The sequence below is a fragment of the Octopus bimaculoides genome, chromosome 10 (assembly GCF_046866305.1).
Source record: "Octopus bimaculoides isolate indiv1 chromosome 10, ASM4686630v1, whole genome shotgun sequence".
Classification (NCBI taxonomy): Eukaryota; Metazoa; Mollusca; class Cephalopoda; order Octopoda; family Octopodidae; genus Octopus; species Octopus bimaculoides.
Window position 1 is genome coordinate 77,707,162 of NC_142937.1, and position 130,000 is coordinate 77,837,161.

At 40.0% G+C, this 130,000-nt stretch overlaps 2 protein-coding genes, 1 non-coding gene and 2 pseudogenes across 3 annotated transcripts in view; 3 read left to right on the top strand and 2 right to left on the bottom strand.

Moving 5' to 3' along the window:
- Positions 1 to 19,319: 19,319 nt before the first annotated feature.
- On the bottom strand, positions 19,320 to 75,082 carry LOC106882182 (succinate dehydrogenase [ubiquinone] flavoprotein subunit, mitochondrial). Its single transcript, XM_052971309.2, has 16 exons — positions 74,992 to 75,082; positions 63,120 to 63,215; positions 58,851 to 59,012; positions 56,472 to 56,615; positions 54,650 to 54,814; positions 53,702 to 53,850; positions 53,010 to 53,134; positions 51,675 to 51,843; positions 32,441 to 32,636; positions 30,710 to 30,910; positions 28,135 to 28,227; positions 26,796 to 26,894; positions 24,419 to 24,562; positions 22,709 to 22,816; positions 21,916 to 22,010; positions 19,320 to 19,532 (listed from the first exon to the last, which is right to left on the bottom strand). Exons 1-15 carry the CDS (start codon positions 75,076 to 75,078, stop codon positions 21,924 to 21,926), a joined length of 2,025 nt encoding a protein of 674 aa, XP_052827269.1. The 5' UTR covers positions 75,079 to 75,082; the 3' UTR covers positions 19,320 to 19,532; positions 21,916 to 21,923.
- On the top strand, positions 33,092 to 35,863 carry LOC149133777 (small subunit ribosomal RNA; annotated as a pseudogene).
- Positions 36,331 to 36,489, top strand: LOC149133778 (5.8S ribosomal RNA). Its single transcript, XR_016243520.1, has one exon. It is a non-coding gene; the product is annotated as a 5.8S ribosomal RNA (ribosomal RNA).
- On the top strand, positions 36,974 to 46,895 carry LOC149133779 (large subunit ribosomal RNA; annotated as a pseudogene).
- Positions 75,083 to 87,651: 12,569 nt separating the features above from the next.
- Positions 87,652 to 130,000, bottom strand: part of LOC106882183 (transcriptional adapter 2-beta) — a 66,965-nt gene continuing 24,616 nt past the window's right edge. The window contains 1 exon segment of the mRNA XM_014932768.3: positions 87,652 to 89,716. The gene's annotated coding sequence lies outside the window, so the exon portion shown is untranslated.

Sequence of the window (130,000 nt, forward strand, 5' to 3'; positions counted from 1 at the left end):
TTGTGGTGGTAATGATGAAGATGATGATGATGTTGACAATGATGATTATGGTGATGTGGGATTAGTGGTGATGATGATGATGATGGTCAGGAGGAAAGATGACACCAAATGTGACATCAAATGTGATCAGTTGCCGTGCACCAATGACACACGTTTCAGCCCCTTAATTAATAATTTCTGCATTTATTTGCTTTCATTCAGTATCTGATGACATTTTAAGTCATCAACTTGCCGGATTTATTCACACACACACACACAAATAGCATATGTACACCCACTCATACATTAATGCACAAACACACACACACGCTATTATGAGAGAATTCTGAATACCCATACGTGACTGAAAGTGGATTAATGGATTTCAATAGATAAAGAACTGCGTGAACTGTCTAGGGCAGGGGTTTTCAAACTGTGGTCCGCAAGGACAAGACAGGGGGTCCGTGGACAACAAATACTTTTTTATGGGCAATTTGATTCTATATATGTTTTTTAATCGAAATCTTTTAATTGACAATAAACTTATTTGTTAAATACTGTTAAATAAATAAATGTAAAAATATATGTTATTTTAAGCAAACATTTATGTATAAATTTCATAAGCGTTTATAAGGGGGTCCCTAAGGTAAAGCCTGAAATATAAAGGGGTCCGCAAGTCAAAAAGTTTGAAAACCCCTGGTCTAGGGCAGTTGATATTGTTGGTTGACCGCATTGGTTATGGTGTTAATGCAACGTGTGTTGGTTTACTATCATACCTACGTTCGAATAGCACGAAATGAGCTCTGTGTGAACATAATGATTCTGCGATAAGTTATCTTGATCAGTGCTGCTCAAAGTGGTGGTCTGCGGACTGGTGCCGGTACGCGGCGTGTTTCCAGAAAAGAAAGAAACAATATAAAATGCGTATAAAATACTTATAAAATGCTTATGTAATATTGTATTATTTGTTTACAAAATAAGTATAAGATAATAAAAAAATGTCTGCCTTTATTATATTCACTATATATATTGTTTCCGATATAAATTAATATTACTAAGAAATATTACCGGTCCCTGGCACATTGGGGGAAAAACTGCTGGTACACCACAGCATAATTTAAGAAGCTCTGATCTAGATAACCACATTCCATTTATTTAGGTAATACTATTTTACACCCGACGTCAACCTGCACGTCATAACACATACATACATACACACATACATACATACATACATACATACATACATACATACATACATACATACATACATACATACACACGTACATACATATAAATACTGGTGGAAGCTCCAATAAAAACAGCAATTCGGTGCAAACACAACAGTCCTGATATTGTTCTATGGGACAGGGGACAAAAGTCATGCACTATTGCAGAGGCCAGCTGTCCAACGGATGTGAATGTACCATCAAAAGTCCAGGAATAAAAGTATAGCGTTGTTTAAGCTATACGCAAACAAACTAGTGGAGACGAGAATACATTTATCAAAGATTTATTACTTTGTGTGCATCAGGGCTTAAGTCGTCAGTTATTTCTGTTTAGTTCACTCAAATTCGTTTCACACTCAATGTTGACATTCTTTTGTTTTCCTTCTCCTACCGGAAGTCCCTTTTGTTTTACTGCTGACCAACTTCCTAGCTAGCCCGCAGCGAAGTTTCTGTCTACAGTTCGTCTGTCACGAATCCTGCCCTACATAGTTCCCCATCAGAACTGTTGACTGTCATTGGAAACGGGAAGGCGTTTTAATTGTCCTGCCCATGCGTGTGGTTACTCGATTCTTTGATGACTGTTCCTTGTCAAGGGTTGGTGTGATCTGTTTAGGATGGTCCCTGTTTGGTGGTTGGGCCACCTGAACGGGGCTGTCAATATCGAAATCGGCCGGTTTCAATCTATCGATGGTTAGAATGTCCAGCACCCTCGTTGCCGTGTCTTCGTCTAGTGCCGCTACAATGTGCGAGTGCTTCGTTTGGTCGGCCGTTACCTTGTTTATATCGAATTGAGCTTCCGCTTGCGTGAATCACAGTTCAGCCCTCTTAGGCCAGAACTGTGGTAGCCTCAATGTTGTTTTGTTGCTAGCCATGTTTGTTTCGGTAGCGGGAACTGTTGTTCTATCGTCGGGGTCACCAGTTATAGCTTTAAGCTATACGCAAACAAACAAGTGGAGACGAGGATACATTTATCAAAGATTTATTACTTTGCGTGCATCAGGGCTTAAGTCGTCAGTTATTTCTGGTTAGTTCACTCAGATTCGTTTCACACTCAATGTTGACATTCTTTTGTTTCCCTTCTCCTACCGGAAGTCCCTTTTGTTTTACTGCTGACCAACTTCCTAGCTAGCCCGCAGCGAAGTTTCTGTTTGCAGTTCGTCTGTCACGAATACTGCTCTACACTACAGTAAGCTATCTACTTTCTATTCTTTGTGATACAACAAATTTCAGCAGTTACGTAACTCCTTTTCTAAACGATTTCTGGATATCAGAAAATGTCTTTGAAAAGTAAGTAAAGATTAGAAATCTATATTGATGATAAGAACAAAGAATAAAAATTTTAAAAATTTTAAATAAATAAAAATATATGTAATTTACAATGTTTCCCAACTTGAACAATTAAAAAATGGCACTGCATCAAGAATGGTCAGCAACATAAAAACATTCACTTATCAGGGCATCATTGGTTGACATTATAGAACACAATTCTGTCTTTCTTTTTTTTTTTCAACAATTCAAACAAAATTCATAATAACAAAACAAAAATAATTATTCTGTAAAAAAAAAAAAGGCCACCAAATATTCCTGAAAAGAATGAATCTTTAAAAAACAAAAAGTATTTTTCAATTAGTGAATATTAAAATTTAATATTTACATATGACTCTCAAAAATGATAGACTTCGCAGAACTTAATTACTCCTAAACTTGCAATAATAGTTACTTTTTAACGAATTTTTTTCATATCTTGATACGTACATTTTGTTTTACTATATCTTAAATAAACTGTCAGTACAATATAGCATTTTTTTTTTTTCAGAAAATCTACTTTTGTTCACGTAACTTCTATCACAGACAATACTGAATTGTCAAAGATTATATATATATATATATGCATATGTATCCACATATACACAACGTGCCCATATATGTGTTTATGTGTGAATATGCATGTGTGTACAAAATATACACATGCATAGGCACATGCATGCGCACATTATATACATTTTATACACGCTCATCAACACGCACACACGCTACCCATGTACACACACGTATACATATATGCATACATACATGCATACGTACATGTATACATACGTAAACACACATTCATTCATACACACACACACACACCTATGTATATATGTATATACATATACATGTGCATACGTACATGTATACATACGTAAACACACATTCATTCATATACACACACACACACACTTATGTATATATGTATATGCATATATATATATATATATATATATATATATATATATATATATATATATATATATACATATACATATATATATATATATATATATATATATATATATATATATATATATATATATATATATATATATATATATATATATATATATATATATATATATATATATTACACACATACATACACGCATACAACACATTCATAGACACATAATGCATACATATATACATACCTCCATATATACGTAATATATACATACATACAGTAATATTTATTTCGATTTTCGTTGACTTATTTTCCACTGTTGTTGTCTTTCATTATTTACTCCTCCAGTATCCCCGCTATTGGCCTGTGACCCCTTATTAAATTTTAAATAGATGTCAAGCGTGAATATTTTGTTTTGTTTTGTTTTTTTTTTCATGAGAAAAACAAAAACAACTCACAGTAATAACAAGAATAACAAACGTTAACGCAAAGTAGTGATGACGTCACCGGCTCTAACCGTTACCACCGCCATCGACGACACCACCGCTATCACCGCCATCGTCGTTCCCAACACCAGCAACATCTCCAGGAAAGAAGCGATAAAGTGTAAGTTTTCAGATGAGATCAGTTAAGTTCAAATTGTTGGTGAGTCTACAGTCTATAGTACACACGTCTTTGTGGTGGGGGTGTTTGTCTTGACATACGGATAGTAGCCTAGTTGTCTAGATAACCAAACATATACATACATACATACATACATACATACATACATACATACATACATACATACATACATACGTATGTATGTAGGCTCGAAACGTTAAAGACTTTTTCACTTCCCGAGCATTAAACTAATACATCTGTTTGTTGTCTACACCACCTGTTTTCGTCTTTTGTTTGTTTTGTTTTGTTTTTTTGTGTGTGTGAATTCTCCCTATATACTTTATTTAAAAGCAGCAGAAATATAACCAAAAACTGTTACTCGGAGTTTCACGTTCATCGGACAGTTTTGTTAGAAAATGATTTTCTAACAAAACTGTCCGATGAACGAGAACGTGAAACTCCGAGTAACAGTTTTTTGTTATATTTCTGCTGCTTTTAAATAAAGCATATTGCTCTACCTCTGGTATTTGAGTACTCTTTTTTCCACCTTGTTGCACATTTATGTGCTTAATCCGGTATATATATATATATATATATATATATATATATATATATATATATATATATATATATATATATATATTGGGTTGGTGCATCCGGAGCATATTCACTATCTACTTCAATTACTGATTCCCATTTGCTTGGCAGACTGTCAGAGCGTCACTTAAAGATGTTATTGTTAAATATTGTTATTGCTTTAGTTGAATAAAATTTGTTGAAAAAATGCCGCAATAATTATGCACCAACCCAATATATATCCCCACATATTCGCGATTCGGCATTCGTGGTCCCGGTTATTCGCGGAACTAATAATTGTTAGCAGAAACCACCGCATATTCGCGGAATGGTAAATATCGTCCGCAATTTTTTATGGCTTTTTTTTTCGTGGCAATATATATTTCTTCACACTCTTTAAGGCTAAATCATTAATGACAATATACCGTATTTACCGGCTTACTGGACGCCCGCCCCTTTGCAGCTGAAGCTCCCCCTGATTAGAATAGCCGCGCATCACGTCGCTTGATTTCTTTTAGATACAAGTACACTGTATCGTGTATCTCTTGTTCCTGCTTTCAGTCAAAGTTTGCTAATTAGTATAGCAACATCTATGTGATACACACTCTCCCACTCTCGCTGTATTTGTCCCTCAACAACACTTGGGCTAGCAATGACAGATCAAAAATATATACAACATGAGACTGAACGGTAATTTTATACCAGCGCTTTTTTTAAATCATCGCTACATTTGATCATACACATTGTTTATTTCAACAGGATAATTTTTAAGGTCGTGAGCCAATATAGCCTCATTGAAATTGGGCTACTTACTGCTCTCTCTCTCTCTCTCTCTCTCTCTCTCTCTCTCTCTCTCTCTCTCTCTCTCTCTCTCTCTCTCTCTCTCTCTCTCTCTCCCTCCATTATTATAGTATAGATTACTATATCTATTGTGGAGGCGCAATGGCCGAGTAGTTAGGGCAGTGAACTCGCGGCCATAGGATCGCGGTTTCGATACCCAGACCGGGCGTTGTGAGTGTTTATTGAACGAAAACACCTAAAGCTCCACAAGGCTCCGGCAGGGGATGGTGGTGAACCCTGCTGTACTCTTTCACCACAACTTTCTCTCACTCTTACTTCCTGTTTCTGGTGTGCCTGTAATTCAAAGGGTCAGCCTTGTCACACTGTGTCACGCTGAATATCCCCGAGAACTACGTTAAGGGTACACGTGTCTGTGGAGTTCTCAGCCACTTGCACGTTAATTTCACGAGCAGGTTGTTCCGTTGATCGGATCAAATGGAACCCTCGACGTCGTAAGCGACGAAGTCCCAACAACTATATCTAGTGGTAATACAAACTAAATTTTTCAAAACCATGATTATTTTTAATTTCTGCTCAATCTCCCATTGGTGGTATGCGCATATTAGAAACAAAGAAGATTTTTTGTAGGTTTTTTGTTTTTTTTTGGGGGGGGGGGATGCGTCCAGTAGCTATCTCTTGTATTTTGTTGAGTGCTGTGTTTTTCGCGGCGTGTTATTAAAGCCCAAACACTTTACATCTAAGGATTCTGGCAGTGAACCTAAGCGCCAGAAGAAGGTTATGACGCCCCATTAGAAGGCACAACTGTTGGATATGTTCCGGGAAGGTAACAGTTATGCTGCAGTAGGTCGCTATTATGTTGTCAACAAAAGCACCATATGCTACACAAAGAAAAACGAGGTGGCGACTAGGGCAACCATCGCAGTAAGTTTCTGTGAAAGTGCCAAAAAGATAACGATAGTAAGAAATAAGCACTTCGTCAGGGTTGAATCTGCCTTGGCATTGTGGATCAGTGACTGCAAGAAGGAAAACATCCCCTTGAGCGGTAACATCATCCGCGAGAAAGTGCGGAAATTATACCAGCAGCTCAACAGAGGAGACGGGGCAGAAAGCACCGAAGAACTGCAACCAAGACCAAATACATGCATAAAACAAAACATACATACATACATACATACATACATACATACATACATACATACATACATACCCTGCTGATGTTATTGAAATTCCAATGAAGGAGCCTTGGATCTAAGTTCGAAACCGGCTCTTATTCTATCGATATGAAATCTTGAAAATAAACTGAATAATGACATACATATATACATACATACATACATACATACATACATAGGATATTCCTAAATTATCTTTAACTTGCACAGTCTATTGCACGTATCGATTAAACGACTAAATACGTTGCGCACAACCAATGGAATCCGCGTGGACGTGTTCTGATGTTCCTAACAAAACGTTTTGTTTGCCAATGAGTTCCGCGATTTGACCTCAGAGAGCACAAAGTCAGAATAAGCAATGGTTTCGAATTTTAGCACAAGGCCAGCAATTTCGGGGCAGTGGCTAGGTCGATCAGATCGACCCCAGTGCTCAACGGCTACTTATTTTATCGACCCTGAGAGGATGAAAGGCAAAGGCGACCGCGGTGAAATTTGAATATAGAACGTAGAGACGGACGAAATGCTGCTAAGTAATTGGCTTTTCTAACGATTCTGCCAGTTCGCCGCCTTACGCATATTAAATAATCCTTTCTTCCTGAAATTGGTGGGGAGGGGACAATTCAATTACGTTGACCCCAGTGCTCAACGGGTACTTATTTTATCGACCGCGAAAGGAGGAAAGGCAAAGTCAATCTCAGCAGAATTTGAACTCAGAACGTAAAGACGGACAAAATGCTGCTAAGCATTTTGCGGGACGTGCTAAAGATTCTGCCAGCTCGCCACCTACAAATGGTTTCGTGTGAGCGTATTATGTACGTGTGTAAGTGTGGGGGGGGGGGTCAAATGTGTATATGAGTGAGTTTATATGTCTGTAATTATGAATGTTGATCGGTGTCTGTATGCTATAAATGTTTATACGAATATGTGTCTTCGTGTATGCCTTCGTATGAATATGGGTGCGCGTGTGTGTGTGTAAGTACGTGTGTGTACGTACGTAAACCATGTGTGTTGGTGGCTTAAAATGTCAACAGTTACAGAACGTAATACATTAATTAAGTACTGAAAGGTGTGTCACTGGAGAAATAACTGATCACATTGGAGACAGTCTTCCCTTCCAGCAGTATCTTTGCTATTATCATTACATCTACCACAATCATCAACATCATCACCATCATCACCATCATCACCACCACCACTGTCAACATCATCATCCTCATTCAGTACCATCGTTGTCACCACCACCACCACCAACAACAACAACAACAACAACAACAGCAGCAGCAACAACGTTAGCAGCAGCAGAACACTATCAACGTGCTTATTACTACATACGCACCACCACCACCCCACCACCACCACCACCCCACCACCCAGCATCATCATCACCATCCCCATCATCATCATAATTAATATCATCGTCATCTTCATCACCACTACCATCATCATCATCATCATCATCACCACTACCACTAACATCACCACCACCACCCCACCAGAACCACCACCACCCCACCTCCCAGCATCATCATCACCATCCCCATCATCATCATAATTAATATCATCATCGTCATCTTCATCACCACTACCATCATCATCATCATCATCACCACTACCACTAACATCACCACTACCATCATCACCACCACCACCACCGCCAATATGATTATCACCGGCAACACGTCACCGTCAGAAACAGTGGCAGAAGACCAATCAACGTGGTTAATGTCACACACACACTATCACCGCATCATCATCACCACCATCACCATCCGCTGCGCTTAGGGTTGGGGTTACCATTTCTACACTAGTAGCACCAATATCATCACCATCGTGATTACCTCTACTACTACTACTACTACTACTACTACCATCACCTCCGCCGTCACCATCATATTCCCCACCTTTACTTATCATCACCACCTTCTTCATCATCACCACTGCCACTACCACCAGCTTCATCACCATCTTCCACGCAGCTGTCAGCATCACCACAGTCATCACCAACAACACCGCCACCATTATTATTATTCTCAGACTACTACAACTGTCATCATCATCATCAGCATCAGCAGCAGCAGCAGCAGCAGCAGCGGTGAGGATTGAATTCCTAAATGGAATTTGAACTCAGAACGTAAAGAGCCGGAACAAACACTGCAATGTGCTCTAACAATTCCCTCAGCCCTCTGCCATGCACTGGTATTTTATCTTTTCAATCGACCCCTGAAGAAAAGAGAAGTAAATTTGTCCCTGGCGGGATTTGAACTCAGAGTGCAGTAGTAAGCCGGCACAAATACCGCAAAATATTCTATCCAAAGCTCAAACGACTCTACCAGTTCACCTTCTTATGAGCCTTAAGAGCGATGGATTAGCAAGACTATTAGAACTTCGGGGAGAAATGCTATGCAGTTTTTCTTGCACATCTATTTTTTTTAGTTTAAATTGTGCCGAAGTCAACAAGGATGAATAAAATGAAATACTACTCAAGTGTGGGAATAGATGTTATAGAATACATCTCTTCCTTCATAAATGCAAGCCTTGTGCCTAAATTAGAAATCATATATTGATATTGTCGTTATTTATGTTGTTGTTGTTTTTATTGTTGTTTTCGTCATCTTCATATAGCTACCTTCAAAATTATTTGTTGGACTATTCGAAATATTTTCATTAAAATGCTCGTTATTTTTCTCCTTTTGTAATTTTGTGGTTTTTGTGATGCCTTTTTTGTCTTGCTTGCTGTTGTAATATTTACAATCTGATTTCGTTTTGCTTTTTTATTATTATTATTTCTTTTTTTTTTTTTTGTACGTATGTGTGTCCCATTTTGATGCAGAATCGATCACGGCCTTGGAGGATAATCAGTTTCTTTTTTGTTTCCAGCCCCTGAGAGTTATATTTCTTAAATCTTATCGACAGAAACTAATTTCGAGCGTAACATAGCGGCGATATCGCCGATCATGAAACATGAGAGGAAAGAAGGGGTTGGTTTCAGCAGTGAGGAGGATTTTGACACTCAAAACTTCCCATTCAATACGAGATTTTCCCCCTCTCATAGTCACTAATTCATTCATGAACACTGATACTACCAGCCTCGTGAATGGAAGCAGTAACAAAATGACAACAGCAAAAGTAACAATAATAACAATAAAAGTAAAACAGAGGAAAGCAACAGCACCAAGATCTGGAAAAAGAAGATGGATCGGAACATTGATAACAGCCAGCTACCATTCCCATCATCATCATAATCACCACAAGGACCAACACTAACACCAATAACACTACAGGATGCAGAGTTCAAGATTTAGGTCAAGGTGTTAGCAAAAAAGTTAGTCCTTGCCGTCGGTAGTTTGTTCGGGGAAGAGCAGACCTGCGTAATCCATAGAACTATCCACAACGTCTACCTCATAGAGAGAAAGGAAAATAAACATTGGCTTCCTTATGGCTCCGATTAATTTGTATTAATAGAAAGCTTTTGACAGAGTTAACCAAGGGAGCTAATGTTGGTCCTGTTTTCAGAGGTTGTACTGCTTGGAGTCGGCACGATGGTCAGAAGAAATGATTGCTAACAGGAAGCGTTTCAAGTCACTCACTCGCTTCATCATGTGCATCTAGCACCATTTTAAAGGAATACGGGACAAAGACGGGAGCAAAAATTAAACCAAACAAATCGCTGGACTTAAAGATGAGCGCCTTGACAGCATTGTGGAGAGACGGACATACAGAATAGTATATTCAGGAGAATATAAACTAAGACGAGATTACGAGCAGAGTGGCTAGTGTCATCTAGAAATGGGCTGAGAAAAAACTATTTCCGCCAAGTCGAACAGAGGCAGTGAACGAGTACATCGCCTCCCTTATACATTTACAGGCCGTTATGTTTTGTTGTAGTTTTTATCTGGCCAAGTTGAACATCTGTTTTTTCAATTCTTGTGAAATATATATATATATATATATATATATATATCATAAGGTTTTTAAACTTTTAAATTTTCATATTCAAAAGAGACAGAGACTTCAAATTCGATATATCGATTTATTCACCACTCTATGTTAACATTTCTGTGCCAAACTTATCCAGTGACTGGTCCATTGGATTTAGACGTTTGGCACTTCTTCAGGAGTGGTTACCTTTCGAACAAAACACGAAAAAACACATACATAACTATTATTAGGTCTTTAGGATCTCGTTAGACGAAAGCTAACGAGATCCTAAAGACCTAATAATAGTTATGTATGTGTTTTTTCGTGTTTTGTTCGAAAGGTAACCACTCCTGAAGAAGTGCCAAACGTCTAAATCCAATGGACCAGTCACTGGATAAGTTTGGCACAGAAATGTTAACATAGAGTGGTGAATAAATCGATATATCGAATTTGAAGTCTCTGTCTCTTTTGAATATGAAAATTTAAAAGTTTAAAAACCTTATGATATAAATATAAACTGTGAGAACGACCCTTAAGGAATCTAATTAATGATCTCCTAAGGTAAGTTCTTATGCTATATTGGTAACGGTTGCTACATCCTCTGGGAAAATTATTATATATATATATATATATATATATATATATATATATATATATATATATATATATATATATATATATATATATATATATATAAAATTTGTAGTTTGGAATCAGTAGTTCTTTGACTGCTATTTCTGAATTCTCAGTATGTTGGAGAAGCAGGCTCCTGCTAATCCCTGTATATTTATGATTATAAATGGTTTTACCGATAAAGGTTTTTTCATACTGAGCTACTCGGCAAAATTGTTAATTATTAATTTTATTACTAATTGACGATTCCCTGCCCTATATATCTATCTATATATATATATATATATATATATATATATATATATATATATATATATATATATATATATATATGGGGGAATTTACGAAAAAAACAACAACAGACGAGGACAGGTGGTGTAAACAACAAAAGGATGTATTAGTTTAACGCTCGGGAATACAGAAAGTCTTTAACGTTTCGAGCTACGCTCTTCAACAGAAAGAATACGGAGAAAACAAGGAGAAAAACACGGTGGGGAAAAAATTGAATGGTTTGGTCAGCGATTAATCATGGCGTCTATACATACAAATATACACATGGTTAAAATCGGGCTTGTGACAAAATATTTAAAAGATTGTGAACTGGGTCCAACTTCTGGATTAAAGCCATAAAAATAAGCTTTTTTTCCTTCGTCGACACAATACACGAGAAATATAAATACAATTATACATACCGTACGAAGCAGATTCGCACGTCTACATACAAATATTTGTAGATCAAAGATAAGTCAAATTTAAACCTTTTCACGACAACCAGGTGTATGTTATCAAAATAGCCCCCGCAAGGAAATGCTATTCTGATCAGGAGTAAAAATAATTAAATTATTTTACTTTATTAATTTATAGCATGCTGACTATCAGATAAAAATCATTAACGTGATTTTATCCCTATACATACATACATATATATATATATATATATATATATATATATATATATATATATATATATATATATTTGTTTTGCAAGATTTTTTATGTGAAATCGTGTGTTGAAACAGATGTTGTTGTACTTGGGGATGGTCATATTGCCAGTTTAGCCAATAAAAACACACGCACTGTATATTTGGTGTTAATTTTTTTTTTTTTTCAGCTTTATATTACATTAATCTTAATCTTAATCTTATTTCGGCCAGAGTTCTTTCGTCACACTTCTGTGACCTCATCAGTGGTCCTTTGTTTCCTTCTTTCTTATGTGTGTCTCACCTTGCTAACTATCAGCCATTTTGTATTTTGTCAAAATACAAAATGGCTGATAGTTAGCAAGGTGAGACACACATAAGAAAGAAGGAAACAAAGGACCACTGATGAGGTCACAGAAGTGTGACGAAAGAACTCTGGCCGAAATAAGATTAAGATTAAGATTAATGTAATATAAAGCTGAAAAAAAAAAAAATTAACACCAAATATACAGTGCGTGTGTTTTTATTGGCTAAACTGGCAATATGACCATCCCCAAGTACAACAATATATATATATATATATATATATATATATCAGTAAGTGTCTTTGTATCTGTGTTTGTCTCCCACCACCGCTTGACAACCGATGCTGTGTTTATGCCTCCATAACATAGCAGTTCAGCAACAGAGACCGATAGAATAGGTTCTACAGTAGATTTTTATTTTTAAATAAGACCTAGGGTCGATTTGTTCGACTAAAACCCTTCAAGGTGGTGCCCCAGCACGGCTAAAGACTAAAACAAGATAAAAGATTAGGCGTGGCTGTGTGGTAGGTAGTTCGCTTCCCAACCTCGTGGTTCTGGGTTCAGTCCCACTGCGTGTTACCTTGGGCAAATGTCTTCTACTATAGCCTCGAGCCGATCAAAGCCTTGTGAGTGACTTTTGTAGACGGAAACTGACAGAAGCCCATTGTATATATATATATATATATATATATATATATATATATATATATATATATATATATATATATATATATATATATATATATATATATATATATATATGTATATATATATATTATGTATATATATATATGTATATATATTTATGTGTGTGTGTTTTGTGCCTGTGTGATCCCCCACCATCACTTGACAACCGATGTTGGTGTGTTTATGTCACCAAAACTTGGCGGTTCAGCAAACGAGACCGAAAGAATAAGTACTAGGCTTAGAAAGAATTAGTCCTGGCGTCGATTTTTCGACAAAAGACTGTGTTCCAGCATGGTCGCAGTCGAATAACTGGAGCGTGTAAAAGAGTATATATATATATATATATAATTGCAGCGTGGAAGGTGTTTATAAGCCATTTAAAGACACACAGAAATCCTTAGATTCACTTCAACATTTAAATTTGATTTGTCAAAATATTTTCGTCGCTTTGAGACCGCGACCTGTTCACTGACAACATTCTGTGCTATATACGCGCGCGCGAACAAGTCCTTCATGAGTTTACCTGCTAAATACCACAAGACGTAAAAATTAAAATGTGCCCAAATTAACGGGAGATAACTTTGTATATTTATTTGGAGGTTATTTCCCTTGAACCAACTCGATTCTTTTTTTTTTTTTTTTCGCTTTAACTTTTGTAAATTACTTTGCAGTTCAATCTATAGAAGTTATCGCAAGTTACCTATACGTCTTGTATCGTCATTATTGCAACTAAGTCACTTCATACAACTTAACATTCGTCACTGTGTGGCAAAAAGTTTGTTCCTAACCACTTGGTTCCGGATTCAGTCCTACTGCGTGATACTTTGGGTATCTTGTACTATAAGCTTCGGGATGGCTAATGTCTTGTGAATGGATCTATTAGATGGAAATTGAAAGCTCTTCGTGTGTGTGTGTGTGTATGTGTGTTAGTTTGTAACGTGTTTACATTCATGAAACTTAAGTTCGATTCATTCGGTTAAAAATCATTCAAAGCAGTGCTCCAGCATGGACGCAATCTAATGGCTGAAACAAGTAAAAGACAAATTATAAATCTTTTTAATGACCCCTTCTCTTCTAAGGATGTCAGCATCAGTAATTCAGGCATCCAGTTCATCTTTTTGCTTTCCATGTTTCGTGAATAGGACTTCGGGATACTTAAACGTCTCCACTTACCGTTATTTTCAATTTGGTTTCTATCCTCCTCTATAGTCATAAACGTTGGGGAAGGATGCTGCAGTTAATATTCTACTTGGCAGAATCGTTAGCACGCTGGGCAAAATACTTGGCAATATTTCGTCCGTCTTTACGTTCCGAGTTCAAATTCCGTTGAGATTGACTTTGCCTTTCATTATTTCGCGGTCGATAAAATAAATACCTAGTTGAGCGCTGGTGTCGATCTAATCGACCTATCATTCCCACGAAATAGCTGGCCTTCTGCCAAACCTTGAAAGCAATATTTTTAAGGCGGCGTTCCGTGTTCAAATTCCGCCGAGATCCACTCTGCTTTTTATCCTTTCTGGGTCGATAAAACAAGTAACAGCCAAATACTGGAGTCGATGTAATCGACTTACTCCCTCCCCTAATCTTGCTGGCCTTGTGCCAAAATTTGAAACCAATAGTCTACCCTCCAGGCGTCTTTCCATGCATCTACATGGAGGGAACAAATGAGATCGAGCAGTCTGGTTTCAATCCTCTGGTGGGATTTCATCAGTGATCGGATACCTTCCTTAATTATCCACGATCACTAAGCGTTTAAATAAATCAGATAGACCAATTAATGCAAATCGAACTAATCGATATATGTATTTATTGATAAAAGTGAAATTTATCATATAAATGAGACAATTCTATCAATCCATATGTGTATGTGCGTGCATAAGTGTGTATGCGTGCGCGTACATGCATGTGTGTGTATGCGTATTCGCGACAACAACCAACGTAACATTGGCAAACTGAATTTTTCTTTAAAAGTAAGGCGTGACTGTATGCTAAGGAGTTTGCTTCTCAACCACATAGTTCCGGGTTCGAATTTGCATGTCAGTTGCTTGATCCTAACCAGTTGAACATGTCCCTTAGTGGCTGATAATATTGGACCAGACCTCGAGTGACATTATGAACAGGGTGATCAGTTTCACTCCGAAATGGGGCCCGAGAGGACGATAACATTGAAAGGTCTGGTAGAAGTTATATATTACCTTATATCGTCTCTCTATTTTGTTACTCTCTGACCATCTAGTTTGCATTTGTGTAGTGTGGAGTGGTCTGCTCCTTGGCTTTTTGTGGAAGGGACGTGTTCCTTTGCTCAGGCAGTCAGTCCATTTACTCTCACTCCTTCCTTACATGGGAGGTTCAATATGCTGTGGATGATGATGCACTAACGTGCTGTGGCTACAACACAAGATTCGTAGACGGTGAGCAGATGTGGCTACCTTTTGGCAGAAACATCTTTTCATAGCTCGTCTCCTTGACAGTTTTGGCCTTGTCTGTTATCCCAATCGAGTGTCATAACTCTTACTTTGATATCGTTCATAGCTCGTGCTCTTGAAAATGCAACATATAATTGGCCATGAGAAAATACAGGTTGAGGCAAATGTATTCCAACTTTTTCAAATGTTTGCCCTTCAGCCTTATTAATTGTCATTGAATATGCAAGTCGAAGTGGAAATAGAAGTCTGTTTAGTGTGAATGGAATATTTGCATCACTTTTTTTTTTCATTTCTTCTGGCGTGCAGTTGTTGAAAATTTCTGAGTACAAATTAAAATGCAAAAGAATGAAATAATGGATTTATGAATGAAAGTTTGGTAATTGCTTTTATTTCTTCCACGCAGCACTTATCATTGCAAACATGTTTTAAATAACCTATACTATACACACACGCAAATACATTCATACATTCATATATATATATATATATCTGTCTCGAGTTGTAGCTCTGTAGTACTCAACCAGTTGTGAGTTAATTTTATTCTCGTGTGATAATGAAAAGTGAAACTGACAGCCAATATTTGCTGTGTCTATGTATGAATTGTCTCTCTCTCTCACTTTCTCTGTCGCTTCCTTTGTCCCTCTTCTCTCCCGCTTTTGATTAAACAATGTGTATATGTATCTATATATCTACATCTCTTGCGATGTGATAAACATTTAAAAACAAAACGAACGCCGTCACCACTCACTGTCTCTTTCACTCACTCACTCTCTCTCTCTCCCTTTCTTTCACTTTTTCACACTATCTTTTTCTCTTACGTCTTCTCTGAAACATTTAAAAACACAAGGCGAACACCGTCACCACTCACTGTCTCTTTCATTTTCTCTCACTCTCTTTTACTTCCTCTCTGAAACATTTGATCTCAGAACGTAGCGACGAGCGAAATACCGCTAAGCATTTCGTCCTGTGCGCTAACGATTCTACCAGCTCGCTGCCTTAATAACAACAACAACAACAATAACAATACTAATACTAATAATAATACTGATGATGATGATGATTTCTTTATTAGGTACAAGCAAGAGCACAAAGGAAAGAGAACAGAGCAAAAAAGACAGGATACAAACATAGGAGTCTTAAGTCGAACGTAGAGATAGAAATCACCAAAAAAAAACTTCTAACAAAATTTCGCAATGAGAGAGGGGACAGCTGTTTGGGCCCAATTGAAGAAACCTCACAAAACCTGAATTACCTTAACTACGAAAGGCAAGTGCCCCCTCGGCTGCTTGGGCCCAATTGAGGAAACCCCACAAAACCTTGAATCAACTACTAAAAGGGCCCTCTCTATTTGTTGTCTTCTAGCCTTACAGCTGCATGCTCAGAGTAGGTCCATTTATAAGTACCATGTTCACCATTCTCACTTTTCAAATAACTAATTGGGGGCTGCACCTCCCGCTTCATTCTCACCTTTTTCCGAGGGAAAACTGAAAGTGTATCTGTCTCTACACTCTAGTCTCACTCACCAGACAACTGCTTTCGCCAAAGCCAGTAAACGATGACTGTCTGCGCTTTCCGAACAACGGAAGGTGGTAGGGAGGGGGTAGAAATCTTAATGAAAGATTCGTCTGATAAGCAAACCGTTCGACCCACGACAACAGCTATATTTGACAAAAATTCACAAACCAATAATGCTCAGATACTGAAAGAGTACGTATAAAATAGTTTCGTTGGTCTGCTCACATTTGATACAGACTCATCTAGCAGCATTTCCAGGTTTGTAGAGTTTGTCTTGAATTATTAATATCTGCCACTAACAGCACCATGTCAAGGATTTCTTGAATTCATCCATATTTCCTGAGTTGAACGTTTTCTGTACCAAACCGACCAAGTCTTGTCGATGCCTAGTGTTACCCCAAAAACTTCGTTGCCCTCTTTCATTACTCGTCCTCTGGAGAACGCTTGACATTTCATACCCGTAGGCCAAGTACCGAGTCTTGAGCTTTGCTTAACACAGGATTGCAGCTCTGTCAAGGAGACGAGCTATGAAAAGATGTTCCTGCCAAAAGGTAGCCACATCTGCTCACCGTCTACGAATCTTGTGTTGTAGCCACAGCACGTTAGTGCATCATCATCCACAGCATATTGAACCTCCCATGTAAGGAAGGAGTGAGAGTAAATGGACTGACTGCCTGAGCAAAGGAACACGTCCCTTCCACAAAAAGCCAAGGAGCAGACCACTCCACACTACACAAATGCAAACTAGATGGTCAGAGAGTAACAAAATAGAGAGACGATAAAAGGTAATATATAACTTCTACCAGACCTTTCAATGTTATCGTCCTCTCGGGCCCCATTTCGGGGTGAAACTGATCACCCTGTTCATAATGTCACTCGAGGTCTGGTCCAAACGAGACTCCAATCGACGAAACCGAACCATTCATCCATTGGCCAACGACGCTGGATGAACAATCTGGTCTTGCTTCTCGAAGTACCAAACCGCAAGCCCACTGGCTCATACGGATTCATCTCTGCCCTGGTCCAAGTCGCATTCCTTTAAAAGGGATAATAGATAGCTACAAGTCTGAAGGCATGCCTTCACTACAGCTCACTTCCAGGACCACCAACGTATCATCCAGATCTAGGAAGTATATCAGTACTTCGAAATCCAGGCTTTTCTAGACCGACTAAGAGAAGCATATACTGATGGGCATGAGAGCATGCATCCAGGCCTCGCAATATCTATTATCCAGTAACCTGAGGCCGTTTGTTAAATGTCAGATGTACTATAAGTACCATTTTCCACTGAATACTACCATGGCAGCAGGAAAATGGTGAGAGAATCTATTTACTTTTGGTTGAAAAACAATCTGGTTTACATAGCGTTCAGGGATTACTTGAAGGCTCCACTTAGAAGTCTTCAGATCTCATTATTTGAGAGAAGATCCCAAATTCTGTTAATAGTTCATCATTTAATCTATTTTAATGAGTTGTAGTGTTTGTGGCAACAGCAGAGTTGTTTTTGTCATTCTGCTACTGTAGTACTTTTCATTTGGTGTGTAATTGTACTTGTTATCGTTACGGTTGTTGAGGCTGACACTTGTTACAGAGGTGGGGTGGGTATTAATATTTTAACTTTGGCCTATCGCAGGAGGAAAACATTCATACAAATAGTTCCATTTTCCTCTCAAAGCGCCCCACACTGACCCCTCTGGCTACAGTCTAATATTGTGTTCAAAATAAAAAGTTTCAGAAAGATCTCAAATTTTGGCTCCAAGGGAACAAAAATCAGAGGAAACGACTAGTCATTTACAGTTGTGATTGGTTCTACAACAATGAATAACACAATTTATCACTAATAGAAAAGACAAAATATTTTTAAACTTAAGGATAAAAAGGTAAGACATCTTATTTGGCAAAAAGCAATAATAATAATAATAATAATAATAATAATCCTTTCTACTGAAGGCACAAGGCCTGAAATCTTGAGGGAGGGAAGTAGTCGATTATGCCGACCCGTGTTCAACTGGTACTTATTTTATCGACCCCCAAAAGGATGAAAGGTAAAGTCAACCTCGGCAGAATTTGGACTCAGAAAGTAGTGACAGACGAGAAATACCACTGAGCATTTCACCTGGCATGCTAACAATTCTGCCAGCTTGCTGCCTTAATAATAATAATAATAATAATAATAATAATAATAATAATAATAATAATAATAATAATAATAATAATAATAATAATAATAATAATAACAACAATAATAATAATAATAATAATAATAATAATAAAATAAAAAAACTTTTTTAAAAAAACATTTTAATATCTATACAAGACTGGGTAAACCCAGAATGTTCTCCAAAGTGGATGTGATTATTTTATTTAATTATATGTATGTATCTATCTATCAACATACATGTGTGTCTGTATGTGTGCATGTTTATATAAGTTTCTTTCCAGTTGTCAGAAAAGGACGAAGATATCCAGAAACCATAAATATATCTGTGACAGCTGTAGGTAACGTCTAAAAGAGGTGGCCGACGCTAAGGTTCCTAGGTTTTCTAGCTGCAATAATAAAGCAAATATTACAAGAATTATAATGTGAAACAACAACTAAAATAACAAACAATGATCTCTAATACTGGCACAAGGTCAGAAATTTTCGAAAATGTTTTGATTTCCGTAGTTAACTGGTACTTATTTTATCAACTTTGTAAGGACGAAATACAAAGTTTACCCAAGTAGAATTTCAACTCAGTGTTTGTTAGGAGAAATTAAATTATTTTTCAGCATACAAGTCAAATTTTTAAAACCAACATTTATAACCAAAAAAAGTGGCTGACCTATACACCAAAATGATACTGAAGACCAAATATGCCATTGTGAAATGCAGTAGGATTTTGAAAGTTGGTGACAATGTTTGGATGTTTGCAAAATATAGTATGTCGACTTGTAGGCAAGAAAACACATTGTGTGTGTGTGTGTGTATGTGTGTGTGAAGTTTTCCAGTACACAAGTCAAATTTTTCAGACCAACATTTAAAAATTTGTGAAAGCAAGTGGCTTATTAGTTAGGGTATTTGGCTTAAGGTCATAAGTTCAATTCCCGGTGGTGTGCTGTGCCCTTGATCAAGGCACTTTATTTCACGTTGCTCTCATCCACTCAGCTGGCAAAAATGAGTTGTACCTGTAATTCGAAGGAAACAGCTTTGTACGTTAAAGGTATGCATGTCTGTGGAGTGCTCAGCCACTTTCACGTTAATTTCATGAGCAGGCTGTTCCGTTTATAGGATTGATTGGAACACTCGTCATCATAACCGACATGGTGTCATTTAGTTAAATATGTATCGAATTTTCCAGCACACAAGTCAAATTTTTCAGACTAAAATTTACAGTCAAAAAGATAGATCAACTTATACACCAAGATGATATGGAAGACCAAATATTCCACTGTGAAATGCTGTAAGATTTGGAAACATTTGATTATGTTTTGATGCTTACACTATATACTACGTTGGTGTGAAGCACATGGCTCAGTGGTTACAGCATCAGGCTCACAATCATGAGGTAGTGAGTTCGAATCCCGGAGAGGGCTGTGTTTTGTGTTCTTGAACAAGACACTATCTCACATTGCTTCAGTGCATTCAGCAGTAGAAATGAGTCACAACATCACTGGTGCCAAACTGTATTGGTCCTTGCGTTTCCCTTGGATAACATCAGTGGCGTGGAGAGTTGAGACTGATATGTATGGGCGACTGCTAGTCTTCCATAAACAACCTTGCCCAGACTTGTGCCTCGGAGGGAAACTTTCTAGGTGCAATCCCATAGAGGTTCATGATTGAAGTGGGGGGGAGGGTCTTTACCCTTTTACCCTCATTGACTTGTATACCAGGAGATTCCAGTGGACCAAAAAACTTATTCAAAAAATTTTATGAAACTTGATGCTATAAAATGCCAACTCTTGTGAGGTTAAGAGGATAACTTTTGATCAAATAGCCATGAGGTCAAATATTAACACAAACATACACATAACAGCCATTGTGTTGTACTCCTGAGAATTCTGAGATTAACAGTTACTGATTCCAGAATGATTCAATAAAAACAACTATTTTATCTCTTCCAAAAGATGAATCTTAACATCCTTCTTTTATCAACCATTTGGATTTGTTCTGGAAGTTTTCAATATCTTTTACTTGTTTCAGTCATTAGACTGTGGCCATGCTGGAGAACCACCTTGAAGAACAAAGGAAGTGACCCCCCCCCCCACCACCGTATATTTTTTTTAAAGCCTGGTACTTATTCTATCAGTCTCTTTTGCCAAGCCCCCAAGTTACAGGGACATAGACACACCAACAGAAAGACACAAACACACAAACACATATATATATATATATGCATGACAGGCTTCTTTCAGTTTCCGTCTACCAAATCCATTCACATGGCTTAGGCCAGCACAAGGCAATAGTAGAAGACACTTGCCCAAGGTACTATGCAGTGGGACTGACTCCAGAACCATGTGGTGGGGAAGCAAACTTCTTACCACACAGCCATGCTTCATAATCATCATCACTTAATATTCACTTTCCATGCTGGCATGGGTTGGATGGTCTGACAAACTGGTAAACCAGATAGCTGCACCAGGTTCCAGTCTGATTTGGCATGGTTTCTATGGTTGGATGCTCCTCCTAATGCTAATGCCTATAGCTACAGTTTTTCTTTTTTTTTTCAATTTTAAAAGAAAAGCTAGCATCACCCATAACCTTTACAGCCCTCCCCTACACTGGCAGGTTTGATGTGGTGGATGCACTTTAAAAGAGGACAGACAGCACACTAGTGAAGTCACTGCTGTGGTATGTGGCTTTAATCTGATCTCTGCACCTTAGGGATTAAATATGAAACTGAAAATGACAAAGAGGTGTAAATAAAGCAGTTGAGTAAAAGAAACTTACAAAATAACTTAATAAGAACGAATTGCTGGCTTGACATGTGGACAGTCTTCTGGTTTTAGTGTGTCATCAATTACAGGTCTGTAGAGAAGTTCAACCTTTCAAAATGAAACAAACAACAAAGAATGTAAAAATACAATTTTGAAAAATCAAAACCATAAGTCATATAGTCATATATAAACTGAAAACGCTAATATTGACTGTTTAATGCTGTATGCAGGTATGTGTATATCTGTGAGAGTGTGAATGTATACATGTATGTATGTATCTTAACAGAGGAAACCCTCCAGTAAAATTTCAGTCTGTTAAAATGGAAGTAGTGTTTATAACAGACAAATACACTGAGATCATCAGCATTCTAAACAGCTATCCAGCCAAAAATATTCTACCTGTTTTTATGTTCAAACTTGCCAGATCTGGCTCCTCACACCTACCCTACAATGTCATTCAGGCTATAGTAGAAGACACCTACCCGTGGTGCCATGCAGTGGGACTGAACCTGTAACCATGCGGTTGGGAAGCAAGCTTCTTACCACACAGCCACGTCTGTCAAGTTTATTGTGGTATTGTGAGTTGCAGAAAATACCAATTTCATTTTTTGATAGCTATTTAACAATTCAATGTCATTACAGAAATAACCATGAAATTTAATTTCATGGTTAAAGAAAGGGTTAACTCACTTTACTCTCTTAACACAAAAATAGTATCTCTTAACATCCTTTCTCACCGAACTTGAAAAGGAAAGGAGCAGAAAAACAATGTAGGATTGTGATGTCCAAAATAAAGGTCAACTTACTTTCCCTGTTTCAGGATCACAATAACTGACGGTATGCTTTCTCCAATGTTCAGATTTCTTCTCTTGTCCTTCAACAGATTTACTGTAGTCGAATTCATCCACTCGGTCCTGCTCAGTGAAAATGGAGAGCAACGGAAATAAATAAAAACTTTCATTTCATACATGAGTTATGTGTAAAACAAGTCAAGAATTTCAAGTAATCAAACTCCATTTCAATATATATATATACATACATGATGAACTCTCTCGAAGATGACGTATGAGCATTCAGCTTTGGTCGAACGACCTGCACAAATGATTTGTTTATAGAGATCAAATGCCCATACCGTCCATTAGCTCACTCTCTGTATCAAATCAATGTTGTCTGAACAGGTGCACAGTGTACCACACGTCAAGTGTTGAAGTGATCGCAGAGCAGCGTGAGATGAGGTGTCTTGCTCAAGAACACAATGCACCACTCGGTCTAGGAATTGAAATCATGATCATGACTGCAACACTAACCACTAGGCCATATTTATATGTGTATATGTGTATATATATATATCATCATCATCATCGTTTAACGTCCGCTTTCCATGCTAGCATGGGTTGGACGATTTGACATGGGACTGGTGAACCAGGTGGCTACACCAAGCTCCAATCTGATGTGGCAGAGTTTCTACAGCTGGATGCCCTTCCTAATGCCAACCACTCCGAGAGTGTAGTGGGTGCTTTTAAGTGCCACTGGCACAAAGGCCAGTCAGGCGGTACTGGCAATGGCCACACTCGAAATGGTGTATTTTATGTGCCACATGCACAGGAGCCAGTCCAGCGACACTGGCAACGATTTCGATTCGAATGTCTTTTCACGTGCCACCAGCACAAGGGCTAGGAAGGTGACGCTGGTAACGATCACGCTCAAATGGTGCTATTTACGTGCCGCCAGCATGGAAGCCAGACAGCTGCTCTGGCAACGATCACGCTCAGACGGTGCTCTTAGTGCTCCACTGGTTCAGGTGCCATCACGATTTCGCTTTTGCTTGCCCCAACAGGTCTTCGCAAGCCGAAACACATCTTTTATCTTTTACTTGTTTCACTCATTGGACTGCAGCCATGCTAGGATACTGCCTTGAAGTGTTTAGTTGATCAAATCAATACTATTTTTTAAGAAAGCTGCTTATTCCAGCAATCTCTTTTGCCAAACCACTTTGTTGTAAGAACATAAACAAACACCAGTTGTCCAAGTGGTGGTGGGACACACACACACACACACACACACTTATTTAATTGTCACTAAATGTGGCTGAGGGTGCCGAAGCACCTACACTGCTAGCAAAACTCTTATTTCTAACAATGTAGGTGCTTTGGTACCCCCAGTACATTTAGTGAGAATTAAATTTTTCCTTTCCTTTATGGTATTACATTGTGCCCAGTTGATTATATTAATATTTAGTATATACATATAGATACACACACAACAAGCTGCTACACAGTTTGCGCCTACCAAATTCACTTGCAGGGCACGGACTGGCCCAGGGCTATAGAAGACATTTGCCCAAGGTGCCATACAGTGGGAATGAACCTAAAACCAGGTGATTGCAAAACAAATGTCTTAACCACAACAATCATCAATAGCAGCAGTTGAACTGGGCTCTTTTTTAATGATACAAAACCTTATCTTTTAACAAGTAGAACAAGAAAGAGTAATTTACAATGTACAACAGTACTTGCCTTAAAGTCCTCCCTGGCATGAGCCCCACGAGATTCTTTCCTATTTTCGGCAGCATGGATAGCCTGCACAGCATTTAACATGAGATTTTGTAGTTCTAAAGTCTCAATGAGATCTGTATTCCAAACCAATCCACGATCACTCACCTGGAGAAGAAAATAATTATTTTGATTATAACAAGTTACTCCTACATAGACATGCGAAAAGCAAATGCTAGGAAAGAGAGTGAGAGAGACAGATACACATAGAGAGGGAGAGAGTGTGTGTGTGTGTGACTGTGTGTGTGCATGTGGACATGGATATTATAATTGTATGTGATATGAATTAGTTACCAAGTTACTTGTAACACCAGGTGAGCACTGGTTAACAAGAGATTTTCTTAGCTGCCTTCTCCGAGAAGACTTGAGGCTTTAGAAACATTTCCAGATGATCAAATAACTAATCCTAATAAATGTGTATCACCATCATCCATCATTTTGAAACTTTTAGTCATGAAGAAATTTTAGAATGTTCTCTCTGATCCACAAGCTGCCAAAAGGCATTGGGGTCCAAGAACAGTTGGTCATCCACTGGCTCAAGTGAAGAGATTCTCTACAGCAAAACTATTTTCTTTAATGATTGAGTAAAGGAGATAAAACTTATGAAATACAGATATCATCAGAATTCAACATCAATGTTCCATGCAGTTTGACAAAGATTAGATTGATCCAAAGACTGTATCATGTTCTAATGTTTGTTTCGGCATCGTTTCTACGGCTCGATCTCCATCCTAGTACCAACCACTTGACAGTGAGTGCTGGGTGCTTTTTACATGCCACTGGCACTACTGAGGTTGCCATGCAGTTTGTAAATCTACAAAGCCTGAGGAATGGGAGGAGTGCATTCTTATGTTAGATGAGCGTGGTTAAGATATGAGAGAAGAAATTAGTGCAGAGCAAGTTCATGTTGTAGAGGAGAAAGGTAGTTACTCACATTTAGGGGAGTCAGATAGTGAGATATGCAAATAAATATTACTAATAAGAGAATCAAAGCAAGCCAATGAGAGAACACTCTACATGCTTATTTGACTTACAAGAAACAACAGTTAAATGGCTCTCAAACCCTGCCCTAATATCTTTAAAAAAATGGAAGAACATATTAGATAATGTTATCGGGAAAGATGAAATGGCCATGGTTAGAATGTCTTTAATCATAGATCTAGTTGATCAGAGACTGACTTGGGACTCAACAACAACACAGAGCAATGGAGTTGAGTGGGGTTTTTTTGTCTGTTGCTAGTGTATGGCCAATGATAAAGTCTGCAACAAGGGATGAGAGACTGAAAGACATATCCAATCCATACCATAAGACAATATTATTCGATCACAGAATGAGAATGAAAGATACATGTACCTTGAGGTACTGCAAGATTGTGAGGTAATGGAAAAGAAAATGAGGGAAGCTTCCAAAGAAGACAAGAGAAAGGTTACAGAGGTGCTTGAAACTAAACTAAAAGGAGGGAATATATATATATTTATAGTTTTACTGAAGGCACAAGGCCTGAAATTTTGATTGGGAGGAAGTGATTCAATTACATCACAACCCCAGTGCTTCATAGGTATTTATTTCATTGATTCCATACGGATGAAAAGCAAAATTGACCTGATAAAACCAGAAGAAATGCTGCTATGCATTTTGTTCAGTATGCTTACAATTCTGCCAGATCGTCACCTTTTAATGGAAGCCAAGTCATTAAGGTAATCAATATGAAGACCATGTCATTGTTGAAATACTCTGGTGTTTTTGTTGATTTTTGGGTTTTTTTTTTTTAAGTGGAAAGACAAAGCCACAGCAATTAGGTACAAGAAACTAGAAGGCTGTTCCAAATGCATAACACACACCACTCTAAAAGTAATACTGGCATCAAATTCTTTCAAATTTTGGCACAAGGCCAGAAATTTGGGGCAAGGAGACGAGTTGATTACGTGAACCCAATACTCAACTGGTACTTATTTTATTGACCCTGAAAGAATAAAAGCTAAAATCGACCCTGGTGACATTTGAACTCAAAATGTGCAGTCAGAAGAAATGTCACTAAGCAGTTTTTCCAGTGCAGTAATGATTCTACCAATTCACTGCCTTCTTACTCTAAAAGTAATATTGACAGGCTCTATTTACCAAGAGAAAAAGGCAGAGGCTTGTCGAATGCAGAGGACACCATCAGTGCTACAACTTGGGGTCTGAAATGATACACGATTAAAACTTACACTGCATGATCTGAGAACCCAATACTTTACCCACCCATGGCAAATCATCATAGTTACTTCAACTGCCACACCTAGAGACATGCTGAACACAAAACAGAACAGAACAAATAGTAAGAAGCTGAAAAATACTCACTTTTAGATCATTCATTTCAGTATAAATGCCATCCATCACATCACAACCTTTCTTCAGAGTATCACCTTCTCGGAATACTGCAGCATGAGACTGCATGGCCTGAAACACAGAACACCAATATGAATGACTCCGAAACAAGGTAGATGCTACATGGTAGCTCACTCTCTTAAAAATACCAGTCAAATTTCCTTCAAATCGCACTCTACCATCTTGCACACGAAAAAAAATTACATTGGACACTGTGGTTGTGGTTCTGGATATACAATGTCTGAAATAAAAGTTGGGTTTCATTGATCAGAGCTGACATGAAGCTTAACACACACAAATAAGGTTTTATTTTATTACTGCACATAGTTTTTTTTTCTGTTGGTCTTTTACAAATACAAACAACAATGATTAGACACTGGGAGAAACGTATTGCTTAGGACCTATGACAAGTTAACTGATATAGCAATCTGTGACTGACTTACCACAACTGGAAAGTAATTGTGCTATATTCATGGTGACGAAAATTTTTGTCTACAATCTGCCATAATCAGCTGGATGTGGTGATGGAAATGGCGACAACATATAGCGGCCTCAACAGTCCGCGATTACCACCAGAAACCACCTTTATATAAGGCACAATGAGAAAGTTCCAGAAAATCAAATCATGTGATGGTTTGATGCTGACTGGTCACTTAATAGATTAATCATTTGAAAGCACAGTGGTTTGATCGTGACATCTACTTGGCTACCTAGCAATTTGGTTTTGAATCACCACTACAAGATCATCTACATTCACTGGCCCCTTATAAAGTTGCCATATATTACAGAAAATCTCACACAAGTCTCAAAGCTAAATGCAATATTTAGCACATGGGTGGAAGGCCTAACATACTGCCTGGTTTAACCCCATTATTTGGTCCTTAAGTGCTTTTAAGAAAGGTTCACTATTGCAAGTATTTAGACTAGAACTACAGTTCCTTCCTTGCCCATATTTTTACCACAGCAGGTTTTCAGGTAAGGTATCGAGGTAATTGCCTCTATACCTGCACAACTAGATCTCTCTTATAGCCTTTCTTCATCTTGCAGAATCAATTCCCTGTAAACACATTGGAGTCTAAGCTTGAATCTCTGTTGAGAACCACTGCTCTACATGGTCATTTGTTTTGTCAAAAATACTAACCAAATGTTCATCAAATTACACCCTAACATCATCAAAAGGGAGGGACACATTGGGTAATGTAGTCCTTGATATACAATGTACTTATAGGTGGACAAGGAAGTCATGACCGGAAAGCCTTTAACCATAGGTCTGCTGAGTCACAGCTGACCTGGAACAAATTCATATTCATACCTTTTGCATCTTCAGACGCAAGTCTGCTGTTGAGATACTTCCATTGGCATGGCGCAGTTTGTCAAGATTGGCAACAGACGCTTCACCAGCATTCTGCAAAAATAATTTGAAGAAAATTAATAATTAATGCAATAATTTCAACTACCATATATACTTGTGTAAAAGACGAATTTTTTTGACCATTTTTTAGGGTCAAATTTATGGGGTCGACTTTTGAGGGGCTGAAATTCAAACTAGTATCTGAAGTACCATATTAACAGCAGAAGCCCAACTGATGTCTAAGCGAATAAAACAAAAACACAATGAAATACAGTAATATTACCAATTCTATGCATCAAAACACACGTCCAAGTAAATAACAAAACCCAAAAACAAAACCACAAAGTTCTTATGTGCAGTTACCAGTAAATGTCCATAATGTGATGCAGAGCTGTTAATCTGGAGTAGGGATTCCCAAAATGTGTTCTACAAAACCCCAGGGTTCCCTGAAAGTTATCAGGAGTTCCACGGTTTTAGAAATGATGTCAAAGGATTCCACAGCAAAAAAAAGTTTGGAAACCACTGATCTAGTGATTAAATAAATGTTTTTAGGCTTACTGAAGTCATGCCTCTATATGAATTCATACAGTGGTGTTTGCTGTTGTCCGCCGATAGTGCTGTCTGTGAAACATGTTTCTCACCATGTAAACAATGAGTGTATGATGCATGTGTTTATTGTATTTGGAGATAAGGAAAATATAAAGGTTGCATGGGAACTACTGATCTAGTGATTAATTGAATGTTTTTAGGCTTACCAAAGTCATGCCTTTGTACAAATTCAGACAGTGGTATTTGCCAGTGTTCGCCAATAGTGCTGTCTGTGAAACACCCTATTTTCTCACCATGTAAACAAGTGTATGATACATGTGTTTATTGTGCTTCAAGATGTATGCAGGCTTGCAGCATATCCTGTGCATACATTTTAGTAATGGTAATGTAGCACCCATCAACAGATGTGTAGTGCTCGCTATTAAATGGTGTTTTGCAATAAGCACTGAGCATTCCATTATAAGCACCAAACATTCCACCTATAGAGCAGGCTAAAGTCAGGTAGCCACACAATTTTGTAACAGCGTTATTTCTATGTACAGGATAATATGATACCTTGGCCCACCAATGTTGTCCTGTTGTTCATGAAATATTAGGGTCGACTTTTATACGGGGTCTATGGAAAACTCCCAATATTTTGGCCAAAAACAGGAGGTTGACTTTTACATGAGATCAACTATTACTAGAGTATATACGGTAATCTTTAAACCCTTTAGCATTCAGATTACTCTGACGAAGGTAATGCTTATTTATTCACATTGTTTTGAATTAATCATGCTTTATCTCGTAGCTTCAAGATGTCGATGATGTGATTGTATATTTTTAGAATGAAACCACAGAGTATGTATGAGGGGCCAGATTTAGCAAGTCTGCACTGGATTGGATATGGCTAAAGGGTTAATGTCCAAGATTATTGGGCAACATCACTGCACACTAAAAAAGAAAAGCAGTTGCTGAAGAGAAAAGAAACTGCTGGGCACTGACTGATTCCACCTTGTCTACCTCTGCTGTGACCAACAGAAGCATTTACAGGTAATACAGATATAGACTGAAGTGTAGAGAAATTACAGCACATTATGACTGCCATACTGCACCCACAAAGGGTGACCCACTGCATGCCAGTGAGTGCAATACAGTGCTTAGCTAGGTAGAGGCATGGCAAATCTGAAAACAGATCTGTGGTGTGGGTTGCACTAAATCATTCAATCAACTACTTAGGTCTGCCTTAGGTCTACTTGATCGGAGTTGACTGGAGGCTAAACAACCAAGACAATAACAGAAAATATAAAGTATATCACAGTTTTTCAATTCCATTCTACAGTCACTGCAACATCCTCCACAGCGTTATTAAAGGCACAAGCCACCTTATTAAGTAGAAGGAATCTCATGTCGCATTTCATTAGTAATCAAGGTTACTAAGATTAAATTTTTTTAAAATAATAACCTACGTTGTCCAACCCATGCTAGCATGGAAAGCGGACGTTAAACGATGATGATGATGACATGTAAATTAACTAATTACAGCAAATCCAGAATTTAAAAAGTAACAAGCAAACAATCGAAGACTGTAGTTGTTATAGAAAATAAATGAGAAAATATCCAGAATGACCAAGTACAAAACTTCTACCAACTCATGGATCAGAAGTTCAAATTCACTGGTATTTAGTTCAACATTGATGATTTAAATCATATTTAAAACCCAGTTTCCAACAAGACAGACCTTTCTTCTCTCATTTGACCTGCTAAAAATAGCAGCCAAACTGCCATCAAATGACATGTCTTTAACTCTTTAGCATTCATATTATTTTGTCTAATGTAACACATATTTATTCACATTGTTTTGAATTAATCATGCATTATCTTGCAGCTTGGATGCAGAAAGGGTGGTCAAAACTGAAAGACATCTGATTACGGTACTCAAACAGGGCTGACCTGAGCAAAACAACTAAAGACACAAACTGTTAATGCAAGCAAAAATTCAACACACCTGAGAAATCTTTCCGATGGTTTCTCCTGGTTTATTCTCTTCAGCTATGGTGTTGGCACATGCTCTACCAAACACAACCAAATCCAGCAATGAATTAGCTCCAAGGCGGTTAGCTCCATGGACAGATGCACAAGCAGATTCTCCACATGCGTAGAGACCAGGAACAACAACATCTCCAGTTTCTGGTCTGTATGTAATAACCTATTTATGGGAAAAGCATAAACAAATAATATAAACATATAACACACACACAAATTTTTTAATGGTCAAATATGAAATACAAAGCACAGAAGACAAAATGGAAATAATTCAAGATAGGTACAAGTATGGCTGTGTGGTAAGAAGTTTGCTTTCTAACAACATAGTTCCAAGTTCAATACCATTGTGAGGTACCCCGGGCAATTGTCTTGCGCTCTGGCCCCAGACAAAGCAAAGCCTTGTGAATGGATTTGGTAGACAGAAACTTAAAGAAGTCCATCATACATGCATGTGTTTGTAGAGAGAGAGAGAGAGAGAGAGAGAGAGAGAGAAAGAGAGAGAAAGAGAGACACAGACAGAGAGAGAGAGAGGCTGTACTCAAGAAGGTCCGTACCCCGCAGCAGAAGTGTCAAGACCAATCCTGCTAGTGGTGTAAAGTACTTGTGACAGGGCCACATAAGACCACCTGTGCAGTGCCATGTAAAAGCACCCAACATGGTTGCCATTAGAAAGGGCATCCAGCAGAAGAAACCATGCCAAATCAGACTGGATTTGCTAGCTCTGGTCAAACCGTCCAACCTACACCAGCATGGATAATGGCTATTAAATGATGACATATATTATTTTACTTGTTTCAGTCATTTGACTGCAGCCATGCTGGAGCACTGCCTTACATATGTGTGCATGTGTCCCTGTCCATATCCTTCAGTGTCACTCATTTCCAATATACTAAGAGAGAGTGTGTCTGGCCATGGTGAAATATTACCTTGCTTGGAAACAGGCCAGGGTTGGTGGCAGGAAGGGCATCCAACCACAGATCTGCCTCAATAAGCTCTGTCAAACCCATGTAAGTATGGAAACGTGGATGTTATGATGAAATGATGAAATACAAATAGAATTTCAAGTTCATATTAAACTTTGACTCTAAGAAGCATAAAATCTCATGAATAATTTCTTTCCGAATAACAGAGGTTTGCGAGTTTGGCATTCGTTCTCATTTCTTATTACACAAAATGTAAAAAAGAAAAATTGCTCCTGGAAGGCACATCAATTCCTAAAACCTAAATACTTGATGATATTGGACCATTCAACAATCATAATCAACAAGCAATAATCGACCATTTTGCTGGGTCATGAATTTTTAGGTATGGGCATAGCTGTGTGGTTAAGAAGCTTGCTTTGCAGCCACGTGATTTCAGGATCAGTCCCACTGCAAGGAACCATGGATACGTGGCTTCTACTATAGCCCCAGGCTGACCAATGTATTGTGAGTAAATTTAATAGACAGAAACTGTGCAGAAGCCTACTGAGTAAGGATAGGTTGTTTGTCTACATCTCTGTGATATAGCAGTTCCACAAAATAAGTACCAGACTCTTAAAAAATAGGTACTAGAGTCAATTTGTCTGACTAAGGACTTCAAGGTGATACTCCCCACCCCAACACGGCCACAATCCAATGAGTAAAACAAGGTTAAAAAAAGAGATAAAAGAAAATAACAAAAAAAATATAAATACGTTAAAATAATCACTAACCTGTCCCCTATAGTTGGTTGGGATACCTCCCATATTGTAATGCACAGTGGGTAAAACAGGAATAGGTTCACGTGTGACATCAACACCGGCAAAAATCATGGCAGTTTCAGAGATTCCTGGTAAACGAGATTGAAGAACTTCCGCAGGCAAGTGAGAAAGCTGTAGATAAACATGGTCTTTATCAGGACCAACACCCCTAGAAAGAAAAAAAAGTGACACAAAATGTTAGCTTTAAAAACCAATTTTTTCTTTTGTATGCACTACCACAAACATCATTCCCTCACTAACAAATTATCTAACCTACAAAAAATAAGAATGAACTGTGATATACAAGCACGCGCGGCGCCCGTCCTACCGCAGCGGCCCGGTGTGCGGCAGTCGGATCGCAAACCGTTTCTACTCGGCGAACTCTTTTTCTTCCGTCTGGCGCGCTTTTCCGCTGCTACAGCAGAGCGGCGGATTAGGACGCGTAACGTACGTACGAACGAACGGCCACCGCAGCAGCGGCGGCCGCGATTTTTCAGTCTGCTCCTCCTCCTCTTCGCTTTCGTTTGCTCTCCGCGCGGCGGCGGCGGCGGCGATGGCAGCAGCGGGACTTCCGCCTCGACTTCCGCTCTCAGCCGACCGCTACTACAGCGACGACGACGACGATACCTGGTTGATCCTGCCAGTAGTCATATGCTTGTCTCAAAGCTTAAGCCGTGCAAGTGTAAGTTCATGCCGTAAACGAATGGTGAAACCACGAATGGCTCAGGAACCGGACCTAATCCTCGGGACCGTATTCCTCACCGCGAGGAGAGTGGATAACTGTGGCAATTCTAGAGCTAATACATGCAACCGAAGCCGCGATCGCAGGTCGCACCCGGGCGTCGTGCCGAAAAACGGCTTCCGGCAGCAGCAGCGGTCTTCGTCGCCGCAGCGCCACCGCGTGCTCGGCGTCGTACCAGCCGCTGCCGGTCGTCGCCGGCGCCCGCTCGGCCGGGTTGGTTCCGGGACTGCTCGCCAGTTCCCGCCGCCGCCGGTCGCGACGATACAGTCGGCCTTCCGCATTGGTCGCGGCGCAAATATTAGACTGAGACCGACGCGTACGGGCCGTCGCAGCAGCCGCCGTCACCGTGCTTTGCGCGCGCGTGGGTCTAGGCGTGCGTCGGCTTCACGCCCCTTCGATTTTGGTGACTCTGGATAACTGTCAGTACGATCGCACGGGCTAGTATCGACTAGCCTTCCCGCGAGTCCGCCCTATCAACTGTCGACGGCCCGGTAAGTGCCGACCGTGGTGGCAACGGGTAACGGGGAATCAGGGTTCGATTCCGGGAGAGGGAGCATGCGAAACGGCTACCACATCCAAGGAAGGCAGCAGGCGTGCAAATTACCCACTCCCGGCACGGGGAGGTAGTGACGAAAAATAACGACGCTGGACTCTGTCGAGGCCCCGCGATCGAAATGAGTACACTTCAAATCCGTTAACGAGGATCGACCGGAGGGCAAGTCTGGTGCCAGCAGCCGCGGTAATTCCAGCTCCGGTAGCGTATATTAAAATTGTTGCGTTTGAAAAGCTCGTAGTCGGAATTCGGGTCTCGAAAACGTGCCCCAGCACGTTCGGGGCGACGGCGCCATCGCGGGCGTGCCTCGCGTGCATCCGCTTCGGTCGTCCGTTCGCACTCCCGGCCCTATTCGCCGGTGCGTGCGCGGTCGGGCCGCGGAGCTCTGCGCGCATCGTCGCTGCGACGGTCTCTCCGGCAGCCCGTCACCCGCCTCCGTAGCCTCCGCTTCCGTCCTCTCGGTCGGTCGGCATCAGCACGCGATCTTTCGGCCTCGCCGTCGTCGCTGCTGCCGCCGCCGCCGTCTCCTCCGTCGCTTGCGGCGGTTTGCGGTGTTCGGGGGAAACAAACGGGGATCGAGCGTCGCCCGGGGTATCGCCGCTCGCACGCATTTCGGTAGCGCGTCCACCTCCCGGTCGTTTCGGCCCGCACGGTTCCTCCGAGGGTGCTCTTCGCCGAGTGTCCGAGGCGGCCGGTACGTTCACTGTGAAAAAATTAGAGTGCTCAGAGCGAGCCCCGCCGGCTTGCATACGAAAAGCATGGAATGATGGAAAATGGCCTCGTCCGCGCGTCATCCGTCGGTCCCCGTTCACAACGAGGTAATGATCGAAGGGAGAGATCGGGGCCACTCGTATTGCGACGTTAGAGGTGAAATTCTTGGATCGTCGCAAGACGCACTGCAGCAACGGCGTGTGGCAAGCACGTTTTCCTCGATCAAGAGCGAAAGTCGGAGGTTTGAAGACGATCAGATACCATCGTAGTTCCGACCGTAAACGATGCCGACTGGCGCTCCGCCGGCGTTCGCTTCGATGACCCGGCGGGGAGCCTGCGCGGGAAACCATAGTCGGTTCCGGGGGGAGTATGGTTGCAAAACAGAAACTAAAAGGAATTGATGGAAGGGCACCACCAGGAGTGGAGCCTGCGGATTAATTTGACTCAACACGGGAAAACTCACCCGGTCCGGACACCGGTAGGATTGACAGATCGATAGCTCTTTCTCGATTCGGTGGGTGGTGGTGCATGGCCGTTCTTAGTTGGTGGAGCGATCCGTCTGGTTGATTCCGATAACGAACGAGACTCCGGCCTGCTAACTAGCGCGTCGATTAGTGCTTTTCCGGTAGCGAGGCGGCGCCGAAGCCGTCGTCGGTAGCTCCGCGCGCGGCCCGGGCATGCCGTTGCCGCCGCTCTCCTTCGCGTCCGGCGCTGCGGCCGCGTCCGGCAACTGCCTTCTTAGCAGCCTTTCGTGCTCCGCTCCTCTCGGGGTGTGCGGGTTGGTTTGGGATGGCGGTTCGCACGCGGCGTGTTTGCGGCGTGGTTGCGGCGTCGGTTGCGGAGCGGCGGCGGTGACCCGGTCGGTTCGGCCCGCACGAGCCCGGCGGCGGCACGCCGTCGCGCCCGGGCCAGTCGGTTGGCGAACGCAGCGTTTCTTAGAGGGACGGGCAGCAGAAAGCCGCACGAGGCGGAGCGATAACAGATCTGTGATGCCCTTAGATGTCCGGGGCCGCACGCGCGCTACACTGGAGGTATCAGCGGGTGCGTCTCCCCCGGCCCGAGAGGGTCGGGAAACCTCTGAACCACCTCCCGTGATAGGGATCGGGGCCTGGAACCAACCCCGTGAACGAGGAATTCCCGGTAGGCGCAGGTCATCAGCCCGCGTCGATCACGTCCCTGCCCTTTGTACACACCGCCCGTCGCTACTACCGATCGAACGGTCCGGTGAGGTCCTCGGATCTGGCCGACGAGTTCGCTTACGCGCGGCGGCGTTCTGCGCCGTCGTCGGCGCGTTCTCTGATGGCCCGGAGAAGACGACCGAACCCGATCGCTTAGAGGAAGTAAAAGTCGTAACAAGGTTTCCGTAGGTGAACCTGCGGAAGGATCATTACCGCAACAGCAGCCCTGCTCCGCTCCTCCGTCTCCTGCTTCTCGTCCTCCTCACCTTTCCGGCGCCATCCAGCCGGTTTCGTAAGCCGCAGCCGGGCCCCCTCGCATTCGTCGGCCCTCTAACAGTGCAGCCTCAGCCGAGCAACGAGCAACGAGCAAGTAGAAGCGGCGTCATCAGCGGTGAACGAAGCCCGCAAATCGTTTCCGCTGTCGTTATGCTTCCTTCTCTCTCTGCTGTAGCAGTAGCAGCTGCCGACCGCGCAGTTTTCACCCAGCCTGCGTCCGCCCGAATACAGTGCGCTAGGCCGACGGTGCTGCACGCTTTGCGGCTCCACGAACCTCAATATCTCTCTCGTCTTCCTTCCTTTCCTCGCCCCCGCGTCGGCCAGCAGCAGCAGCAGCAGTGCCGGTAGGCGGTTGTCAGTCACTAGTAGTAGTAGTAGTAGTAGTAGTAGTAGCAAATACCGAAACCCTGGACGGGGGATCACTCGGCTCGTCCGTCGATGAAGAGCGCGGCTATCCGCGTGAACTGATGCGAATTGCAGGACTCAGTGAACATCGACACCTCGAACGCACATTGCGGCCGCGGGATCCCATCGTCCCGGGGCGCCGTCCGGTCGAGAGGCGGTCACGACACGAAAAAGCCGTCCGCCGTTGCAGCAGCAGCAGCGGCGGGGAGTCGGGAGTCGCAGGAAAGGGCGCGCGCCGGGGAAGCGGGCGGGCAGCGTGAACAGCTCGCCTTTCGTTCTCGCTACTGCTTCTGCTTCCGGCCCGACTAGCGAGCGCGCGCCACTCGATCCTCCGTCTCCCGCAATGCCAGACCGTCATCGCTGCGACACCTGCCACGGAGCGGCCGACATGTGCAGTAGCAGCAGGGAACGCACCGTCCGCCGTTCGTGCGCACTCTTCTGCCTGCCGCCCTCGCCGTCGTTGCCTCCTCTTATTACTCCGTGGCGGCCGTTGCCGCCGCCGCCGCAGCCTTCTACATCTTCGGTCGGTGTTCGCTCTGTGGATCTCGTTTGCGAGCGTTCGTGCCGGCCGACGACGACGACGACGACGAATCAAATGCGGTTTGCCGCAGCGACGACTTTTTTTTTTTCTAAGCTAATGCTGCCCTCGACTCGGACGAGACTACCCGCCGAACTTAAGCATATCGCTAAGCGGAGGAAAAGAAACCAACCGGGATTCCCTAAGTAACGGCGAGTGAACCGGGAGAAGCCGAACGCCGAATCTCGTCGGCCGCGCCGGTCGTCGAGAGCTGTGGCGCAAGGGTCGTACACGGTCGATCGTTTCGCCCGGCTAGGTTCGGAGTCCCCTCGATCGGGGCTGCCCAGAGCGGGTGCCAGGCCCATTCGGAGCCGGCGGCGATCGGCGGTGTTTCTTTTCGGCCCGAGAGTCGGGTTGCTTGGGAACGCAGCCCAAAGCGGGTGGTAAGCTCCATCCAAGGCTAAATACGGGGACGAGTCCGATAGCCGACAAGTACCGCGAGGGAAAGTTGAAAAGAACTTTTGAGAGAGAGTTCAAGAGACCGTGAAACCGCCCAGGGGTAAACGGGTAGGACCGCTCACCGCGATCGCGAGGGGACTCAGTCCGCTGCCACTTTCACCCCCGCCTGCTAAGGCGTCGTCGTCGCCGACGAACGCGTCGATAGCGGCCGCTCGTTTCCGCGGGCGGTCGTCTGCCGCCTCGTCGGCGCTCGATTTCCGTGGCGCCGGCATCGGACGCACTTCCCCTCCGATCCGTCGTCGCGACCCGTTCCCGTCGGGCCGGTAGGCGCGCAGGGTCCGCAGGTCGCAGACGAGCGCCTCCGCGTCCGGAACCCGTTCACGCGGGGACCGACCGGCGTCGGGATCCACGCGCTTCTCTCGACCGGGCCCGTCGCTCCACGAAAGCGCAGGCACGGCTAACCGACGGAGACGGGCTAACGCACCTCGCCCTCAGCACTCACGACGCAGCGAGTCGCGAAAGCGACGCGGCCGCCCGCCTGCTCCTTCTTCTTCTACTTGCTCCTCGTCTTTGCGCGTGGTGCTACAGCAGCAGGAGCGGTGGTTGTTGGAGGAGTCGGCGGGATCGCCCGAAAAGCCGCCCGCTGCTGCCGGTCAGCGACGAGCATCGGCAACCTACCCGACCCGTCTTGAAACACGGACCGAGGAGTCCCAGTCGACTGCGAGTCGTTGGAGCCTTTCACTTTGCGAACTCCGACGGCACAGCGAAAGCGAGAACGTGACATGTCGCCGCTCTGGGGAAGGGAGTTGGGCCGCTGTCGCAGCAGCCGCCGCAGTTGCTGCCACCGTCGTCTAATCTCGTCGGTTGTTGCAGCATCAGCGGTGGTGGTGGCGGCGGCTCGCTTCTTTTTTGTAACACGCGGCGTTTCGAAGCATCGTTCCTGGGTCGGGCCCGCGCGTTCGCGCTCGAAAGCGCGCGTTCCCGCTCCGACTCAGGTGTAGCAGGCGGCCGGGGACCCGAAAGATGGCGATCCACGCCCGGTCGTGCAAATCGATCGTCGGAACCGGGTGTAGGGGCGAAAGACCAATCGAGCCGTCTAGTCGCTGGTTCCCTCCGAAGTTTCCCTCAGGATAGCTGGCGCCAGCAGGAGAACGACACGCAATTCCGTCCGGTAAAGCGAACGACTGGAGGCCCCGGGGACGTTGACGGCCTCGATCTACTCTCGAACTCGGAACGGGCGAAACGGGCCGCTACTCCTCTCCCGAACGGAGGCGGCCGTTTACGAATCGTTGGGAATAATGATTTTATTATTTTGCGCGTTTCTTGCGATGAATGCACGGTGCCAAGTGGGCCACTTTTGGTAAGCAGAACTGGTGATGTGGGATGAACCGAACGTCCGGCTAATGTGCCCTACGCTTCGCCCATTAGATCCCCAAAAGGGTGTCGGTCGATATAGACAGCAGGACGGTGGCCACGGAAGTCGGAATCCGCTCAGGAGTGTGTAACAACTTACCTGCCGAATCGACCGGCCCCGAAAATGGATGGCGCTGGAGCGAGCGACCGATGCCGGACCGGCCGGGCGACAGGTTGCGCGATCGCCGGCGAGGCGACTTTCCGATGCCCGGTCGAGTAGGAGGGCGCCGCGGCGTGCATGGAAGCCGCGGGCGCGAGCCCGGGTGAAGCCGACCGCGGGTGCAGATCTCGGTGGTAGTAGCAAATATTCGAACGAGACCTTCGAAGACCGAAGTGGAGAAGGGTTCCGTGCCAACGGCGGTCGAGCACGGGTCAGTCGGTCCTAAGAAGCGGGCGAAAGCTTCCACGAAAGGCGCCGGATCCGTCACGAAAGCGGTTGTAGCAAATATAATAGCAGCAGCAGATGCGGCCGGCCTCGCATCGAAAGGGAATCGGGTTAATATTCCCGAACCCGAACTCGGAGAGTGCTCGTCCGGCGGTGGGAACGCGGCGCGCCGCTCCTAGCAGCGCGTTTGTCGTCGAAGCCGGCGGTCGGGCGAAGCAGCGGCAACGCAAGCGAGCCCGGAGACGTTGCCGGGAACCCCGGGAAGAGTTCTCTCTTCTTCGTAAAGGACCGCGTCCGTGGAATCGGCTCGTCCGGAGATACGGATATGGTACCTGTAGAGCGCCGCGTCTCGGGCGGCGTCCGGTGCGCTCTCGGCGGCCCTGGAAAATCCGGGTCCGTAACGATTCGCAGCTCTCGAGTCGGTCCGTACCCACCATCCGCAGCAGGTCTCCAAGGTGTACAGCCTCTCGTCGATAGCGCCAATGTAGGTAAGGGAAGTCGGCAAAATGGACCCGTACTTTCGGAAGAAGGATTGGCTCCGAGGACCGGGTCGGTCGGGCCGTGCGTGTCGCTGCGCTCCCGCGCGGCGGTTGCTTCGCCGTTCGCTCGGCGTCGCGCTGCTGCAGCGGGCGCCGGAACACGTCTGCACGCGAAGCAGAGGATCGGTACTGGGCTGTAGCGTTGGCGTCGGACTCGGCATCTCGGGCGCCTTTCCGGCCGTCGTTTGCGCCGCCTTCCGTGGCGGCAGGCAACTCGCTTCGCGTCGGTGTGCGGTCGCGCCTTCGGTCAACGGGAGTTGGCGGCTTCGTCGGGTAGGAAAGTCGGTCGGTCGGTCGCGTACGGCATAGTCGTCTGCACGTCGCGTCCTCGCGGCGGAAAGCAGTGGTTGTCGCCGCGTCGGTCCTCCTCCTCCTCCTCCTCTCGCACGCGCGGCCTTCTCTCGCGTCGGCGTTCCGCGCCTCCCGACGCGCGGTCAGGCCGCCGTCGCATGTCGGCGCGCGGCGGTCTCATACGGGGCGCAGTGGGCGCGAACAACACGGCTCCACACCCGTGACGCCGTGGAGCGACACGGCTTTGGGCTCGCCGTCGCGTCGGTGCTCGCGGCCCTCTGTTCCCGCCTTGCATGGGGTCGTGCGGTCGTTGCACCGCGACGCGCGGCCGGCGGCGAACGGTCGACTCGGAACTGGTACGGACCGGGGGAATCCGACTGTCTAATTAAAACAGAGCATCGCGTAGCCGGCCAAGCCGCACAGACGCGATGTGATTTCTGCCCAGTGCTCTGAATGTCAAAGTGAAGAAATTCAACCAAGCGCGGGTAAACGGCGGGAGTAACTATGACTCTCTTAAGGACGGGTCGTTGCCTTGTCGTGGCAAGAGAGCTTACGTTCGTAATGCGGGCTATGTCGTGCTGTGTAGTCTGGGCTACACTGGTAGGTTCAACCATGCCGAATTGGTTGCATTGCATTGGACAAACGAAAAGCGGCCTAATCTCCCTGGCAGATCCGATACGGTGGGAGACGCCGCTGATTCTGGGGCGATACAAAGGACGGAGTGCATACGGACCGGTCTTCGCCACTCCTAGGGGCAGCCCTCTCGCGTGCCATGAGGGTCGGGGTGTGCTAGCAGTCCGTCTGGGTTGCCGTCTTAGTTTCACGGAGGAATGCCGAAAGAAGATGAATGTTACAACAAAACCACATCGACATACGGCAGCCAGGCGCCGATAAACTGGTGGTCTCGGGGTCCCGGGAAGGGCCCCGTGGTCAGTCGCGCCGTGGAAACCACTCACGGCGTGGCGAAGAGCTACTTCCCCCCAGGGTAGGTACAGGGTCATGCCTGCCTTGGCGTAATCTTGTTGACCCCCCGATTAGGACAGCCGACGGTGATTCCCAGCCGTCGGCGTATAGCGGCTATAAGTCGCTCACTGTTATACGAGACATGCCGGGCCGTTTTTTCCTGGAGTGTGCGTCCCACACGTTGGTTCTCCGCGGCGAACAACTCCCGCCGGACCTCACGGCTGACCATGTTGCCCTCTCCGGCCTCCCCGCTTCCGTTCCCCCTCGCTTTGATGAGGACGGATCGCCCGTTGGGGTGGCTGGCGATGGTGGCGTGGCCTGCCAACCGCCGGCCGATGCGTTCACCATGGTGATTCCATGTACGTCGATCTCCTTGTTATGCCCGCTCTGTCCCAGACACTTCTCTAGCCCCATGGAATGGGGGCTACATGTACTCAACAGGCATAACCGTAAGCCTGCGTACAAATGCATACGCTGTGGCCGAGAGAGCGGCCACCTTCACTCGATCAGATGTCACGTCGCGAAGTGTTCGGGGAACACTGGTCCTGCCGATCCCGACCCCCAGCAACTGCCTTTTAAGTGTGACGGGTGCAGCCGGGCCTTCCGCTGGGCTGTAGGCCTTTCACTTCACCTACGACACAAACACCCTGTGCAGGCGAATAGGCACAGGATAGAACGTCGCAGGGAAGAAATAGCACGCAAGCGAGAACAGCGTGCGCAACTCGCGCGGACGACGGGGCGGACGTCACGGGGTTGTTGGACAAAGGAGGAGGTGACAATCCTCCGTGAGAAGGAAAAGGAGTTGCTCGAGGCCGGGTGCAAAAGGATCGCTGTGGCTGTGGCCCCCCTACTTCCGGACAAGACGCTGAAGCAGATTCGTGACAAGCGTTCAGACTTGAAACGTGCAGAACGTCGAGCCCGCGAGCGAGAAGGGGCTCTGCCGATACCCGAACCTACGCGTAGTATGCCTGTTAGTAGTGAAGAACAACCCGCAGTCACGGACTGGCGGGAGCAATTTGGCAATGCTGTGTCCCCGGGACACACCCGTTGGGTGTCTGTCTTCGGTGAGTGCCTCCTGGCCCTCTATGACGACGCCTCGGATGCGTGCTGGGACGCTTTTGAGAGATGTGTTGAGGATTGGGTAAGCTTCATGGATTCGCGCCGTGTGGATGCCCGCAACAAGACGAAACGTAGAGATACGGCAGGTGCCTCGACGGCACCAAAACACCGACGAGCGAGAATGCAGCAATACGCTCGATACCAGCGTTTATACGCTTTGAATAGGAAGCGGCTCATGGCAGCAATTCTTGGTGAAGATTTGGAGGGTCAGTGCCCCGTCCCGATGCCCGAAGTAGAGGAGCTCTACAGGGACAGGCTCTCCCGACCAGGGCCAGAGGTCGATTTAAGCGCCTATCCGGCCTCCTCCTTGGTGGACAACGTGCCCATCTTGCGTCCGTTCACTTTGGAGGAGATCAAGATCGCTCGCCGGCGCATTAATCCGGCCTCCGCCGCCGGCCCTGATGGCCTGACGCCTCGTGAGGTCAGGTCGGTCGACCCTTCGATCCTAGCCAATGTTTTTAACTGTTCACTCCTGACTGGACGCGTACCGAAAGTCCTGTTGCAAGGCAGGTCAGTCCTCCTTCGCAAGAAGGCGGGCAGCCCGAACGACCTGTCGAACTGGCGGCCGCTTACGATCTGCTCCGTGGTATATCGTTTGTACACGAAACAGCTAGCCGCCCGGATGCTCAGGGCGACACCCCTCAATCCCGCGCAACGCGGCTTCATCAAGTCGGACGGATGTAGCGAAAACACCTTCCTGCTCCGCCGGCTGCTGGACCGCTCCAGAGGGGTACAGTCAGGACAATCGCGAATCCCACGGATAGAAGTCGCCTTTCTCGACCTGGCCAAAGCCTTTGACACTGTCTCGCATTCCCTCGTTTTTGCGGGCATGAGAAGGTTAGGTTACCACGAACACCTGGTTGGTCTAGTAAAAGGGTTGTACGACGGGTGTACGACTAGATTCACGGTTGGAGCCACATGTAGCGAGCCCATAGAGATAAAGCGGGGGTTCGACAAGGCGACGCTCTCTCGCCCCTCCTCTTCAACATCGCGACCGATCCGCTGCTGGATGCTCTACCCAGTAGCCTCGGTTTACATGTAGACGGGGTTGCTTTGGCGGGCCTGGCGTATGCGGACGACATGGTACTAGTTTCCGGGTCTGCCCGGGGGCTACAGAGCCTTCTCGCCATCTGCTCCGAGTTCTACCACGCGGTAGGCCTCGCCATCAACGTCTCCAAATGCGCCTGGTTCTCCATAAAGGGTTGGGGGAAATCGTTCCTCGTCAACACGTCCTCTCCGCCTACTCTCGACGGGTGTCCGCTACCTAGAGTCGAACCGGACGAGGAAGTATCCTACCTCGGTGTCACAATCAACCCGTGGACGTATCGGAACCGCGGATCGTCGGTGGAATGTGTGTCGCGGTGCATCGATAAGATAATCCGGTCCCCACTGAAGCCTCGGCAAAAGTTCCTCCTGCTGCAGCAGTACTACTTGCCCAGCCTCCTTTACGGGCTGACGCAGGTGATGCCTGCTAAAGCCGAACTCGAGAGACTCGACGCAGTCGTGCGCACGGGTACACGAAGGATTCTGCATCTTCCGGAGATGACTTCTACTAGCTTCCTTTACGCCGCCAGAAGAGATGGGGGGTTGAGTCTGTGCCAACTGGCACGGGCGATACCCAAAAACGTGATTCGCCGGAATCTACGTCTGCTTGGTTCCCCTTACGAAACCGTACGCGAGTTAGCGAGGTCCGCCAACCTCGCCCAACGGAATGACGAACTGTCCGCCTTGTTCGATCTTCCATCTGTCGGGCCTGACGACGGCCCGTATGCCCCCGATGTCCGATTCCCGCACGCTGTGAGATGGGCGTCCCAGCCCATCCAGGGGGTATGTGCGGCCGTCTTCAAGTCCGACCCGATCGGCAACAGCTGGATGTCGCGACCGGGTGGGATATCCGAGGAGTGCTACTTGGGTATACTCAAGATGCGCACCAATACGTTTCCCACTCGCGAATGCCTCACCCGAGGAGGCCGCGGCGATAACACCTGCCGGCGATGCGGCAGCGCTTCCGAGACGATCTCCCACATCAGTGGCCAATGCCTGCGCCTTAAAAAGCAAAGGATGGCCAGGCACGCACGAATATGCCGGCTGGTGGCAAGAGAGGCAGAGCGTTACGGTTGGGTGACCGGCTGGGAGCCGGTTTACCGCGTATCAGGAGCCAGGTTAATACCCGACCTGGTGTTTCGCAATTCTGACGAGGTTGTGATAATAGACGTTACGGTCCGATATGAGCAGGGTACGGCGCTGCGCGATGCAGCCCGGGAGAAGGAGAGGAAATACCGACCGCTGATCTCCCTCCTCGGGAGGGAGCTAGGCGTGCCGGTACGGGTGTTTGGTTGCCCAGTCGGGGCCTGCGCACATGGAGCCGTGAGGCTGATAGGGCATTGAGTTCCTTGCACATTTCGGACAGGTCGTTTAAGAAGCTGCTGAGCAGAACTGCGATGCTTTGCACGTACAGCATGCTTAAGGACTGATCCATGAGGGTGGATCAAGGGGCGTGTCCTAACATTCGTCCACAGCGAGAGTGTGGGCAATAATCCCCTCTGGCACGGGCATCGTCGTCGCTTCTAGAGTTAACTGCCAGTTCCATCCGGCGGGTTCTGACCATGGTTCCCCGGGGCTCGCTCGGGATCCTTATAAGGGGGCAAGGCGCGCGGAGGCGCCGCGTGGCTGTTGGTATTCGATGTACTCGGTCTCGCCGTGTCGGATAGGCCTAGTGATACTCGGATCTGGTCGCTTGTGGTTCGTAACTTCGTCAGCGCAGTGTCTCTCTATATTGGCTTCCATGTTCTTCGGTTACCTGGTCCCTATTTCTCAGTCTCGCCGGTCGATTATGTGGTCGTGGTCGCTTCACCATCAAGCGGCAATCGTTGGACACTTCTCCAGTCCTGTAGCTTGTTGTGTGTACAGTGAGCTCCATATCCCTGCAGCTCCATCGCAGGGCGGGGGTCGGGTACTGACTGGACCCGTCCCTTGTTTCCTACCCAGTCACTCTGAGGCGGGCAGCCGTCATTGGCCGTACGATCGGTCGGCGGGGACAGTGGCCCGCCCCCATCCGGGGACGGGAGCGTAACGTAAGTCGCTGATCCGCCAGCCTATGTCGGCTATTCCGCAAAAGGCCCATTCGAAACCCCTGTCGGCCCCGAGAGCCGTAGGGGCCCCATGACGTCGTGGAACCGTATCCACTATAAAAACACGGCACCGGCTATCGTCACCGTGTGCACCTAGTGCGCACATTACCCTCGGCTGAGACAGGTATTTGATCCAAATCGTTGCTATTTGGCGAGTGCTGTGGGACCGCCCACGTAAAATTAACAGGGAAAGATTGCGAAAGCAAATACGGGTAGCCAAATGCCTCGTCATCTAATTAGTGACGCGCATGAACGGATCAACGAGATTCCCACTGTCCCTATCTACTGTCTAGCGAAACCACAGCCAAGGGAACGGGCTTGGATGGATCGGCGGGGAAAGAAGACCCTGTTGAGCTTGACTCTAGTCCGGTTTTGTGAGGGCACACGGTAGGCGTAGCATAGGCGGTAGCATTCGCGTTGCCCTGCGCGCCGGCTGCCGGTACCGGTGGCCGTCGCCGTTGTTGTCCGGTGGTGCGTCTTCGTTGTCGTCAGCCGGTCGGTTTCGGTCGCGCCAGGGTGTCGCACGCGTTTGCGACGATGAAAAACCGCCACTTCCGTAGTTTCCTCGCTCACTCGATGGAGAAGGGATCGGGCCGTCGCCGAGCGGTGGTTCATTATCTGGTGCGAAGCGCGCGGTGCATGTCGAGCGCCTTCGCGGGCGCCGGCGCAGCCGATGCGCGACCCTTAGTCGAGAACAGTGTCGGTCGGGGAGTTTGACTGGGGCGGTACGTCTGTCAAACGGTAACGCAGGTGTCCCAAGGCGAGCTCAGCGTGGACGGAAACCACACGTCGAGCAAAAGGGCAAAAGCTCGCTCGATCTCGATTTTCAGTACGAATACGGACCGCGAAAGCGTGGCCCATCGATCCTTTCCGAACAGCGGCGAGCTATGCGTCCGCCGAGAGGTGTCAGAAAAGTTACCACAGGGATAACTGGCTTGTGGCGGCCAAGCGTTCGCAGCGACGTCGCTTTTTGATCCTTCGATGTCGGCTCTTCCTATCATTGCGAAGCAGAATTCGCAAAGCGTTGGATTGTTCACCCACTAACAGGGAACGTGAGCTGGGTTTAGACCGTCGTGAGACAGGTTAGTTTTATCCTACCGATGCATCGCGCGTACGCGGCGCCCCGTGTCGCGAGCGATCAGGGGTTGAGGCGGCGGAGTTCGGTCTATGGTTGTGCACCTCAGTGCGCTTCCGGAGCCGTCTACGCTTCTTCTTCTTCTTCTTCTTTCGGCTCTTGCGGCCTTAGGTGGTTGCGCCGGCAACGTCAACTCGGCTACGGCTATCCCGTCCAGTACGAGAGGAACCGCGGGATCAGAGCAACGGTTTGCGCGCTCGCTCGATAGAGCGGTGGTGCCAGGCTGCCTCTGAGCGATAACGGCTGAACGCCTCTAAGCCGGAACCGTAACCGGACCCGAGTTGTTTTCCAAAAGCGTCTCAACCTCAAGGCGCATGCCTTAGCTCGGCGTTCGCCAACCGCCCGTCGTATTCACGTGCGGCGAGCGGCAGCGTCGCCGGCGGAATTGCCATTTCGGGACGTTTGTGGCGGTGGAAAAGCGGTCGGTCTTTACGTCCGGCCGCTCGCGAAGTCGTCGCCGACGTCCCGCTCCCCCACGACTTGTTCGAAGAGATCGAGACGAAAAGGATCGCTTGCATACGACTCGACTTGCCGTTCGGAGTGACGTGCTTAGTAGAGCAGCTACCACACTGCGATCTATTGAGTCTCTTCTCGCGAACGACACGATCCGCCCTTTCGAGGCGGCAATCTCCTCGTCTACGTGGCTGCTTCTGCAGCCGCCGCGTATCCTTTCCCTTTCTTTTATTGCGAGACGACGAGAGAAACGGTGAAAGGGATCATCCCTTGACTTGCCGCTGCCGTTCGGAGTAACGTGCTTAGTAGTGCAGATACCACACTGCGATCTATTGAGCCCTTTCGAGACCGAGAGAGGAAGCGCGGCTTAATGGTTTGTCGTCGGCGAAAACGAAAGAAGGACGGAAAGGAAAAATAGCGATCGAGGCGACGAAGACGAAGACGAAGACGAACGGAAGAAAGGTAACGCAGATACGAGAGCGCACGGCACGGCACGGCACGGCACGGCACGGCGCGGCCGCCGCCGGGGCGAGCAAGTCGTCAGAGTGCATTTCCTTAGGTCGCCGCTGGGGGCGAGTAGTAGAAAAAGAACGCTGATAAGTGCGAGACCGGTGTCGGGGCGTGTGTCATCCATCGTCGCATTTCAGTAGAGGCGGATTTTCTCGCTTTCTTTCTTTCTTTTTACTCTGAAGAGACGCGCACCAACACGACAAACCGGGAACCGATTGCATCGAGCGAGACCGTGTGCCGGTCGCCACCGCGTACTCGCTGAGACGATCGAGAGCGGCGGATAGACGGGTCTGCCGGCGTGTTTCCGCCGGCGAACCTCAGGTTTCAATCGAAAGCGAGTTTGCGATCGAAAGCGCTGTCGGACGGGAGTGTCTGTGTGTGCCACGCGGCGCCCTAGGCGGACGAGAAAGAAGGAACAGGCCGAGCGAGTAGTGGAGGCAGCGATCGGGAGCAAGCAAAGAGAATGCGGACGCCTCGGCGGCGGTCGGCCGCCGGCGCTATGAAAAGGCCGACGACGTGTCGGCTGCCATACGAGCCACGCGGCCGGTACCGTACCCGTGAGTTTGCAATCGAAAGCGCTGTCGGCCGGGAGTGTGTGTGTGTCTGTGTGTGTCACACTAAGGCGGCCTAGGCGGACGAGAAAGAAGAAGCAGGCCGAGCGAGAAGGAAGCGATTGTGAGCGAGCAAAGAGAATGCGGACGCCTCGGCGGCGGACGGCCGGAGCCGAACCGCCGGCACCGCGATGGAAAGGCCGATGTGTCGTCTGCCATACGAGCCACGCGGCCGGTAGCGTACCCGTGAGTTGGCGATCGAAAGCGCTGTCGGCCGAGAGTGTGTGTGTGTCTGTGTGTGTGTGTTACACGGCGGCCAAGGCGGACGAGAAAGAAGAAGAAGCAGGCGGCAGCGAGAGGGAAGCGATTGGGAGCGAGCAAAGAGAATGCGGACGCCTCGGCGGCGGACTGCCGGCGCCGAACCGCCGGCTCGATGGAAAGGCCGACGTGTCGGCTGCGACACGAGCCACGCGGCCGCGGCCGCTACCGTACCCGTGACGGGGCCCGATTCGCGAGTTTACGGGTCGGGGCCCGGCGGAATAGTCAGGCTCTAGGTGACCCTCATACCCCAAGGGGGTCCAGACTACTATGTAGGGTAGTCGTCGATCGGACGGTCGTACCCTATGACCCGCACCCCGAACCGCAGCTGATTGAAAGGCAGACGGTCGGCCGGCGGCTGGCCGGCCGGGCGCCGCCGCGTACCCGCTGAGCCGATCGGAAGAGGCCGAATTGAGAGCGACGCCTGGGCAGCGGACTGCCGCCGCCGAACCGCCGGCACCGCGATGGAAAGGCCGACGTGTCGGCTGCTATACGAGCCACGCGGCCGGTACCGTACCCGTGAGTTTGCGATCGAAAGCGCTGTCGGCCGGGAGTGTGTGCGGCCTAGGCGGCGGCCTAGGCGGACGAGAAGGAAGCGATTGGGAGCGAGCAAAAAGAATGCGGACGCCTCGGCGGCGGACTGCCGCCGGCGAGATGGAAGGGCCGACGTGTCGGCTGCGATACGGGCCGCCAAGGCGGACGAGAAGGAAGAAGATGAAGAAGCCGAAGCAGCAGGCCGAGCGAGTCGTGGCGGCAGCGAGAAGGAAGCGATTTTGAGCGAGCAAAGAGAATGCGGACACCTCGGCGGCGGACGGCCGCAGCCGAACCGCCAGTGCGATGGAAAGGCCTACGTATCGGCTGCCTTACGAGCCACGCGGCCGGTAGCGTACCCGTAAGTTGGCGATCGAAAGCGCTGTCGGCCGGGAGTGTGTGTGTCTGTGTGTGTGTGTTACACGGCGGCCAAGGCGGACGAGAAAGAAGAAGAGGAAGAAGCAGCAGCAAGCGGCAGCGAGAGGGAAGCGATTGGCAGCGAGTAAAGAGAATGCGGACGCCTCGGCGGCGGACTGCCGCCGCCGAACCGCCGGCTCGATGGAAAGGCCGACGTGTCGGCTGCGATACGAGCCACGCGGCCGCTACCGTACCCGTGACGGGGCCCGATTCGCAAGTTTGCGGGTCGGGGCCCGGCGGAATAGTCAGGCTCTAGGTGACCCTCATACCCCAAGGGGGTCCAGACTACTATGTAGGGTAGTCGTCGATCGGACGGTCGTACCCTATGACCCGCACCCCGAACCGCAGCCGATTGAAGGGCAGACGGGCGGCCGGCCGGCCGGGCGCCGCCGCGTACCCGCAGAGCCGATCGGAAGAGGCCGAATTGAGAGCGACGCCTCGGCGGCGGACTGCCGCCGCCGAACCGCCGGCACCGCGACGGAAAGGCCGACGTGTCGGCTGCGATAGGAGCCACGCGGCCGGTACCGTACCCGTGAGTTTGCGATCAAAAGCGCTGTCGGCCGGGAGTGTGTGCGGCCTAGGCGGACGTGAAGGAAGCAATTGGGAGCGAGCAAAAAGAATGCGGACGCCTCGGCGGCGGACTGCCGCCGGCGAGATGGAAAGGCCGACGCGTCGGCTGCGATACGAGCCACGCGGCCGCCAAGGCGGACGAGAAGGAAGAAGATGAAGATGAAGAAGCAGAAGCAGCAGGCCGAGCGAGTCGTGGCGGCAGCGAGAAGGAAGCGATTGTGAGCGAGCAAAGAGAATGCGGACGCCTCGGCGGCGGACGGCCGCAGCCGAACCGCCGGCTCTTGCAAACCTCCGCCCATTACAACTCTTCCTACCTGAGGTACCACCTGTACACCTCATCTAGCTCATCCTCACACTTTCTCCTAAATCCAAGTTGCCATGTAGCTCTGCTACAAGAGCCTAATATACGCCAACCCCTTTTCTCATCTCTTAACCCCTTTCTAACATAAGGGCGCAGCACTCCTCACTCTTACCCTGGATTTGTAGACTTGCAAGCTGCATAGGCCTCATTAATGCCCATGGCACAAAAAAAAAAAAAGGCGCCCTGGCATTGGGAATGGCATTTAACTGTACAAAATATGCAAAGCAGACACTGGAGCACAATGCAGTTCTTGGATTAATGGATCCCTGTCAAATCGTCTAACCCATGCCAGCTTGGAACATGGACGTTAAATGACGACGATGACGATGAAACTGAATCCAATACGCCAATCAACCGAGAAGAGGTTCGTCAATGACCATAGGAAATAATAACGAAAACAAGGGAGGTAATTTTAAAATACGAGGATTGGAGTAGCCTCCCTTGCATAGATAAAAACTTGAAAATAAAACTTTTATTTTTGTGCTTTAATAGCAAACATTTAGTCGTCCATTGTGATTTAATCGCAAGAACATTAGAAGTTGAGAGTGAGAAATTGGAGGACTAATTTCGTCTCGAGACACTTCAAGGATTTGGTCGACCCAAAGATATGGTTCAAGTCTCTTACCCTATATACCACACATTGGTTTTGAACTCAGAATCCAGCAAAACTTAACCATAGAGACATACTTTTTTGGCGTGGTAAGAAATTTGCTTCCCAACCACATGGTTCTGGATTCAATCCCACTGCGTGGCATCTTGGGCAAGTGTCTTCTATTACAGCCTTGTGTGTGTGTGGTGTTTTGTATCTGTGTTTTGGCAAAAAGAGACCAATAGAATAAGTACCAAGCTTAAAAAATATTAGTACTGGGGTCGATTCATTCGACTAAAATTCCTCAAAGCAGTGCTCCAGCAGGGCCACAGACTAATGACTGAACAAGTGAACGATAAAACGATAATCAGTGATCAGGCTCCATCACTGATAAGAAGAAAGAAGTCATTCTCAGACTAGAAACCCAGTCTGAATGTTTGCAGCAGAATAGAATCCACTAAAGATATCCAAGCACCAAATGGTGGCGCTAAACTAGGCAAGAGATCAAGTCAACCACAGCTCTGGTTTACCAAATTTCACTGAAAAAAGCTTTGGTTGAGTCAAGACTATGGTATCAGATATTTGCTGATGGTGTCAGGCAGTGTGATTGAACACATCATCATCATCATTTAACACAATTTCTATACTGGCTTAGGTTGGACAGACTAACAGGAGCTGGCAAGGCCAGGAGTCACACCAGGTTCCATAATCTGTTTTGGCTTGGTTTCTTACAGCTGGCTGCCCTTCCTAACGCCAATCATTTTATAGGGTGTATTGGGTGCTTTTCATGTAGTACCAGCACAAGTGCTTTTTACATGACACCACCACCAGTGCTTTTTATGTGGTACCATCAGTGATTTTTACGCGGCACTAGCACCATCTGAAACAATTTGCAAAATGAACTTCTTGACCACGCAACCATGTCTGCAACCCAAGGCCGTAGTAGTGTACACTTACCCAAGATACCAAATGGTAGAATCAAACCCCAAAATACAACATTGCAAAGCAAATGTCTTTACCACAAGCCGTGCCTGTCTATACTCACTGCTGACAACATGTATTAAATAACATTTGAGCACAGAATACTCACCTGCCTTCACGAATTTCAATTGTCATGGCACGAGATACAACATCACGAGAAGCAAGATCTTTGGCATTTGGAGCATAGCGTTCCATAAAACGTTCACCTTCTCCATTAATCAGATAGCCACCTTCTCCACGGCATCCTTCAGTGATGAGGCAGCCAGCACCATAAATACCTTAAAAGAATCATTCACGATTATTATTACTCTAGAAGAAAGATACATGGCAGAATTGATAGAGTTCACACCCCCCCCCAAAAAAAATGGCATTACAAATATTTAGTTACATTCCACTGCATTCGGAGTTTATATCTGACCAGGATGTTCACTTTGCTCACCATCTTTCTAACATCAAAATAGTCAGGTTCAAGGTCTGACATAATCAATTGTACTTCAAAATGAGGTGATCTTGTCTTGTATATTTAGAATTATCTCAGATTACCAAGATGTCTATAGAATTAAGATATTATATAGCAAGTAAACTATCAGAGTAGCATCTGACATTTTTTAGTTTAAATAAGAAGAGTAAAGACTCCCTTCAGTCATGAATGACCATGGGATTGCACCTAAAAGGTTACCCTGCAAGGCACAAGTCTAGGCAAGGTTGCTTATGGAAGACTAGCAGTCACACATGCATACCAGCCTCTTCTCTCCACACCACAGCTCATTTCTACAGCTAAGTGACCTGGAGCAACATGAAAAAAAGTGTTTTGCTCAAGAACACAACACACAGCCCAGGCCAGGCCAGGAATCAAACTCACCTTATGATTATGAGCCCGATGCTCTAACCACTGAGCTATGTGCCTTCACTCTCATATAGGAACATGGTGCAATAAAGCACATACATAGACTGTCTGTCATGGATGCCAGAATTCCCATATCACATAATTTCATTCTACTTAAAATCGTCAGAGGGAAGCATCTGGTCACTGCATACCAGTCAAATCATGCTGCTACGATGTATAGAATAACAGCATCTTTTCAGACGCTGATGTCACAAATAACCAGTAGGCTTACTAAAAATTAATTATTAGCTACGGAAGCAATATTTACACCAAAAAGTAATATTTACATCCAACTTAACATGGATGTCTTGTTAGAACACTGAATACTGCATCATTAGCTTTGAAAGATCCTCTTATATAGGCATTTGGTACCTAAAAGCACACACATAGATCATAGCAGACATTTGTGGGGTGAAAGTCCAAATCTTTGTTGCTCACTCTATGCTATACACCTCACTCTTAGCTCTTCTGGCATTAAGATTAAAAACGGAAATTTTAATCCTGTGCCCCATACGAGTTGACATATGGAACATACAAAAACGTTATGGGTAGACCTACCAGTAGGGTGAAACTGAATAAACTCCAAATCTTCATTGCACAGACCAGCTCTGTTGACCATTGCAGTACCATCCCCAGTACAGGTATGGGCCGATGTACAGGAGAAATAAGTTCTTCCATAACCACTGAAAAGAAGAGTGCAGTTCAAAACAAATAAACAAAATCAAGACATTTCTTTACAGCTAAAATAATTATTCATACGTCTTCAAAATACAAATAACATTATACAACAAAAGTATCAATAACTGAGTCAACTATGAAGTTGCTGTGTGGCCAATCAACTTCCTAAATGTATCAGCCAAATCTTCTTTGAAACACACCCTACTGTCTTAAAAAGAAAGGATATAACTGATAAGGAAGTCCTAGGACATCAAGTTAGAATGCCTCTTAGTTGACATATGTAGTAAACAAAACAAAACAAACATTGGTAGAAAAGGTTGAGAACTGAATTTTTGAGAGTTGAAACTCTGGAGAAGAATGATTGGCAAATGTGTTTAATATGGTCTGGGACAGTAGGGCAGGGTGACCACAGTCTAATCAACACTTTACATCTTCCTACTAAATATGTTAGCAGTAAAACATATGTAGTACTTGTTTTTAAAATGAAACTTGAAATACAGAAAAAAAATAAATAAATAAATTCAAATTTGCAGAGGAAGATTGTAAATAGCTATCATGATTCCAATGCTTACCCGGTTGCAATGACTGTGTTCTTGGCACGGATTCGATGAATAGAACCATCTTCCAGACAAAGTGCAATCACGCCTCGGCACTCGCCATCTTCCATAATCAAATCCAGTGCAAAATATTCAATAAAGTACTGTGTCTCATACATAAGGGACTAAAGACAAAAAAAAGAAGAATATATCAACTAAGTTCACATATTTATGTAATGTATAAATAATTATGTTGTTTTTTTTTTAAACTTGGTTACATGTTTTGAAACAAAGTTTTCTTAACCCTTTTGATACTATATTTCTGTTGAAATACGTCTTTATTTCAATTAATTTCAAACATAATGAAGAATTTTGTAAAATAATTTGTCATTATTAAGCTGATTTTTTTGAAAGTAAATTAACATGAAATTTCAATAATTAGATTACTTTTAAAATAATTTGTACCACAGAACCCAGGGCGACCAAGAGGGAGTTGGTATCAAAAGGGTTAAATATATCTGTCTATGCTAATAGTTTTGCTTGCACTGTTTATTTTCCTTTACTCAAATTAAAGACAGAAAAAAAACAAATTCATGTGATTTTATTGTTCAAGTGCAGAATACAATGGAAAGCAATAATTTCAACAGGGTAACATCAATTAACATACAACTACTGGTTCTGAAAATTTTGTAATAGACAAGAGAGCTACCCTTTCATTACCATATTTATTTTGAGATGTTTTTTAACGTAAGCATGCCCAAACAAGTCGAATGCTTACACAGAGCAAGTTTTACAGCCACGTCATGGGTTATGAGAAAGGGAGAGATAAGGAAGAGTGAGAAACAAGGGTAAAGAAACAGGAGACAGCTACACATCGAGAGAGAGAGAGAGCAAAAAATAAGGGGAAGAGAACAGCAAATAAAAGAGAAGCAGAAAGAGAAGACAGACAAACAAAAGACACAGTTAAAGAACATCTCCACTTACCCTTCCATATAAAGTATGCAGCAATGAATGGCCAGTTCTGTCAGCAACACAACAACAGCGATGTGCTTGACCTCCTTTCCCATATTTCAAACTCTGACCACCAAATGCACGTTGATATATTTTGCCATTTTCCAAACGACTGAAAGGCATACCATAGTTTTCCAGCTAAACAGAACCAAAAGGAAAAGACAAAGGAAAAAAGAAAAGTCACAGAAATTTGTCAAAAATAGGAGAAAACATGAAATCATCATCATCATCATTTAATGTTCATGTTCCATGCTGGCATGGGTTGAACAGTTCGAGAGGATCTGGTGAGTCCAAGGACTGCATTGTGCTCCAGTATCTGCATGGTCTCTATGGTTGAATGCCCTTGCCAACACCACCACTTTGCAGAGTGCACTGGGTGCATTGTTCATGCCACTGATACTAGTAAGGTTGCCATGCAGCTCACAAGACTACAAAACCCGAATGGGGAGAGTGGGGGCAGCATTTATGTGAGGAGATTAGGGTGAGGGGAAAACAGGGTTCTTGTACAGGAGTGAGATGGCTACTCACCCTTAGGAGAAGGAGTATGAATGAACTGTAGAAACTGCAAGTCCAGGTGTCACCTCAAAGTATGAGGTGAGCAGAAGTATGCTGGGACAGGAGAACTAGAAATGTGGATGGCTGGGTGAAGGGGTGTGGGCTTTCAGAAGTGTATGTGGGAGCAGGAGATGGGGGAATGGTAGGTAGGAAACAGTTTTAACCCTTTAGCAGTCAGATTGCTTTGTCAAATGTAATGCTTATTTATTCACATTGTTTTGAATTAATCATGCATTATCTCGTAGCTTTGAGATATCAATGAGTAAAAAAACATAGTTAGTTACCTTGAGTCATGCTGACTCATAAGGGCTGGTTTCCCAGTTTCATGGTGTATATACTCCCCACCTGGGCAGAACACTCGTCCATCACAGGATTATTCATTTTTGCCAGCTGATTGGAATGGAGCAACGTGAAATGAAGTGTAGGTTCAAGTTGTGGCTTCCGTGCTTGTGGCCTGTATATAGCACCATTTGAGCGTGATCGTTACCAGCGTTGCCTTACTGGCACATTAGAAAATCATTCGAGCAAGGTCGTTGCTAGTGCCGCTGGACTGGCTCCTGTGCAGGTGGCACATAAAATACACCATTTTGAGCATGGCCGTTGCCAGTACCGCCTGACTGGACTTCGTGCCGGTGGCACGTAAAAGCACCCACTACACTCTCGGAGTGGTTGGCATTAGGAAGGGCATCCAGCTGTAGAAACTCTGCCAAATCAGATTGGCGCCTGGTGTAACCACTTGGTTCACCAGTCTTCAGTCAAATCGTCCAACCCATGCTAGCATGGAAAGCGGACGTTAAACGATGATATTAGTGGCAGAGGCAGTATTAACACTGAGAGATAATATTTATCCCCACCTAAATGTGGATGTTCCATTAGAACAAAGTATAGTGCAGTAGTTACTACGAGAGAAATTCTTATATAGGCTTTTTGGTGCAAAATGCACTCTTGTTTATATCGCTAGTGGAGCGATAAATCCCAGCTACCTCCAATGCCGAGACCACCAGACCACATGATTTTGGCCTTGATTGGTCTTGTCAATGATGGACACTTGATCACTAGAGGCAGATTAGGTTTTTAGGGTTTGTTGTTCTACATTACTCTCAGTAATATGGTAATTCATAAAGAAGGGAAGAAAAATTCTATGATAATATGAAGGAATGAAAAACAGTACAAGACTGGATGGTGAGTTGACCATCTCAATCAAGTGAATGGGAAGAGAAGAAAATGAGGAAACACTTACCTCAATGACAGCTTTGGGTGCCTCTTCACACATGTAGCTGATAGCATCTTGATCTCCAAGCCAATCTGATCCTTTCACTGTGTCATAGAAATGGTAACGCCAGTCATCCTCTTCCATGTTACCAAGAGCAGCATTGATACCTCCCTAGAATTGATATAACAGTGCAAGTAATTAGCAATCTTAATAATCAAAGCTCCACCAAAAATAAAATGTTGGTGTCTACCATTATTGTGACCAAGAAAAAGTATTTACAACAGAGTAGCATTCTTGATGCCTGGAAATGTGGTATATATTAAATATTAGTAGCACTGTCAGATTATCATAGATTACCCCACTTAAATGTGGATGTTCCATTAGAACATTGATTGATTTTCAGTACCATAATCATCATCGTCATCATTATTAACACTTTAAGATCCATTATTGTCTTATTTAATGGTTTAGTCAGAGAAGTGCAGTACAGTGCCCATGACTGTTATAAAGCTTCCAAAACTGGTAGGGCGTATAGATGAAACAATAGAAAGCAAAGCACAGAAAGTAAAAAACTGAGTCATCCTCAGTCCTGGCCCAAATTATTACAACAGAGGAGATCCCAGACAAAACTAACAAGCTTTTTGAAGCAATTTTTATCTACTTAATTTCACTTACAAGGCTTGGGTTAACACTAGGTTATGGTAGAAAACATCTGCCCAAGTAAGACAGAACCTGGATCTAAGTGACTGCAAATCAAACTTCTTAACCACACTGCCATGCCCGCACTCATAAATAGATGCTTATAACAACTGGGTTTACCAAGCAGTTACCTATCAAACTATTAACAAAACTTGATAGTGCTTAACTACAGTCACTGTAAAAGAACAGGCAATTACAACAAGAAACAGCTGTCAATTTGATTGGATAGTTTTCAATTCTAAAATGAACACTATTTTTCCATGCTTGCATGGGTCAGATGGAGTTTATTGAGGCAAATTTTCTATGGTTGGATGCCCTTCCTATCACCAACTCTCACTTGTTTCCAAACAAGCTAATAATAGGTACAGGCGTGGCTGTGTGGTAAGAAGCTTGCTTCCCAACCACATGGTTCCAGAGTCAGTATCCTTCTCTACTCTAGGCACAAGGCCCGAACTTTTGGGGAGGGTGCCAATTGATTAGATCAACCTCAGTATGCAACTGGTACTTAATTTATTGACCCCGAAAGGATGAAAGACAAAGTCGACCTCGGCTGAATTTGAACTCAGAGCATAAAGACAGACAAAATACCGCTAAGCATTTTGCCCGCTGTGCTAACGTTTCTGCCAGCTCGCCGCCTTAATCCAGATTCAGTATCATTGCATGACACCTTGGGCAAGTGTCTCTTCTATAGCCTCAGGCCAACCAAAGCTTTCTGAGTGGATTTGGCAGATGGAAACTGAAAGAAGCCCATTGAATATATATATATATATATATATATATATATATATATATATGGATGTATGTATATATGTATGCATATATCTATGTGCAGGTGTTTGTGTTCATCACCCCACCACTGCTTGACAACCAGTGTTGGTGTGTTTACATTCTCGTAACTTAGCAGTTCTGCGAAAGAGATCGATAGAATAAGTACCAGGCTTTAAAAAATAAGTACTGGGGTCAGTACATTCGACTAAACCTTCTTCAAGGAGATAACTCAGCCTAATGACTGAAACAAGTAAAAGATTTCCTCACTGTCCAGACATGTTTTCACAGAATATTGGAAATGAATGTCAGTGCTTGTATAACAATAACAATCATTTGCAACTTTGATGCAATGTCAAGTCAAGGAGGTACAAACACACATGCATATTTCCACTCAATGAGCTTCTTTCAGTTTCCAGCAACTTGTTGATAGATTCAGTTTTAGCTGCAATCCAATGGTCATGAATGACCATGGGATTGCAGCTAAAAAGTTTGCTCCCTGAGGTTCAAGTCCCAGTAAGGTTGTTTATGGAAGACCAGCAATCATCCATATACACCAGTATCCCCTCTCTACAACACCAATGTTATCCACAGGAAAGGAAAAGGTCGATACAGCTTTGCATTGATTACATCACAACTGGTTTCTACAGCTGAATGAACAGGAGCAACGTGAAACAAAATGTTTTGCTCAAGAACACAACACACAGCCCAGTCTGGGAATCAAACTCACTACCTCATGATTCTGAGCCCAACGCTCTGACCACCAAGCAATGCACCTTCATCAACAAGTAGAAAATATATTTTCCCAATCTTTGATTATAACAATAAAGCCATCTCTATAATTTATTCTACATTTGATCTGGTGGTTAAATATCTTAACTTTCTCCTTGTTCAATAAAAAGACTAAGACTACAACAGTAAGTCGTTTCAGACAGAACTTACCTGAGCTGCCACAGTGTGGGAGCGAGTTGGAAACAGTTTGGTTACACATGCTGTTTTGAAACCTTCATTGGCCAAACCAAAGGCTGCTCTCAATCCTGAGCCACCGGCACCTACGACAACAGCATCGTATGTGTGATCAATGACTGGATAGTCCCGGCTTATCTGAAAAGAGAATATTAAAAAAAAATAAGTTACATTCACTTTAACTGCCAGCTAAAAATGACCCACCTCACCCTTTAGTTATTAATAGTAATGCACCCCGGCGTTGCCCAGGTGTTATGACGTATAGCCACGTTGTATTACTTGTTCCTTTCTTATGGGAAGAATTGGCACGTGAGAAGTACGAAGCAAACAACTCTTCCTCATAAACATGTTTTTCAGTCATTTTCCGATGAACAACGCTGCAGTTTCCATCTACCAAATTCAGTCACAAGTCTGTGGTTGGCCTAAGGCTGTAGAAGAAAACACTTGCCCAAAGTACCATGCAGAGGGACTGAACATGGAACCATGTGGTTGGGAAGTAAACTTCTCAACCACACAGTCATTCTTGCACCTAATGTGTGTGTGTGTTTGTTTACATTTGTTGTTAAATCAAGTATTGTGTCCCACTATGTCTCAAAGTTAGCAGTTATCAAGCAGAGATATATAAAATAAATGTCAGATTGAAATTTTTGAAGGTAGCACCCAATCATGGCGACAATCGAAAGACTACCCAGTAAAATAATGTTTAAAGACTCAATGGCTTCAAATTTAAGGTAATGGATTACTAACCACAAGATAATGACTTCATATTGCACTTCCACTCTATATGATAACACTATATGTACAGCTCAGTCTACTTGACTTCCAACAATTAAGAATTGTAATTTGAAGTCGAATGGTTAGCAGTAAGAAAGATGTCCAAATTTCTTTAAAAATTATTGTTCAAAATATGAGAGAAAGTATTTTTTGCACCACAACAAAACACACACACAGAGGTGTGTCTGTGGTCACTTGAGTTACTACTAATAGCAGTCAAATCTCTCTTAAAACACACCTTTTCATCAAAAGAAAGGCAGAGATTTACTGTATTTCAGAAAGAAAAACAAAACTATACAATGAGTCTGCTTCACCAGAGGCAACTCTAGGCTACACAAAATAACGAACTTCACATTAAAAGATTATCCACTAAATAATTCCTTGGTAAAACACCATGTATTTTAAACATTTCTCATTATGCTTTTATCGTTCAGGCAGAGTTGTCTCCCTTAGCTAAAAACCTCAAAAGTGCACAACTTGACCTCATATTTGAGGTTATTTTTGTAGTAAAAAAGAGTCGTGTAAAAAAACATGCTTTATTTGGTGGCCAAAAGATCACTGAATCTTTTGCTACCTTCTACGTCAAAATTGGCAACTTAGTTTTTGAATCCATAAGACACACACACAAGCTCTGTTTTATATATTAAGATTACAACACATGGTGCTAACAATTTTCTGATAGCAAAAGCAACAACATATATGTATTGGGAAACATTTTGAATATGCATATAAAAGATATTTTATTATGCCAACTACAGCTTAATGATGCTAACTGGCAATACCTTCTACTCATGCTCACCAAATACACACAGAAATGCCCACATACCCCAATCAACCTTTCCATCTCAGTTAAGCATCTGTTAGTGTTATTTTGCCCAAAGAAAGGAATGCATGAACATGATCTACCCAGTGTTCATGGATACTATGGAGTGTACTGTAATCATCCCACGAATATGGACTATGATCTTAAGGAACATGTGATTTGTGGAAACGTGTAGCAATGCATTAAAATATTTATAAATTTCATCCAAGGATTATTATTAATATTATTACTATCATCATCATCATCATCATCGTTTAATGTCCGCTTTCCATGCTAGCATGGGTTGGACGATTTGACTGAGGATTGGTGAACCAGGTGGCTACACCAGGCTCCAATCTGATTTGGCAGTGTTTCTACAGCTGGATGCCCTTCCTAACGCCAACCACTCCGAGAGTGTAGTGGGTGCTTTTACGTGCCACCGGCACGAGGGCCAGTCAGGCGGTACTGGCAACGGCCACACTCAAAATGGTGTATTTTACGTACCACCTGCACAGGAGCCAGTCCAGCGGCACTGGCAACGATCTCAATTCGAATGTCTTTTCACGTGCCACCAGCACAAGTGCCAGGATCACGTTCAAATGGTGATATTTACGTGCCACCGGCACGGAAGCCAGACAGCTGCTCTGGCAACGATCACGCTCGGACGGTGCTCTTAGTGCTCCACTGGTACAGGTGCCATCACGATTTCGCCATATATCATCATCATCATCGTTTAACGTCTGCTTTCCATGCTAACATGGGTTGGACGATTTGACTGAGGACTGGTGAAACCAAATGGAAATACCAGGCTCCAATCTAATTTGGCAGAGTTTCTACAGCTGGATGCCCTTCCTAACACCAACCACTCAGAGAGTGTAGTGGGTGCTTTTACATATCACCCGCACGAAAGCGGCCACGCTCGAAATGGTGTCTTTTATGTGCCACCCGCACAAGAGCCAGTCCAGGGACACTGGCAACGACCCCACTCGAAAACCCTACAAAGGCCAGTCAGGAGATATATACAATTATATATATATATATATATATATATATACAAAAATGAGAATGTGTGTCTGTCTGTCTGTCGGTCGGTCTGTGTGAATCCCTAAAACTCGAGAACTACGCAACCAATTTCATTCAAATTTTACACATGCCTTACTTAGGGTTCCAGTTGTGTTTTAGTCAAAAAAAATTATTAACTTCTTGCAGAGTTCGAGCACACGGCAACATAATATCTCCTCCACTATTGAAGTATTACGTGTCAAAAGTGAAACAGAAACACTCATGTCAAATACTTTCACTTTAAAAATGAAACTATTCCACTAACTGAAACAATCACATTTCGATACTGTAGTGACAGATACTTTCACAGAGACAGAAAGAGAGAGCCAGAAAGAGAGAGCCAGAAAGAGAGAGACAGAAAGAGAGAGACAGAAAGAGAGAGACAGAAAGAGAGAGACAGAAAGAGAGAGACAGAAAGAGATGTATATGTATACATATACATGTATAGGTACACCATTTCGATACTGTAATGACAGATACTTTCAGAGAGAGAAAGAGATAAAGAGAGAGAGAGAGAGAGATGTATATGTATACATATAGATGTACACGTATATGTATATATATATATATAGATCTATACATACATGTATATGTATACATATGTGTAGATGTATATATATATATATATATAGATGTACATGTAATATGTACACATATATACATATATACATGCATACAGATATCTATACATATATACACCCATCACACACACATACACACAAACACACACATTAGTCATTTGTTTTCTTATCCAAAACTACGTCAAAAGTACTGAATGGATCTTTATGAAATTTGGAAATTATATTCTTTGCATAACGGCCATAACTCCCATGAAAATTCATATATTTTTGATGTTGATGAAATTTTAACCCAAACATAACAGATGAGCATTATTTAGAAAATGATGTCACACGTTATCGAGGCTACCATTCTTTCTGGATGTGCAAAAGGGAATGATGTCTTTATTCCAAGAATTCCTCTTACTCCATCAGGAGCAGACATTCCTTTTACATTCAGAAGACTACAATTCCCCCTTCGTGTGACTTTTGCCATGTCCATAAACAAATATCAGGGTCAAACACTGTCTGTAGCTGGTCTTCTCTTGGAAGAGCCCTGCTTCTCACATGGACAACTGTATGTTGGCTGCTCAAGAGTGGGCAGCAACAAAAAACCTATTTGTATATGCTCCACAAGGGAAAACAAGGAACATAGTTTACAATGAGGTGTTATAATCACAACAGCAAGAAAGTATGTACATGATCACCTTCTTTTACGAAACTCCATTGACTTTCATATATTTATATTGATATACATATATATACGTGTGTTTGGGTGCGTGTGTGTATATACATCTCTATATATAAAGATGATGCGTAGTCTAGACGGCGTTTTTAGATTTCATTATTCTCTTTAACTCGGGCAACGCCGGGTATTTCTGCTAGTATATAAAGAGAGAGAGAGAGAGAGAGAGAGAGAGAGAGAGAAAGAGAGAGAGAGAAAGAGAGAGAGAGAAAGAGAGAGAGAGAAGTTAGGTCAAGTAAAGAGAGGCTCCTTTGTTAACATGAAATCATTTCAGTGAAGTTAAAAGAAAAAAAAGCAAAACTTACTTGGGCTGATGCAGAGTGTTTAGCATCAGTGTTACGGCCATGGATTCTGAAGTGGAAATCACGAGTTTGAGATGCTGAAGCTACGGATGGTTTCACCTGAAATCACAATATAGATAACTCATTAGAATAAAAATCAAAACTCAGAGAAATCAAGTCAATCAAAAAAATTTTTTAAATCGTTATTGGCAAACAACTTTCATGATTATAGAGAAACACAATTATGTTGTCATGGTGATGATGATTGATCAATTAGAAACAAATTGCAGATGTTTATTTCCAGTAATACTTAGAAAATACAATGTTGAAGTAGATTCCATCAACCTATATCTTCTTAATTTAAAAACAAAATAAATGCTGGATAAGAGAAGTTTCATTGGAATTAAAGGTTTCTGAATGCATATAGTTTCATTGATATGATTTAAAATAGCACTAAAAGTTATTGACAAAGTAAATGGTTATATTCAAAAGGATAAAATTCTTCATGAGAATTTAGATCTACCAAGTAGCAAAGCCAAAATACACATCATGAAACAATTGACATGGTGGAGTACATCTGAAGGACCTAAATGTATAATAAAAATATCTCCTTAAGAAAAATTTGCAAAGGATTTGAACTCACAACTTATCAGTTGTTTGTCTAACAATTCAGCCAACAAACCAATTTATCTCTACTACAAGAAACAACAAAAAATATAGTAGAAACATGTATGGTTAAGAAGTTTCCTTCCAACTATGTGGTTTCCAGTTCAGTCCTACACACAGCACTTTGAACAAGTGCCTTCTACTATAGCCCCAGGCCAATCAAAGCCCTACAAGTGAATTTGGAAGATGGAAACTGAAAGAAGAGTCTGTGTGTGTGCGAGAGAGAGAGAGAGAGAGAGAGAGAGAGAGAGAGAGAGAGAGAGAGAGAGAGAGAGAGAGATCCTGTCTTAACACTGCACATTGATTGTATACAAAATCAACTTTTATATAAAAGTATGGTTATTTGTTTTGCAATCTACTATTTAAAAAACAACACATACAATCTGGCCATTGGTTTGTTTGTGTTGGAAGAATTAGGGAAATATTACTTTGTTTGGAGACAAGTGAGGATGAGCAATAGTAAAGATTATCCGTCAGTCAAAAAAATACACAAACAAATTTCACCTGGTCTATGAAATCATAGAAAAGTATACACTGACACCATGATGATAAAAAGAAAAGAAAAAGAAAGGCAGCAAGTGCAAATGTTTTAATGAATTACCTCACCAATGCTCATAAGTATGTAAACAATCAGTTTAACCAATCAGCTGCATTGCTCTAATATGTAATAGTATTGCTTTTTCTGTTTTACATGGTTATATTGTATGATAGATAAAAAAAGGAAATTTATTATCTAAATCTGAACTACTTATATTCACTCTCAAGTACAATGTTATCTTTGAATATAAAATAACCTTCACCTTTTTGTACCTAGAAATTAGTTTTTTCTACACTCAATGTAACAGTCCCCTCTTTAGTCCTTGATATTTTGAACTAAATTCCTCACGAAGAGTAAACATAGTAAGCTAGATTACATAATTAAGTACATAAAATATGATAATGTACATTTAAGTTATAAGACGGATTCTATAAACATAATACAGTTTTAACATTAAATATATATTACACGTGTGTGTAGGTGTGTGTTTAATAATAACCAGTGGCACGTAAATAGCACCATTTGAGCATGATCGCTACCAGCGTCGCCTTCCAGGCATGTGAAAAGACATTCGAGCGAGGTCGTTGCCAGTGCCAGTCAGGCGGCACTGGCATCAGCCATGACTACAATTTCACTTGGTTCAAGCATGACATATTGCTCGATGACTGAAGGGTGATTTTAAATGGGCCAGTTATGCAACACTGGCATTGGCCACGGCTACGATCTCACTCGGCTTGCCGGATCTTCTCAAACACAGCATATCTCCAAAGGTCTCAGCTGCTTGTCATTGCCTCTGTGAGGCCCAACGTTCAAAAGTCGTGCTTCACCACATCATCTCATGTCTTTCTGGGTCTCCCTCTTCCACAGGTTCCCTCCATCGTTAAGGTGTGACACTTCTTCATACAGCTATCCTCATGCATACGTAACTCAGGACCATACCAGCACAGTCATCCCTCTTGCACACCAATATCTGATGCATCTTATGTACACTTATCTGTTAGGGCACTTAAACTCTGTCGTGTATGCACACTGACATTACACATCCAGCAGAACATACTAGCTTCCTTTCTTTCAAGCCTATGCATGTCCTCAGCAGTCACAGCCCATGCTTCACTGCCATGTAGCATGGATGTTTGCACACAGGCATCATACAGTCTACCTTTCGCTCAGAGCAAGAGGCCCTTTGTTACCAGCAGTGGTAGGAGTTCTCAGAACTCTGCCCAGGATATACTTATTCTAGAAGCCATGCCCTCAGAGCATCCACCCCCACTACTGACTTTGTCACCTAGGTAGTGGAAGCTATCAACTACAAAGAAAGCCAAGCTATCAATTACAAGACAGGAACAGCCTGACTTGAATTCTGTTATTGCCTGGAAAACTATGATGAATAAGAGGAGGCTGAAGACTGATCCTTGTTGAACCCCCCACTTCTACCCGGAATTCTTCACTATACTCATTACCAACCTTCACCTTACTGACAGCATCCCTGTACATGGCTTGTGCATTGTACAGCTCTCATATACCACTCATCCATCCCTAGTTTCTGTATTGGCCACCAGTTAAGAGATCAGGGGTCCCTGTCAACACAAACACACATATTTGCAAACGTAAAACTACTGAGTGAATCACATGAACTGTTTATTTGTCTGTGTCTGTGTATAAATATTATATGGAGAGTGGGGTAACTAGACAGATAGATGAATGGCTACATAACTAGATACAAACAATCACAAACCAAACTTCTTAACTACACACTTATGCCCACATCATTCATTTCCAAATGTTTCCCTTTGTATATTTCTGCATTCGGATGCAATAAGTACTGCTTGTTGAGTCAATTGGGAGGAAGCAATACTTCACGTAGTGCTTTAATATTTCCTGTCAGCATCATTCATTGCACTGCTCTGAGAATATTCACCCTCCACATCCAAGTAATATAGAATCTGAATTGATAGGTTAGACAGTTTTACAAACTGCTTTTGTAGGATCTTTTGTAAAATGTACCATTCATGAATCACTTTCTGCTTCAAAACCACAGTTGTTTTTTTTTTTGTTTTTGTTCACTTTAATCTGGTAAATACTCTTACATCTTCATCAATATTTAATACTTCTCAGGTACCTAACACATGAGCAATGAGTACAATAATCTTCATGTCTTTTAACTGCTGTCACATTCATTAGGATAAACTCAAATCTGCTTCGTTTAACTCCATACACAAAGGACTATTTCATTTTTATGACTAAATGTTTGAAGTTTAGGATATCTATGTGAACAATTACTTCATTTAAAGTATTTAGGACCAGCTTTCTGACATTTGCTAGATAGATAGATGCATAATCTGGCAAAACTACAACCTGACATAACTTTGAGATAACTGGTAAGCGAGAATGTCACCTTGAATAAATACACAAGTCTTCCTAGGTTTTTAAATGAACTGAAATTTTAAACTACCATATTTACCCATGTATAAAAAGTGCATTATTATTTTTAAATGTATCTGAAAAAGCAGCCCTGCATTCAAAGCAGCCATGGAAGAGTGATCACCATAGACAAGGCAGCCACATGAGCATAAAATATTGAAAACAAGCCAAATTATCAGGCTATTGGCAGAAACTTATAATTTATTTAGAGTACATCAGCACTTACATAAGGAGGTCACATCATTGCATTATACCACCTTCCCCAGCATACATAATCCACATGTGATTTGTAATTCATCATCATCATCATCATCATTTAACATTTGTTTTCCATGCTGGCATGGGTTGGATGGTTTGGCTGAAAACTGGTAAGCTGGGGAGCTGGACCAGGTTCCAATCTGATTTGGCATAGTTTCTACAGCTGGATGCCCTTCTTAATGCCAACCACTTAAAGCATACTGGGTGATTCTTACATACCAGTTACAAAACACCAGCATCAGCCACGACTATGATCTCACTTGACTTCACAGGTTTTCTCAAGCATGGTATATTGCCAAAAGTCTCAGTCACTTGTCACAAGTATCTAACACATGAGCAACAAATAGAGTAATCTTCATGTCTTTTGCTATTGGGATAAACTCAGTCTACTTCATTTAACTCCATACGCAAAAGACGAATTCATTTTTATGACTAAAAGCTTGAAGTGGAGGATATACACGTGAACAATTACTTCACATTTAATGACTGTGCTATTTTTTACCCTTTAGCATTTAAACAGGCCATATCCAGCCCAAATATTCTATCTATTTTATGTTCAAAGTGGTCAGATCTGGCAGATCCCACATCTATCCTACGATGGCATTCTAAAAATAAGCAATTACATCATTGAAAACTTGAAGGTACAAGATAATGCAAGATTAATTCAAAGCAATATGAACAAGAGCACTCAGAAAGAACAAACTTCTGCCAAGGCAACACCAATGTTCTCTCAATGATTAGCCAGAGATAATTTTTTAAAATGAGAATATCTGAAGTAAACTCGACTTCTCTCACAAATGAGAATACTAATAATGAACCCGAAATTAAGTAAAAAAAAAAAAAAAAAAAAAAAAAAAACGGGAAAATAATCCAGAATCCTTGTCCAGTACCAGATCGATCCCCAAATCTAATCACTTTGTGCTAGTCACAAGGTCAAACAACCCTGAAAGTTTCATCCGAATCCATCCAGCAGTTCTTGAGATATCTTGTACACGGACAAACAAACACAACTAAAAACAATACATCCACCTTTGCTAAGGCGGAGGTAACAAATAAGCATTACATTCGACAAAGTAATCTGAATGCTAAAACATTAAGAAACACTTTTTTAATTATCTAAAATTGTGGTTCATATGGCCCCTAGAGGTCCAGATAAGATTTTGTTGTTAAAACTTATGTACAATAAATTTGGTTATACTTCTACAATACGCAAAATATTTTAATTTTTCATACAACTCCTAATAACATTTAATTATAAAAACATGTGAATTTCTAAAAACATCAAATGACTAATTAGCACTCTAAATGCTTTGCAACATTTGTTTCTGAAAGTAGGGGTTTTCTGATTGCAGCCCTCCCGTGAAAGCCGGCTTTGTGCAGCTCTCGGCAAACAGTTTTTGTGGAAACTGGGTTCTCTCGGTGGTCATTATATATATATATATATACATACACACACGCACGCACATTTTTTTCTATACAAGGTGCAATAAATCTGTAGATTTGGTCTACAGAATATAGAAAGTTGCAAAAGTTTATGGACTGAGAACTTAAGATGGAAAAATGTAATTGGACATTTTGCAACAACAATGAAGCATTGTTTTACAGCCAAATAGCCTTCCCATCACTAACTCTTGGTTGAGAAACATCGAGGAATGTTAAATTTTCATCTGCATATCAGCTATTCACAAGTGGATATAACAAACCCATAGTAGTGGTGTACAACCCTGGTGGTTAATCAGAGAGACACAAAACCTCAAACTAGAAATACAAGCTTCACATCCCATTTGGTAATGACCTTAACCAAAATATAATCAATTATACAGTTGGTCTCCACTCGATTTTCAAGTAACATATCTTTTATTTCACACATCCTCAAAGGTGAAAAGCAAAAAACAATTTGTTGACAGAAGAAATGACAACATCACCAACTGTAGCTTGTGATTCTCGGAGAAATATAAATGTAAACTAATGTGCACATGCACACACATGGAAATAGATACATACATACAAATGAAGGTTGACTGAAAATCTCATAGGTCGACCAAGATACTCCCACAGATTGTGACCAAATGAGGTTTTATTTTTCAACATAGTCCCCTTTGTAGTCCACACACTTCCATCAGTGCTGGAGTGCTTGTATCCCATTGGTGAAGAAATTTTCATCTTGCTGGTCAAAAAAGTCAACAACAGCAGATATGATTTCATCATCACTGAGACACTGGTTCCCAGTCATGTGTTCTTTCATGTCAAGGAATAGATGGAGCCAAATCAGGAGAACAGGGAGGGTGATTAACAAGTTCAAAGTCACAGTCATGCATAGCAGTCATTGAAACCAAGGCCTTACATGCTGGAACATTGTCCTGATGAAACAAGACCATTCGTCAGTTTTCTTGGGTTTTTGGTTTTGACAGCCTTTTGTAATTGTCTCAGCAAGTTGGCATAGTAGTCTTCATTGTTGGAGCGACCCTTTTGAAGATAGTCAATAAACACAAAGCCTTTTGCATCCCAAAAAACTGAGGCCATCACCTTCCCTACAAATGAAATGTCCTTGGCCTTCTTTGGAGCAGGTGAGGAGAGAGTGTTTCCACTGCATGGATTGTCTCTGACTCAAAGTGAAGCTGACTCTCATCTTGGCTTAAGAAACACTCAAGGAAACCAGCTGGGTCCGCTTCCAACAATGTCAGATTTTGCCATGATGTGATCAGCCTGGTGCACTTTTAATCAGATATCAGAAGGTATTACACCCACAGAGAAGAAACCATCATACCAAGTTCACTGAGCAGAATATTCTCAACTCTCTCACAGGATATGCTAATAGCATTAGCTATTTGATTTATAGCCAATCGCCTGTCATCCATCATAATCAATGTTTTCCTCAGTGGTGGCAGTTGCAAGACATCCAGATCTTGGGTCATCTTCAAGACTTTCCCTTCTCCTCCTAAATTCAGCTGCCCACTTTTGCAATGTTGATAAAGCTGGAGTGTCATCCCCTAATGTAGCAACCATGTCAGCATGAATGTTGTTGTTGGGGGATAAACTCTTTTTCTGCTGGTACTTGATAACAGCACAATGCCAAATTTTGTCAATTTTCAAGAGAAGTCACTACTAGTTACTTTTGATGTCTTTTTTGAACAGTCTCACGTCAGTTTACTTGGAAAGAAATAATGCAGTTATTAATAAGAACAGCTGAAATTAATGCATACAAGATTTCAAAGCCCTAGCATCACTCCTTCATAGACAGCCCATGAATTTTGCAGCCCACTCTTGTATTATATTGTGGGAGTATATTGGAAAGTATGAAATCATAAATTTATAAATGAACTACATTATGGAAGAATTGTATTTCAACTTCTTTTAGATCAAGTGTATAGTTGTTCAAATTTTGGTCAACATAATTGCCATACAAGATTTAAAACTTGTATTTTTGGTTGTAACATTTTATCTAACAGTGACTGGCCATCACTATAAGGGTTCTATTGTCACCCACTCATTGTAAATAGCTGACAGGCAGATGAAGTTTTAACATTCCTTTCATCATTCAAGGATAGTTTGTTTTTTTCTTATTTAGGTAGTTAAAAAATGTTTTTAAACATAAGTCATTAAATGAAACAGAGATCAGGTGTGGGCTATGCATTCTGGAGAAAGAGGTATAATGAAATAATGACCTCTCCACACAAGTGCTAATGTACTATAAGCAATTATCATAAGTCTGTACTGAGAGTCTGTGATAATTTGGCTTGATTACAATATTTTATTATTAATAACAATTATCATTTCTAGCACACTTAAGCTCATTTAGCTCCATAGCCTATGACATTTGGGGGGGAAAAAAAAAAGGTTAGACTTCCTTCTCAAATCATGCCGACTCACAAGGGCTGATTTTCCAGTTTCCATGACGCATATATTCCCCACCTGGACAGAACACCAGTCAATCGCAAAATTACTCATTTTTGCCAGCTGAGTGAACTGGAGCAACATGAAATGAATTGTTTTGCTCAAGAACATGTGTTACTCAATCCAGGAATCAAAACCACACTCTTAGGAGTATGGGTCCAACACCCTAACCACTAAACCACACGCTTCCACCTGTGACACTTGGTCTCCCATCCTTAATCCTTTATCATTTAAACTGACCATATCTGGCCCAAATATTCTACCTGTTTTATGCTCAAACCAGCTACACCTGGCCTCTTACACTTACCCGACAATAGCCTTCTAAAAATAAATAACATCATCAAAATCTCACAGTTATGAGATAATGCAAGATTATCATCATCATCATGCATATTCTTTATCTTCACCAATAAAAGTACCCGGGTCGATTCATTCAACAAAAAATTCTTCAAGGCAGGAACCCAGCATGACCGCAGTCTAATAGACTGAAACAAGTAAAATATAAAATAAAAATTTACCAAAAATATATCTTCAGTGTACAGTTAGAAATACAACTCACTATTGTGTGAGAGAAAGCTCCACGCGGATTACCATAATCCAGTCAGCTTCTTGTATAGTACTTAGTTGACCACTGTACTTAAGTAGTGTTAGTGGTTACGATATACAGAGCAAATGTAGGTTTATCTTGATTTTCCACTTTATGATAGTAAATAATATACATGGATCAGGAGAGTCAGGGAACTTTTTTAACCAATTACCCCAAGACATATTTATTTACGTCAACATTACCCCCTTGATTTGAAAGGAAGAAAATCATAGATTCTTTGAATTAAAAAGGTTTATTGAATCTATTTACAAGTCCAATACAGATGCAAAGTTGCCAGAGGAAAATTTTCTGTCGTAACAAGGAACACGTTTTTATATAATTTGACTTATGTCTAATGAGTCCTCATTAGCCCCAAGAATTTCATTTTTACCCCCACTTCAGGTAATTTACCCCCAGTACGCTGACCCCTGATCAAGATGGTGCTAAAATAAATCGTAAAATTAAGGCTATTTAACCTCCAAGTCAAGGATAAGAGAAACGTTACATAACACGTCTTATATAATGCAAATAAGTATCGTTAATTAAGTACACATATCCACGTTCAGTCAAATGAAAAGAAAATTTATTCTCTTACGAAATTGCAGTTAAATGGAATTAAACATACCAAGGAACCAAGAAACCTTCAACAAATTTATTGTGCAGCTTTTAAAATTACGACAGTTCTAACTGTAGGTTAGCTACGTATACATCCGTTTGATTTTTAAAAACTGTTTCTCATAACATTAACATTTTTCCTTTTTTTCTATCGCAACTTTCTCTCATCCCCATTATTTTTTACTTATGCTTGAAAGAGAGAGAAAAAAATTACGGCGTTATTAAAATTACAGAGCCAGCTGCTAAACAGTTGACCCTATGAAGTACCTAACATGGTGCTCTCTAAACAGAACAAAACAACCTTGTTCGGTTAAGGTTTTGCATCCAAAGCTTTAGACAACCAAGAATGAAAATTGCTAAGGTCAGGATGATAATACTTGATTTTTGTTAATGCCAAAATGAATCATTGAGTTAAGCAGGTCATTCGGCCGTCCCAGTCAAGAATGTGTTACATAACAGTTTTTATATAACACAGACAACGGGATGACACTTACGTTCGGTGCGAAAAGAAAACAATTCCTTTACTTATGCAAAGAATTATCAGGAAGGATAGAATAATGTATTAAACTAAATGATTTGTTATAAAGATAAAACTGAAACAAATCTAGTACAAGGTAACTAAGGGCTCATTCTTTTTATCACACTTTTCTCAGCTGATATATTTGATTAATAATTTTATTAATACTGTCTTTTTGTGAGTAATTCACAAATGTTACCGACATGCAGTAAATTCATAAATACTGTTAGTTTGCCTTGTGGCAGCTAGTAATTTTATCAATACACACAAAGAAGAAACGCCGTTTAACCTCAGAATCATAAAGGATTCCAGCTATGACTATCTCGTCCTTATTCGGACGAAGAATACATTATATAAAGTCACCTTTATCGACATTATCTGAAGTCACATCGGCAACCTTTCGTTTTGACTAAGGCACTTCGCAGTCACATCTATAAGGAGCCAATTAAAGATTTAGCTGCTATTTCTAGCAGGCCTAGAGGCACGATGAGACTCCCTTTAATCTTGACACAAGGCAGTGTTGGTCTAACAGCCAATAGCAATGTTCGAACAGTGTGAGAACGATCGATTAATGTAAGAAATTTTATGAACGAGGAAAAAAAAAAAATCACTTGCACACTCGGAAAGTATCAATATTGATATTTACGAATTAGCAACGTGTTGATTATGGTACATTTTTGCTATTACACCCGTTTCGTGAGACGGGTGTAATCTCGATGGACTTTCGAAATAGTCGCCACTACCTCATGGAGAAGGAGAAAAGCAAGAAAATAGGGCGAAGGTAAAGAATATGACCACCCGGTGTTTAGGGTTAGGGGGCGCGGAGGTAAAAAAATACGTACACCACCCGTTTCGGCGTAACAAAAACCCGACGTATTCTTTACTTTCGCCGGGTTAGGGTTACGAGAAAACGGGTGGTGTGCGTATTCTTTAGTTGTTTCTGGTAGTTTTACGCCAGAGATTGGCACGGAACGGAAGTGCAAAAATGGTGGGGGGGGGGGACATAAACATAAACCAATTATTTTACAGATGGAAACAGTCACTAAATTCCTTGTCCTTTTCTTTCTCCATGAAGTAGTTAGCTATTCCGAACATCCACGGATCAGAGGTTATATTCCTCACACGAGACGAGTGTAATAGTAAAACAATACCAAAATTAATGGTTAATATCTAGATCCAGGTTAAGGATACTCCAAAGGAAAGTGGCGATTTTTTGTTCATAACGAAAGATCGTCATATTAACTTCGATTATGTCACTACTTCCCTTGGGAAAGGCATAAATGCCACATATATCTTTCTCGGTTAATATTAACCTCTTTCTCTACTACCAACGAAATTAATTTGAATTACATTTCGATGGTCATACATAATACATAGAACAAAACAATGAATGGTGCAACCCAGTGTTGACTTCCAATTACGGATAATACCCTTAAGAAATAAATGACTAAATATCACAACTTCCTCTTACAAAATAAGTGACGCAAACAGATTAAGCTAAGTTCCTAACAAAACTGAGTTACTGATTTCGATTCCCCAGAATTATAGCCAACATTTCATTTACGTAACCAATGCCCTTCAGAAAGCATGATAGCAACTAGATGCCATTCTGTTGCGAAAATTTAACTTTATATTTAATAGGAAAATATAAAAATTAATCTCGCAAGGATGGGGGTAGAATAACTGCATTGTTGGCTATGTAGTAAATATCTAAAAGGTATGTGCGTCCTGCAATGTTCTAGGGGTATATAACAGAAACGAAGGTCGACTTTTTAATCGTTGTCCGGTTACGTAAATAAATATATCAATAACGAGGTGTCCCAGGTGCACCGCAAGATGATGTATGCAAAATAAATAAATAAATAAAACAAAGGGATACGGTCAAACTAAAGGGTTTGACCCGGTGGGAAATAAAAAAAAAATAAAATAGTCTAATAGGTGTAAAACAACTTGCTGGGAACGAATATGATGGAAAAAATGCACGCTCGCGAACGGGGGTCGGGGGGGGGGAGACTCGGAACATTCACATCGTCACAGACACTCACAGACACACACACACTCGTTCCCAGCAAGTTGTTTTACACCTATTAGAATATTTTATTTTTTTATTTCCCACCGGGTCAAACCCTTTAGTTTGACCAGGGATACTATACAATTATCGATCTATCTTTCTATTTATTTATCTATCTTACATATATTATACAGCTAATGTAAGTTGCTTGTTTGACAAAAGCTACAGGAGTAAGAACGAGCAGATCTCAGATGTTATTGGAATCACACCACGCAACCTTCCCCATAAAAATTTGTTTTGTAAGCAGTTGCAATGCTAGAACTAAAGAAAAAGAACACAGCAAAAGTACAGAAGTAAATGACAAATATTATAAATTTACATGCTCCTTACCAAATGTTTAAATAAAAGGTTGCGGGTCCCAGCACTAAACTGCAGTAACAACGCCATGTCAAGCAAACGAAATGAAACTTGACGCATGCGTAATTGTGTTGTTTAGGAGTTCGTTTTATAGAATCTACTGATATACTTTTCTGGTTTATGGATGTACAGAAGTATCACAGAAATTTAATGTTGTTTCATTGAATGAAAAAGTTTCTGCGCCATATTTCTTCGTTTTTGTCATGTAAATGTGTTTTTATTATGTTTTCATGAGCATTTTTTCCTTCTTAATGTTATTTTCGTTTTCTTCTTCGTTTCATTTACATCTTCTCGTTTTTATTCCCTTTTTCTTTTGTCTGTATTCTCTTTGTAGTAAGGCAGATTTTTGGAGAATTTTGAACCCTTTCTCTCAAATTTTCTTAGCTCGGGCCCATGACCAACCATATAACAGACAGTGTGTTGCCATAAAAGACATTAACGCCTGCGTGGATATGGCTTGTCCAGTCAGCACTGATGTGGCGAGTTTTCCTGCCAAAGAGAGCGAACAAAAGTTCTGGGAAATTTGGCTTACAGTTATAAAAAGTTGGTCAATTCAACATCAGACTAGAGCCACGCAGCATTATGCACGAAATCCTGTCACTTTGCTTAATGAGTTGGTCTCTTGCTCTCATTCACATTTCTTGACATGCTTATGTCATGTTCAGCGTTTACATCATGTTCAACAAAAGGTAGCAACTTTGAATGGTAGTGTCGAATAAAGCACACATTGCTTAATATTTGATAGTTTAATTCTTTTTACAAACTTGATCTTCAGTATCTACGAACAATTTTCATAATATTGTCTGTTCGTTGTTTCATTAATGTTCTTCAATTAATGTAAATATAAACGATGCAGGTTAAATAAAATATATGAAACTCAAAAGAAAGGATTTGGGTAATCATTGTTTTGTTTTTTTTAAGCAGCCAACTCAGACTTGTGAACTACCAATGAAAAAATTAAAATTCACACTATATCTTTTCCTCATTTTTATTCCCTTATTCGTTATTTGATTTTGAAACAAATTGTCGTCATTTAACGTCTGTTTTCCATATTGGCATAGGTTGGATGGTTTGAAACGAGTCACACCAGGGGATCTTGTTCAAAACGGGTGCACCAGTATTTTCTTAACGAAACACTTTGAAACTTGGGACACTGGTAGAATGTGTCATATAAAACATCTTTTTCTCTTAGTCTTCTTAACAAAAAAACGTACATCGCAAGTTATTTCATGTTAAAGTTGTCGTATTTCTGTAACTTCAACCAATCACTGACGTCTATTCAGCTGAATAGAGTTACTGCCTACCGGTCATAAAAATGTTATTCCCTGTGACATATTTCATCCGGTTTAATCGTAATTTATACGCATATGTTGTTTATATAATAAATTACGCTGTGCGTATCTATGTGTGTAACAATTTTAGAGTTCGGATTCTAGAGTTAGGTTTAGTTTTAGGGTTAGGGTTAGGGTTAGGGTTGAAATGTCAGAACTAACGGGGATTAATACGATATACACCGTTACAGCGCTAACTGTTTTCAACTGAATAGACGTCAGTGATTAGTAGAAATTATCGAAATAAGACAATTTTTTACATGAAATAAATTCGAATACAAAAATTTTTTTGAAAGTCTTTCGGTACCAAAAACACTACATAAAACATAAATGAAAACTGGTGCCCCCGTTTTGAACAAGATCCACACCAGGTTCCATTGTCTATTTTGGCATGATTTCTACAGCTGGATGCCCTTCCTGACATCAATCATTTTACAGAGTGTACTGGGAGCTTTTTACATAGCACCAACACCATTACCTTTTTATGTGACACTAACACCAGTGCTTTTTACATAGCACTACCACCGGTGCTTCTTACATGGCATCAGCATCTATGGTTTATACATGGCATAATTTTTGAAATTGTATCAAGACTCACAGAAGGTGTATTAAATGTGTATTATTACTTAAAATCTCTTTTGAAATTATTAATGTTTTAGTATTTACTTGTCACAATATATCACTTTAATCACTGTTTGTCATCAGGTGTTTTGTTCTTCTTGGATATGAATAAAATACAAGACTAGACAAATATTTCTGCTTCAAAGAACATCATGAAGACAACAGTTGCCCAGCCTTGGCTGCAGCAGCCAAAGAACTTAAACATTTATAAAAAATAGTAGAAAACATGGTCTTGAGTAATTTGAATAATTAAAACAAAAATGAGCTTAGAGAAATAATCCAGAGTGACCAGTAGCATAAATTTCAAAAAGAAAAAAACATTTTTTTATCTTTCATCTTTTACTTGTTTCAGTCATTGGACTGCAGCCATACTGGGACACTGCCTTGACGAATTTTAGTCGAACAAATTAACCCCAGTACTATTTTTTGAAGCTTGTACTTATTCTATCGGCTTCTTTTGCCAAACCGCTAAGTTACCAAAATGTAAACACACCAATACTGGTTGTCTAGCAATGAGGAGTGGGGAAAATAAACGCAGACGAAAAGACACACACACACTTACATACACATACATACATATGTATATATATATATGTGTATATATATATATATATATATATATGCTAGGCTTCTTTCAGCTTCTGTCTACCAAATATTCTCACAAGGCTTTGGTTGGCCCAAGGCTATAGTGGAAAACACTTGCCCAAGATGCTACACAATGGGAACCCAAAACTATGTGGTTGGGAAGCAAACTTCTTACCACATAGCCATGCCTGTGCTTATAAAGATGTAATATTAATGGCTTGGTAACAGAAGGAAGGCCAGTAGCCTTAGCCTTTATGGAGCCTCCAATGTGAAGCTTTCTAGTGTAAGCACTTCTTAATGCTTAGTCTTAAATAACATCAACAGTGCATTTCCAACTGCCATCTTAAATGCTCAAGTATAAAGAATGGAAAATAAAACCTACATCAACAAGGCTGGTTTCCTCTTCTGAGGCTTTCAATTCTCGCATTGTGTCATAGCTTCAATGGAGCTCTATGTACAAAGCATACAAATGTAAATGCTAATAAATTGAAAGCCTTAAACACCAACAAGCACAATGGTTATAAGTGTAGAACATTTCACAGAATCTCAGAAGAATAGACAGTCTGCTCACAGTTTCTTTTCTTTTCTAGTGAAACTGCTTTGTTGATCATCATTTTTGTTTTTTATTATCACGTCTTCAACTAAGACAGCAAGCTGGCAGAATCATTTGCATGCTGGGCAAAATGCTTAGTGGCATTTTGTCCATCTTTACGTTCTGAGTTCAAATTCTGCCGAGGTCAACTTTGCTTTTTTAGAAGGAGTATGCCAATAAGTACTAGTCAAGTACTTGACTAGTACTTATTTAATTGACCCTGAAAGGATGAAAGGCAAAGTCAACCTTGGTAGAATTTGAACTCAGAACATAAAGACACACAGAATGCTGCTGAGCCTACACATTGTCCAATTCTAACAATTCTGTCAATCCACTGCCAATCCCAGAAGGATTAAAGGCAAAGCTAGCCTAAGCTAAATCTGAACTTAGAATGTGATAAACCAAATAAATACCACATGGCATTTTGTTCAATGCTCTTGCAATTTTATCAATTCAGCACCCTAATGTTATTAATCCCCACTTAAATGTGGATGTTCTATTGGAACAAACTATACTGTGTTAAATATCATGAGAGAAACTCTCATATTGGCTTTTGGTGCAAAATGCACACTTGCTTATATTGTTAGAGGGAAAGATAAATCCCCACCACCTCCAGATTTCAACCTTCCTTGGTTTTGTCAATGATGGATGCTCAGCAACAAGAGATAGTAGCAACTCATTTCCCTGCCAGTAACATGTAGAATAACAGTGCAAAAAAGACGCTGGCGTGATAATTAACCACTGTGCTTGTAAAATAATATATATTAGCGAGAAAGGTAGTATTAATACCGAGCATTAATATTTATCCCCACTCAAACATGGACGTTCTGTAAGAACAAACTACACCATGGTAGTTACCATGAGAAAACTCGGATCTTTTTTAAAACGGGGGCCACATTTTTCATTAATGTTTTACGTAGTGTTTTTGGTACGGAAAGACTTTCAAACTTCGTATACTTATCTATTTTGTGTTATAGAACAGAAAAATATTTTTGTATTCGAATTTATTTCATGTAAAAAATTGTCTTATTTCGATAATTTCAACCAATCACTGACGTCCATTCAGTCGATATACATTAAGTGCCGACTACATAAACAAACGATTCTTCGTTTTATTTGCTTTTTTCATTTTAAATTTGCTTTAACCCTAACCCTAACGCTAGGGTTAGGGTTAGGGTTAGGGTTAGGATTAATTGTTTCAGAATCGTTTGTTTATGTAGTTGGCACTTAATGTATATCGGCTGAATGGACGTCAGTGATTGGTTGAAATTACAGAAATACGACAACTTTAACATGGAATAATTTATGGATTTCTTTTTTTTTAAAGAAGACTAAGAGAAAAAGATGTTTTATATGACACATTCTACCAGTGTTCCAAGTTTCAAAGTGTTTCGTTAATGAAAAATGTGGCCCCCGTTTTAAAAAAGATCCGAAAACTCATATTGGCCTTTGGTGCAAAATGTACTCATTTATATCACTAGACGGGAGATAAATCCCTGTATGCTTCTTGGAAAAGGTTACCTGTGCCTGATATTTAGAGTTTTCATGTTTATACTACATTTTGTATAGTCAGATCAGGATCTCATCACAGGCTGAAAAGACCTGCTACTGGTACCATGTGAACAAGTACTGCCTGTTCCATAGTCAGGTGATCAGTGACTGAATTGGCTACTCTTGAGAGAAGGGTTTCTGGACACTCAACGGGACTGAAAACAAGACTAATCTGAAGGCTGGATGAGCTCCTTGTGGGCTGGATGAGCTTCAGTTGGGGAAGGCAATGACACCACCCCAATATCTCTGTCAAAAAAACATTATGAGAAAGTCAGAACGAAGTAACACTATAGCTTGATCTGATAGAACTTGCAATTAATTGGGAACACTTTTATCATAGTGTCATCAATGTGCTGCATATGATACATGATGACAACAATGACTGCGTTTTGATTGGTTCAGTTCTCATCATCAGGTGTCTTAATCCATGAATATGTACACTGAGCCAGGCTGGATTTGAACTAGGAAACTTCACTTCTATTTTTTTTTCTACTCTAGGCACAAGGCCTGAAATTTTGGGGGAGGGAGGCCAGTCGATTACATCAACCCCAGTATGCAACTGGTACTTAATTTATCAACCTCGAAAGGATGGAAGGCAATGTCAACCTCAGTGGAATTTGAACTCAGAATATATAGACAGACGAGGTACACACATGAGTGGCCTAATGGATAATGTTAACTATCCATATGTATGCTATTTTCTTTTTCCCTATGAGGAAATTGTCATTTTGTGTTTGTGTGTATGTATGGAAAGGCTTTTTTTTTTCTAACTGCAACACATTTATCATGCAATAGCTTCAATGCAGTTGCTCAGATTGCTAGAAATCACAATCAAATCCTCCTCAATTCACACCCTGCTGTCTAAAAAAAAAAAAAGAATGGCACATTTATTAATGTAGCCCTAGATACACTTTGCTGGAATAAAAGACATTGATTATCATGATTGGAGTATGTTTGATCATTTGTGGCTACATAATCAGTGCTGAATTAGAAGCAAAAACATCTACTGTCGATCTTTAGAAATCATCATCATCATCATTTAATGTCCATCTGCCATGCTGGCATGGGTTGGGGGGAAAAAAAAAGACATGCCAATAATGACAATAGTCTTGTTGTTCATGATGATGATGTTAATGAGTATCATAGGTTTTACTCACTAATTATCAGGAGTTGAACTTACACACTTCAAAATCGTTAATAAAAAAAAGAAGATATCAAAACAAGAGACTTTTTTAAATTTATATATATATTTTTTTATTAATTATATTTTATTATTATTATTTTTAAAATTATCTTTTTATAGAAGCAATTTATAATCATACAGCAATGGATGTTTGAAGGTCTTTTAATTTCAATGTTGCACTTAACTTTCTTAGACAAACAAATACACATACAAATGTACATACACAAACATTATATATACATATATATACATATATATATATATAGACACACATATATGTGCACATACGTAAACATATACACACTGACATACATACATACATACATACATGCACACATACACATGCAGAATTTTTCATATTGTTTTGCAGCTGTGTCCTGAAAAAAAAAACCCCAAAACAAATACAAACAAAACAATAAACAAAGAAAAGAACAACTTGTAAACAAACAAATAAATAAAATGACTCAATAATAAATAGAAGCATTATACGCATATGTATATATAAACAAATGTGTGTAGAGATATAAGCACACATATATACACACAAACATACATATATATATATATATACATATATATATATATATGTATATATATATATATATATATATATATATATACATACATACATATATATGCACACACATATGATAATATACACATGTAAACAACAAAATTCTATTAAACTTGCAAAAAAATCTCAGTGTCATCATGTGTAAATGATAAACTCATATATTTTTACACACACACATATGTATATATATATATATATATATATATATTATATGGCTGCTTGTTTCCTGGGATTGGTCAAAATTGATGCAGACACCTCTGATGAGAATTCCATAAGTTTCGAAGATCAATTAAGGTTGTTGATCATATTTTTCAATCTACAGAGAAACAGCTAAATTAGTTCTGCTTATGTAGGTACTTACATAAGTTAAATATATATATACATATGTGTATGTGTGTATGTATATATGTGTGTGTGTATATAAATGTGTGTATATATATATACACACACACATACACATGTACATAGATACACATACATTTAGCACACATACACATGCACACACATCTGCATATATTGATACAAAACAAGTTGTTATATTCTTACATCTCAACGCATTAACAAGCCATTTAAATGAAAAGAAGTTTAATACAGGTTCAAGTCTGTTCATAAAGAAATTTATTCAAGGCTTTATATATATATAAATATATATACATATATATATATACACACACATATATTATATATATATACATATATATATATATATATATATATATATATATATATATGTAGAAATATTTTATAGTTCCTGTTTTTCTGCTTTCTTTAATATCTTCAATCAACCACTGCCTCAGTGAATTATTGTTATTATTATTAATTATTATTATTGTTAATATATTGTTTTGTTTTGTTTTTTAAATTAAACAGTGGCCGACCATTTCAAACATTTTCCTTACAAGGAATATCTTCCTTGTTGTCATTTTTTTCTGTTTTATCTTTTTTTTTAATAATTTTTTTCTTCACACAAAGCAACATGTTAAGTGAGGAGACAAAAAACTCAAAAAAAAAAAAAAAATTCAAACTCACTCTGGGATGTATCAATCTTAGAGTATTTAGGACCCTGTGGTTTGATATACACATATATGTTGTTGTTATTGTTGTTGTTGCTATTATTATTATTATTATTATTATTATTATTATCATTATTGTTATTATTATTATTACAGTGTCTGAGATCGGTATTAGAAAATTAAATAAATAAACACAATGCTTTCTTTCTTTCCAAGAAGGTAATATTTTTATATTTTGTTGTTTTTTCTTTGGAGTGGGGAGGAGATATTTTGTGTGTGTGTGTGTGTGTGTGTAGGAGATGGTGGTCTTTTAACCCCTTTGGCATCCCCTTATTTTCAATATTGATTTGTTTTTCTTTTTTTTTTACGCTAGACATATAAGTCTAATTTCTATCAAAATTGAGCGAGGGGGGGAGGTTAATAACTGTCATGTAAGACAGTATTCCCTTCCACCCCACAATACCAAACCCCAAATCTACATAGATAAAAAAAAAAGACACAGAACTGAAAGTAAAGTCAATTATTGGATTCGACCTCACAACACAATGGGAAAGAAAACTAAACGTGGTCCAGGTATTTAATCCAACACTTGACAGGTTTTTTTTTCCCATTTATTGATATATTTAATTATTTTGATAAACTCACCATCACTGAGGGGAGTTTCTTCTTTTTGACCAGGCACAAAAGAAAGTTAAAAGCAAATCAGTTACAAGGAGAAGGACAAGGTAACCAGTTGAATGGATCACTACTTTCACCTCACTCTTACACATTCAGTTTTTAGATATAGCAATTTTTTGTTGAGGGCAAAAATTTACTGGTAACTCCACCTTGCTGTGATTTCAATCACAAAACACAGGGGGCATAAACCTAAATATGATAAGGCAACTTTTATTCCAATCAATGCCCTATTTATTGAATCTTTGCGTGTGTGTGTACGCGCGTGCATGTTTGGTGGTACAAACAGTAGAAATACAACTGAATATTCAAAGCAGAGCATATATATATATAAATATATATATATATATATATATATATATATATATAGTTTTGCGTGATGTTTTTGCACCTTTAGTAAAAGACTACATAACTCCACCTTTGGTATTCGAGTACTATTTTTTCGACCTCGTTATGCATTTACGTGCTTACTCATATGTGTGTATACGTATATATATATATATATATATACACACACACACACACACATATATATATATATACGTATGTATATATATATACGTATGTATATATATATATATATATATATATATATATATTTATATATTTATACACACAGACACACAATTGAACTCAGGACATAGAGGTTAGAAGTTAAGTCATGTTAATAAGTCATTTTGCTACTCTAATTTCCATTTCAATATAAACTTTTGGACTAGACACAAGGCCATTTTTCCCCAGGGAGAGCTGGTAGTGAGTTAAAATGTGTAAAGTGATCCCTACAATAAAAATGAGTATTTTGCTTAATAAACCTTGGACTGGGTATATATACATATATATACATATACACACACACACATATATATATACATACACACATACATGCCTAGAAGAACTTACAAAATACAGTAGTATAGTATCAGATACAGTTTCACCTACATTTTACTGTTTTGTCCTAATTACAAGGTGATTCAGAAGCCCCCTTAAGCATTTAAATAATATATTTGTTACAATCTTGTTTTTATACATTTTTTAATACAATCTTCTTCTTTTTTGGTATTCATTCCATCTGAGTACATTGGAACAGTGGAGGCACAATGGCCCAGTGGTTAGGGCAGCGGACTCGCGGTTTCGATTCCCAGACTGGGCGTTCTGAGTGTTTATTGAGTGAAAACACCTAAAGCTCCACGAGGCTCCGGCAGGGGATGGTGGCGAACCCTGCTGTACTCTTTCACCACAACTTTCTCTCACTCTTACTACCTGTTTCTCTTGTGCCTGTAATTCAAAGGGTCAGCCTTGTCATGCTGAATATCCCCGAGAACTACGTTAAGGGTACACGTGTCTGTGGAGTGCTCAGCCACTTGCACGTTAATTTCACGAGCAGGCTGTTCCGTTGATCGGATCAACTGGAACCCTCGATGTTGTAAGCGACAGAGTGCCAACAACATTGGAACAAGAAATGAAGTACACAACACATTACCTGGTTCAGGAAATGAGCCCACAAGCTACTAATCATGTGAAAATATATGTATGTTTGTGTGTGCGAAGGTGCATGGCCTAGTAGTTAGGATGCTGCACTCAAGATCATGGTTTCAATTCCAAGATCAAGCAGTGTATTTTGCTCTTCATGTGGCTCCAGCCAACTCAGCTGTACATGAATAACCCTGTGATGAGCTGGCATCCCATTTAGGGAGATTGTTGCAATCTTGGTCACTTATATGCCATTTCTCTCTCTTCATCTCCTTATTCCTTTACTCCCTTCCTCTATGTCATCATTTAATTAATATATACCCTTCTCATTTTCTCTGTTTATCTCTGATGATGGAATATCCCATACTCTGGGATATCTCAGAAACAGCTGTAAGACATTAAATTTTTTTTCTTCCAATAATAATAACGTATATGACTTGAGATGCTTGCTTTGCCTTAACGTTTATTGTTCTCTTCAATAATTATGTAACACACATATATATATATATATATATATAATCCAAATAATATGACAAAGATATGTTAAAGAATTTCTTTGTCTTATTATTATTTGGATTACAGTTAACGTTTCACCAAACCCACATTACAGTGTCACTGTTGCGAAACAAGGATTTTCTACACCTGAAGAATTCCTGCATTAGTCTGGAACCTGACAGTGTTGAAAGCCCAGTATTCAAGTTGAGAGTTCCTGGAAATACCATAGCTTTACAACCTACCAAGACCTAAGATACATATATATATATATATGTATAAATATATATATATATATATATATATATATATATATATATATATATATATATATATATATATATTTGACTGTATGTATTCATGCATGCATGCTCAGAGGACTTTTGGATCATCTTATATGTTGAGTGTTGATTTTTACTCTTTTGCCTATCTCTTTTTCCTTTTCTCTCAAACAGTCATGAGACCAATTTCTGAAGGGGGTCAAGTAAATATAATAATATACTAAGCTAACCTGAGCTCCCCTATCCCCACCAACCCAGTATAAAACTAATTTACATTTCATTGACCTTGGATGATGGATAACAAACAAGCAAAATTTGCATTTTCATACAATCCACAACGGGAACTAAAAATTAGAAACACACACACACACAAAGTGTCATCAAATCTGGGTAGTGCCTGGTACCATTTCTGCCAACTTAACTGCCACCGCATTTGCAATATTGGGGACATGTGTGGTTTTAAAAAAAAATTTTTTTTAATTATACATATATATATATTTTTTATAGATTTCTGTTATATATCTGAATAAATAACTTTTAATTTCTCTGGGTAATTGCTTTGTTCTGTTTTTACTTTTTAATTTTTTTTTTTGTAATTTTATTTATATATTTTTTTTAAAAAAGTCTTTTAAATGGTCTAAAACTACTTAATATCTACTATTGCTGATTATTATAAAAATAATGCGATGATGGAAGGAAGAGAAATAAAAAAAAAAATGAAATAAAATAAGGACAGGGCTTTAATTAAAATCTTAATTAAATAGATGAAAAAATTTTTTGTAAAAATCAAAATATAAAATATCATTTGTATATATTTTTAAATAAATTAACAACTTTGTGAATATATATATATATATATATATATATATATATATATATATAAAATTTACATACACATATGCTTATATATATATATATATATATATATATATACATACACACAAGCACACATACACATATATATATACACACATAATATCCATACATACATGCATATATATATATATATATATATATGTATATATATATATATATATATGTACATACATATATATACACATACATACATATACATACATACATATATATATATATATATATATATATATATATATATAATATATATATATATGAAGACATGCACACATCTACGGTGAATCTATGAATTGAGTGGGAGGGCTGTGTAAATGTAAAAGGTGAGGGAGATTAAAAGACTAAAATTCATTAATATGCAAATTAATAGGTGCATTATAATATGTGTTTGTGTGTGTATGTGTGCATGCAGCAAAACACACACACAAACACAAATATCTATGCATGCCTGTGGTTCAACCTGTCAAACAATTATGGTAGTTGATCAGCCCATACTTGAGCTATCTCAGTCAAGCGAGATGAAATTTAGTTTAAAAAAGGAGAAAAGTTTGTCGAAAACACCCAATCTTCATTTATCAGACTAGCCTTCAATATGTGATCAATCTTCGTAACGTGTTGGATTATCCATGTAACTAATAAAAGTGAGGGTGAGGTGGTGGGGACATTACAAGCAATGAAAAAAACCTTATTAAATATAAGGTCTCTTCAATAAACCCCAAAGAGTGTCTATTTAAAGACAGAAATCTTAGCTCTAAGTTGCACAGTGTTTAGGTGAATGAAAGACAAAATTAACTAGACACTGGACAGTGTATTAGTTCAATGGAGGTAACATTCAGTACCTATTCTAAATGGTCAACCGAAATGAGGTGAGGGGGAAGGGGATGGAAATTATGTGTATTCTTTAAACAGACAGTATTTAAATATAGAGCTGAATCCAAAATTAATGAGCTGACTGGTCTTGTAAGTTTTTTTGTTGTTGTTTTTTGCTTCTATTAAATCCTTATGATGGCCATATATAGCTAGGATGACTGGGCTACTGAGAATGGTTTTTGCAAGATTCTAAGAGTAAACTGTTAATAAGATGCAAACTGAGACCCTTGAGATTTAAAATACCTCACAATCACATGTGTATGTATATATGTGTGCATGTATGTATATATATATATATATATATATATATATATATATATATATGCATGTATGTATGTGTATGTATATATATATATATATATATATATATATATATATATATATATATATATATATATATACACACACATATATAGTATACTAAATTAAATGAAGAACAAGAAAAGAAGAAGAAATGGTGAGACATGAAACTACATCAATAGAAGCAATTATTATTATTATTTTTGCTGGAAAAACACTTCATCTTTTTTTTTATCAAACATTTGACAAAATCACTCAAATGTCAGTTGATGTGAATCTTCATCAACCAAGTTACATATAGAAAAATAATTAGCACTGTATAATTAATGAGTCTTTCTGTACATATCTTTTTTTTTAATATTTGTTTGCTTGTTTATTATTTTATTTTGTTGTATTTTTTTGTTTTTGTTTCTTTTTCCCATGTTTCTGGAGAACAAGAGTGATGATGTTTGCTTGAATACTAGCTGGCAAGATTCCCTTTCATTTCATGCTTTCTTGTCACAGAAGAAATTTCATATTTAGTTTTAGTTGGTTTGATTTTTTTTTTCTTTTTTTTTTTTCATATGTTCAATCACTGAATTGAGTAGGCATTGCAATAATCCTGAAAAACATCCTTTTTTTTTAATATTGTTGTTCTTTTCAACATCCAATGTCTAATGTTGAGATATTTAAAGCCATTCATTTATTATCATTATTATTATTATTATTACCTCATATATAAACAGATGTGTTTTTTAAGCTCATACAAGGAAGGGCTGTAAAAAGAGAGAGAGTGAAAGAGAGAATATGCAATAGATACGTAGTTAGTGAGATATTACAGTAAGACAGAGATCAGTGGAAAAAAACAAAACAAAAAAATATTGAAAAAAAAAAAAAAAAAGAACGGTCATATAGCCAATGTTCTGGTAGGTTTTTGTTTTTCAGGGGTCTTTTGTTGTTTTTTACACATCAGTCTACATTATTGAGAATCAAAAATTAGAAAACACCAAAACCTGTAATTAAATCTCTCATTTAAAACAACACTTCAACTTTTCTCCATTCCCTCCCCTCACCTAACAAACAATCATATTATTATCATTATTATTGTTATTACTATTATTATTATTATTATTATTACATCCGCAAAACAATAAAGTCTTATTGTGGGGATATAATTTTTTTTTTTTGAATTTGCTTTTTTTGTAATTTTAAAACCAACACTGATGTTGATTCTTGTGCTGTGCAGAAGAGAAGGATTTGACTGAGTCGATGATGATCCCCTCCCACTGGTGCTCATTTAATCCAAGCAGGATTTGGACACAGATTATAGGACACACGAGACTTAAATGCTGTAAGGTATTTAGTTTGGTGCTCTTCTCACATGCGCCAACACTTTGCCCCTCCCCTCAATTGTCTGTGGTTGTATTTAACCATTTTTTCCTTCTTCTCCTCACTTCCTTCTCTCGTCACAGACGTAACATTAATCAGTTATATATTGCATATAATAATAATAATAATAATAATAATAATAATAATAATGATATTAATAATGATAATAATAATAACAATAATAATAATGATACAAGAAAAAGAAATAAACTTTATCTTTGGAATAAGTCCAAATGTTTCCATGTTCATTCTCCTAATTCAAGAAGGTAAAATTCTTTGTTTTAATAGTTGTATGTGTGTATGTATGCATGCATAATACATTGTATCAGAATGTATATAACATACAGTGAATGAGCATGTATGTATGTAATGTAATATACTGAATAAGTACAGGAGTGTGCTGGAAACTCACCTTGGACAGCTTTAATCACTGAATAGTTCTTAAAATGATGTTTGAATATTTGAATAAATGATATCATTTTTATAAAGTTCTCCCACCCCACCCTAATGAAAGGGAATGAAAGTAATTTCTTTGTTGACAAGATTATTGTCTGTTGCTTTTCAGTCATTTCTCTTTACATATTTTTCTTTGTTTCTTTTTTTACTCTTTCTTGTCCATCATTAATTATACTTAATTTAGATTCCTGCAGTTGCTGGTTTTTAATTGTCTTGGGTTTTTTTTTCTTTTAAAAAAATTTTTTTTTTTTTTCTTTTTACAGAATTCCACCTGAGAATACTGACAGGACATTTCGTACCTGAGCCAACTTTTACAGGCACCATATAAGCAAATGGCACTGCAACTAATATAGTTCTCAACTCTTAAAGGAAGTCGAAATCCTAATATATATATATATATACAAATATATATATAAATTCAAATAGATTTTTTTTAAGAGTCAAGTGTCATTTGTTGAAGAAACTGCAAAGAAAAAAAACAAACAAATTAATACATTAAATATATATTCATCTTTATATTATAATAATAATAATGATCCAGACTCTTATAACTTCTGATTGGAAGTGTTACCATGTACATTGTTTTGTTTTAATATAAAAGATGGGCTACACCAAATATTCTGCTCAATACCACAGATTTGCTTGTCAGTTGTTTGACCTTAACCAGTTGAGCATGTCCCTTGGTGGCTGACGATATGTGCATCTCTGAAGGTGGCGAGCTGGCAGAATCATTAGTATGCTGGGTGAAATGCTTAGCAATATTTTGTCTGCTGCTATGTTCTGAGTTCAAATTCTGCCGAGGTGGACTTTGTCTTTCATTCTTTCGAGGTCGATAAATTAAGTACCAGTCAAGAACTGGGGTCGAAGTAATCAACTATCCCCCTCCCCACAAATTCCAGGCCTTGTGCCTATAGGGGGTTCCTATAAGGTTATTATCCACCCCTGACTGAAACTCTCCCGTATGACATGCACGCATGCTCAGTGACTTGCTTTAACTTCCGCAGACTAACGACTCACATACTGTACTGACTGGTTAATATGTCTCCGAAGAAATCACGCAAATACTGCTGTATATGCAGCCACTATAGAAGGAAGAATGTAGACGGCAAAGTTATTTCACTACATACATATCCTGCAAACGTAGCTATTCGTCGTATTTGGCTTCAGAGATCGAGACTTGTGAGGAAAGACTTTGTTTACACTGCAAATAGCCAAATGTGTTCCCAGCATTTCGTCAATTTTAATGGACCATTAAACAACAATTGTTGTGTTGATGTACAGGTATTTTTAATAAAGAATTTTGCATTCAAATAATAAATACATTGAAATTGTTGTTAATGTTGAGTAAGCCTAGCTATGATATGTTTCTTTATATATATATATATAATTATTCAATATTAACAGTTTTGTATTAGAAAACCAAGAATTTATACAAGGCTGTAAAAGAAGTGCTCAAACTAGTTGAGACATAGGTACAAAGTTAATTGCAGAATAAAACCGTTAGGTCATCGACTCAAAAAGCCGTAGCCCACCAATGACCACATATAAGAAGTACAACATAGACCACAAAAACAAATTTGTTGTTGAAAGCCATTACCGAGGTGGTTTAATATGACTACCAGCTACGCAGCTGCAGCTAGCAGCGGCAGGCCGACCAACGACATGGGAATGAGAGAGGTGAAGGTGGAAATGGAAAATTTGAAGAAACATTTCAAATATTTGAAGGAGGGAGACTGTTTGCGGGTTGACCCACCCAAAGAAGTGATGGAAGAAGCATAAAAGAAAATTATTACATATAAAACTTTAAGAATTGGCTCCAAGAAAATAGAAATTGCGGAGACTGAAATGATTGAGAAGTGTCTGAAGGAAATCACAGAGGAAGTTGTGCTGTTTATGAGAGGAAAGAAATACAGAACGGTGAAGGTGTATTTCAAGACGGAGCAAGGAGCTAAGAAATACTCTACCATGCCTCTGAGTACGGAAGAATGGGCCCTTTTACCAGTGTATTGCGGTAGAAGGGCAGCGAGAGTGAGGATTGGTAGAGTACTGTTGGAGATAGATATGGAATGGTTGGTGTCAGCGGTAATATATAAATGCAAAGACAAGGTGGATATCATTAAAGTGGAGAGGTCAAGAGAAATCGAAAGGTGGGGTTTTGGGGTAGAAATTCTAGCCCACATTACCCTACCGGACCTACACAACATTGCTGAGGAACTAGTGCTTCCCGATGACACTCGTTTACGGATCGTGGTGGAGGGAAGGCAACCCGTATGCTACAAATGCAGAAGTAGAGGACACATGCAAGCGGTGTGTCCTCGCAGAGAAATAATCGTAGAAGATGAAGTAAAAGAAACAGAGGTCTGTGAGGAGGAAATGGTACTGACCGAACAGGAAGAGGAAGAAGAAAAGCAGGAAGAGACTGAGGAGCATGGGGAAAAAAAACGTATGCGGACTGAATCGCCGCCAAAGTCCCCAAAAAGAAAGAAAAGGGGAAAGAAAAAAAAGATGATGGAAGATGGAAATGATAGCGAGGAACAGAACGTAACTAAGAAAGATGGAAATTATAGCGAGGAACAGAACGTAACTAAGATTGAAACCCAAGATTCAAAGCAGACAAGACAGGAGAGGTGGCTAAAGTGGTGGACTGTGATGATGGAACAGAAGGAAAAGGCGAAGGCAGAAGGAAGGATAATCGGAAAGGTAGACTTTAAAAATATTAGAACAATACTTTTCTACAGTAAGGATTTAGAAACGGAAAAAACGATAGCTAAGATAAAAGGATTGGTACGACTGAAATTAGAACCCGGAACGTTTGATGATGAAACAAAAACAATAGTGGTGGAGGAATGGATAGCAAAGAAGCTGCAAAAAATGAACAGATTTGATTTCCAACTAAGTGGGTTATATGTGGGCTACAACACTTTGCCAAGCGTCTTAACGGTGGAGGAGCTGAAACCATACATAATCATGAAAGAATCATAAAAAGAAAAAGAAAAATGAATAAGAACTGTATAAGAAAACTGCTAAATGAAACTGCGTGCTTTGGGGGACTTGTAAGCCATTCCATCATCATATTGTAATTTACTCATTTCATCTCATAATTCGCTTTATGTACCCCACGTTTTGTGTTGTCTGTCCTTGTAATGTCCCCCTTCTTTGTAATGAGGCCTTCGTGCCTGTAATAAAGATTTAAGTGCTTATTATGCATTAGGGAATCCCTTTCCATTCGGCCGAAAACCTTGAATAAGTTTATCGAGGTAATCCCTTTTTGTAATCATAAATTTTCCTCCACCTTCCTAAAACTATATAAAAATAGAAATAAGAACAAAAATAATAGTATTAGTAGTGGTAATAATGGTAGTAATGGTAATGATAAAAATAAAAATTAAAATAAATAAACAAAAATATTGATATTAAAATAATAATAAAAATATGGATACAATGGTAGTATTTATTTTTTATTTATTTTTCATCATGGCTTACGTTGGATTTGAAACCTAATAGACTTTAGTTACCAAACCTGCCTGACTATCGTAAAGGGTATACTAAAAATTAGTTTGTTTGTTTTTTTTTGTCTAGTCCATATTATTATTTATTTAAGCTTGCTCTCATAATTATAATTTCTTTTTTTGACTGGTGACTTCGTTGATGTCTGTGTGTCTTTTTTTACCCTGAAGAAGAGGTTATCACCAATTTGTGCTCTATTGTGCCCTAAATACGGTGATATACCCCCGAAATAGCCATAGGTGTTCTGTGCTTGTGTTCCACCTATACTTGTAATCCACTGTAAATGATGTTTATGGTTTGACTTTGCTGATGTTACCTGCGGAATGGTGAAATATGGATTTTACTTTCCCACACTTTGGATGTTCTGTTGTTGTTTTGTCCCGTGCGCTTCAGTATTCCTGTTTATGAAATTGGATTTTACCTACGAAATTTGCTGTCATGAGGCAGGTAGTTGAACTTTCGTACTATTTATCTTGAACTGTTTTTATTGGACTCAGCGAATGAACTGTTGTGCTACGTCTCCCTATGTATTACTTTTTTCTCTATATTTTTGCTATATATATATATTTTTATTCTACTGTAATTGTACCGGTCTCTAATATTTTTAATCAACTTTTAATCGCAGTTTCTTTATTTATTTATATTATTCTATTGTATTTTTAATCGATTTTTTTTATTCTTATGTATAAAAATTTTGACTTCCCTTTACTAATTTGGTTTTGTGGTCTATGTTGTACTTCTTATATGTGGTCATTGGTGGGCTACGGCTTTTTGAGTCGATGACCTAACGGTTTTATTCTGCAATTAACTTTATATATATATATTTATTAATAAGGGTAGAAATTGATATTAATCAATTAGAACCAGTGGTCTAGCATATTAAAAAAATCCGAAGATTAAAATTATATTACATACAAAAATAAGAGGAATGACCAGCAAAAGTGGACTCCTATATGCTAGAAATAGATGCCGATTCGGCATTTATTTCTAGCATATAGGAGTCCACTTTTGCTGGTCATTCCTTTTATTCTTATATATATGTGTGTGTGTGTGTGTGTGTGTTTGTTTGATTAAATAATAAATTTACAGCATTGAATCTAATATTCCTCTAATTATTAGACTTTATAGTGTGACTGTCCCTACCTCTTCTTCACCTCATCATGCTCATGGCCAAATCAGTGATTGGTTGCTGAAAGCAGATTGGGATCAGGCAATACTTCACCGAGAGGAGATATAAGCTTCTGCTTATTCCTGTCTGAAGTATCGTCTGATACTTCAGACTTATCGTCCGATGAATTTACTTTGTTGACATTCTTCATCGACATAATTTTTATACCTTTCAACCTTTCAGTCAAGTCCGCCTTTCTTCCAGTAACATACTGTCCATATAATCTTAAATATTTCTTTAACTCAGGCACAGTAAGTACTTTGATAGCTGAATCATCGAGCTGCTTTATATCCATGATAAGATGTAAAACAATAACAATAGCGTGGATAGTCTGCGGAAGTTTAATTGTCCATATGGAGTGCCGCCTAGCCAAGGGAGATAACCTACTTATAGGAAAGCCCTATAGTAGAAAGGATATGTGCATCTCTGATCATGAGCAGAGGAAGTTGGGGAGCATTATAGCCATGTGTTGAGAGGAATCCTTTGGGGTTTGAATAATTCACCTCTGGAAACATGGTGTTTCGTTTAACATCCTTAAACAACCCTTATTCAAGGACCTTTTGAGCAGGATGAGATACTCGACCTGATGAAAATTCTAACAGGGCCCCCACCTGCAAGGTCATGTGCTGTCCATCTTGATATGAGATCACCATATAGCGCATATATGATTGCGATGCATGTCACTGGTGTACCCTTATCGGACGGGTAGTCATGATGGGTACACTGGGCTTCGTTTAACCCCACTGTCACTTTGATGGCAAGCACTTCTCTCTCACTCAATAATAATAATAATGATAATAAAAATCCTTTCTACTAAAGGCACAAGGCCTGAATTTGGGTGGGAGGCAGTAGGCGGATAGTCAATTACATCGACACTAGTACTCAATTGGTATTTATTTTATCGACTCTGAAAGGATGAAAAGTAAAGTCGACCTCGGCGGAATTTGAACTCAGAATGTAAAAATGGACGAAATGCCGTTAAGCATTTTACCCAGCGTACTAACGATTCTGGCAGCTCATAATAACAATAATCAAATATTTAGGTAGATTTGATTTAATTATCAAAGACGAGGCAAATTTGAAACATCACGAAACATCAATAGGGTTGTGTCCCTTTGAACTATAGACTGCATAATGCTCTGGAAGAAATTCGAATAAAAATCAGTTTTATTTCACACACACCCACACACACACAAAAACTGTTACGACTCCTGTCCTGAAAGATTGAAAGAATAAAGAAAAAAAATTACAATAATTGTGCAAAACCTACACAGGAAGTAAAGTTACTAATATATTCATTTAATAGAAATTTAATAGAAAAGTTGGTGAAGATGGAGTATATGTAATCTGGGTATACCCCCCCCCCTTTTAAATTTTGTTTTTTTTACGGAATCCCACGTTTTAGGCTATGGAGATTCCGATTCTGAAAAACTTTTTTCAAAAATCTCAATTTCAAAATTTCGACACCCTCCCCCCGGTTTTATATAGATCCACAGGGTAAACCTAACCCTAACCCTAACCCTGACCCTAACCCTAGTTTTGTGAGATTTGGCTGTTATTTCTAGCATGTAAATAGCCTGCTTGGTGGGGGGGGGATTGAAATTTTTCAAAAATTTTTTTTGCAGAATCGGAATCTCCATAGCCTAAAACGTGGGATTCCGTAAAAAAATTAATAAATAAGGGGGGGGGGGGAAGGTTCAGATTACATACAGTCCATCTCTACCGAAAAGTTAACCACGATCATAGTAGTCCAAAGCAATGTTTGTAATAGCAAGTTTTAATTCAATTTTATTTCCATCTAAATGTACATTTTTTAGAACATCGTCCTTTTGTAAGATTTTGCTGGTAAATTCTTAAATTAACATAAACATTTATTTACATGAAAGAATATTACCAGAGAACTTTCTTCTAATTTTTCCAAATCTTTCTGGAGTCAGTTCTAATCTTAATTAACTACCTCGTAAGGTAAGCACATCCATAAAAACAAGTAAATTTAAGAACATTTAAAAAGTACGATTTGATGTGAATCGTCAATCCTGCGCTGCAAATTTCAATCGAAGTATAAACAACCTACACAAACAATTTAAAACATTAAAATTATACCTAAGGCCAGGAGAGAGGGTGTTAATTGTTAAGGAATTTAGTTTATTGACATAATTTATTTTTATGTATCTCAATTCATTAACTTCCCCCATAATCAATTATTTCTCTTGGTATTCATCACTCCGGAAATGTGAAAGCACGGCTGGGTAGTTAAGAAGTGATGTTTGCATCACAACTACGTGGCTTGGGGTTCGGTCCCCACTTGGCAGAGCAACTTAGACAAGCGTCTTCTAATATAAGCTTGGGTTGACGGCGGAGGCAAAGAATACGCACACCACCCGTTTTCGGCGTAACCTCAACTATAAACCTAGCCGTAAACCTAAATCTAACCGCAAAAAACGGGTGGTGTGCGTATTCTTTACCTTCGTCGGGTCGACCAATGTTTTATAAGTGAATTAGATTTAACAGAAACTGTCGAAAATTCATTAAAAATGTGTGTGTGTGTGTGCGCGCGTGTTGTACCTTACTGCTTGACAATTATGTAAGTTTGTTTACCTCTCTATATTACACAGCAATTCGGGAAAAGGGGGAGCCATTAGAATAAGTACGGGGGGGGATCTGATTGACTAAAACTCTTCGGTCCAGTGCCTTAGCATGGACACATTTCAATGACTGACACAAGCAAAAGAATAATAAAAAAATATGTATATATGCATTGTGTGTGATTGTGCATGTACAGATAAAACACACACACACGCACATTTATATTAAGAAGTAGCTAAGAAGAAATACATCATATAGGAAAAGTTGTCTTAATAATTGGTTTCAAATTCTGGCACAAGGCCGGCAATTTTTTGATGAGTGGGTAAGTCAATTACATCGGCATTAGTGCTGAACAGGTACTTATTTTACGACCCTAAACGGCAAAGAGGGCCTCAGCGGAATTTGAACTCAGAATGTAAAGACAGACGAATTGCTGCCAAGCATTTTGCCCGGCGCGCTAGCGATTCTGCCACGTCGCCGCCTAAAGCTATCTTAATATTAATTTCTGATAAACATATTTCTATGATCACACAATTTACAATGCTGATACTGAAAGGAGAAAAATATAAATAAATAAAATAATAATAAAGGTATAACTACACAAGTGTGCCCCCCGCCTTGATTTTTTTCTTTCTTCAAAACTTCCAGAAAAATGAATATTTTAATGGAAATTTTCTATAAATATGCATCAGATGGTGTAAATTCCGATTACATTGGGAATATGTGAAAAAAAGTTATTAGGAGTATCGGGAGAGAAGTTTCGGGAAATTCACATTAGATAGCTTTCCGAAAACTGGGTATTTTTCGATGAATTTTTTTCTATATATACCTTTCAGATACGACACTGTCGAAATTTAATATGAAGAAAAAAGAAAAAAAAATTCGTTGGCTCGCACACATCACAAAATAAAACTTGAAATTTCTGAAAAAAAAAAAAAAAAGTGTTGTGTCAGTGTGTAATGGAGTGTGAGCCCATAATTTTTTTTTTTTTTTCCATATCAAATTCCGATATAATCGTAATATACATCTGAATGGTATTTATAGAAAATTTCATTGAAAAAAATATTCATTTTTCTCAAAGTTATGAAGAAACAAAGCCGACTTTTATAAATTTTCAGAAACTTCTCTCTCCAAATTGGGGGGGGGGGGGAATTCACAATAAATTCCGATATAATCAGAATCTGCACAACCTGAAGCGTATTTGCAATAAATAAATAAATAAATAAAATAAAAAGAAAAAATACCAATTTTTCTGGTAGTTATGAGAGTAATTTTTCAGATTAACACCCGCACGATTACCTAACCCTAAACCTAACACTAACCCTAACCCTGATCCTGACCCTAATACTAATCCTAACCCTAAAACCCTAACCCTAACACCCTAGTGAAAATCGTGCGGGTGTTAATCTGAAAAATTACCGCTATGAGGAAACAAAGTCAGAGAGGGTGCGCTTGTGGAGGAATGATTTTTCCCGCTTGTTTAATGTAAAAAAATAATAATAATAATAATAATAATAATAAAGTTATGACGAAGTCTACGTCTGTCAGTCTGTCTCTCTCTCTTACACAGAGACAATCGCTGAGGAAAATAGCAGCATGTTAACTTCAAACAGGCACTAAGTAACAACACAAATTTATAACAATTATAAATTGTTCTTAATCCAGACACAAACCCTGAAACTTGCGGAAGTGGGCTAGTCGATTAGATAAACCCCAGTAATCGTCTGGTACTTTATTTCATTGACCCCAAAAGGATGAAAGGCTAAGTTGACTACGGCGGAATTCGAGCTAAGAGCAAAAAAACACAAGAAATACCGCTAAGCATTTATCCTGGCGTACTAACGATTCTGCCAACTAACAACAATAATAATCCTTACTACTTACTACAGGCTGAAGGCCCTAAAATTTTATGGGAGGGGACTAATCGAATACATCGACCACAGTGCGTAACTGGTACTTAGTTTATCGACCCCGGCGGCATTTGAACTCAGAACACGAAGACAGACGAAATACCGCTAAGCATTTTGCGGTAATTTTTCAGATTAACACCCGCACGATTACCTAACCCTAACACTGACCTTAAAACCGTAACCTTAACACTAACCCTAATCTTAACCCTAACCGTAACCCTAAAACCCTAACCCTCACCCTAGTGAAACACCTAGTGCGGGTGTTAATCTGAAAAATTACCCATTCTGCCAGCTAACAACATCAATAATCCTTTCTACTATAACAAGAGACTAACAATTGGGAGGGGGGGGGGGCTAGTCGACTACATTGACCACTCAATTGACACTTCCGAGAGATTGGATAAAGTCGACCACACACTGGTTCAATATCACGAAGTCGACCTCAGAAAGTAAAACAGGAAGAAATGCCGCTTAACATTTTGTCCGAAACGCTAACGATTCCGCTTGCTCGAATAAAATAAACCCGGTAATCGCAAACAATACAATCGAGTATTTATTGTTAAAATTCAAAATAAAAACGTGAGTGTGAAGGTGGTTGTTGGCGGAGGCGAAAAGAAAAGTAGCGCTACGACATTTAAGTGCGAAGAAATTCATTACAATTGTAGATAAAACCTATATAAAATAGTAAGTTAGGAATTCAGTACACACACACACACACATCGAGTAATCAGACAGACAGATTAGGTCTGGTATAGACAGGCGAGAGAAGAGGAATATAAATAGAAACAAATTGTAGTAAAACGAGAAAGTGCTTCCAGCATTGAGCAACCCTGTTAGAAATAGCAGCCTAATTGCTGACTTCCTATTGAAGCGTAGTAAATTTTTTTTTTTTATGTTAAGTTCACGTTGATATTTTAATGTTTTTTTTTTAATATAAAAGAATGATTTAGAGGCAATGTTTAAACAAATTTCGATACTACTTAAATAGAGGTCCCGGCGCATATACGTAATCCTAACCCTAACAAGTGTGCACTGTAAAAACATATCGTTACATAGATGCATCGGGTCCTCTGTATTTAAGTAATGCCCAAACTGCTTTACGTTAAGCTTAATAATTCTTTTTTCTCCTTTTACTTAACTATTGGCATACCTACATAAGTGTGCACCTGAATCTGTTTCTTCATAACTTTCAGAAAAGTGGGTGTTTTTACATGAAATTTTCTACAAACACCTTCAAGACGGTATAGATTGTGATTATATGGGAATTTAATGGGAGTCCATCCCCCACCCCTAACAAAACTAGTAGTTGCACACATCTACATTCTGTCATGCATTACACAACTTTTTCAAAATTTCAAGTTTCATTTTGTAAATATATAGGTGATGTGTTTATTATTATTTTTTTTTTTTTCCACATTAAATTCTGGTGTACTTGGAATCTAAGCAATCTAAACAGTATTTGTAGAAAATTTCATTACGAAATATTCATTTCTCAGAAAGTTACGAGAGGGCACACTTGTGTATGTATACGAAATTATTTTGTGACGTAGTGTAAACAAACACTATATATATATATATATATATATATATACACATATTTATAACCTCACATTGTATCATTAGTACACTGATACTTAACCGACAGGCCATCAACCGTCTAACATTCACGCAGCCTCGTTTACATTTTAATACATCGTCATAGTCGTCGTGGTTTTAACGTCCACTTTTCCATGCTAGCATGGGTTGAAAGGAATTTGTTGAGGCGGATTTACTACGCTCGGATTCCCTTCCTGTCGCCAATCCTCATCTCTTCCCAAGTGAAGTAATAAGTAATATTTCCCCATAATGAAGTATACAATTTTACAGAATATTGGAAATGAAGAACGTCGCTTTTATGGCGGTGACACTCATTTACAAATATCACGTGATGCCAAGGCAATGAAAAGTAACACAAACATATATATGTATATATATGAGTGGCTGTGTGGTAAATAGCTTGCTTACCAACCACGTGACACCTTGGGCAAATATCTTCTACTATAGCTTCGGGCCGACCAAAGCCTTGTGGGTGGATTTGGTAGACGGAAACTGAAAGAAGCCCGACGTATATATATATATATATGTATGTTTGTCACCTCACCCTATCGCTTGACAATGCTGGTGTGTTTACATCCCCATAATTAGTGGTTCGGCAAAAGAAACTGATAGAATAAGTACTAAGCTATAAAAAAATAAGTTCTGGGGTCGATTTGTTCGACTAAAGGCGGTGCCCCAGCATGGCCAGAGCCACATGGCTAAAACAAGTATACAACGTCCAAGATGCCATGCAGAGAGTGAACTCGAAACCAAGTGGTTGGAAAACAAACTTCCTGTTACATAGCCACACCTGCACCACAAGTAGCATTCAGTTACTTATCACTGGACAGGCTAGAAGGGATGAGTATTAAAAAGGACTAATGTTAGCCAGTTCGTTCTTTATTCCATGCTGCCATGGAGCCTAATCTCACAGGGACTTGAAGAAATAAGTATTTGAATCCGTATACAAATTTATCTATATATCATATATTTATTCTTATCGTTATCTTCCCTCTTCGCCACAAAGAGGCAATGACAAAATCCATGCTCTGAATGGATATCATTGCGGGAGCATATCCGAAACAAGATGTTTCGAGAAGGGAGCGGAGTGAACGATGTGATCATTGTTGTTGTTGGCACTCCGTCGCTTACGATGTCGAGGGTTCCAGTTGATCTGATCAATGGAACAGCCTGCAATGAAATTAACGTGCAAGTGACTGAGCAATCCACAGACACGTGTACCCTTAACGTAGTTCTCGGGGATTTTCAGCGTGACACAGTGTGACAAGGCTGACCCTTTGAATTACAGGCACAACAGAAATAGGAAGAAAGAGTGAGAGAAAGTTGTGGTGAAAGAGTACAGCAGGGTTCGCCACCATCCCCTACCGGAGCCTCATGGAGTTTTAGGTGTTTTCGCTCAATAAACACTCACAACGCCCGGTCTGGGAATCGAAACCGCGATCCTATGACCGCGAGTCCGCTGCCCTAACCACTGGGCCATTGCGCCTCCATGAACGACGTGATCACAGAGTTCTGAAAGCACAATTTCTGCTGAATCGAACATGTTGCAAAGTTTACAGACAACAGGTGGGCCCATGCAGTTGCTGAGGTCTGAAAAAGGCCACTTAGAAGGCCTCCACAACGATAGGAAGTCAATTAAGTTTAAATATTTGGGCCAAGATGGAAAAGAAGGGTGTAATTAAAAAAGTGTTGGAAACGCATTGTGACTAGCGGTGTATAGGAACAATCGATAGTCTGGTAGACACAGTGATACATAACATATACACGCACGCACAGGTAAGCACGCGTGCTCAATAAACCACCATAAAAAAAAACAGCACATTGTCACTTTCTGATGAGAATAAAGACTAAGTGCTCACTCAACAACGCTTTTAACAGCTAGCTAAAGCCGAACTTAACTAACAAAAGGTAGAAATAGGTGAGGGAGCAACAAACAAGGTGTACTAGTTTGACGCTCAGGAAAAAATGGAAGAGCCTGTGACGTTTCAAGCCTTCGCTCTTCTACAGAAAAGAATAAGGACAGAAAACAAACAGATGGAGATAGAGAAGAAAACGCGTTTGAATTTTATGTGTGTGTCAAGGTCGTGTGTAAGAATCCATAAATTAGAAAAATTAGGCACTCATATATTTGTCAATGGAGAAGGCATATTATATACAGTATTACAGATCCATTACAGCCGATCTTCTCAATCGATTTCGTACTGGATATTAAATAAACGGGCAGTTATTCAATACACATGCTCTTCAGGAATGACAGTCGCCATGTTTTTTTTTCCATACCTGCCATTCCTAAAGAGCACGTGTATTAGACAGCCGCCTGGTTATCTAATATCCAGTACGAAATCGATTGGTAACATCAGCTGTAATGCATCTATAATACTGCATACTGTGATTTGTATAATATATATATGTGTGTGTGTGTATACACACACACCAAAAACTGTCCAATATTTTTCAGTTTTGGATTCTCATTCAACCCCCTCTCCCTACCACACTTTTGGGAAGTTTTTTTGTTTTTTTTTTCTTCCTGCTTTTGCTTTTCGAATTATTATTATCATTATTATTATTGAGCTGGCAGAATCGTTAGCACGCAGTGCAAAATCTCTGATGTTCAAAATATAATATAAAATAAATTCTGCCAAGGCCGACTTCATCATTCATCCCTTCCGAAGTCGAGAAAATAAGTAACAGCTGAATTAATGTAATCGACTGCCCCCTTCCCCAAAATTTCAGGCTTTGTGCCTATAACAGAAAGGATTATTATTATCATTATTATTAAGGCGGCGAGCTGGTGGTATCGTTAGTACACCTGACAAACTGCTTAGCAGCGTTTCTTCTGGTTCCTTACGTTTTGAGTTCAAATACCGCCAAGGTCGACTTCATCTTTCATCCTTTCGGAGTTGATGAAACAAAAACCAGTCGAGCAACCGGGCCGATGTAATCGACTAGTTGCCCACCCCCAATTTACGGGCTTTGTACCTACAATAGAAAAATTCTATTTTGAAACATAGGAAATAGTAAATATGTAAAAATATAATTTTCACAAATTCAATTGTTTGATGAATCTTCAAAATATCCGCTTTAAAAAAGAAAAAGTTTTGTTCCCCTTTCCGTAATTTATCCTTTTTCTTTTAATCTTTTTCGTATGTTTCAAAAACTGAAAAATAGTATTGAATAATCCTTCAGTTTAATGTCGAATTATTTTATATAGGTGCAGGAGTTGCTGTTGGTAAGTAGCTTGCTAACCAACCACATGGTTAAGAGTTCAGTTCTACTGCTTGGCACCTTGGGCAAGTGTCTTCGACTATAACCTCGGGCCGGCCAAAGCCTTGTGAGTGGATTTGGTAGACAGAAACTGAAAGAAGCCCCTCGTATGTGTGTGTGTGTGTGTGTGTGTGTGCTTGTGTGTCTGTGTTTATCCCCCCAACATCGCTTGACAACCGATGGTGGTGTGTTTACGTCCCCGTAACTTAGCGGTTCAGCAAAAGAAACCGATAGAATAAGTACTAGGCTTACAAAGAATAAGTCCTAGGGTCGATTTGCTCGACTGAAGGCGGTGCTCCAGCATGGCTGCATTCAAATGACTAAAACAAATAAAAGAGTATAGAACTTGACCTAAAAACAAACATACATACATAATGATTTCTCTGAAAGCATGAGTCCTGGAGAAGAGAAATGGAGTGCGGTGTCCGAGAGAGAGAGAGAGAGAGAGAGGAAGACAGAGAGAAGGGGAGAACCCGAAAGAGAGAGAGAGAAGAAGACAGAGAGAAGGGGAGAGAGAACCAGAAAGAGAGAGAGAGAGAGAGAGAAAGCGCAGTAATTCTATAATGCTCTTTATAACGCTCTCAATGTCAAACGTGGGCAGGGAGATAGAGGAAACAAACATACAGAACATTTCGTACTTCGCTGCAGGTGGCCATAAAGGATTACAATAAATATATAAACCTTTTGTTTTACTTGTTTCAGTCAATAGATTACTGCCAAGCTGGGGTATAGCCTTGAAGGGTTTTTTTTTTTTTTTACAGTCGATCGAATCGACACTACCATTTACTTTTTTTAAAGCTTGGTACTTATTCTATAGGTCTCTCTGTTTTTTTTTTTTTTTCTGTCTTTTCCGAACCGCTACATTATGGACACGTAAACAAACCAACACCGGTCATCAAGCGGTGGTGGGAGACAAAAATGAACACAAAGTCACACACATATACATATAAATAGAGGGAAAGAGTGAGAGAGAACATATATATATATATATATATATATATATATATATATATATAACTCTGCCCTACTCTTCGAAACGTCTGTGTTAGAATGAGGGTAGCTGATGAAGGAAAATGTTCTCTATGTGGCCTGTGTGTATTCTGTACTCTGGTTATTATTATTTCTTTGTCTACATTTTGTTTGCAATGTCCTGTACCCAGATATGCACCTATATATACAGGTAGACGTAGGTATGCACATACCTGTACGTATATATGCATATACTCATTTATTATTTGTTTTATATATATATATATATATATCCATCTCTGTTCTCTCTCTCTTTCCCTATATATATATATATATATATATAAATTTTTTTTCTCCGTGTTTTTCTCCTTGTCTCCGTATTCTTTCTGTTGAAGAGCGTAGCTCGAAACGTCAAAGACTTTCCATATTCCCGAGCATCATACTAATATATACTTTTGTTATTTACACCACCTGTCCTCGTCTGTTGTTATTATTTGTATATTCTCCCATATATAAATATATATATATAGAGAGAGAGAGAAAGAGAGAGAGAAAGAGGGAGAGAGATAGAGAGAGAGAGGCGGGGGAGGGAGACAACAGAGATAGACAGATACGATGGGCTTCTTTCAGTTCTCGTCTACCAAAACCATTCACTAAACTTTGTACGGGCCGGGGGCTATAATAGAAGACACTTGCCCAAAACTGTTGCACAATGGGGGGGCTGAACCCCAGGAGCATATGGTTGGAAAGCAAACTTCTTGACCACGCAGCTATAAATAAATAAAGAAGACATCATCTATCTCCATAATAGAAGTGTGTAGCTGATGTGTTTTAGAAGAGTCAGTCAGCTTTTACAGTGTAAATAAACAGACGCACTGATTGTGTGGTTCTTATTTGCTCCTTCATTCTTTTAAGTGTCTGCTTGAGAGTTTCGAAGACTTTTGACACACTTCTACAAACTCGTCGTTTAATCTCAATCGAATTTGTGATGTTTGCATAACAATTAAATTCCTTACTCGCTCTTTCGACCTCCCTCTCGAGCCAAGTTGGGTTTATCAGCGAGTTTAAACGTTCAACAATACTATTGTTATTATGCACGAGTGTTTTGTGTGCATGAGAGAGAAAGAAAGAGACACATATATATATATATATATATATATATATATGACGCATGCGTACGAACAACCATGCTACATGGCAGTGAAACATGGGCTGTAACTGCTGAGGACATACGTAAGCTCGCAAGGAATGAAGCCAGTATGCTCCGTTGGATGTGTAATGTCAATGTGAATACCCGTCAGAGTGTAAGTATCTTGAGAGAAAAGCTGAACATTAGAAGCATCAGTTGTGGCGTGCAAGAGAGACGATTGCGCTGGTATGGACATGTGGTGAGAATGGAGGAGGATAGCTGCGTGAAAAAGTGCCACACCCTAACAGTTGAGGGAACCCGTGGAAGAGGTAGGCCCAGGAAGACCTGGGCTGAGGTGGTGAGGCAAGACCTTCGTACATTGGGCCTCACCGAGGCGATGACTACGGACCGAGACCTTTGGAAATGGGCTGTGCGTGAGAAGACCCGGCAAGCCAAGTAAGATCGTTGCCAGTGCCCCTGGACTGGTTCTTGTGCGGGTGGCACATGAGATGCACCATTTTGAGCGTGGCCGTTGCCAGTACCGCCTGACTGGCTCCTGTAGGATTTTCGAGCGAGATCGTTGCCAGTGCCCCTGGACTGGCTTGTGCGGGTGGCACATAAAAGACACCATTTCGAGCGTGGCCGTTTTCGTGCGGGTGACACGTAAAAGCACCCACTACACTCTCTGAGTGGTTGGCGTTAGGAAGGGCATCCAGCTGTAGAAACTCTGCCAAATCAGACTGGAGCCTGGTGTTGCCATCCGGTTTCACCAGTCCTCAGTCAAATCGTCCAACCCATGCTAGCATGGAAAGCGGACGTTAAACGATGATGATGATGATGATGATGCCCTAACTCTTCGAAACGCTTAGTTTAGAATAGGGGCAGCTGATGAAGGAAATATTCTCTATGTGGCCTGTTTGTTTTCTGTGCTCTGTTTATGTTGTTTTTCATTTTGTCCACTTTTTTTTTTTGTGACGTCCTGTACCCAGATATGCATCTATATATACATGTAGATGTATGTACATACATGTACGTATATATGCATATACTCACATATCATTTGTACTACTTATATATATATATATGTATGTATGTATGTATGTATGTTTGTATGTATGTATACTTCTGTGTATTCATATATTTATAACACACATACACTGTTTTGAGTTTAAAAAAAAAACTTTTTCCAGTCATTGGACTGCGGTCATGCAAGAGTTTTAGTCAAACACATCGACCTTACTATTTTTTTTTTTTTTAAGCCTGGTACTTTATCTTTCACTGAACAGTTACGTTACGGGGCTGTAAACAAAACAATACAGATTGTGAAACGGTAGTGAGGGGCAAACACACACACACATACACAATATTGGCACGATTCAAGTGTGTCACAGTGACATCGTTTCCCCATAATTTCCAGGAAAATGGATATTTTAAAATGAAATTTTCTACAAACACGTTTCAGATGCTGTAGATTCCAACAATATAGGAATTTGTTGAAAAAAAAAAAAAAAAAATTTCGTGGGTTAGGAGTGGAGTTTCAGAAACTTCACACGAGTCGGCTTTATTTTATCATAACCTTCAGGAAAATGGGTTGTTTTTTTTTTTAATGAAATATTCTAAAAAATACAATTCAAAATGTGTAAATTATGATTATATCGGAATTTGATGTGGAAAGGAAAACACTGAACTCCCACACACATCACAATTTTTTTCGAAATTTCATTTTGTAGATGCATGTAATGTATGCCAGTACATATGTGTGCAAGCCCACCAATTTATCTATCTATACACACAAACATATATATATATATATATATATATATATACATACACACACACACACATAGACTGCGGCCATGATGGGGCACACACTTGAATTTTTGGTAATTTTTCAGATTAACACCCGCACGATTTTCACTAGGGTGTTAGGGGCAGTGTTAGGGTTAGGTATAGGGGTTTAGGGTTGGGTAATCGTGCGGGTGTTAATCTGAAAAATTACCGATTTTTTTTTTAGTCAAATGAATCGGCTCCAGGACTTATTTCTTAAGCCTGGTACTTATTCTGTCAGTCTCCTTTATCCAAACCGTTAAGTTACGGGGACGTAAACACACCGACACGGGTTGTCAAGTGGTGGAGTGGGAGACAAAGATACAAAGACACACACACATATACGACAAGCTTCTTTCAATTTCTGTCTACCAAATCCACTCACAAGGCTTTGGTCGGCGCGAGGTTATATAAGATTCCTACCCAAGGTGCCACGCAGTGGAACTGAACTAGAAACCATGGCGTTGGGAAACAAGCTTCTTACCACACAGCCACGCTGTGATATATATATATATCATTCCAATATAATCGTAATCTACATATTCTGGAAAGCATTGATAGAAAATTTCGTTAAAAAATACCCATTTTTCTGAAAGTTATGAGGAAACAAAGCCGACCCGTGTGAATTTTCCGAAACTCCTCTTTACATCCCCAATTTTTTTTGTTTTTTTTACCCAGCTAATTCCGATATAATCGAAATCTACAGCATCTGCAGTATGTCTGTAGGAAATTTCATTTAAAAGTATCTATTATTCTGGAAGTATCGAGGAAACAAATTTTGGGGTACACTTGTGTAGGTATGCCTATATGATTTTTTAATTTTTTTTTATTTAAGAGTTTACACAACATTCGTTTCGACGACGAATGTTTTACTAAATCTTTCAATAATGATATCATTTTGGTCTGGTTGTATGAATATTCGATTTTTTCAACTGGAAGTGTTGATGAAAAATGTACATGGTATGAGGATGTAAATAAAAATGCCAAAGTTACAAGAAAATTATATTTTGTTGGGTCTTGGGAGGGTCATTATGTCAATAATAATAATAAACACAGGCACTGGTTCAGCATCACTTCTTTATCGCTAGTCAATCGGTTACACATCTAACCAACTAACGAATGGGCTGTTTGTTAATGTGTTGGTTAAACAAACGGTCGATCAGCTACTTGGTTAGACATTTAACTGACTGACTAACAATAAAGAAGTATTGAACGAATGCTTGTTTATTATTATTGGCATAATGACCTTCTCAAGACAAAAGGTTTGTTTCAATACGAGTTCACAGAAAAAATCTTGCAAACCAAATACAATAACGAAATAAGAAAATTATATTTGTTACTCCTCAAATATCATGTAGCTTTGATTACACTGTGTAATATGACTTTTGTCTTTGGGTAGTAACTGTTACTTCCTGTTTGCTAACCCATAGAAAGTATGGAAAATTACTAATATTTCCTTCAAACCTTGCTTTTATTTTTTATTTTATTTTATTATTATTCAAACTTTGCTTATTCAACTCCCAAAGAATCCCTCTCAATACATGGCTACATATTGTTAGTGACTAAGCGAAATGCTCAAGTGGTTAAGATTAAGAAACTAACAAGCAAATTTGTGGCACTGAGCTAAATATTTGCTATAACGATATTTCTGCTTCAGTAACTCAGCACTGAATCTGTCTGAAATGCAATGGAAAATAGGTCAGTTTCAAAACATTGATGTCCAGGTCAAAAAAGCAAAGTACGAAGGGAATAGTAGTCATTTCCTTTGATTTCTAGATAGAAGCAAATAGGAAATAAAATTTACTGGCCAAAGGCAAGAAAAAACTAAAAATCTGTTAGTGTTACTGTTAATACAGTAATACTGTTAATACAGTAATACTGTTAATATATGTTGTGGTCAATGATTTACTCGTTATTCTATATTGTTATTTTCTTCAACAGATTATCTGTCTAAATTCACAAGTCGAGGGATGCCCTACGCGGTCGCTCGGCGTGCTGAATAGAAATTCATGAAAAAGACATTGTATGACACTAAATACTAGATATCCGTGGGGGAGGGTGAAAAGACGGTAACGTCACGGCTGGAATGGCTAGAACATATGTCTGCTTGACCGGCGCTGACCTGGGGTTAAACAACAATCTATTGTGGTTATTACAAAGACAAACGTAGACTAAATTGGCGGAGATAAAGAATACGCACACCACCCGTTTTCGGCGTAACCCTAACCCCATAAACACCGGGTGTATGTATTTTTTACCTTCTCCGACTAAATGGCAATGTCCGAGAACAGCCAACACCTTACAACAACCTCAGAGGAAAAAAATAAATAAATAAATAAAACGGCTAGACAGAGTTGATTTCGGTTTATACAGAACTCCGCGAGTCAGAGAACTGTTCCAGCGCATCTCTCTCGCTATCCCAGGAATTTTTCGAAGGGAGGGCACGAGGTCACAAGGGAATACAATTCCAGGAGAAAAGGACGTAACAACATTATTTAGAACAGCGTACTTCTTTTCAGTACCCCCCTTCCGGCCCACGAAATTTTTTTCCCACGAGAGTTCCAGACCCGTTATGAACTCAGTTGCATACAGCCAATCAGAGCTCAACTATCAAACTAACTCATGAACGCATAACAAGTGATGGGCGATAAGATAAGGTCATTTGGGTAATGAATGACCATGCTTGTTGTTCTTGTTAGAACCATGGCTGCCTCTGCATAGTTATTTGTGCTGTTTACTTTGTAAAGCACTAAGTGGAGAGGGTTACTAGCACATCACCCTCTACCCACATTTTTCCCATCCACATCTTTACCATATGGGGCCCTAACAAAATCCGATAATAGGTATACATACAAATCAATCTAATTATTTGTCTCCTTCTAAAATCAGGCACAACTTTGTGATCGGTCGACTTACAACACCGTTCTTCGTCTTCAGTTTACTTGAGACAACAAGGTCAACGTGAGCTCCCATTGGCTGTATGCAAATGAGTTCATTACTGGGGTTCGGAACTCTCGTGGGAAAGAGTCCATTTGTTCTGCTGATGCCATGAGAAATGTTTCTATACTGCGAGTGAATGACCTAGACATGTAAAGGACGCAGTTTACTGTTACAGTAAACTTCGACTACTACAGTCCCTATATCTACATAACAATAATCGCATCCAGACGCAAAGATACTGACACAAAAAATCAGAGTTTATACAGAACATCTAACTCATTGCTATTTTCCATAGAACAAATGAAGCGATTTCCATATGGGCGTAGATGTGGCTGTGTGGTAAGACGTTTGTTTTCCAACCACGTGGTTCCGGGTTCAGCACCACAGTATGACAACGTGGGCAAGTGTCTTCTACTGAAACCCTGGGCTGACCAAAGCCTTGTGAAAGAATATTGCTAGATGGAAACTGAAAAGAAGCTCGTCGTATATAACACGTGCGCACATTTGTGTACGTGTGTTTGACCTCCACCCTACCGCTTGGCAACCGGTTCGGAAAAAGTGACTGATAGAATAAGTAATAAGTACCAGACTTTAAAATAAAATGCGTGTGTGTGTGTTCTATGTTAAACAAAGAAATGGTGTCCAGTGGAAATTCTGTAAATAGTAATTATAAACTTAAAGCTTATAATCATTATTATTATTTACACAATATATTTATATACAGATACACATATATTTGTTTGGTTAAGAACCTCGTTTTGCTACCATTTGGTTTCGGGCACCTTGGACAAGTATCTTCTCATATAGACCCAAGGTCAACTCATGCCTTGTGAATGAATTTGGTAGATGGAAACTGAGCGGAAGCTGCCATACATTCGTACGTGCTCATGCATGTCCACCACACCGCTCAACAGTTTGTGTTGGTGTGTTTACTTCACAGCAAGTAGTACCGTTTTGTTGTCATTGTTAAAGCGTAGCACAAATTACGCGGTGAGTAAATCGCTGGGCCCCCGTAGCCAAATCAAAACTCACTAAAAAGCAGAATCGTTAGAGCATCGGCAAAAAGGGCCATTTGTTCTAGTACTTTGCGTTCAAAATTCAAATCATGCCGAGTTCAGCCTTCATATTTTTTGGAGCTCGATCAAGTTCCAGTCATATATTATTATTATTAGCTACTCCTACTCCTCTCAAAATTCCTGGTTTTGTGTTAAAATCAGAAACCATCTCATCATTAGTACAGCTGAAAATTCCTTGTCCTGAGTCCCTGAACCGGAAGTGTTACAGATTTCGGATAAAAGGTTTTCAACTGCAGTTGGCAGAGTCAACTAAGAATAGGATTTACTGTCTTGCAGGGTTTAGTTACTTCCCTTTACGTTCTAATTTCAAATATTAGTTACCAATCTTCTATTTCATCATTCTAAGACCGATAATAGTTACCAGATTGTTTAGCCCTAGGTCAGCCATGACCAAATGCATTCTATATTCTAACCCTAACAAGTCTGTTTTTTATTCAGATACTATATATTAACGCTTAAGTTTTCTGTTATCAAAAGGATTCTTTTTTTAAATGAGTTGTGATCCGATAGTAATTTCGCTGCTATTTCTAACAAGTTGATTGACCACGTAGACGTTTCTCCTTGATTGGCTCGATAAATATTAGTCAAGAATTAGGATCGATTTATTCCTCTGTGCACCCTCCGACAAACTATGCGGCCTTGTGCCTCTGCTGAAAATCAATAAATAAAATGGCAGTGAGCAGCAGAAACGATAGTCTTGCAGTATTTAGTCGTTTAATCCCAGGTCAACCTATATCAAGTAGACCTATGATCAAAAACATTCTAGCTATGACCATCATGTCTTCTTCCCAGTCAATAGACTGCGGCCATCTACCGGTCTTCTTTGCCGAATCGCTAAGTTATGGGGACGTAAACAAATTAACACCGGTTGTCAAGCGGTGATGAGGAACAAACACATACATATTTACGATGGGCTTCTTTCAGTTTCCCTCTACCAAAGCCACTCACAAGGCTTTGGTCGGCCCGGGGGCTATGTTAATGACATTTACAAACGGTACCACGCACTTAGACTGAACTCGGAACCATGTGGTTGGGAAGCAATCTTCTAACCACACATCCACGCCATCTTTTTTTTTTTTTTTTTTACCTTTTAAAACAGCAGGTTGTAATAATAATGAAGCTTTGGCTGTTATGTCTAGCAGACCGAGCAAGCACCTAGAGGCTTCTCAAGCTGGCTCGTAAAAGTATTCAGTTTCATTTCCTTGCGACCGGAGTTCGATTACTTCCGGGATCGATAAAAGAAAGAACTAGTCAAGCACTGGAGAGAATTTAATCAAATCTTTATGTCCATGGCAAAATAAAATAAATAAAAACAACAAAAACATTATTGTCATTATTATGCTTGTTAATCACTCCTAGAATTACCTCTGATCACAGGTTCTGCTCGGTGAGGCTTGACCTAAGGCTAAACAGTGACAGCAAAATCTTGTAACTAATATTACGGTCCCAGAAGGATGAGAGACAAAGCCAACAACGATAGAATTTGAACAGAAATCGTTACAAAGCACACCTTATCTTCATATTCAAACATGTTACAAATTTTCCAGTGACTTTCAGATCTTAATTTGAGCTCTATTTTTGTGGATATTTTGTGTGTATCGTGTGTAACAAAAAAAAAACACATGCTTTTGTATTTAATTACTCATGAAAGCGAATATCGAAACAGAATTCGTGGTCAAGTTTGTTATTCGTTGGTTGTTGTCGCTGTTGAGCTCAATAGAACCTCGAAAAGACTACATTTCCTAGAATGTCGTATCCTTATTTAAAACGGAAGGATGCAATGTGATAGACATTTGGCTGCTATTTCTAGCAGCATGTTCAGCGAGCACGTTGAAGGGTTGGCTGCTTTGTTGGCATGTATGTAGTGTTGGTTGATGTGTGTCGTGATAAGGAAGGGAGATCTAAGCGAAAGATACTCCATCACAGGGATGTTATATATATGTTAACAGCAGTAACACATCATCCACTTGCATATTATTATAACACGTATTTTTAATTTCTCTCTCTCTCTCTCTCTCTCTCTCTCTCTTTTATGAATTGATTCACACTGAAGCCATAGCACCTACGTGGTAGGAGTCTTTACAATAAGAACAATGACAATGAACTCGGAAGATGCAAGAGGATCGTTGAACTAACAACAATAACAACAGTACATGTGTGCGTGTGTGTATATATATATATATACACACTCACATGGAAAATAAAATATTTCCTTCGCTAATTGTTCCCTCGTGTACTTAACCGGTTGACAGTTTAATATTAAAATTTAATTTAAAAAATTTAAACATATATATATATATATGTGTGTGTGTGTGTGTGTTTATAATCACATGTGCGTGTGTAGAAATATAAATATATAAATGCACACACACATATATATATAGTAGGCATATAGGCACGTACACACTTCGCTGCTGTTTAACACTAGGTCAGCTCTGAGCAAATCTATGATCAAAAGCATTCCGGTCGTGACCATTCCGTCTGTGTGTGTGTATCCAAGACTAGTGTTCAGTATGTCCTTGTTTTACGTATATGAGGGAATTGAACTACTATTACCAGCCAGTAGAGCGGCTCAATGTTCTGTTCGTGTACATGCATGCATGCATGCATGTACGCATGTAATGCATATTTGTGAGCGCGTGTATAAAATGCGAGTGTTGTACAAGAAAGTAAGCATCAAGTCTCCATATTCACACACAGGGAATAGGGTAAATGGAAATATTATTATTATTATTAATTATTATAAAATCTATGTATTTTCAAAGGGCTCGTAAATCAAACAGATAAAATATATTTCGAATTGAAACTGCAGTTTTGTTGAGGAATAAAGACATACAGCATCAATGAGGATGCCGTTGGTGTATAAAGAACACTGGATTAAAAATAATAAAATAAGTGTGTCTGTGTGTGCGAGTGTATATGTGTGAAAACCAATGAAGTCAATGGCGCGAGTATTTCATAAATGGCCAACATGACTAAACGAAAATACGAACTCGAGCTTTTACACGTGTGTTTTTGTACTTAAACGGCAGTGAATCAGAACTAATTTTTAATCAATTGAAATTATACCGTTATATATACATATATAAATACATATATGCACGCACTCAAATTTATACTCCCTCAACGCAAGCATATATATATATTAATATAAATAATATATATTCCCTCAACGCATGCATATATATGAATATAAATAATATAAAGACATAGGTATAGTGATGCAAACAAGATAAACAGAACTCAAAATATGAGTATATTTATATTTTTATTGATATTTAGCAGAAGCAACAGAGTGACTCGGGGTTCGAGAGTTTCGGACGTTGGCACAACATGAAACTTTTAGCCCTTGAGTCACTGTTACTTCTGTTAAATATTAATATATATGTATATATACACACACACTTACATACAACATACACATATATATCCCTCAATGCATGTATATATAATGCACACACACACACACATATATATATATATATATATATATATATATACTCTTTTACTATTTTACTTGTTTCAGTCATTTGACTGTGGCCATGCTGGAGCACAGCCGTTAGTCGAGCAAATCGACCCCAGGACTTATTCTTTGTAAGCCTAGTACTTATTCTATCGGTCTCTTTTACCGAATCGCTAAGTAACGGGGACGTAAACACACCAGCATCGGTTTCAAGCGATGTTGTGGGGACAAACACAGACACACAAACATATTCACACACACACACACACAAATATATGTGTATATATATATATATATATATACGACGGGCTTCTTTCAGTTTCTGTCTACCAAATCCACTCACAAGGCTTTGGTAGGCCCAAGGCTGTAATAGAAGACACTTGCCCAGGATGCCACGCAGTAGGACTGAATCCAGAACCATATGGTTTATATATACATAGATACATACACACAGATATATATATATATATATATATATATATATATACGCACACCCCATATAGGCAATGGATATACCATATATGTGTGTAGGTGGATAACGCGTATGTCTGTGTATACGTTCAAGACGTTACATACTGGATGACTCTTTCTGTGTAGCTGTTAATGGATGGAAACTGAAAGTACATCATGTGTGTGTATGTATTTGTCAGGTCATTTATAAGGTTCCTCGTGAATGATACTGGTAACATGGGATCCAGTACAACCTGTTGCATGAATGTATGGGGTTGTGTTGCAATAAAATTCAAAATATTTTTCACATTTAATAATAAAGACAAAAGGCCTAAATAAAATAGATCCTAATTCTAGATACTGTGCATTTTAATAGACAAAAAGAATATTTCCTTTCTCCAGCAATTACCAAATATATTATGTGTATGTATATATATATATGTGTGTGTAGGTGTATGTTGTAGGTTCAGTGGTGCATGTTAGGGGGAAAAAAGAGTATTCAATATCATAGTAGAAATTACATAATGTATTTTATTTTGGTAGAGTCAGTCTCCTGCGAGGGTCTTCAGGCAATTTACAAGTGGAAAAGAATGATGGATTTTGCACATTTAAATAGAATATTGGGTTCCAGTCCTAGGAGTATGATATGATGGTGGAGAGAAAATGTGCTGAAAAGGAAAAAGAAAAGTGGAAAAGAGAAGAAGAGGAAAGGAAAAGTGTGCTATGATAGGAGTGAGAACCCTGTGCATGCAGTCAAACTCTCAGAATAGCAGGAGACTTACTGGACCAAAATAAAATACATAATTAATTAATCAATGTACGTAAGCTTGCAGGTGCAGGCATGGCTGTGTGGTAAGAAGCTTGCTTCCCAACCACATGGTTCCGGGTTCAGTGCCACAGCATGGCACCTTCAGCCAGTGTCTTCTTTATTAGACTCGAGCTGACAAAAAGCCTTGTGAACGGATTTGGTAGACAGAGACTGAAAGAAGCCTGGTGTGTTTATGTCCCCATAACTTAGCAGTTCAGCAAGGGAGACCAATAGAATAAGTACCAGTCTTAAACAAGTACTGAGGTTGACTCATTCAACTAAAAATTCTTGAAGTTGGTGCCCCAGCATGGCTGCAGTCTAATGACTGAAACAATTAAAAGATAAAAGATGTGTGGGGGTGAGAAAGAGAGAGGGAAAGAGTGAGGAGTAGGGCTATGACTGTTAAGAAGCTCACTTTACAAGCATGTGGTTTGGGGTTCAGTCCCACTGCATGGCATTTTGGGCAGGTGTCTTCTACTATAAACTCAGGTAAAACATACTATTGCCTTGAGTGGAATTTGCTTGACAATAACTGTTTAGAAGTCCAACGTGTGTGTGTGTGTGCGTGTATACATGCACACATGTACAGGGTTGGCCAAAAGTCACCTGACAGTAAATCAAAACCATTTAATTCCAAGATTTATTTATGTTTAACAACTGAATGAATTTAATAAAAGCATCTAAATATGAAACATCATGAAAATTGTTCAAACTGAAATCCTTCTTGAGCAACACATTTTTCTATTCGAGTCAATACAGAATTACAGATAGTATTTATGGAATTTTGATTTACTGCCGGGTGACTTTTGGCCAACCCAGTATATGTGTGTGCAAGCTCACTGCTCATTAGTCACAAGTGGAACCATTATAAACAAAACAGAGATACTATGCATGTGCAACTGATAATGTTTAACTAGAGCTACTTTTAATTCATAATTTAATTTTCTTTCACATGTGCTACGCCCCAGCACATCAGCAAATAGACTTCTATCTGTTTGCATATAAGCCCCACACCACCTGTTCACTTTATTTCGAGATGATCTGAGTTTGTGGTAATTGATAAGCCACAATAATAGTGAAATATCGATCGGTATCTACCATTCTCAGCCATCCAAGGTAAGTTATCTTACCTAGTCTGTGACATTCAGGTGCTCTTTAACACTCGGTGTTATGTAGGGAGTATTCCCTGGACGCTATCCTGCATAAACAAAACACATACACTATGTATGTGTGACTGATTACATACATGTCTATTTTATGATTTCTCCTAGGCATAGCAATCTTAATAACCAGTTGTTAGAACTCAATATACTCACTCATGTTTTAGGAAAGTACAGAGTGAAATATTAATGAATGCACTTCATTTTACTCTGAAGAAGCAATTGCATAAGCACTCAGCTCCGAATGCACTATGTAAGACTGATGAGGTTTTGTTTACAATCAGTATACACATGTTGAATCAAAGGTAATACAAACTCAGTCATGCACATAAACACATGTATATATATATGTATATACAATATACTCCCAGTTTCCATCTGCCAAATTTCATTCACAAGTAGCCAACTACATCTATGCAGTAAGGGAAAACTCCAAACCATGTGGTTCTCTCTCTCTCTCTCTCCCTCTATCTATCTATCTATATTATATATATATATATATATATATATATATATATATATATATATATATATATATATTTAATTATATGTATTTCTTCTATCTTAATGAATAAAAATTCTTCGGATAGAATAAATGGGTTAATAGAAACCAATGTAGCAAAGAACACAAAATAACTGTGGTGTAGTTCGTTTTTAAGGCAGGAACTCCTTGAAATTTTGGGTATTTGAGTATATTTAAAAATTTAAGGAATGGAGAAAACGCATGTTATAATTGCATACTTTATTCCTACATATGTTTCAAAGGATTACAACCTGTGTGATCCATAGGGATCTGTGATATTAAAGTTGTAACCTTCTCTTCAGGGAATGTATGGGAATCATCTTAAACGTAAGACATTATGACGATGATTCCCTGAAGAGAAGGTTACAACTTTAATATCACAGATCCCTATGGATCACACAGGTTGTAATCCTTTGAAACATATGTAGGAATAAAGTATGCAATTATAACATGCGTTTTCTCCATTCCTTAAATTTATATATATATATATATATATATATCATCATCATCATCATCGTTTAACGTCCGCTTTCCATGCTAGCATGGGTTGGACGATTTGACTGAGGACTGGCAAGCCAGAAGGCTGCACCAGGCTCCAATCTGATCTGGCAGAGTTTCTACAGCTGGATGCCCTTCCTAACACCAACCACTCCGAGAGTGTAGTGGGTGCTTTTATGTGCCACCGGCACGAGGGCCAGTCACACAGTACTGGCAATGGCCATATATATATATGTGTGTGTGTAGAGAGAGAGAGAGAAAGAGGGAGAGCTGAGAACAATAAATGTACATAGCTTTATTCTAATCATTGCTGCTCAGTGAGCCTTTTATTAATCAATTCTAGCTTTGACAATGCTTTGCACATGCCAGTAAACCTTTTATTTCTTGTTTACATATAAGAAAAGCAGTTTTTAGTGGGCTTTAAACAACAGAATCGCTGTCTGTAGCTGATGAGGTATAATGATGCAGAAACATGTTTTCTACAGTCTGATGATGTCATTATAGTATCCTTTCTACTCAAGTTATGGTATTAAAGAGATAAAAATAAATAAGATCTTGTTCTTGGTGTGCAGCCTTCAAACAAATTTTGTTTTGTTTTGTTTTTGTTACATTTTCAGAGATGTGTGGTGGAAACAATTTAATTGTCCCAATAATTATCTTCAGTTATTACTGTGAACATCAAGAATGGCTGTTCCTTCCTTTATTTATTTAATATTTATTTTGTACTTTGATTCAAAGTCTTTTGTTTCTTACATTTACTTTGTTTTACTGAAGTTCTTTTTTTTTCTTTTTTTTTTTTTTCAATGTTGTTGGCTCAATATGCAAGGAGAAAGGAAACAACAACAAAAAAATCCTCTGCTATTTTGGCATGTTACTGATGTTCATAATATATGTATATATGTATATATATATATTATGAACATCAGAGAAGACAAAAGTGTTCACTTGATTTTGAGCTAAAGTATTTGAGTGACATAAGGAGTGGCTGTGTGGTAAGTAGCTTGCTTACCAACCACATGGTTCCGGGTTCAGTCCCACTGCGTGGCACCTTGGGCAAGTGTCTTCTACTATAGTCTCGGGCCGACCAAAGCCTTGTGAGTGGATTTGGTAGACGGAAACTGAAAGAAGCCCGTCGTATATATGTATATATATATATGTGTGTCTGTCTGTGTGTGTATGTTTGTGTGTCTGTGATTGTCCCCCCAACATCGCTTGACAACCGATGCTGGTGTGTTTACGTCCCCGTAACTTAGCGGTTCGGCAAAAGAGACTGATAGAATAAGTACTAGGCTTACAAAGAATAAGTCCTGGGGTCGATTTGCTCGACTAAAGGTGGTGCTCCAGCATGGCCGCAGTCAAATGACTGAAACAAGTAAAAGAGTAAAAAAAAAAGAGTAATACACTGAGCAGTGAGAATGATGTAGAGTTGGTATGTTCAAAAGAAAAGTAAGGTCATTGTAAGAAGCTAAGTGGACAGGACACAAGTCATTCATAGGTCAGAGATTAAAGGTTGAAGCAATTAAACAATGACAACCACACACACACACAAATACACAGAGTGCACTTTTGAAGAATTAAACTAAATCATTTACCAATAAATAACCAAGCTCTAAACAAGAAAACATAGGAACATTTTAGAAATGGAAGAAAGAAAATTTATCGAATCTGATTCAAATTTGGAAAAATCAGTAAAATTAGTGATTTTCTAGAATGCTTCTGTTTAAAGATGATTCCAATTTTAAGAGTATCCTTTAAAACCATTTTGACAACAATCTCCCTAGTTCTTTGATATAATATCCACTTTTTAAGAGTTTGTATCTAAAAAACAATGTCCATTCTAATTTTATGAAGTATCTTTTTTGATAAGTTATATTTCAAATGCCAACTTAATGATGAAAAAGCTATTTTATGAAGTAGTTGCACTTGTCTTGTAAGTGATTTTGATTTGAGACTAAGTATTAAACATGAAGTAATTATTACATTTTAGAAGAGTCACATTAGCCATTTAAAAACACACAAAATCCAGTTTCCATTTATTCTTTGAGGTGTTAAAATTTCTGTTGCACAACTGCGACCTTATCACTGACATGTCCATCAATCCATCCATCTTCTTCCCCCCACTATTCCTGAGAGGGTTGTGGAGGTAGGGTCCTCAAGCACCTCTTTCACAAGGTCCAATCACAAGCAACCAAGACTTTCTAGCTAGATTGCCAAGCATGACCAGCTAAGACTATGGATGTTATCCAACCACCTTGTTCTTGGTCTTCCTCTAAGTCTCCTGTCAGTTGATTTGACTTGAAGAATCCATCTTGCAATTCTTTCCTGTGACATTTGAATCACATGTCCATAGTACCTGACCTGTGACCTCTCAATGCAGAGAAGTAGCAGCACAACCTGCAGAGACTCTGATTTCTGAGTTACACACCAACATAATTCCATGGTAATTCATAGGAATTGTGTTGCAGTGAAACTATATCAGAGCCCAAGCTACAATTGTGAAATGAAAATTTTGAAACCTCAAGAAATAAAATAAAAAGTTAATGCAACTGAATTTTGCATGGTTTTAAATTGCTCTCCCACAATGTAACTGCTGTGATTTTATTAAGTTCCTCCAACTTCATTATTTTCTAAATTAATTGAAACACATAGGTGGTGTATTTCAATAAAAATATGATATGCAAAGATTAAAGGAATTTTACTTAGAACAAAATTTTCAAGCGAAGATTTGGCTTATCTAATCAGCACTTTTCATAACTGCTAAGAGAGAATGTCAAATATATAAAGAAAGATAAAATGCAATAATTGTTATTAAATTCTTATATTTTAATAATTGTATTTAGTTGAAGTTCATTAAAAGAATTTGCATGCTAAAAAAAAAAAAGGAATTAAATCAAATACTTTCTTTAAACACTAGATATGATGTCATATTCCACTTGCCTTAATAGGTTATAAAGGTGGAGCTTGTATAAGAAGAGTTTACACATGTACAAAAGCTACAGTCAGACAGGCAAATGTGGCATTTTATATATATTGATTATTGGTTTCTAAAAGGATAATTTAAAAGCTTTCATCAACTTCCACATGCCAAAATAGCAGAGGATTTTTTTTTGTTGTTGTTTCCTTTCTCCTTGCATATTGAGCCAACAACATTGAAAAAAAAAAAAAAAAAAAAAAAATTCAGTAAAACAAAGTAAATATAAGAAACAAAAGACTTTGAATCAAAGTACAAAATAAATATTAAATAACTGAAGATAATTATTGGGACAATTAAATTGTTTCCACCACACATCTCTGAAAATGTAACAAAAACAAAACAAAACAAAATTTGTTTGAAGGCTGCACACCAAGAACAAGATCTTATTTATTTTTATCTCTTTAATACCATAACTTGAGTAGAAAGGATACAAGAAATGAAGACTCCTTTACCACCCCCACTTCCCTCCTCCCTCTCTCGTATGCACACTCTTTTGCTATCTTTACATCTAAAATTAAGGCAACAGCAGCAGAAAGAATGAATGAAAGAGAATTGGTCTGTTTTTCCATAGCCAGGCATGGCTGATGTAGCAGAGCAAAAGAGAAGTGATAGCAGAAATATAACACACACACACACACTCTCTCTCTCTCTCTCTCTCTATCTCTCTCAAACGAATTAAGGTGAGATGTTATGTGAGGAGGCATTTAGTGCATTAGATAGCTCATTAAAAATAAATTAAACCAAAAATAAATTTAAAAAGGAGTGGGAGGTGATCATACATTCACTCCACTAGAGTTAAAGGAAAGGGGGAAAAAAAAAAAAGAAAACATAAGGGAGGTAAGGAGTTAAGTTTTGTGTATTCACAGCACAATTAAAGTGATGTCTTTACTAGCTGTCAGCTCATTCAGTGGTAATAAACAAATAGAGGTTTCTGTGAATAGGCACCTGCCTCTAAATACTTTGGAGTGAAAGAGGAAGGCGTGTGCGTGTGCGTGTGCGTGTGTGTGTGTGAGAGAGAGAGAGAGAGAGCTGCCTATTCTTAAGATTTCAATAAAATAACATGGACTCTGCAATACTAGTCAATGTTGTTATTGTTTAGCCCTAGTCCAGCCCAGCACAACCCTTGGCTGAGTAGACTTATGGATAGAGTGCATCCATGCCAAATGTGACACTCCTGTTTAATTCAGATAGGCATGGCTATGTATTTTCTAAATTTGTTTTGGGGACCACATGGTTTTTGGATTCCATCCCACAGTATAGCAACTTGCTCTCTACAAATTCGTTTGTTTAATAGTATTTCTTTATTGGGTTTGTCTAGAAACTAATATTCAAATTCTGAAGTCTATTTTATCCAATAAAACCAAAACAGTTTTCAAACAAAGAAACACTAAACAAGAGAGAAATAAGAAAGGAGGGGGAAAAAGAGGGGGGGGGGAGTAAAGCAGTGAAATATGGAGGGAGAGGAATCGATGGGCCATACACCCCAGAACAAGTTGAGTGCTTAGCCACACTTGATGAAAGACAAAGCTAACCCCAGAATGTAAGCAACCAGAATAAATACTACAAGGCACTGTTTTTTTTTCTTTCATCTGACACTCTAAAGCTGTGGTTCTCAACCACGTTTTACCTTTATTTTCTTTTTTTTTTTTTTGTTATTTATTTCAATCATTAGACTGCAGCCATGCTGGAGCAGCACCATGAAAAATTTCTAGTTGAATGAATCAACCCTAGGACATTTTTTAATTTTTTTTAAGCTTGGTACTTATTCTATCGATCTCTTTGTTGAACTGGCTGTCAAGCAAGGAGGGAGGACAAGACACATACACACACATACATACATATGACAGGCTTCTCTCAGTTTCCATCTATCAAATCCACTCACAAATCTTTGGTTGACCCAAGGCTATAGTAGAAGACACTTGCCCAAGGTGCCACGCAGTGGGACTGAACTCAAAACCACACAGTTGGGAAGCAAGCTACGTCTGCGCCTATCTTTGAACCCCTTTTGATTATTATTTTATTCTCGTTGACCTCTATCTCCATTCGGTGTTTAAAAACTAGATCTATGGATACTTCTTTCGAAATTCCCATTTTGGTTCTCACACATACACTTTATTCTTTTATTCATGCACACATTTCAACCCTTAAGGCTGTGGCCATGCTGGGACATCACATACTTGCACAGGTTTGCAGTAGCCCTCTTTAAGGGAACATGTTTCAGTGACCAGAAACATGATAAACTATGTAAAAATTAACTGATTCTCACAATAAGCACATCTAAAGCAAAATTTATTCACAGACCATTGAAATATTAATGTGGATCTCCAATTTACTATTTAGATTGTGTGGACCCCCAGAATTCTTATATGGGCTGCCTTAGGGATCATACAGACCCTAATTGAGAACCAAAGCTCTAAAGCTTTACTCAAGTAATAACAGTAAAATGTATGAAGAACTGGAAGAAAAACAAGAAAGATCTCGTGAATGGCAGAATCAGTAGAGCACTGGACAAAACACCTAGTGGTCATTTTGTTATGTGTCCTTACATTTTAAATCTAAATCCCATCCAGATCAATTTGCATTCTTCCAAGACAGACAAAATAGTATGTGTCAAGTATTATGGCCGATATAATCAACTACTCCCTTGAAGGTGGTACCCCAGCATGGCCACAGTCCCATCACTGAAACCAGTCAGAGAATAAATAAAAATTCTTTCTAATAAAAGGCACAAGGCCTGAAATTTTAAGGCAAGAGGGCTAGTTGCCTCCATCAACTCCAGTGCTCAACTGGTACTTATTAAATTGACCCCGCAAAAGGATAAAAGTCAAAGGCAACCTTAGCAGAATTTGAACCCAGAACATAAAGACAGACGAAATGTGAGTTAACAATTCTGCCAGCTCATCGCCTTGAAAAATAAACAAACAACAAACACATCTTTTCAAATACTCACACACTCATACACAATCCAATATATATAAATGCACCCTTTTAAAGCCTAGCCAGGCTCATGGGCCTGGTTTCCCGGTTTCAATGGCTTTTTGTGCTCCCCAGCTGGACGGGACGCCAGTCCATCGCAGCATTACTCATTTTTGCCAGCTGAGTGGACTGGAGCAACGTGAAATGAAGTGTTTTGCTCAAGAACACAACGTGTCGCCCGGTCCAGGAATCGAAACCACAATCTTACGATCATGATGCTGACACCCTAACCACTAAGCCACGCGCCTCCACACAAGCCAATATAGTTGAGTGTATTTATTTGTATGTTCAATAGCAGACTAAAGTAATAGTGATATTTTTTTACTTGTTTCAATCATCTGACTGCGATTATGCTGGAGCAACACCTTAAAGGGTTTTTAGCCGAAGAAATTGGCCCCAGGACTTATTCTTTGTAAGTCTAGTACTTATTCTATTGGGTTCTTTTGCCAAACTGCTAAGTTACAGGGACATAAACACACCAACATAGGTTATCAAGCAATGGTTGGGAGACAAATACAGACAGAAAGACACACACATCAATATATATATATAAAAATATATCAGGGACATGCCCCCTAGGTAGGCAAGGTGCAGTGCCTACCTTGAATAAAATCGATTGATAGCAACATTTTCTTTTTATGACAAAATATGCACCTAATTCAATAAAGTTATGAAGGTTAGTCTGATTACTATACATAAAATGCAAAACATTTAATTTTATTGTAGATTAGGTAGGCATAATTCGCCCCTGCTTTTCAATCTCAGTATTCAAGCTACGCATAGTACTGCTGTAGTACACCTGCTGTGTACACTCCTACAACACCGTTTTCTTTATGCACTATAAAGGCAGAAGTAAATCTGCCTTCAACTCAGTCGCATGCTTGTGTTTCGCTTATTTTTTATGTGTTTTACTACATAAAGGTTACCATCTGCCTACCCTGAGTAATCACTGATGGCACGCGCCTGATATATATATATATATATATATATATATATATATATATATATATATATATACCCAGTTATGTATCTATATGTACATGTAGATGAACGTATATACATACATGCACATATATATGCATATACTCATATATTGTTTATATATATATATATATCAGGCATGTGCCATCAGTAATTACTCAAGACACACACACACACACACACACATATACGATGGGCTTCTTTCAGTTTCTGTCTACCAAATCCACTCACAAGGCTTTGGTCACCCTGAGGCTATAGAAGACGCTTGCCCAAGGTGCCACATAGTGGAACTGAACCTGCAACCATGTGCTTCGGAATCAAGCTTCTTACCATACATGCACCTCTATGTTAACAATTATACACAAATATTATTACTGTTTTTTTTTTTTTTTTTTTTTTTTTCTCTTTTTTAAACCAGGTGTTTGTGTATTGGCAAATACAATTAAATGTAGACAGATCTTGTTACCGTTAAAGAGGGATGAAAAGATGTGAGGGAGAAGAAGGCTGGGATTTCCAGAATAGCTGACACTCTGGTTATGGAATGGATAGAGATGATGATAATGATGATGATGATTATGATGATGAAGATGGAGGTGGTAAAAAACAAAATAGATAGGTATGATAACAATAGTAAGAAATGGGTAGATATGATAATAAAGAATGAACAGATATGATAATGGTAATGTACGAATGGATATGAAGATGATGGTAAGAAATAGATGGATATGATAATAAGGAAAAGATGGGATGATAATGGTGGTAAATAATGAATAGTTATATGATGATAGTGATGGTGAGGAATGGATATGATAATGATGGTACAGGCATGATTAAAAAGCTTGCTTCCCAATCATGTGATCTTGGGTTCAGTCCTATTGAGCGGCACTTTGGGCAAGTGCCTTTTACTATAGCCTCAGGCTGGTCACAGCCTTGTGAATGGATTTAGTAGATGGAAACTATATGTGTGTGTGTGTGTGTGTGTGTGTGTGTGTGTGTGTGTGCATGTATCCTTATCTTGACATTATGTGATGATCGTAAACGAGAATCACCATCATATAAGCAAGGCAGTATGTTTCCTTTTTTCTTTGGAAAATATACCTGGCTATGGGAAATATTACCTTACTTGGAAACAGGTGAGAGTTGGTGACAGTAAGGGCATCCAGCTGTAGAAAATTAGTTTTTGTTTTTCTTTTAATTCCTATCTAGATTTTAAACATAAACAATAGACAACCCAGAGCATAGAATTAGAGTGACATGCTGTTGAACTTTAGACTTAGATCAGCTCTGATTCAACAGACCTTTTATCTAAGGCACTACAGCTATGATCAATGTTTCCCACTCCACGCCAACCCCACGGCAAATCTAGTACATCTAAAACTACAATGTTCAACATGTTATTTCTGGTTTTCTCATTAAAAAAAAAAGAGTATAATTTGGAAATTTGGCTGCTATTTCCAACAAATCAAGTGAACACATTGATGCCCTGTCACTGGCTTGGTTGAGTGACAGGTAATTCAAATTGATAAAGGCTGAAGCATTTCAGAAAAATGATGGGTAGCTGCTTGCTTTCTTGTGTGGTCAAAGGTTAATAGAAGATTTTTAAAGTGGTCAGTATGGTGCAGGGAAATTTATTTAGTTTAAGCTGGTAGACAGAAATTGAAAGAAGCCTGTCATATATATGTGTGTGTGTGTGTATGTATATATATATATATATATATATATATATATATAGGTATGTGTGTGTATATGTTTATTTGTGTTTGTCCTCCCAACATCGCTTGACAACTGATGTTGGTGTGTTTATGCCCCTGTAACTTAGCGGTTCAGCAAAAGAACCCGATAGAATAAGTTCTAGGTTTACAAAGAATAAGTCCTGGGGTCAGTTTGCTCAACTAAAGGCGGTGCCACAGTCAAATGACTGAAACAAGTAAAATAACAAGGAGGAAATAATAGATTTATTAGTTTTCGTTTACCCCTTTACTTCTTTCGGTCATTTGATTGCGGCCATGCTGGAGCACTGTCTCTTAAAGGGATTTAGTTGAAGAAATCGACCCCAGGACTTATTCTTTGTAAGCCTAGTACTAATTCTATCAGTCTCTTTTGCTGAACTGCTAAGTTACAGAGACATAAACACACTAGCATCAGTTGTCAAGTAATAGCAGGGGGGACAAACAGAAGCACATAAATACATACTTACAAACATATACACAAACATGTATGTGTATATATATATATATATATATATATATATATATATATATATATATATATATATATATATATATATAAATAATCATCTACATGTGTGTGTGTATATATATATATATATATATGCACACACACAACAGGCTTCTTTCAGTTTCTGTCAACCAAATCCACTTACAAGGCTTTGGTTGGCCCAAGGCTATGGTAGAAAACACTTGCCCAAGGTGCTATGCAGTGGGACTGAGCCATGTGGTTGGGAAACAACCTTCTTGCCACACAGCCATGCTTGCTGTTGAGGATTTAAAATTATTATTTTTATATGGTTTATAGTAAGAGAAGAAACGACAATGTTTATAACCTTTTACAAATGTACTATGAGGGAACGTCTCACCCATGCATTCATTCACCACAACCGCCTCGAAGCCAAAGAGGACCATACTGGTCCTACGTCCCTCTTCCTCTTCTGGTGGGGCTCCTCACCTCATCCCCACAACTAAGTCACTGAGGATGAAGAAGCAGGGAAATGATGACCTTGTTGAGGCAGATTATTCTACAACCAGGTGCTCTTCTTGTCACCAACACTCACTTGTTTCTAAGCAGAGTAGTTGTTGTTCTTGGCACTCCATCGCTTACGACGTCGAGAGTTCCAGTTGATCCGATCAACGGAACAGCCTGTTCGTGAAATTAACGTGTAAGTGGCTGAGCACTCCACAGACACGTGTACCCTTAACGTAGTTCTTAGAGTGATTCAGCGTGACACAGTGTGACAAGGCTGACCCTTTGAATTACAGGCACAACAGAAACAGGAAGTAAGAGTGAGAGAAAGCTGTGGTGGAAGAGTACATCAGGGTTCGCCACCATCCCCTGCTGGAGCCTCGTGGAGCTTTAGGTGTTTTCGCTCAATAAATACTCATAACGCCCAGTCTGGGAATTGAAACCGCGATCCTATGACCGCGAGTCCGCTGCTCTAACCACTGGGCCATTGCGCCTCCACACTGGGTAAATACATTGTGATATTTAGTTACATCCCTTTACATTCTGTATTCAAATGTTGCTGAGGTCAATTTTGACTTTCATCTTTCCAGATAAATAAACTTACCAATCAAGTACTGAAGATCAATATAACTGACTACACCCTATCACTAACTACCCCTTCTTTGCACTTGAATTACATATCATTTATTATTATTTTCAAAGCGGTAGATAAAAGAATTATTTCACTGGGGACTGAATTCACAATAAAGATTCTTGCTGTAGATAGTAGCAATAAATTAAACAGTTTTGTTTTGTAACTGAAAACAGTTAATAGAATCGAGCAGACAGTTTACAAATTTTGTTGTATTTCATACAAAAGAGAATGAAATGTAAAAAAAAACAAAAAAAAAAACTTGATTTGATTTAGCTATTTTGCTCAGTATATTACATATAGTTTGTCTGCCTGTCTGTATGTATGTATGCATGTATATATATATATATATATATGAGGGAAAGTAAGCATGTACACATGTACATATATATATGTGTATATATATTCTTTTTATTCTTTTACTTGTTTCAGTCATTTGACTGCTGGAGCACCACCTTAAGGGGTTTTAGTGGAACAAATCAACCCCAGGACTTATTTTTAAGTCGAAGTACTTATTCAATCAGTCTCTTTTACTGAACCACTAAGTTACAGTGACGTAAACACACCAATACCAGCTGTCAAGCAGTGACGGAGGGACAAACACATATATATATGTATGTATATATATATATATATATATATACATATACATATACATATACATATACCACAGGCTTCTTTCAGTTTCTGTCTATCAAATCCACTCAAGGCATTAGTTAGCCCGAGGCTGTAGTAGAAGTCACTTGCCCAAGGTGACTGAACCCAGAACCATGTCGGAAGCAAGCTTATCACACAGCCACACCTATTCCTATATATATATATATATATATATATATATATATATATATATATATATATATATATATATATTGTTGATGCATTAAAATGTCTCCATTTCATCATAATAGGCTTATGATTTGCTCTATCAGTGTATGTGCGTGCGTGCATACATATGTATGTACATACTGAGACACACACATATATATCCATTTTTTTTTTTACTTATTTCAGTAACACACTGGCTTGAAAGATTTAGTCAAACAAAAAACTCCAGTATTTACTTTTTTTAAGTTTGATACTCATCATACCAGTTTCTTTTGTGAAACTGCTAAGGGACAGGGACACAACATGTTTTATCATGTGGTAATCAACAAACACACACACATAACAAGCATCTATACAGCTTCTGTCTACTCCATTCACTCACATGAAAAATGGACATTAAGTGGTGATGATGATGATGCATGTGCATACGTGCATACATTAGAATTTACAAAGAAGGAAAATATAGAACTAGAGTGTAATTATATATTGTAATATTAAAAGATACATATACTTTCCACAAATACATTTTTTTTTAAATTTCAAAGAATACCGTCACAAATTATCTTTGCCATAAACACGGTCTATTCTGTTTCAGAATACACTTTCATGATCGACAATAGACATTCCTAGAAGTTGGAGCAGCAACAAAATAATCTCAACACTACAGTAAATATATGTCTATATATATATATATATATATATATATATATATATCATCAAAAGCTGTACTGTTTTAATGTCCAATTTTCTATGTTTGCACGAGTCAGATGGAATATATTGAAGCAA

Excerpts from the sequence above, each read along its gene's own strand:
- LOC106882182 (XM_052971309.2), bottom strand. The coding sequence starts at position 75,078 with ATGCGTCAAGTTTCATTTCGTTTGCTTGACATGGCGTTGTTACTGCAG. Across the intron at positions 51,844-53,009 it reads TATTCAGTTTCACCCTACTG|GTATTTATGGTGCTGGCTGC; the intron begins GTAGGTCTACCC and ends GATTCTTTTAAG. Across the intron at positions 30,911-32,440 it reads CAACCAACTATAGGGGACAG|GTTATTACATACAGACCAGA; the intron begins GTTAGTGATTAT and ends TCCCATAAATAG.